General features: G+C 37.7%; 5 protein-coding genes and 1 long non-coding RNA gene across 9 annotated transcripts; 5 read left to right on the top strand and 1 right to left on the bottom strand.

Moving 5' to 3' along the window:
• The first annotated feature begins 20527 nt into the window (after positions 1-20527).
• On the top strand, positions 20528-38065 carry LOC145787679 (uncharacterized). Its single transcript, XR_014291428.1, has 5 exons — positions 20528-21001; positions 36641-36760; positions 37082-37243; positions 37392-37460; positions 37904-38065. It is a non-coding gene; the product is annotated as an uncharacterized LOC145787679 (long non-coding RNA).
• A 7227-nt stretch (positions 38066-45292) lies between these two features.
• Positions 45293-53337, top strand: LOC145787740 (protein ERGIC-53-like). The gene is made up of 11 exons (XM_082599548.1): positions 45293-45402; positions 46275-46444; positions 46837-46936; positions 48160-48280; positions 48443-48495; positions 49152-49322; positions 49705-49775; positions 50254-50415; positions 50764-50959; positions 51364-51482; positions 52082-53337. Exons 1-11 carry the CDS (start codon positions 45382-45384, stop codon positions 52116-52118), a joined length of 1221 nt encoding a protein of 406 aa, XP_082455674.1. The 5' UTR covers positions 45293-45381; the 3' UTR covers positions 52119-53337.
• A 7406-nt stretch (positions 53338-60743) lies between these two features.
• Positions 60744-71839, top strand: LOC145787660 (acyl-CoA-binding domain-containing protein 5-like). 2 transcript variants are annotated; one of them, XM_082599453.1, is made up of 11 exons: positions 60744-60838; positions 61177-61370; positions 62247-62282; positions 63319-63436; positions 63938-64015; positions 64799-64960; positions 65336-65482; positions 65905-66021; positions 66292-66419; positions 68239-68343; positions 71283-71839. In XM_082599453.1, the coding sequence occupies exons 1-11, from the start codon at positions 60775-60777 to the stop codon at positions 71451-71453; spliced, it is 1320 nt and encodes a 439-aa protein (XP_082455579.1). In that variant the 5' UTR covers positions 60744-60774; the 3' UTR covers positions 71454-71839. The 2 variants fall into 2 exon arrangements, with proteins under 2 accessions (XP_082455579.1, XP_082455580.1); XM_082599454.1 differs by lacking the exon at positions 62247-62282.
• LOC145787527 (uncharacterized) lies at positions 68514-70867 on the top strand. Its single transcript, XM_082599285.1, has 2 exons — positions 68514-68767; positions 69933-70867. The coding sequence occupies exon 2, from the start codon at positions 70015-70017 to the stop codon at positions 70525-70527; it is 513 nt and encodes a 170-aa protein (XP_082455411.1). The 5' UTR covers positions 68514-68767; positions 69933-70014; the 3' UTR covers positions 70528-70867.
• An 11-nt stretch (positions 71840-71850) lies between the features above and the next one.
• LOC145787659 (katanin p80 WD40 repeat-containing subunit B1-like) lies at positions 71851-84009 on the bottom strand. Its single transcript, XM_082599452.1, has 20 exons — positions 83817-84009; positions 83331-83461; positions 82909-83026; positions 82373-82515; positions 82013-82096; positions 81624-81739; positions 81292-81412; positions 80715-80819; positions 78808-78861; positions 78599-78675; positions 76065-76143; positions 75458-75551; positions 75249-75290; positions 74406-74797; positions 74079-74177; positions 73762-73920; positions 73520-73596; positions 73068-73142; positions 72736-72849; positions 71851-72566 (listed from the first exon to the last, which is right to left on the bottom strand). The coding sequence occupies exons 1-20, from the start codon at positions 83842-83844 to the stop codon at positions 72431-72433; spliced, it is 2244 nt and encodes a 747-aa protein (XP_082455578.1). The 5' UTR covers positions 83845-84009; the 3' UTR covers positions 71851-72430.
• Positions 84010-105204: 21195 nt separating this feature from the next.
• Positions 105205-122531, top strand: LOC145787416 (mannose-P-dolichol utilization defect 1 protein-like). 3 transcript variants are annotated; one of them, XM_082599156.1, is made up of 7 exons: positions 105205-105360; positions 105876-105941; positions 106897-107029; positions 107463-107523; positions 108602-108745; positions 115854-116036; positions 116515-118270. In XM_082599156.1, exons 1-7 carry the CDS (start codon positions 105288-105290, stop codon positions 116557-116559), a joined length of 705 nt encoding a protein of 234 aa, XP_082455282.1. In that variant the 5' UTR covers positions 105205-105287; the 3' UTR covers positions 116560-118270. The 3 variants fall into 3 exon arrangements, with proteins under 3 accessions (XP_082455282.1, XP_082455285.1, XP_082455283.1); XM_082599159.1 differs by lacking the exons at positions 115854-116036; positions 116515-118270 and adding an exon at positions 120794-122531; XM_082599157.1 differs by lacking the exon at positions 115854-116036.
• Positions 122532-126300: the final 3769 nt, after the last annotated feature.

Raw genomic sequence — 126300 nt, 5'->3', positions numbered from 1 at the left:
GGGGGGGCAGAGGGGGCAGTTGCCCCGGGCCCCCCGACTTTTGAAGGGCCCCTCTATGTGGAAAAAAATGTGATTTTGTGTTATTTTTTTCCTTTTGGCCTTTAAAGTTTCTGCAAAATGCTGTGCAGTACTGGACTGATGCTACTGTGGACGTAGAGATGGTTTTTCGCACGGGGCCCCCCGATCTAAAAGTGCCCCGGGCCCCCCATCAGCTAAATCCGGCCCTGACTATAGTTCTAACACACACAGATTTATTTTAGCGTATAAAGTGCCCGATATCAAATTGCTGATTTTGTAACTCAAGGTTTTGATTTTGTATCTGAAAGTTGCAATATGTCTTGCAATTATTGCCGAAAACTATAGCTGCTGTGGTTATTGAGTTTTATGTTTATTGCCTAAAAATATTGTAAATTTTGCGATTTAAACGTGCTTGAACTTCACCTGGTCTGACTTTGCTGTTGGTTTACGTTTAGAAAGTAAACATCGCGGGCAAGTAAAAATTTCTACAAACCCTGTAAATTATTATGATTATAAACAAAGCAAAGTATAAAAATACGCTTCGTCTTGTTTGAAATACCCCTCAGTGAAAGCAGTCAGTTTTACAATAAACTCTTTTGTGCAATTTTACGCACTTTTTTTACGCTTTCTGCTTTAAGTAAGCTCCGATTCTCATGCATTGATATTTCTTTCAAGCGCATAACAAAACCAAATAGCCACGATCACGAAGTCAAACAAGATAAAAGAAATTTTCGTCAAAATAAAACAAAAATTTGCTTTAAAAACCTTTGAATGTAACATTGAAGTTGCTCACGTTAGCGAGCTGCCCCAACAAACGCTGGAAACTGTTGCCCACTAAGATAGACTATAGCCACCAGCAAAAACATACCGGTTATTCGAGCAGGTGGTTAGCTTGTTCCCACAATAGCGTAATTTTACTTCAAGCAGCCCTACTAGGCCTACAAACAACAAAGACAAGCAGACAATTTAGAAATTTTGAGACCGGCTAGCCCATTAAATTTTTCAGTTTTTAGTTCCATCACAGATACTTTCTTGGCTATTGCTGTATCATGACACAAATACGTGTTAGGTAACCCGATTTACTTAAAAACTTTTAAGATGGGTTGGTGAAGAAAAATAGAGGACAACGCATTTACGAAAAGCCATTTAAGAAATACAACAATAAAAAATTCAAACATTAAACTTGATGAGGGTGGGTTAATCCCCCCCCCCCCCCCCCCCCCCCCCTTGTACGAACGCCACTGGCTGATAGTTTAAACCTAAAGTCTATGCGCAATAAATTTAAAAAGGGGAAAACGTAGGTCTATAGTATGTCTGGCACTTACTTTAATAGCTGGAGGCAAGCGAACCGCTGAAACGGATAGAAGAGTTGCAAATGTTGTAGTATGATTGCAATAGCAAGATATCATGCTTGTGTTGTTGTTTTCAATTCTAGCACAACCAACGGAAGAAATCTTATTGGTTTTCACATCCACAAAACTACATTGAATTTGAATTCCAGTAATTAGGACCGATTCTAAACTTTTTGTGGGCAAGATTGGAGTAGTATTAATGCTATGAAAAGATAGTGCTTCGCTGTTCCAAACTATGGAAATATTTAATGCATTTCCATTTACTTTTAACAGTCCAAAAGCTGTCAAGAAGCTTGTTGGAAGAAATCGGTACGTATTCAACAAGGCAGTGCTCGAGATATTGTCTTGTTCTAATACATTTTTCGATGGAAGAGTAAATTCTGCTGCTTGTACTACTACCCTTCGGTTCAAGGCAGAAATCGTTGAAACTTCCAAGGAAACCGATTTTCTTGGTAATATGAACTTCACGACTTGAAAATTGCTGGATGGACGAATCACAGTCGCTTTGATAATGATGTTTTCCCCAATGATCTCAATGATTTCGTCTAGTGGAGCTGATTCTAAAACTTCAAGTAATCGCCTTTGCAAGGTCAATTCAACGTCAATCAAAGCTTGCAGTATGTTGGAAAATGTTTCCAAATTGCTGCTTAAGATCATGGGGAGTTTTCCTGTGTATTAGTATCATTAGTATCTATTGTAGACATATTATACTATGATTATCATATCACCATCCACACCAACAGTATTAGCAGTCTATTATTGTCACCACATTATTAGCTTCTACAAAGGTGCATATTTCAGAAATGATTTAGCTATGATTGCAGCCTAACAAAATAGCGTAGCCTAAGCGTAAAAATGATGAAATAATTATGCAAAAGCAGAAATTTGTACCCAGACCGCACAATCCGTCATTTTTATATTGATTCAATGTCTGCAGATGTTGAATCAATGTAAAAATGACGGTTTTGCTGCCTGTGTATATACATTACAAGCTTAGCAACCTAAGCTGTAGATTTTTACAAAAATGCTTTGGCTACCTACACATTGACCAGAGACGATTTTAGTCTACAGGTCTTATAATCGTAACTGGAGCTCATGAGAGATTTTGATGGAAATATTAATTAATTAAATGATGTCATTATCGCATGCCACAAATTTTTATGAACATTTACGGTGAAAATACATGTACATTGTACAATGTACATGCAATCAAAAACTTGTAGTTACAAAGCACTACTGTACACTGTGTACAGTAGGCTACATACAAATAAATAGAGTTATTCCAAAAGAAAATTTCATTCAGACAAAGCGACATTTTTACTAAGAAGCGTAACTTAAAACAATATGAAACCAGAAGAAACGAAAATTGAAATAAAATTGAAACATAAAATTTTGGTAAAAATGCACATCAGTAACAGAATATTTTAGTTGCAAACAATTGGAAGCCTTCGTTTAATCAAATCAGTGCTCTGACTTGATTTTATTCAAATGTGCCTTAAGTAATTTACGTAATCAGTTCTTTAAATTGACCTTTTTTGAAACAAAATCAAGCCAAAATAAAAATTTTGCATTAAAATCAAATTAAAATGCCTCAAACTTTCGACAAGTTTCTGTTCGAATAACGCTCACCAAACGTTGCAAGACATGAAAGTTGTGACACCGAAATACAAGCATACGTGTGATCATCATCGGACAGTGAACTTTCTATGTCAAAAATAATATGAGTTTATAAAGTTGATGTAGCCTATTACAGTTATTAGTAGCCTACTGTTACTGTACATTTACATCGAGCTTTGACTTTTCAACGCTGGTCTGGCGAAGTGAGGCACCACTGTTACGGACAATTTTCATATCAAACGTCACATAGAACCGTTGTCTACTACAGGGGTCCGCAAATACTTTTTGGTGCGACCCAAAAAGCAATTGTTCGAAATCTTCGCGACCCAAACGTTTCGGAATGCGCAAAACACTTTGCAAATTAGGCTAATATCAATTCCAATACGGTCGTCCCCGCTTATTAAGGCCACATGGGGACCGGACGATTTTGGCTTATTAAGCGTGGGACAATTTTCTACCACTCCTATACCTTCAGTAATTCTGGAATGGACAAAATTGGGCTTAATAAGCGGGTGGACCTAATAACCGTGTGCTTCGTCGTCGTCGTCGTGCAAGCCTCTTGGGCCGAGGGTCTACTCTATCCTTTTACCGTCCCAGATTCAAGATATTCCCGGACTACACTGGAAGGCTACTAGGGAGTATAGCCAGTCTTTAGTTTCATCATCCATGATACGCAGACCTCCCACTCCGTTAGGTGATTTGAAGATGGTACAATCATTGATGATGTGGTCTGCGGTCTGTTCCTCGGCACCACAATCACAGGAGGAGGAAGAGGCCGATTCCCCAATCCTATTGGTGCATATGGTTGAGCGAAAAAGCCCGACGCGCGTACCAAGACAGTTGAGGCGCACTCATGCTTGTCTTTGTAGTGTCAGGCCGATGGGGCATGTGTCGGCGTCGGGGATGAACGAATGGAGTCTGGTGGTACTTGACTTCCCTTCAGAACTCTATTTATAGTCCGCCCAAGTAGCCGCAGAGATGAAGTTCATCTGCTTCGTTGATCAGAAGTTGAGCGACTGGTACGAATGGGTGTCTTGATTTCAGTCGACGGGGCTGCTGGTTTGGGGGAGCAGAGATCTTGTGGTGGAGAAGATGGTTAGGCTCTAGTGCCCGTCGGCCAAGAAACAGAGTGGCTTCTTCGTGACGAAGCTCAGCAGGTTGGGTGCCAGTGAGAATGGCAAAATTGTCCAATGGTGTGGGACGCAGGCATCCGGTAACTGTGCGCAGGGCGCTGTTTATGGCAGTGTCGATGTTATGGCAGTGAGCACTGCGGCAGCAAACAGGTGCACACTGCACAGTACTCTGCTGAAGAGTAGACAAGGGCTAAGGCTGCTATACGCAAAGTGTCAGCACTCGTCTCCCAGCTGGAGCCTGCCAGGCGCTTGAGTAGTGCAGCGCGGGATGTCATTTTCTTGTGCAGTGACACCAAATGGTGGCGGTATGTGTACGATCTGTCTAGTGCCTCCCCAAGATATTTTGGTTCGGGGCAGAAGGACAGAAGTTTTCCATTGGAGCTCACAATCAGCTTCCCGATTGTGTAGGTGGAAAGCTGCCGCCAATGCATTGGTTTCGCTGAGTTTCAGTCGCCAGTTCTGGAGATAAGCTGAGAGAGTTTTCATGCCCTGCCTCAAGGTGTCTTCCAGGCTATATAGCCGTGGGCTTAACTACTGTACTGCAATCAAAAGTATAAATTTTCTTGTAGCCTACCAAATTGTACGAAACTCAGCACATCAAAGACTATATGATTGTATTTATTTTTGCCATACAAGTTATATTTATGGTAAGTTTAAACCGTTTTGCGACCAACTGCGAATGGTCTCGCGACCCAAATTTGGGTCGCGACCCACTATTTGCGGACCCCTGGACTCTACTAAACCTGACGTCTTACGTCATGGACTGTTGCTAGAAAATAGCAAAGATTACATCATCGTTAAATCTTAAATTGCACAACCGTTTGCAGCTGCAGCATAACATTACATCATCGTTAAATCTTTAATTACTTGAACAGGTGTAAGCCAAACTTGAGCAGGTGTGAGCCGGACTTGAGCAGGTGTGGCCGTGGGCCAGGCTTGAACAGGTGCTTGAATAACTTATCATTGCCTATCGTTATAACGTCACAGTAACTGCTTACGTGCGTTTGAAATATCATAATTTATTCTCCTCATTAGGGTTGCCAGATTGGGCGCTTTTACGCCCAATTGGGCTACTTTTGATTTCTCCAGGCGCCAAAAATTCGCGTTGGGCGCGCTTTTTTGGCTGGCGCCCAATTGGGCTACTTTTAAAAAAAATATAATATAACTTTTTATGTAAAAATTGTATCATGTTTAAGATTTTTACCTAATTCGTAGTTATTTCATTGAGGAGCAGCGTTTTAGGAGGCCTCGGTCAGGCAGGGTTACCAATTTGGTATAAAGATACCAATTTTCAAAAATATGCATGTTTAGGCTTTAATATCTGGCAATCCTGGCAACTTAAGTGATCCCGGTTTTCATGAAAATGCAGTGGACATCAGAGATCAGTTCAGTTTGTTTTTATTTCCGACCATCGCAACGAAAAACAATATATGTCAGACATAGCAGGGGTCTAGAAAAAGGTAGAAGCGACAAAACACGGACGCTATAACGTGCATGATGCCAAAGCAAGACAATCAGTTATGGCATGGTCGCAACACCTTAGTTTTTACAAATGTAGAAAAATGAGAAAAAAAGGCTAGTGAATTTTTTTTTTAACGATTTATATAAGTAAAAAAAAAAAGACAAAAAAGGTAGTTTTTGTGTTGATCGACCTTGGTGGGTTATCAAAACTGTTGATGGTTTTGAGGTGAACACTCTTAAAGGGGACCTGAAATGAAAAATGAAAATTTTTTTGCTGATTCTTTGGTGTTTTAGTATTATCTTTTTCGAAAATTTTTTTTGATAAACCTTTTTGTTTGGTAAATATAACGAAAAGAAAATCCGCCACCGGGTGGCGCAATGTGTCTTATGACGTAGTTGGTTGTTCACTCAGTTGGCAGCTTCATACATTTACATTGGAAGCGTTGCACAAGCGCCATGTGTAGACATGGTGTTCATTGCATGTAGCCGTCACTGTGATCATGGACCCTGTATGTATATGTTCTGATAATGTTATCCACTGGGGAGCAACATGAAAAGATGGCGTGGCACTTTTTAAACAATGTATTTAATTTATATTTAAAAACTAACAGTTTGGTAGTCTTTGTTGAACAGAAAGTCTCTTCTTCATCTGTCTCATATAGGCCTTCACTGCTGCTGCAGTCAGATAACTCATACGTCTCATCGACTTCTAATGACATATCACTAAAAAATGAACAATCCAGGTTTAACGTGGTCCGAGACTTACTCGCTGTGATGAGACCCTGTGTGGCTAGTTTTCTGGGTGTGATGATCCTTGGTGCATGGCAACATGAAGCAGAGCAAAGTGGTAGAGAGGGAAGAGGGTCTGTCTGTGTGCCTGTACTGCAGGTAGACAATAACTTGGTGACTACTTGCTCAGTTTCTGAAACTTCCACAGGAGTGGAAAGTTTCGGTTCTGCAGGGGTAGTTGGTTCAGGATCTGGGATTGGCGTAGATATCAATTGTTGATCCACTGCCTGGTGAAGCTGCAAAAAATGCAAGAAAATAATGGCTTGAACCAAATGGTTTATAGGAAACAAAACTTTGTGTTTAGAGTTGCCTACCCTGCAATGTTTTGCTGACCTGTTTTAAAACTTTGTTCACTTTCCGCTTTGTTATTCGATCTTGAATGCCCACTCTTACTCAGAGATGTGAACCCATAGGACCCAGGTGCCAGGGCCGTAGCCAGACCGTAGAGCAAGGGGGGGCCAACTTTTTGTTAGGGGGGGCCAAAAAAATTTAAATAATTTTGGCATTTTAACCTCTTAAATACCAGTATCCACAAAATTGCAATATATAAGATTAGTGTTAAAATCAACACTGGTCTCTTATTTTATCCGCTAGTTAAATCACGGCAACCATATTACAACGACCAACATAACACAGCAATTGTTGACTTGTTGTATAAATAGCGATACTTGTTATGATCAAAAACTTTAACTGGCTCGAAGAAGCTAGTGCCGAGGATTTTGATATAGCCTATGATTACATTCCGCCTATACACCCGTGAGCTGGTCTATTGCAATTGCAGTCGCGGGTGTTTGGATGCAAACCGTCTCACAAACAAGTCTAAATCGATAGATTTCGATACAGAATGTTCAAAGGCCACAGTAGCGCAGCCAGGAATTTTGAAAGGGGGGGGGTTGACGACCCAGTGGCGGGGGGTCTGGGGGGGGCTCCCCCAGAAAATTTTGAAAAATTACTTTGAATTTGGTGCATTCTGAAAGCATTTTCAACAAAAATGTGGGTGTGAATATTCCTGTAAAATGGTGCTGTCCGGTGGCATAGCAAAAGGATAAAATCATGTTTTCTTCGGCATTTTTGGAAATAAAGCTAAGTCTCTATGTTTTCTTGTTGCTAATTCCTGGCTGAGATGTTTGGTATTGGCAAAACTCACTCTTTTAATGCAGTTTTGTTTAAAATTAGGCAGTTTTTTTTACACTGAAAGCATCATTCTCAATATCGTGACGTCACACGCGTGCCAAAGGGGGGGGGGTTGTAACCCCCAACCCCTCCCCCCCCTTGGCTACGCCACTGAAAGGCCATAAGCACCAAGTTTGCCTGTCTTGGTTGTAACATGCTTCGTCTAGTGGGAGCGTCGACCCTTGTTAACACTGAGAATCCACACTCACAAACGGCAGTGCTAGATCCAAATGTAGCAATATCTGCTGCAAGTTAGAACCATAGTTGAACACTTCACAGATCAGAAAACTAGAAACAAAATTTATTTACACTGATTGGATTGAAGAGAAAAAATAAACACTGCTTGAAAGATTACGGGTTTGTATTTTGCATGCGTTGTCTTCAAAAACCACTTGCTCTACCACTGCACATTTTGCGATTTATCACAGCACAAATTGGTTATCACTGACCCTTAGAATTAGGTATGGTACCGAGAATAGCGACAGCTGATATCAAATAGCTTAATTTGTACCGGTTTGTAGGCCTGCTGGAAAATCATTCCCTCTTTGTTAGGTTATCATTCTTTCCCAAAACATTTTCATTTTGCACAGTTTCTGACAATTTTTGTACCAATCTAACACGTGTTGGCCTTGGTTGAATTGAACATGTTGAGATTGCCAAAGGAGGGGGTTGTGGGGGGGGGCGAAATTGTTTAATCATCTTAGCTATTAACTAAACAAAACAATTGTAGTTAGTTGGGCCTAGGTTGGAGCTCTGCAACGGGAAAGATGGGCAAAATCAGTATAATTGTAGCTGTTGCTTGAGAATGTTGGAATTTTGCCAGGGGGGGCGAAATTTTTTTCAGGGGGGGGGGCGCGAGGCCCCCCTTGGCCCCCGGCTGGCTACGGGCCTCCAGGTCGATCAAGTTTTGCTGGCACAGTGGCTTTCACATACCTTGAAAATCAAAACAGAAGGGACAGCTTCTGGGATGAGCAAATGTTTGAGTGTGGTGCCCTGTAGCTCTGCCCGTAGATGAAGCTGGTAATTGCTGGCCAGAAAATGGTCGCTGCACACACGGCAGTGCTTGTTGACTGGTGGATTTTTGAGTTTCATCGCAGAGATCCATTTCTTAAGCTTGTCTTGATTAGTCAAAGATAAACGATGAAAGTGTACTCCTTTCACGATTCTTCCGTTACTACAACCGGGAGCCATACAAAAAACCATCTCAACGCGTAAAACTCAAGCATAAAATTGTTCTCTGTATATGTAGACCACTTGTTTATAGTTTATTTGTATACAATATATTGGTTCTGAATTTTGCCTGAACAACCAACTACGTCATCAAAGATTTTGACCAATCAGAATCCTTTAAATCAATAGCCTATACCTTTTTTTTAGATTTTTGAGGTAATGACAAACCCCAAAAAAATTTTGTTGTTACAAATCGCTTTTTTTCATAAAGATCTATGAATACAAAAGCTATATATTTTCGTTGCAGTGCACCTTTAATGCGTTAGCTCATCACGAAAAGCAATTAAACCATTTTTTGTGTTACTTGGTGTGGTACCGGTACTTGTTTGTAGTTATTTTAACAAACAGTTGAGTGAATGCACGGTTGCCAATCTGTCTGAAAGATGTGAAGAACTGGAAAAACACTTATAATTTGGGACTGATGATCAAGCGCTCTGGAAGAATTTTGTATAATAGCCTATCTCTTTGCTTAGGCTCCAATTTGGGCTCCATTTTAGAACCCCAAAAAAATTGGGCTACTTTTGGGCTAGTTTTTGCATAAGCTTGGGCTTTTTTTTATATTAACCTCTGGCAACCCTACTCCTCATTTTAAAATTGTTGCTTGAAGAAGTTGGTCGCATAAAATTTAACTGTTTTGCTTAGTGCTTGCCAGCTGGACAAAATTTCCGTCTTTTATCCAAGTAATTTGCATTGTAGTGACAAGTTTTAGTGGTGTATCGCGTTGCACCCCAATTTCGACAGCCGTGGGCTATTTTTACAGAAATACACTTTTTGAATAGACGTTTTCAAAAGAGTGTTTCTTTTCGGTCATTGCATGCAGGGCCTCCGAGAGAAATCAGCACTGGCCGGGAAACAATACGAAAAATGGGCCCCATAATATTTTTTAGCAAATATTGCGTTGCATGTTCGTGTTAAGCTGAAATTAGCCTACTTTCCTCAGCATGAAAAGAACTTCATTCAATGTAAAAATCATCAATATATAATCACTGGATTACACTTGCAGCAAAAATGCCATTGAGGAAACCATTTTGTCTAGAAAGCTTTGTAAACACACAATAGGCCTACAGGCAACGAAAATAGTTCAACCAAGCATTTAATTCAGGAGTGTCCAAACTTTTTCCCACGCGAGCCAGATTTGATAATAAGTGTTCGCGGGCCAACAGCCACAATAATTTTTCTGAAAACTGAAAGTTGAATTTACATGATTTTTGTGTGTCTGCAGGCCAAAAATAACACATTGCACTACAACAGGCGCGGGCCATAGCCTACAAAAACGTCTCTTAGGCCGGAGTTGGCCCGCGGGCCGGACTTTGGACATCCCTGATTTAATTCAACCCTTTCTGGACTTTTTGCAATGCAAATTTATGGATCACAGCATCAAATAATAAAATTTTGCGACATCTGAATTGATGCACAACATGTATACAGTAGAACTCGGTTAATCCGGATTCGATTTGACCGGCGATTCCATCCGGATTAGGCGAAGATCCGGATTAACCGATGACGGTTCTATCAAGCCTGACGTTACCTAGATAGAAGGGTATCGGTAAAAATCACCGAAATTGAACGCATTAGTGTGGTCATCTGTCAATTCCGAGACGCGCGATCACCATATTAGCGATAGAATTCTTTTGAAATGCAGTATGCATGTAAAACGAATGTATTTGTAGACTCTGCGTTTAACGCAAGAACACACTGGCAAAAGTTATATCTTTAGACATGCGTGTCGGAATAATCTGTAGTCACTCAAAACTTTTGAAAACAGTTACGGAAGACGAGTTTCTTTGGAAAACTTACAAAAAATCAAACAAAGTCTTCTATTGGAAAAACATCACCGACATACCGCCGAAAATTCCACCGACATCTTTTCAAGTGACAGTACGAGTTTGGGCATTTGCGCACGAATTTTGCGTTAGGAGGGATTACTGTTCATGAAAAGAAGAAATCCGCAATGATTTATTGCGTCACATTAACGGAACAATAGATAAGAAATTTCTCGCTATAAGCCACGTTACGTTTTAGCATAAAATGGCAAAACTGTCGGGAAAATCCGGATAAAGCGATAGAGAAAGCGCAACTTTTGTCCGGAATAGGCAAAGATCCGGATTAAATAATCCGGATAATCCGAAGCCGTTTCTCAAGAAAAAGATTACAGATCATTTGTACTTCCAGTTTCATCCGGATTAGGCAAAGATCCGGATTAACCGAATCCGGATTAACCGAGTTCTACTGTAGTTAGGCTTTTCAGTCGGTTTTGAGTCATGGGCCTACTGGAGCGTTTACGAATTTCAGTAATTGCTAAAACCACGTTCTCAAAGCGCAACCGTTAGAGGTAGCTACTGGAACACACAAAAAATCATAACAAAACTATTTGGAAAACCTTTCGAAAGTTGCAATCAATGATTCCTTGTGTACAGATTATGGGGTGGTTCGTTTTGGTTTGCAGCTGAAGTTTGCTGTGTGGCTTTCTGTCAAAAGTACCAACTCATCCAAAATGTCTTGAAAAATGTCATTGTTGTAGCCTACAAATGGTTTAAATTTGTCTCACATGCCCACAACTGCACAACAGAAATACGATGAAAATTGAAATTGTCATGGAACTTCAAACTCATCGACGAAATGTTTGAGTTTGTTGATACATTTGTCAATTCCAACAACTATCGAATGCTTTGCAATGTAGGCTACGGTAGAATACATTTCGTTAAGTGGAGTTTCTAAAAACGTTCTGTTCTCAAGAAAAGAAAAACATTTTCTTTTAAATTTATAATTGCCACTGCAACTTTAGCTTGCGAGTACGGTAGTAGCCTACTCTTCTCAGCTTTCTCTTACTTAGATTACATCTTCCTTTAATTTCATAAATTCATCAGTGAATCTTGTTTAGGACCGTAATCCACATAATGCAAAGCAGTCACGAATTAAAACTGCTAGTTGTTGGCTACTTTGCCATTGACTCAGCTTCCGATCAAGCTCTTGGTGGTCTCCAATTGCAAAAGGGTAATGCAAAGCATTGGGTTTGAATGCACCACGCCTTGATTACCCTCTCGAGGTTAACTTTTTTTGCAAGATGATAGGACAGCTTTCTTTAGATTTTTCAGAATTTTTCCTCTGACTGGGCTATAACTTTAAAGATGCCACTAGCTTACATATAATCAATTACTCCAAAAATGATAAGACATTTGAACAACGCTGTCTGTAGGCAACATTATGAATTCCAACTAGGTTTAAGCAACAACATCCATAAACAAAAAACTCAAATAAAGAAAAAACTCACTACCTTCCAAAATCACATCATGAGAAGCATGACCAACAAAAGGCTACAACAAAAGGCTACACGACCAACAAAAGGCTGTGAGCCGGACTTGAGCAGGTGTGGGCCAGGCAGTGGTTTTATTCTAATTCCAACTAGGTTTAAGCAACAACATCCATAAAGAAAAAACTCAAATAAAGAAAAAACTCACTACCTTCCAAAATCACATCATGAGAAGCACGACCAACAAAAGGCTACTTGACCACACGAAAACAGAAGATCTTTTAATTATGACAAAATTACATCCAATTGCAGCAATAAGTTAATAAAATCAAAAGTTTTAAAACTGTTCGGCCACACTAAAAGATCACAATTCGGAATCAGCAAAGTTTGCACAGAAGGAAAAGTAGAAGGAAAAAGAAAACGTGGCAGACAACCAAAACGATGGCAAGACAACATCCAATCATGGACCGGACTCAACTTGGCGACACCGGGTGAGCTGGCTCAAAATCGCCACTCTTGGAAGCAAATAACTCATGTTGATGCGCAATCTGCTGCAGGCGGAGATGATGACTGATAATGATGATGATCAAAAAATATACAGGATTTAGGCTACATTCTTTAATCGTGCTTGGACTGATACCTTTAACTTTCCCAGATAACTTATGTCGGATACAACATCCTATGCCTGGCCAACGTAGATTTTGAAGTTAAGGTTCAGTTGTCCAGCAAAAATAGTTCCGCTTAGCTAAAACAGCACCAGTTTTCAAGTTGACACTATCAATAGAATCGAAACCGTTCAGTGATACAGAAATCATTTCAGCTTCAGATTTTACGTCTTGAAGCTGTTCAACATCGCCTACCTTAACACGAAAATGATTTGTTCTTGAAGAGAAGCATCGAGAGTGACATTTACAATGATTGAGAAATACTTGGCACTACGCACTTCATTTAAGATTTTGTTGATTATTTAGTTGGTACATTTTTACTTTAGTACTAAAAATGGGTCTCCCTCAAAAGTGCAAAAACAAAAAACTACTCGTTTTTCCTTTACAATGTTTTGGTAAGGGGGAAACTGGCCGGACTTCCCCCCCTCTCGGAGCCACTGATTGCATGCAGACGAACGGATCCGGGAACTTTAAGTTACAATTTTCCCACGAAGAGATTATGGTTTACCGCTATGATCAACCACTCCTATGTACCGCTAGGCCACTCAATCTTATTACACTTTGATTATGGTTTAGTGTAGCCTAAAGAAGCAGTTGGTTTATTCTTTACCAAAAAAAATTAAATAATTTCCAAAAACCTTGTTTAGTACAAACGACATCACAGCAAGAGGTTGATGTATCGCGTTTTCTTGTCAACGCTGGACATTGGTCGCATGGTGATGGCAAGCATTCGCTGCATTGCTGTAAGATGCAATCTGTGAAAAATAAAAGATTCCTTTTGCACCTGCTCGTATCGTTGTCGAAAAACGTTTCAAATTGAACAGCTTAACAACTTTTATAGCTCACCGACTAAAATAGTTTAACTAGAATGTGATCAATTGCAAAATCACCTGAAATGTGACAATCATGAATACAATGCAGTTAGGCTACATAGCCCAATATCATCATAAAATTGTCGATTGGTGACTTAGCTAAAAAGAAATTTTTTTGGGGACAAATACTGTACATTAGCCTAATGTTTGAAATAAAGATTTTATTTAAAAATATAGGCTATCTACTGAATGCAGCCAAATATTTATAAAACGTCATTCAAAATGTAATAGCTTACAATATCAATTAAAACATTGTAATTTGTAATAATATTAAAAACACATTTGGGGAGGGTAGTGCAATATTTTTTTTGAGGAAAAGTGTTTTCCCAGGCCCCCTCCACCCGTGGCTACGTTCTGATAATGGTCCGTTCACAAACCTGGAACTTGCTTGTGCTGACCTACCTAATGATCAAAATTGTTTGCTTCTGGTTTTGCAAGATTAAAATATTTCTATTTACAAATGATTGTTTTGTTGACTAGCCTATTGGCTATCGTTTTGTTGGCTTACAATATTTTATAATAGAAATAACAAAATACAAAAAAAGATCGCAAACAAACATTTATCGTTTATTAACTGAAATTCTGTTGCTGAGATAAGAAAAATTATATAAATGTGAAAGAAATGTTTTGACTTATTAATGTTAACATGGTAAGTGAACAATTTGGTATTCTATCAAAAAACAATAAACTAATCAAATTAAGTTTTAGACTAGTCCAATACTATTTCACAACAAAATATTTAATATTGGCCACTATAGCTGGTAAACTTACCGCCATTTCCATAAGTTGATGTTGCTAGTAACACTAGTAACACACACGAGAAAACAATTTCTTTAATTTTCATCACGTCGGCTAGGCTAGAGTGTTTTGACAAACGTAGGTTTAAATGAAAAGCTTAAAGTTGAAAATAATGCAATTAATTAACCCTACCTCCTGTCTTCCGATAAAGGTTAGGCCTATGATCAAATAACACACTTTTGAAAGCAAATAATTTCAATCAAAGCTCTAATTTTGTTAAATTGTCACTGAGCTACTGCATCTAACGTTTTTAGATTTTAAAAAGGGTTATCAGTCTAATCACTGACCATTTTGCATAAGCCTACCGAATCTAAATGAAAATTAGGCCTATCCTTGACTGTGTTCTGCCGTGGGTGATGCTAGAAACAATTTCTTATGAAGAACTATAACAGCTAAATCTAAAAGTAGACTACTGTACTTCATGTGTAACCCATATACGTAACCTAAATGTAAGGCCTAAGTATACATTTAGTTGCTCAATTTCAAGGAATGTTTTTTACTTAGCCTACGTCAGACTTTGCTATATCGTCATTATGTCCGTTTAAATTTGTATTAACTGAAGTGTAGCCTATACCCTGTGGGCTACGTGTCATCGAAATTGTTGCCTCCCACAACAACAACATATGCAGGAAAAAGCTTGCACCTGTAGCCTATTTGAAGGACTCGAAAATTAACTTTCTTTTCCTGCTTTTGTTCTGTAAGCTTCCTTCAATGGGCAGGGATATGGCTAAATAGGATATATCAATGGTTTGTAACGAGCTCTTATTGGAATTTCCCTGAAAAAGTGATTGAAATTACTTACGACAAGACAAGAGTGTAGCCTACTGTAGACATTTGTCTTTAACAATACACAAACAAGCAATACAACAAACAAACAATGCAACGCCAAAATGAACACATTGACCGGTTATAGAACTTCCATTTTCCTGGGCTAAAAAAAATCTTTTTGAAAGCTTAATCCTGGCGGATTTGTGTAGCCTATGCCCTATACTAACTAGTATGAGATTTTAAACACTGACGCAGACCCGTTTATCGAGGTTGACAAAGGCGAGTTTCTGGGCAACTTATTGTTACCTGTAAATTATACCACTCAATGCACTCATTCTGTGCCTCAAAATGAAAATCTGGGAGTAAAAAATATGAAAATTTGATGTATTAAAAATTTCAATCAAACATTTAGCAAAAGTCGACAAACCGTGACAAGTCAGCAGGCCGCATCTCTCAAAGTAGCTATGCGTCACAACAGAGATATTTGCAATCGAGCGTCGGTTGTGGCGACAGAAAACGCTGCAGTTGCCCATATTCATTTGTAGGCTACCCGCACAGCAAATAACGTCGGTAGTTCGTTGGTTCATGGATAGCGGTCGCGAACGTCCTTTCGTCAAGAACCAACCATTTACCAACTAACATTGTTTTTTTTTTAGCTAAACAAATAATCACTAAAAAGAAGGAAAAGTAGCTTAGTTATAAATAAGTGATATAACCCATTTTTTCACCAAATAAATGTTGTGCAAATATTGGTTATTGACAAGACGTTAATTTTTTGCCAACGACCAGCACATTGGCCCGCTGGCCAAATATTTTATGCGCCAACGTCGCGTTGACGGAACAGTTGCAGTGGGCCAACGACACGGTGCTGGTGCGGGTAGAAACCAGTGATATCGCTAAAAAGAAAATTTTAGAAAACTAAAGCAACTGTTGGGAGGAAAGAGAAATTTTAATGTTTGAAATAAAGTTTGCTAAAAAATACAGCGACTAAATGCAGGCAAACCTTCATGAAATGTCATTCACAATGTAATACAACGTCACTAAAACGTTGTAGGCATAGGCCTATAGTATAATAAGCATAAGCTGCATATTTTTCTAGTTATCCAGATAAAATTTGGTGAGGGGGCAATTTCTCCTTCAAGTTCCCGTGGCGCGTAGCTACGTCCCTAGTAGAAAAACTTTTTTTTTTTTTTTTTTTTTTCGTGCAACGCTCAGAGTTCAAGATGGATACCACTATATCTTGCAGGTTTACAAATTTTCCATATGGAATCGATTTGTTTCCTGTCTCATCATTAGTGCGTCCGCTCCGGGAGCCGTCCACCAGTGCCGGTCTTTGGGGTGTGCAAACCGTGCGATCGCACAGGGCCCGCAAATTAGAGGGCCCGCAAATTAGAGGGCCCGCAATTTACTCAGAAAATGCAGTACGGTAATTTTGTCATTTCCAATGGAAAAATTCAACAAGTGAATTCAACAAAGGAATTAGCAACAAGAAAACATAGAGACTCAACGGGTGCAACCTATTTTTTCCCCTGAACATTTCGTACCCTGAAAAGATCGAGAAGAAAAAACAACAGAGCCGAAGTCGCTGATCGGAGTTGCCACAAACATTTCAAAATTTCTCTCGATCTTTTCAGGGGACGAAATAGGTCGAAATTTGATTTTGTTACTCCGACTTCAGGGTACGAAATTTTCAGGGGACGAAATAGGTTGCATCCAGACTCAACATAGAAACATAGCTTTATTTCCAAAAAATGCTGAAGAAAGCATGATCTTATCCTTTTGCTATGCCACCGGACAGCACCATTTTACAGTAATATTCATACCCAAATTTTTGTTGAACATGCTCTCAGAATGCCCCAAATTCAAAGTAATTTTTCAAAATTTTCTGGGGGGCCCCCCAGCCACTGGGTGTCGCCTTCGGCGATCACGCCGTCAGGCTTCACCCGCCGACCGTCAAACCAACCTCCCCTTTAAAAATACCTAGCTAAGCTACAGAATTGGATCATTGTTATTGGGGCCCGCAAAGCATATTCCGCACAGAGCCCGAAATACCCTAAGACCGGCACTGCGTCCACACACCCAAACACTCAGCAGGCACACCATACTTATATGGAAGATACCTACCAGGAAGGCGAGGGACTCACTACGACCGAAGGAACCGACCGCGGTAGATGGTAATCTGTGGATGTAAATGTTTGGTTAGTGGCTGCCTCAAGCTGATCTGCCTGTCTTGACTTTCCTCTTGCTGATGTTGAAGCAGACTAGGAGATGGCGGGTCAAGCTCGAGAACTCGAGAACTCGAGAACTAGCGCAGTAGGAAAAACTTTTTTCATCTTCGTTATTCACACATGATGGGCTAAACCAATCTGCTTTTACAAAACTTGATAAAGAGCTTAAAGTTGCTTTTTTCAATTGTAACCTATGGCTAGGCTATATGTAGGCCTACAGCAATTGTTTTCAACAAAACAGCTGCAAATATCTAATAGTGAATCGTGCAATCATAGGTTTTGTATCTAATGTTTCTTTTGGCTTTATTCCCACTTCAAGAGCGGTCGCAGATTGTAGTTCTCCACATCACTTTGTCAGCAGCATTTTTCCCCACTCCCACTATTTTTTTTTATAAACAATCCCTCTATCTTGTTTTCGGCCTTCCTCGCTTTCTTTCACCAACATATAATTGTCTTATTCTTTTTGTGACATAATCTCGGTCTCTCCGACTTGACCCAACCATTTAAGGCGTGTCTCTCTCAGCTTGTCTTTGAGCTTTCCGACTTCCATTCGTTCTTTGATTGTTTTTTTTTTCTTACTCCCACCTAGGCTACTTTGTCAACCATAGAGACTATCGCAACATTTTCATTTTTTCCATTTTCATTTTCCCTTCCTGTGTTTTTGTCAGGGCTACCGCTTGCATCCCATACATCATTGCTGGTCTTACCATCGTTTTATGAAGTTCCCCTTCAACTTTTCTTGCACCTTTCTGTCACAACTAACTTCTGTTATTTTCTTCCACGTTCTCCAACCTGCCGGGTATCGCTTTGTCACCACTCTGTTGCCCATTCTGTTCGCATGAACTGTAGAATCAAGATATTTCAATTCCGATACTTATTTCACCGTCTTTTCTTGTAGCCTAGTTGTAGGCTATTTCTCTTTTATCGTTTTCGCCATTGTCTTCTGTTGATCTCTGGAGTTTGAGATATTTTGTCTTTTGCCTGCTTATTCTCATGTTTCTATCTTCCATGGCTCCTATCCTAATCTACAGCCTATATTCCGCTTCCTTTCTCGTCTTTGCACGCAAAGTCGTCTGCAAACAGCATATCCCACGGTGCTTCTTTCTGGATGTTTCTTGTTAAGCAATATATAATAACAGTAAAGAGGAACGGGCGAAGTGCAGATTCTTGATGTAAACCGACCGTTATAGCCTACCTCAAATATTTTCGTGAGTTCTGCCTCACACTTCACTCGCTTGACAGTGCGTTCTACCTCTTTGGTAGGGCCTATGACTTCAACATCATTCGACTCGTCATACCACATGACTGGGAAACTGTGTTTCGAAAGCTAGTGTATATCGCTATTAGTCTACTATTTATTACCACAGCAAACTCGCAGTAGGCCATCAGGCTAAAACAAGTTGTTAATAGGCTACCTAGCCTATACATTATGAAGTAAAAAATTCAAAAGCTATAGGCTACTAAAAAGAGGTAGCATTTGTTTTCACATATACCATAATATAGGCTATTTGTTTATAGCCTACTTTTGGTCTGGTTGATTTGCATGCAATAAGCCACATGACTCAAATAGTTGAAACATCTAAAATTGGGTCAAAAAAGCAAACATGTTTTTAGAATTTATAACACAGAATTGTAAATAAAGTTGAATCCTTTTTTTTTATCATGCGTCAACATTGGCTTCTTTATTATGATCAACACAGAAAACATTTTGGATTTTCTAATGGCAACACTACCAAAGCAGATTGAAACTTTATAATATCGACTTTTGTTTGTCACATATCATAGTAACAGTGACTTAATGTTCGTAGGCTAGTTGCCACCAGGGTTGTAGAGTCGGAGTCGGAAGGATTTTGGAGTGTCCGGAGTCGGATTCGTTGAAAAAAGTCGATTCCGATGCGATACAAAAGGGGTAAGGGTGAGTCCCATAACCTACTTGAATCCAAGCATCGGGGGATGAGAAGATGAGGTTCTCATTATACTAATAAGCCTTCGTCACTAACGAGAGTAGGGTGGCCAGTTCCTTTCTCTCGGCTGCCGTTACTTCAGCAACTCCGCCCACCCAATTTATTACACCTTGGGTAGAGGTGAGCGGTGTTTTGTCAACAACTAGCATAAGAGGGAAGTCGAACCAGGATTACATGATTGGAAAGCGAGCGCCTACCCCGTTGCGCCATCCCACCGCTCGATACAAAAAAATGAACAATAATGTTTTTGTTTGCAATACTTTTTTTCTAAATATTGGTTTATGTTTTCTGTATTGCGATTTAAAACTTCATCAGAAATGTTGATTTTTGTTAATTTTTGTGAAAGTTGCCGTTGCAATTTTGTTCATACTTGAAGTGAAATAAATAAAAAAAATATCAAAAAAATCTGGCAACCCTCAAAAATCTGGCAACACAAAAGCTGGAGTCGGCCAGTTAAAAACGGTAGGCACTTTAACATTACCCACTCGTCGAAAAGGTACGCAATCATGCGTGACATGTTCATTCGCGATTCAGCTGATTTCAGTCATGTGACTCGACACGTGATATTCTGATCGAAAAATTTTGATACAAAGAAATTTAACTGAATGCTTCACCACAACCACCGTTGCCTAATGGTTAGGGCAGAGGAGTGGTAATTTCGATCTCGTGGGTTCGATTCCCACCCTCTGCTAATACTATTTTTTCTTCTGCAACTGAACTGAGTGCAAGAAGGATCTTAAAGTGCTACTGCACGATGACTTTGACCGCACTTTATCTGAAAGAGCATGTTTCAATCTATAAATACCAACCTCGCCCTTACTTTTTAAGGCTATAATTATCTCAATAAAAATTAACAAAACTATGGTTTTCCACGCGCTTGTATTTTTGGCCACGTTCCGCCTGCATTGCGCAACACGCAGATTATGACGTCAGTTGGAGTCAGTCAGATCGAAGCGACAACTGGTTTTACAAGTCTTTTACTAGTTTTAGTTTAGCTAGTTGTGTTTGTCCTAGACCTAGAGGAAGGAAGTTTTTTTTCGCTGCTTCGATCTTGTTGCACGTGCTTTTTATGGGAAGACAGGTAGTATAGGCTCTTTGCAATCTCGAGTTTGAAAAAAATAAGCCAGGTCTGTTGACTTATCCATTGAAATTGTTGGTGAAGGGACAGACCAAAGCTGTCATAGGCCATGCAAGGTAAGGTATGGTACATCTTAACCAATGTTATGTGACATTCTTGTAAGCTTCAAGTCTTTAGTTCAAATATATAAAACTTTTAAAACAAAACATTTCTATTGCAACTTCGTTTCTTAGATTATTGTAGTTCTGAGCCAAACATTTAAAATGGTGAAAATTTGCTCTATCACACAAAAATTTGTTTCTGGTGCAAAGGTGACATTTTTTGCCTTCCCTAACGATTAACGTTTGCGAATTAACTGGTGCAAGTTTGCTCATCAAGTCCGCAAATGGAATGGACCCTTCCCTACCAGTGTTATCTGCTCAAATCACTTTCTTGAGCAGGATTTTGAAAATTATTTTGAAGTTAATATGGGATTTTGCAAACGTTACATTCTGAAGAAATCTGCTGTTCCCACCATAAAATGTACCTCTGCTACCGGTACGTCTGATGCTACTGCATCTAAGCTGGATAGAGATCATCGAATGCAAAAGCGGACAATAGTGAAGGTTTGTAGTTACACAATAGAAGCTATAGGCTGCATATCCTACCGGTATGTAATGTTTTTAGGCCTACTTGTTTTAAATTTTATGAACATACAATGTGCCATCTGCTCAAAACGATTAAGTAGTTATGTAATACCGGTACCACTGTTATAGTCTAATTACAACAGATCACTACCTTGCAAAACAGCAAGGTTGCAAAACTTACTGTGTTGCTTACGGTACTTACTTTGACAGAACACCTTTTATCTCTCAATTGGGATTAACAACTTTTGGCTCAGAATATGTGGCTTAGCAATTTTTTATACAAATTTGATGTCCAGATTGTGGTGCTCTTCCACAAGACGCCCTGTTGGTCAACCAGACAAAATGATGACGTCACACATTAGAATGGACTATTATGAAGGAGGAAGTGCGGGGTGGAAATGGAACGAAATACACCAGAAGGAAATTGTCTCCCATTCATTCATTTCTTGTTCAATTTCAACAAATTTGCTATTGTTGGAAAGCACAAGCATAGATCTAACCAACTAAATTAATACCAAGTCCCAAAATACTACTAGCTCCATCTGGTGGCCACCTAAACTTGACCAAATTCAAACCATCACCAAAACTTCATTTTAAATGATAAACAATCTAAATCAAATCTAATTAAAAGAACATGTTACTGTTTATTGAAGTGCTAACTTTCATTGTTATATCTTATTCAATATGCGCGCAATCGTTGTTCGAAGACAGCCCCCTAACGAAGATTTTGCCCAATGCATTTCAATGGCGAATCGATCGTCTTCCAATTCACGCCCTGCATGATCACGATAATTAATTGTCTCCCATTTATTCATTTCTTGCTCAATTTTAACAGATTTGCTATCGTTAAAAAGCACAAGCATAGATCTAACCAACTAAATTAATACCAAGTCCCAAAATACTACTAGCTCCATCTGGTGGCCACCTAAACTTGACCAAATTCAAACCATTATCAAAAGTTTATTTGCAATGATAAAAACATTAAACGACAACCAATTAAAAGAACTTGTTACTGTTTATTGAAGTGATAACTTTCATTTTTATACCTTATTTAATATATGAGCAATCGTTGTTCGAAGACAGCCCCCCAACGAAGCTTTTGCCCAATGCATTTCAATGGCGAATCGATCCTCTTCCAGTTCACGCCCTGCGTGATCAATGGTGAATCGATCGTCTTCCAGTTCACGCCCTGCATGTTCACGATAATTAATTGTCTCCCATTTATTCATTTCTTGCTCAATTTCAACAGATTTGCTATCGTTGAAAAGCACAAGCAGGGATCTAACCAACTAAGTTATAACCAAGTCCCAAAATACTACTAGCTCCATCTGGTGGCCACCTAAACTTGACCAAAATCAAACCATTATCAAAAGTTTATTTGCAATGATAAAAACATTAAACGACAACCAATTAAAAGAACATGTTACTGTTTATTGAAGTGCTAACTTTCATTTTTATACCTTAATTAATATATGAGCAATCGTTGTTCGAAGACAGTCCCCCAACGAAGCTTTTGCCCAATGCATTTCAATGGCGAATCGTTCGTCTTCCAGTTCACGCCCTGCGTGATCAATAGCGAATCGATCGTCTTCCAGTTCAAGCCCTGCATGTTCACGATAATTAATTGTCTCCCATTCATTCATTTCTTGCTCAATTTCAACAGATTTGCTATCGTTGAAAAGCACAAGCATAGATCTAACCAACTAAGTTAATACCAAGTCCCAAAATGCTACTAGCTCCATCTAGTGGCCACCTAAACTTGACCACATGCAAACCATCACCAAAACTTCATTTTAAATGATAAACAATCTAAATTAAATCCAATTAAAAGAACATGTTACTGTTTATTGAAGTGCTAACTTTCATTTTTGTATCTTATTCAATATGCGCGCAATCGTTGTTCGAAGACAGCCCCCCAACGAAGCTTTTGCCCAATGCATTTCAATGGCGAATCGATCGTCTTCCAGTTCACGCCCTGCATGTTCACGATAATTAATTGTCTCCCATTTATTCATTTTTTGCTCAATTTCAACAGATTTGCTATCGTTAAAAAGCACAAGCATAGATCTAACCAACTAAATTAATACCAAGTCCCAAAATACTACTAGCTCCATCTGGTGGCCACCTAAACTTGACCAAATTCAAACCATCACCAAAACTTCATTTTAAATGATAAACAATCTAAATCAAATCCAATTAAAAGAACATGTTACTGTTGATTGAAGTGCTAACTTTCATTGTTATATCTTATTTAATATGCGCGCAATCGTTGTTCGAAGACAGCCCCCCAACGAAGCTTTTGCCCAATGCATTTCAATGGCGAATCGATCCTCTTCCAGTTCACGCCCTGCGTGTTCACGATAATTAATTGTCTCCCACTTATTCATTTCTTGCTCAATTTCAACAGATTTGCTATCGTTGAAAAGCACAAGCATAGATCTAACCAACTAAGTTAATACCAAGTCCCAAAATGCTACTAGCTCCATCTGGTGGCCACCTAAACTTGACCACATGCAAACCATCACCAAAACTTCATTTTAAATGATAAACAATCTAAATTAAATCCAATTAAAAGAACTTGTTACTGTTTATTGAAGTGATAACTTTCATTTTTATACCTTATTTAATATATGAGCAATCGTTGTTCGAAGACAGCCCCCCAACGAAGCTTTTGCCCAATGCATTTCAATGGCGAATCGATCCTCTTCCAGTTCACGCCCTGCGTGATCAATGGTGAATCGATCGTCTTCCAGTTCACGCCCTGCATGTTCACGATAATTAATTGTCTCCCATTTATTCATTTCTTGCTCAATTTCAACAGATTTGCTATCGTTGAAAAGCACAAGCAGGGATCTAACCAACTAAGTTATAACCAAGTCCCAAAATACTACTAGCTCCATCTGGTGGCCACCTAAACTTGACCAAAATCAAACCATTATCAAAAGTTTATTTGCAATGATAAAAACATTAAACGACAACCAATTAAAAGAACATGTTACTGTTTATTGAAGTGCTAACTTTCATTTTTATACCTTAATTAATATATGAGCAATCGTTGTTCGAAGACAGTCCCCCAACGAAGCTTTTGCCCAATGCATTTCAATGGCGAATCGTTCGTCTTCCAGTTCACGCCCTGCGTGATCAATAGCGAATCGATCGTCTTCCAGTTCAAGCCCTGCATGTTCACGATAATTAATTGTCTCCCATTCATTCATTTCTTGCTCAATTTCAACAGATTTGCTATCGTTGAAAAGCACAAGCATAGATCTAACCAACTAAGTTAATACCAAGTCCCAAAATGCTACTAGCTCCATCTAGTGGCCACCTAAACTTGACCACATGCAAACCATCACCAAAACTTCATTTTAAATGATAAACAATCTAAATTAAATCCAATTAAAAGAACATGTTACTGTTTATTGAAGTGCTAACTTTCATTTTTGTATCTTATTCAATATGCGCGCAATCGTTGTTCGAAGACAGCCCCCCAACGAAGCTTTTGCCCAATGCATTTCAATGGCGAATCGATCGTCTTCCAGTTCACGCCCTGCATGTTCACGATAATTAATTGTCTCCCATTTATTCATTTTTTGCTCAATTTCAACAGATTTGCTATCGTTAAAAAGCACAAGCATAGATCTAACCAACTAAATTAATACCAAGTCCCAAAATACTACTAGCTCCATCTGGTGGCCACCTAAACTTGACCAAATTCAAACCATCACCAAAACTTCATTTTAAATGATAAACAATCTAAATCAAATCCAATTAAAAGAACATGTTACTGTTGATTGAAGTGCTAACTTTCATTGTTATATCTTATTTAATATGCGCGCAATCGTTGTTCGAAGACAGCCCCCCAACGAAGCTTTTGCCCAATGCATTTCAATGGCGAATCGATCCTCTTCCAGTTCACGCCCTGCGTGTTCACGATAATTAATTGTCTCCCACTTATTCATTTCTTGCTCAATTTCAACAGATTTGCTATCGTTGAAAAGCACAAGCATAGATCTAACCAACTAAATTAATACTAAGTCCCAAAATACTACTAGCTCCATCTGGTGGCCACCTAAACTTGACCAAATTCAAACCATTATCAAAAGTTTATTTGCAATGATAAAAACATTAAACGACAAACAATTAAAAGAACATGTTACTGTTTATTGAAGTGATAACTTTCATTTTTATACCTTATTTAATATATGAGCAATCGTTGTTCGAAGACAGCCCCCCAACGAAGCTTTTGCCCAATGCATTTCAATGGCGAATCGATCCTCTTCCAGTTCACGCCCTGCGTGATCAATGGTGAATCGATCGTCTTCCAGTTCACGCCCTGCATGTTCACGATAATTAATTGTCTCCCATTTATTCATTTCTTGCTCAATTTCAACAGATTTGCTATCGTTGAAAAGCACAAGCAGGGATCTAACCAACTAAGTTATAACCAAGTCCCAAAATACTACTAGCTCCATCTAGTGGCCACCTAAACTTGACCACATGCAAACCATCACCAAAACTTCATTTTAAATGATAAACAATCTAAATTAAATCCAATTAAAAGAACATGTTACTGTTTATTGAAGTGCTAACTTTCATTTTTGTATCTTATTCAATATGCGCGCAATCGTTGTTCGAAGACAGCCCCCCAACGAAGCTTTTGCCCAATGCATTTCAATGGCGAATCGATCGTCTTCCAGTTCACGCCCTGCATGTTCACGATAATTAATTGTCTCCCATTTATTCATTTTTTGCTCAATTTCAACAGATTTGCTATCGTTAAAAAGCACAAGCATAGATCTAACCAACTAAATTAATACCAAGTCCCAAAATACTACTAGCTCCATCTGGTGGCCACCTAAACTTGACCAAATTCAAACCATTATCAAAAGTTTATTTGGAAGGATAGGAACATTAAACGACAGCCATTTAAAAGAACATGTTACTGTTTATTGAAGTGATAACTTTCATTTTTGTATCTTATTCAATATGCGCGCAATCGTTGTTCGAAGACAGCCCCCCAACGAAGATTTTGCCCAATGCATTTCAATCGCGAATCGATCCTCTTCCAGTTCACGCCCTGCGTGTTCACGATAATTAATTGTCTCCCACTTATTCATTTCTTGCTCAATTTCAACAGATTTGCTATCGTTGAAAAGCACAAGCATAGATCTAACCAACTAAATTAATACTAAGTCCCAAAATACTACTAGCTCCATCTGGTGGCCACCTAAACTTGACCAAATTCAAACCATTATCAAAAGTTTATTTGCAATGATAAAAACATTAAACGACAAACAATTAAAAGAACATGTTACTGTTTATTGAAGTGATAACTTTCATTTTTATACCTTATTTAATATATGAGCAATCGTTGTTCGAAGACAGCCCCCCAACGAAGCTTTTGCCCAATGCATTTCAATGGCGAATCGATCCTCTTCCAGTTCACGCCCTGCGTGATCAATGGTGAATCGATCGTCTTCCAGTTCACGCCCTGCATGTTCACGATAATTAATTGTCTCCCATTTATTCATTTCTTGCTCAATTTCAACAGATTTGCTATCGTTGAAAAGCACAAGCAGGGATCTAACCAACTAAGTTATAACCAAGTCCCAAAATACTACTAGCTCCATCTAGTGGCCACCTAAACTTGACCACATGCAAACCATCACCAAAACTTCATTTTAAATGATAAACAATCTAAATTAAATCCAATTAAAAGAACATGTTACTGTTTATTGAAGGGCTAACTTTCATTTTTGTATCTTATTCAATATGCGCGCAATCGTTGTTCGAAGACAGCCCCCCAACGAAGCTTTTGCCCAATGCATTTCAATGGCGAATCGATCGTCTTCCAGTTCAAGCCCTGCATGTTCACGATAATTAATTGTCTCCCATTCATTCATTTCTTGCTCAATTTCAACAGATTTGCTATCGTTGAAAAGCACAAGCATAGATCTAACCAACTAAGTTAATACCAAGTCCCAAAATGCTAATAGCTCCATCTAGTGGCCACCTAAACTTGACCACATGCAAACCATCACCAAAACTTCATTTTAAATGATAAACAATCTAAATTAAATCCAATTAAAAGAACATGTTACTGTTTATTGAAGGGCTAACTTTCATTTTTGTATCTTATTCAATATGCGCGCAATCGTTGTTCGAAGACAGCCCCCCAACGAAGCTTTTGCCCAATGCATTTCAATGGCGAATCGATCGTCTTCCAGTTCACGCCCTGCATGTTCACGATAATTAATTGTCTCCCATTTATTCATTTTTTGCTCAATTTCAACAGATTTGCTATCGTTAAAAAGCACAAGCATAGATCTAACCAACTAAATTAATACCAAGTCCCAAAATACTACTAGCTCCATCTGGTGGCCACCTAAACTTGACCAAATTCAAACCATTATCAAAAGTTTATTTGGAAGGATAGGAACATTAAACGACAGCCATTTAAAAGAACATGTTACTGTTTATTGAAGTGATAACTTTCATTTTTGTATCTTATTCAATATGCGCGCAATCGTTGTTCGAAGACAGCCCCCCAACAAAGCTTTTGCCCAATGCATTTCAATAGCGAATCGATCCTCTTCCAGTTCACGCCCTGCATGTTCACGATAATTAATTGTCTCCCATTTATTCATTTTTTGCTCAATTTCAACAGATTTGCTATCGTTAAAAAGCACAAGCATAGATCTAACCAACTAAATTAATACCAAGTCCCAAAATACTACTAGCTCCATCTGGTGGCCACCTAAACTTGACCAAATTCAAACCATTATCAAAAGTTTATTTGCAATGATAGAAACATTAAACGACAGCCAATTAAAAGAACATGTTACTGTTTATTGAAGGGCTAACTTTCATTTTTATACCTTATTTAATAGCGCGCAATCGTTGTTCGTAGACAGCCCCCCAACGAAGCTTTTGCCCAATGCATTTCAATGCTCGTTGTAGGACCAATTCTAGGTTTGCTTTTTTGTGTGGGGAAATTGAGAGAACATCTAATTTTAAAAACACATTTTGATGGTAAAGCAACTTGCAATAGATTGAGTTTCGCTTTTAGCAGCATGATCGTTGTTAAAGATCGAACAAGGTAAACAGCTTGATTAATCTTTCTGTTGATATCAACAGTTTTTCTTTTCATGTCATCGTTCCGGTGCCCCTGTGTGTAAAGCAGCGTTTCTCAACCTGGGGGTCGCAAAGGTCATTTCACGGGGTTCGCAAAGATATTCATAAAAGATTTTCGAAATCGCAAAGAATCCTGGAAAAGTGAAAAATCTTTGCAGCAATCACTTTAGTACACAATAATGTACCGTAGTCGATTGTTGTAGAAAAATTAAATCTTCGTGTTTTTTAATAGTTGCACTGAGGTCTCCACAGGGCCTCTGAAAGAAATTTTCTGTAGGGGTACGAAGAGTCATTCCGGGCCCCCTTTGTCTTTGGCAAAGCGCGTGATTTTGCTTAGGCGTATTACACACCATACAACATTTTACTGCAAAATTGGTCATCTGTGCGCAATAATAGCATCAGGCTGCAATAAAACTATTATTTAGTGTTTTGTGTTGTACATAGCCTATCATGTGATCTGTTCCTCGCCAATTATTCCTCGCCAATTGCGTAAGCTATCCTGCATTGAATTCGTGTGTCAGTTGTTGATGCCGGTGCTGTTGAGAGGTGTCGCTTGTAGCTTACAGCTTTAATGCAAAATTTTCAAATTCATTCATTTATTTCTCTTAGATGTAGCCTATAATTAGTCCTGATGAGGACACTATGATTTGGTGTCGAAAACGTTGGATTTAGTAGTTTTTTCTTGTTTTTTTGTGTGTTTAATAAAAAATGTTAAATCCACTAACGTTACTGAGTGTTATATGTATCTGCGGTACAACAAGTCAAGCTCTCTACCAAGGCTCAAACGTAACATCTTGTCAAAACATCATCAAATTAATCGTCTGACCAATAAGCTTTCTTCATTAACTTTTGTATTCACCACATGCCTAGCAGAGGTGAACGAAGTTACTTTTTTTTGACTCGGTTCCGTTCCTGCTCCGAAAGTATTCACTTCGGCTCTTGCTCCAACTTCTAAATTCATTTTGAAGTGAAATAAGCGTGAAACTACCTTTTTCAAATAATTTTAAAAAAACACAAAAAAGCCCAAAAACACCCGAGCTTTTTAAGAAAAGCCCGAGTTTTTCTCAACCCTGCTTTTGCTTCCCTATGTCCTAACCGAACAGGAGAAAAACCAACTTTTACGATTTAATTTTGGGTGCTTTAAAATGGAACATTTTTGCACGTAAAGCATTAAATCACCACTTTGGGCCCCTAATTTGCGCGCAATGCACTCAATTACTTCTCCGGGCCTTTTTGCTACATTACGGGCCCCCCAGGACTAAATGATAACAACTTTTATGCTTGAATTTAGTCGTTTAGGGTGGTTTTAACCATCATGTTTTCGCGTAAAGTATAAAATCACAATTTTGGGCCTCCCAACAATCACAGGCCTGGGCCCTCAAGGGTACGCCGTACCCTCAGTATCCCCCTCTCATAGGCCCTGGGTCTCCAAGCAAAACATTCAAACACAAACGGTTTTGGAACTACAAACATTCGTGCTTGTACGAAAAGCATAGGCTACTATGTGGCTTCATGCCACACCATCACTATTGATGAACACGAATATTTGCCATTTGTTGATAACGTACAGGTCTGTTCGGAGGATTTGTTGAGGAATCAGCATCAAATCGGTGGACCTGGCCACATCGTCGCTATCGATGAGTCCTTGGTGGCCAGACGAAAACCAGGAAATTCACAAGGGCGCCCAGTGCCACAGCAGTGGATCTTCGGCGGGATTGACACCACAACAAAGTAAGTTATATATTATGTGCATGTTTACCCCCTACAACTAGGCCTACGCCTAGTCAACTACGTTCGAGCAGGTGAGCAATATCACTTGGGCTTGGGATTTGAAGGAATATTTGACAACACTTTTATTTAACCTACCCTCCTTAGGGCACGTTCTTTTGCACCTCAATGCCTGTAGATATCCCTAGTAAAATTGTGCTATTAGAGAATGCTTCATTGTAATGGTACCGCGGCGGGACAGGGCTACACTGGAGGCAGAAATTTTACGCCACATCGCACCAGGAACAGAGATTCATTCCGATGAATGGGGTGCATACTCTAACTTGTCTAGTGAGTGTTTCTTGTAGTTCTATTTTAAAATGACATAGGCTACACTAACATGTAAACACTTAACGTAGATTATGTTAAACATTAAATGGATTGGATGAAGTACATAAAATGCATGTAGATTAAACATTTGTGTAGACTAGGTGTACTGAGAGTAAAAATGTGTAGGGGAGATGTGGCACCTATGGGACGAATATGACATTATTTCTAAAAAAACGTTATTTTAAAGCAAATCATGAACTAAAGCAATTTTATTGCAAAGTTTAGTCATTGTTTCTTAACATGAAATCAAAACAGTGATGACTGTAGGCTAATATTCTTTATTGTTTTTTTTTCATCATTAAAAAGTGTCAGACAACTGTCCCATAGGTTGCTTACATACATGATCAATGGGACAAGGGGTTATGTCCCAGGAGACACTTTTCTAGATACATCAATTGATTGTCAAGGGTATGATGGAATGAAAGAGACTCAAGAGAAAAGAAGCAGAACTTGTTTTCTTGGTTTTCATCAATAAATAGACCCGCTTTTCTTTTCAGACATGATAAAATAAGACACTTTAAAGGTTCAATGAATTGAAATCTAAAAAGGTATATACTTTTGCCATGATCTATAGCAAAGTGTAGTGTAATAAGGCTTTTCAAGATTGTACAAAATAAAGCAGTAGCTCTTATCTACATCCCTAGTGAAAAATACTTTTTAAGTGAAAAAAATTTCTTTCAGCCTTAAAATAACGTAGGAATATGTCCCAAAAGTGATTGCTTGCACAGTCCCATTGGTCATTCAACCACCAGTTTGTGTTTAGCTTGTCTGAAGACATATCACAGTACAATGTGTACTTTTCTGTTGTGATAGCATCAGACCCAACCATTTGGCTTAAACTGTCATGCCAGGTCCCACTTGATACAACTTATTCATAGTGTAGAAACTGTTAACAACAATTAACCATTTAAAGTTACTTTGGGAGCAGAAAAAAAAATCAACTGACCTCGCCACTTAACTGCACAGCTCCTTTTCAAAAAGCACGATGGCTCATGCCAAAACAATTATGCATCCATTAAAAATAAATTTAACAATTTAACATGTTTTTGTTATTTCTATTTGGAAACCGTTGCAGCAAGCATTTTAGGCTGAAATTTATTTAAAGTTGCTTTCGTATTTTTTAGATCTTGGATATCGCCACCAAACGGTCAACCATCACCATCATTATGTTTCGGCCACAGGGGTTCATACGAACCACATTGAAAACCTGTGGCTGAATTGTAAACGGAAATTTAAAAGAATGGGTGGCACCACAAGGCCCATGATACCTGGGTATCTTGATGAATTTATGTGGCGACATCAGTTTCCACGGGGACGACATTTTCCGGAAGTTCTCCGCGCCATAAGGGAGTCCTACCCCTTACTGTAGCCGCCACATCGTCCATTTGTCAAAAAAAAAAAAAACAGCCCTTTTCAGGGCTACCTAATGATAAAAAAGAGTTGCTGCCCACATAGCCTACTTTGTGATATTTATTCTATAACAAACAAACTAGGCTAAAAAAAGTGCAATGTCACATGAAACAAAATAATTTTTTTAACTTACGTTTGTAACATGATTTTTGTGTGTTAACGTTTAAGGTTTGGACCTATGAATCATTTTGTTTACACACACGGATGCCTTTGGGAAAAAGACTTCGTGTGGTAATGAAAGAACACGAGAATGCAAGCCCAAGTCATTTCATTACGGTTTCGTTACTTACCTTTGATCCATATTTAAGCCTAGGTTTATTAGGCTTAGCCTATGTGTTGCGAAAAAATTTCTTGGCTAAGCATTGAACAAAACATAAGTATCCGCACCCACTGTCTCGCTGGTTGTTGTTGCTTTTTATTATTTGCAGAGGTTTCTCCATCCAAATAGGAACAATTTTCTGGCTCCTGCACTTGGAGCTGACATCACTTGCTTCCTCAACCGAGCTTTTCCAATAGATGTCGACTGAGGGCCGAGTGACAAGAATTCTTCCACGACCTCCCAAAGGATCAAAGTTCTACACCGCTCTAGAGCACACATCGCTTTCCTATTGATCAGTGTTTGTTACATTACTTGATTCGGACAAGCCATCACACCACCAACTAGGCTATTTGTGTGCCTGATCCTAATACTTTCTATGACTTTAGCATTTTTTCAATATAAATGGGACACAATTAATTATCGCGATCACGCAATGTGAATCCAGAAAGACGATCGATTCGTAATTGAAATGCATTGTGCAAAAGCTTCGTTGGGGGGCTGTCTTCGAACAACGATTGCGCGCATATTGAATAAGATACAAAAATGAAAGTTATCACTTCAATAAACAGTAACATGTTCTTTTAAATGGCTGTCGTTTAATGTTCCTATCCTTCCAAATAAACTTTTGATAATGGTTTGAATTTGGTCAAGTTTAGGTGGCCACCAGATGGAGCTAGTAGTATTTTGGGACTTGGTATTAATTTAGTTGGTTAGATCTATGCTTGTGCTTTTTAACGATAGCAAATCTGTTGAAATTGAGCAAAAAATGAATAAATGGGAGACAATTAATTATCGTGAACATGCAGGGCGTGAACTGGAAGACGATCGATTCGCCATTGAAATGCATTGGGCAAAAGCTTCGTTGGGGGGCTGTCTTCGAACAACGATTGCGCGCATATTGAATAAGATACAAAAATGAAAGTTAGCCCTTCAATAAACAGTAACATGTTCTTTTAATTGGATTTAATTTAGATTGTTTATCATTTAAAATGAAGTTTTGGTGATGGTTTGCATGTGGTCAAGTTTAGGTGGCCACTAGATGGAGCTATTAGCATTTTGGGACTTGGTATTAACTTAGTTGGTTAGATCTATGCTTGTGCTTTTCAACGATAGCAAATCTGTTGAAATTGAGCAAGAAATGAATGAATGGGAGACAATTAATTATCGTGAACATGCAGGGCTTGAACTGGAAGACGATCGATTCGCTATTGATCACGCAGGGCGTGAACTGGAAGACGAACGATTCGCCATTGAAATGCATTGGGCAAAAGCTTCGTTGGGGGACTGTCTTCGAACAACGATTGCTCATATATTAATTAAGGTATAAAAATGAAATTTAGCACTTCAATAAACAGTAACATGTTCTTTTAATTGGTTGTCGTTTAATGTTTTTATCATTGCAAATAAACTTTTGATAATGGTTTGATTTTGGTCAAGTTTAGGTGGCCACCAGATGGAGCTAGTAGTATTTTGGGACTTGGTTATAACTTAGTTGGTTAGATCCCTGCTTGTGCTTTTCAACGATAGCAAATCTGTTGAAATTGAGCTAGAAATGAATAAATGGGAGACAATTAATTATCGTGAACATGCAGGGCGTGAACTGGAAGACGATCGATTCACCATTGATCACGCAGGGCGTGAACTGGAAGAGGATCGATTCGCCATTGAAATGCATTGGGCAAAAGCTTCGTTGGGGGGCTGTCTTCGAACAACGATTGCTCATATATTAAATAAGGTATAAAAATGAAAGTTAGCACTTCAATAAACAGTAACATGTTCTTTTAATTGTTTGTCGTTTAATGTTTTTATCATTGCAAATAAACTTTTGATAATGGTTTGAATTTGGTCAAGTTTAGGTGGCCACCAGATGGAGCTAGTAGTATTTTGGGACTTAGTATTAATTTAGTTGGTTAGATCTATTCTTGTGCTTTTCAACGATAGCAAATCTGTTGAAATTGAGCAAGAAATGAATAAGTGGGAGACAATTAATTATCGTGAACACGCAGGGCGTGAACTGGAAGAGGATCGATTCGCGATTGAAATGCATTGGGCAAAATCTTCGTTGGGGGGCTGTCTTCGAACAACGATTGCGCGCATATTAAATAAGATATAACAATGAAAGTTAGCACTTCAATTAACAGTAACATGTTCTTTTAATTGGATTTAATTTAGATTGTTTATCATTTAAAATGAAGTTTTGGTGATGGTTTGAATTTGGTCAAGTTTAGGTGGCCACCAGATGGAGCTAGTAGTATTTTGGGACTTGGTATTAATTTAGTTGGTTAGATCTATGCTTGTGCTTTTCAACGATAGCAAATCTGTTGAAATTGAGCAAGAAATGAATAAATGGGAGACAATTAATTATCGTGAACATGCAGGGCGTGAACTGGAAGACGATCGATTCGCCATTGAAATGCATTGGGCAAAAGCTTCGTTGGGGGGCTGTCTTCGAACAACGATTGCGCGCATATTAAATAAGATATAACAATGAAAGTTACCACTTTAATAAACAGTAACATGTTCTTTTAACTGAATTTGATTTAGATTGTTTATCATTTAAAATGAAGTTTTGGTGATGGTTTGAATTTGGTCAAGTTTAGGTGGCCACCAGATAGAGCTAGTAGTATTTTGGGACTTGGTATTAATTTAGTTGGTTAGATCTATGCTTGTGCTTTTTAACGATAGCAAATTTGTTGAAATTGAGCAAAAAATGAATAAATGGGAGACAATTAATTATCGTGAACATGCAGGGCGTGAACTGGAAGAGGATCGATTCGCTATTGAAATGCATTGGGCAAAAGCTTCGTTGGGGGGCTGTCTTCGAACAACGATTGCGCGCATATTGAATAAGATACAAAAATGAAAGTTAGCACTTCAATAAACAGTAACATGTTCTTTTAAATGGCTGTCGTTTAATGTTCCTATCCTTCCAAATAAACTTTTGATAATGGTTTGAATTTGGTCAAGTTTAGGTGGCCACCAGATGGAGCTAGTAGTATTTTGGGACTTGGTATTAATTTAGTTGGTTAGATCTATGCTTGTGCTTTTCAACGATAGCAAATCTGTTTAAATTGAGCAAGAAATGAATAAATGGGAGACAATTAATTATCGTGAACATGCAGGGCGTGAACTGGAAGACGATCGATTCGCCATTGAAATGCATTGGGCAAAAGCTTCGTTGGGGGGCTGTCTTCGAACAACGATTGCGCGCATATTGAATAAGATATAACAATGAAAGTTAGCACTTCAATAAACAGTAACATGTTCTTTTAATTGTTTGTCGTTTAATGTTCTTATCGTTCCAAATAAACTTTTGATAATGGTTTGAATTTGGTCAAGTTTAGGTGGCCACCAGATGGAGCTAGTAGTATTTTGGGACTTGGTATTAATTTAGTTGGTTAAATCTATGCTTGTGCTTTTTAACGATAGCAAATCTGTTAAAATTGAGCTAGAAATGAATAAATGGGAGACAATTAATTATCGTGATCACGCAGGGCGTGAACTGGAAGACGATCGATTCGCCATTGAAATGCATTGGGCAAAAGCTTCGTTAGGGGGCTGTCTTCGAACAACGATTGCGCGCATATTGAATAAGATATAACAATGAAAGTTAGCACTTCAATAAACAGTAACATGTTCTTTTAATTGGATTTGATTTAGATTGTTTATCATTTAAAATGAAGTTTTGGTGATGGTTTGAATTTGGTCAAGTTTAGGTGGCCACCAGATGGAGCTAGTAGTATTTTGGGACTTGGTATTAATTTAGTTGGTTAGATCTATGCTTGTGCTTTTCAACGATAGCAAATCTGTTTAAATTGAGCAAGAAATGAATAAATGGGAGACAATTAATTATCGTGAACATGCAGGGCGTGAACTGGAAGACGATCGATTCGCCATTGAAATGCATTGGGCAAAAGCTTCGTTGGGGGGCTGTCTTCGAACAACGATTGCGCGCATATTGAATAAGATATAACAATGAAAGTTAGCACTTCAATAAACAGTAACATGTTCTTTTAATTGGCTGTCGTTTAATGTTCTGATCATTCCAAATAAACTTTTGATAATGGTTTGAATTTGGTCAAGTTTAGGTGGCCACGATTGCGCGCATATTGAATAAGATATAACAATGAAAGTTAGCACTTCAACAAACAGTAACATGTTCTTTTAATTAGATTTGATTTAGATTGTTTATCATTTAAAATGAAGTTTTGGTGATGGTTTGAATTTGGTCAAGTTTAGGTGGCCACCAGATGGAGCTAGTAGTATTTTGGGACTTGGTACTAATTTAGTTGGTTAGATCTATGCTTGTGCTTTCCAACAATAGCAAATTTGTTGAAATTGAACAAGAAATGAATGAATGGGAGACAATTTCCTTCTGGTGTATTTCGTTCCATTTCCACCCCGCACTTCCTCCTTCATAATAGTCCATTCCAATGTGTGACGTCATCATTTTGTCTGGTTGACCAACAGGGCGTCTTGTGGAAGAGCACCCAGATTGTTTTCTTTCCTAACTTTTACAGAATGTAGCTAGTGGGATTCATAATCTGATCATAATTCAATGTTGCCCAAACTACAATTGTGCTACCCAGGTCTTCATATGTGTTCAGGAGGTGTGTGAGACATACTGTAATCTGATATTAATTGTCAATTTTTTGTAGGCCATGAATGATGAAATGGGTGCGGGTTCGACCAAGAAAAGTAAAACCACTGCATCTCAACAAGCTGTGCCGACTGCTGCTGAAGATTCCATTGACGTTGCTATGCATGATGAGATGACAGTATGTAGCCTTGCATTGTTGTATTGATGAACCAACATAATTAATATAGGCTACAGGTTCAATCTAATGTGCTGCTTGTATTCAGTTACGGGTGATGTCCTCCTCTTTTATCTCTGGTGGTGGCCGAGGGGTTTATCGTTCTATCATATTTCATTCTTTTTTTGTAAATTACCCAGTAGTCAAAATCACCGCATAATGCTGTTGCATTAATCTCTTATGTACAATTCAAGTGCATCTAATACTGGCATGGTACCAATTTCAAAACGTTATAATCTTCAATGGTTGTTAATAAAGCAAAGTGTACTTTACAATACATATTAGGTATTGGAGGTTGCGGAATGCGGATGTTGACAAACAAATGGTTAGCTGCGAGTTTTCAAGTGAGTCATTCGGATGTTTCCACCTGGTGTGAAACAGCATCTTTCCAATCCAAGGCTTGTCAGGTTTCATTAAAACAGGAGCAGACTACAAAACGATCTGTTGGTGAGTCACCTATCAATAAGTGCTTATCTGCTATCTTTTTTTTAAAGTTTGATTGATTCTGCAGTCAATGTTAAAGTGTTTCTTTTTGCTTATTTACAACTACTCATAACAGTCTATTGTGCCACTACTACAGCATTATTCTCAACAGGTACCCAAACGTGGTTTGGACGAAATACCGTGGGCACGAACACTGAAACAATGTTGCTTTCCAGTCAGGGTAAGCCAGTTGCATCTTCTACCCCACTTAAAAATAGAGATGCATCTGCTCATTCTTCATTTTTCTATCTGTCATCTGAATATGAACTATCCGAGAAGTCGTGGGACACAACAATTGAAGGGCAGCAATATTTGAAATAAAATAGTCAAAAAGATTGGTGGAGTATTGTAGAGTTACCTTAGTAGTGTAACAATTGCATCTTATAACCGGCATATCTAGTATGCTCTTAAAACATATCCATTTGCATATGGGTGGAACCAGTATATGAAGTATCTTCCTTCATCGCCTTGTAGGCTATTAGGTTTACATTTCTATTGACATCTCTTTTTCTTATGAGTGCGTTCACTTGAGCTTGTTTACTGTTCATTGTTCAACAGCCTTTCAAGAGCTGGTTGCGTAATTGTTCCATTCATTATTAAACGACTTGCTGTTACATTTCCCAGGCAATTCAGGCTGGTCGCCTATAGGCAGGTGCTGGAGTGGCTGTTGGATGGAGAAGTTCTTGGCAAGTCCAACAGAGTCGTGCTGCCATCCTGCATTGTGTCATTTATCCGCAGAAAGTATCCCAGTGACGATGGAGACTATGCTGGGTTCCAAAGACCAGTGTTAACATTTTAGTCTTGGTTTAACCTGGTTTATTGCAACCGTTTCGTTTACTTTTATTTTTCGATTTGGTGTTTTTTGGTTTGGTTTGTTTTCGATTTGTGTGTCGTAATGTGATTTGTCATTAGTATTGTATGTTGGTTTATTCTTTTACTTTATTTCTGCTTCAATTTGGCTTATTCTAGTCTTTTTTAGCTTCATCTAGATTATTTTTATAGAACGGAGATGTCAACACCGCCGAAGACAGTCCCAATGAATGCTAAAGCGTTATCGCATGATAGTCGACTGTACTATGTCCTGCAACACCGTACAATACAACATATTTTCGATATAACCAAGTTTGGCTGTTGTAATCTACGAAACTAGCCTTCGGCGATGGGTTTCGCAAACCACTCCTGGCACACAAGCATGAACAACTAAATTTGTATAATGCTGGCTGAAAGATGCGTCTTCACTATGGATACCTTATAAATTTGCGCATTCAGTAGCAACCAAACCTATCTCGGCTAGTTTGGTCTCGACTCCAACTGACGTCATATCGCTAGGTGGCGTTGACGAGTTTGCTACTTCCAGGTAGCGTGAGAGAGAAGCGCTAGAGAGCGTGAGAAAAGGGTCGGTTTCTCGACTGTGGGCCTCAATTGTAAGGAAGTGAGTTATTCAACAGGTTCCAGATGTCTTGGCAATGGATTTTAGCCTATGTTAATTCAATCGTGCAGTTGCACTTTAATGGTAGCCACTTTAACAAGTCAAAATTGTGACTAAAACACAAAGCAATTTCACATTGAAAAGCAGGCACTCTTCGACGAGTGGGTGATGTAAAAGTGCCTACCGTTAAAAACCGAGAAGTCGGATTCGTAATTTTTTCGCCCGGCTCCACAGCCCTGGTTGCCACTAGTTACTATGTACAGTAGCCTACGACTACGAGTTATAAAAAGATGCCTTTATCTAGTAGGTAAACTTTAATTTTAAAGTGATCTTCAAGATCATGATTGTCCATAACCTCAGAGGCTATTTTCACAATATAGGCTATGATAAATACCCTCTGCCTTTTTTCTCTTGTATTTTACAGTATAATTTTCATTGCTAAGTTGTTTGTAAAATACTAATGCAGTGGAATCTGACATGTGACCTCGTAACGTCTTTCGCTTTCTTCCTCTCTCATTTCACTATGTAATGCAATTATTGCATTAATGCATTTTCGTGATATCTTGAAAAAAAAAACAGTTGTTGTTTTCTCAGATATACTTGCTTGTTTTTACTAATTAATCTGGCAACGCTGTTACGTTCGCGGTGTTCTGCTGGCACTCTGGCTGGCAGCGAGCTTGTGTTTCAAGACAGATTGTGATATGTGGTATGACGTTATAAAAGCTTGTCTATGCAAGCAAATCTAGACAAAAAAATTGAGGTTATCATTTTGAGATGAAAATGCATGGCGCTGCATCAACAATAGCTCACTTCATGAGTCGGCAACCTTTTGGTTACTATGTAATTGTATTGTTATACAATAGAACTCGGTTAATCCGGATGGAATCGCCAGTCAAATCGAATCCAGATTAACCGAGTTCTACTGTAAATCAATCTATCACTGCTGCATGACACCAGGTCTAAATACAGCATGGAGCTCTTTAGCAAGGCCTATAAGAGGGGGGTACGGAGGGAGGGCCCAGGACTGTAAATGTTGGGGCCCGAAATTGTGATTTTATAGTTTACGGCCAAAAATGTTTGGTTAAAACCATCTTAAACGACTAAATTCAAGCATAAAAGTTGTTATTCTTTAGTCCCGTGGGCCCGTAATGTAGAAAAAAGGCCCAAAAAGGTTACAATTGAATGCATTCCGCACAAATTAGGGGCAACACTAAAAGGCGGAAATGCGGAACGCGGAAATAAGCCGGGCGTGAAATGGCGGATTGTCCGCAGAAGTACCGTAGCGATTTAATGCCGATGTAGAAAATGCGGAAGTACGATCTTAGCGTCCATATTGTTTAACATAGCGATAACGTCATCATGAAAGAATCAAATGTTGCAACATGGAAAAGGCGGAAATGAGATTTACTACTTTTATGTTGAAATATCATTGAAAGATATTGTTTAGAAGCAATTGTGAGGTCATTAAATACTTTGACTGTTTTAATTCCACAGTTATTGGAGTAAATTTCGAAATTTAATGGAATTTATTGAAATAGGAAAAAGGCGGAAATGCGATTTTTAGCCACAACTCAATACCGAACATTTTCTTATGTTGAAATATCATTGAAAGATATTATTTAGAAGCAATTGTGAGATCATTAAATACTATGACTGTTTTAATTCTAAAGTTATTTCGACTTATTTCCGCCTTTTAGTGTTTTCCACAAATTAGGGCCCAAAGTGGTGATTTAATGCTTTACATGCAAAAATATTTTGTTAAAAACATCCTAAATTAAATCATAAAAGTTAGTTGTGCTCCTGTCCGGGGGGGAGGGGGCATAGTATAGCAAAAGCAGGGTTGAGAAAAACAGGGCTTTTTTAAAAAGCCTAACCCGCTTGTTTTTTTTTTAAAAGCCTAGGTATTTTTGGGCTTTTTAGTGTTTTTAAAAACTGTTTGAAAAGGGTAAGTTAGTTTCATGCTCATTTTACTTCAAAATGAATTTCGAAGCAGGGAACGCAGACAGAGTAAAAAAAAGTGACTTCGTTCACCTCTGCTAAGGCTAGGCATGTGGTGAATGCAAAAGTTAATGATGTTATAATTGATGAACAAGATGTTATGTTTGAGCCTTGGTAGAGAGCTTGACTTGTAGCCTACCAGATAGCCTACATACAACACTCAGTAGCGTTAACGGATTTAGCATTTTTTGTTAAACACACAAAAAAACAAGAAAAACTATTTAATCTCACGTTTTCGACACCACATAGTGTCCTTATCAGGAATAATTATACGTTATACACCTGAGAAATAAATAAATGAATTTGAAAATTTTACACTAAAGCTGTACAAGCGACACCTCTCAACAGCACCATCAACAACTGACACGCGAATTCAATGCAGGATACACAAATTGGCAAGAAACAGATCACATTGATATGCACAACACAAAACACTAAATAATAGTTTTATTGCAGCCTGATACTATTATTGCGCACAGATGTCCAATTGTGCAGTAATATATTGTATGGTGTGCAATCTGCCTAAACAAACATCACACGTTTTGGCCATGAAAAAGGGGGCCCAGAGTGAGAGGGGGCCCGGAATTGCCCTTCGTACCCCTAGTGAAAATGTCTCTCAGAGGCCCTGCTCTTTAGCACAATCAACTACAAAGGGTGTCTAATTGGCTGCAGCTTGGTGTACTGTCAGTCAATTAGATAGTGCATATCATATATATAGTTGTTTTTACAACAGAAAACAGGATTTTATATGGATAATATGTAACACATGATCGATAAAAATGATCTCATGTTTGTGAACACAGTCATGAAAACTGATCTACTTTAGCATAGTTACCGTAATAATACTGTGACGCATTATTATTATTGTCTGATATCACTTTTGTTCAGGTGTCTCTATTTGATAGCCAAAAGTAAACAATGGTTTTTAATTGCATATGCTTTTATATTCTCTTGATCGTTTTTCATTCTCTGAAAAGTGTATTTTCTGAACCTGAATTGAGATCAAAATATGAATACAAATACAGTTTTAAAGGGCCTGTTTTATCTCAGACAGATGGAGTAGTGCCTTTTTGGAACGTTTTATATGGTTAGTATTTTAAACTTTATTTTCTTTGGAATAGATAGCCTATCTATAGGAATTACTTCATCATCATCAACCAATTTTGATTATACAGGCCATGAGTTAATCCTGATGTTGAGGGTGTGGCTTGTCTGTCGAGAGCGAAGTTTTCCTCTCCACTCCTCACGGTCCGTTGGGTTGGCAAAGTCCATGTTCAGGGCTAATAGGTCATGCTTAACGAGTTCTTTTCAAGAAAGTTTTGGTCTACCTTAACTAGGGATGGGCAAAATAGAATACCGAATATAGAATAACCGGTTGTGAAGCCTAACCGGTTTCAAAATCCATATGAAATCTGATAATTGAAACCGTTTTAACAATCGACTCCGTACCGCTCCGTCTGGTCGCAACGAATTCGCTGTAGCAAAAGTAGAATTGTTTATCGATTTAGTGCAATCCGGCATAGAAAAAACGTATATACGAGTTTCGTTGTTTGCATTAAAGAGATCTTTCTTGTCAAGCGCAATATTTTGGTGTAACTGCCACATCTGCTTCTTCAGAGAGATGTTTTTCAAGTGCAGGTTTAACTGCCACTAGTGTTGGGCGATATTGAAAAAAACAAAACGATACGATATTTGAAAAATACTTGATATTTCGATACTTTTCGATATTTTTGTTCTAATTAAGAAAAGAGTTTCTCAGTCTTTGAAATTAGCATCAGCAATTAAAATGCCGAAGCCACACGAGCGCTTGTAAGGTTAGGGTTAAACATTCCTGTCAGTCGTTATGGCACAGCCATAGATTTGTTCCTTAGTCAACACCTCGATGGAGCTCTGCAAAAGAGGTGTGTGGATGGGTATCAAAGCACGAAAGTCGCAAAACGTGGACGCTTCATAGCGAACGGCGAAGACAGTGTAGATTTACAACCAAGCGATGAGCCTCTTGATGTGTCTGATTCCAGTGATGACGCGACAACCTCATCCTCCGATACAGCATCTGATGATTCCGATTCTGACAGCTAGTTTTTTATCAAATAGACTTTGTGTTGCTTGCAGTATCCCAATTGTGCCGAAACTATGTTAGTGTATACGTAAATCGAGGCAATCTTCTCGCAGGGAGCTATTAATTTGTTACCAGTACCTGGTTGAGCAATTAACGTTATTTTATGATAATTTAACGTCGCTAGATGTCGAATTAATGTAAAACAAGCGTAAATTTCTTTTTGGACATTGTTGTTACGCAATATAACCTGCCGGGAAATCGTTTTGTGCTGACTCAAACGTTGAATCAACCCAAAATTAACTTACTTTTCCTCCCCGTGAGTTATTTAACGTGAATTAACGTAACAGCGTGCGTATCGCGTTGCACACTTTATCGCTACTTTTGGCATTATTACATCACAACAAATCAAACAGTGCGGTCGTGATAGACTACTCTAGTATATTTCTCGCTTTTCGTTTTACATGTTTTGGTGCAATTTTTTTCGTAATAAACGTTCAAAGCAATTGCCAAGGCAATTTCAACTTTTGCCGTTTGGCCTCGGCAACGTTTTTGTAAGGGTTTGCAGTTACGAGTTATCGCCCAACACTAACTGCCACCAAGATGAGATCCCGTTTGACTGGTGAACATTTAAAAAGCCTAAATTTGTTACACTGCAATAAGCAATTTTGTGATGTTCATTGCTTTTATAAAATCATTAAATGTGTTGATGGTAAAAACGGTTAATTATTCTAGAATAGATATCTGTATTCATAGGCGTCGAAATAGGGTGGGCCGGGTGGGCGGCGCCCACCTTGCTGTGAAACGAGGGTGGGCAAAATATGTTTCGCCCACCCTGTTTTCATGACACTTATGAAGTGTTCGTTACAATTATTTTCGTTTCTGTTAAACGCTGAATTATCCAATCAACTGCAGCGCAACTTCTTGTTTTACGCAATGTCTCTCGCTAGGTAGCCGACAGAACAAAGCAATTCCGCATCCGCAACAACCCTGCATTGAAAAAAGGCGGTACTCAATGCATTGTTGTTGCTGCGGCAACTGCCACACGCTGGCAATTCTATTTTCTCCGAATGGTCTCACTTTCGTTACGTCACAATCAAACTTCAGTTCCGGGTCAGCGTAAGGGAATATGGATATGACATCATAATAAACATGGCAATAAAATAACCGATACAAACTAAAGACGTACTGAAACAATCGCTTTTTACAAATCTTTCCTCACAAACATGTTACTGGGTATAAATTGGGGCACCGCGCAATGTTGTCATTTCGTTATTGAAAAGTTAAACATGAAGCAAAGTCAAACATCTATTTGCGCATTCTTAAAACCAGCTTCCAAAAGGCGTCGAGATGATAACGCTGAAGAAGCCACGTCCAGCACGAATGAACGTAGAGATGACATTGATGAAGAAAGTAGTGCTTCAAGGATGTGGACAGTGGTGAAGTGAATGTCTCGGGCAATGCTCCGGTAGTTGCAGAAGCAGCGTGAGCCATGGATCTCTACCTGCTCCATTTGACGTTAGCATGCTGCCGGATTAGCTTCCGGCTCAGGAAGGTTCAGTCAGCAGTCACCTGTCCGAACATTTTGCGGCAAATCCGAAGGCACCACTTTAAAGATAACAATTTATGATTCACGCGCTTTTTAGGTCGCAAAGGAAAATATAAAAAAGTTTGTTTAGTTTAGCAGCGCTTATAAGATCGCAAAAAAGCAAACATCAAACCTATTAAGGCCTAATTGCTGCAGCGACGCTAAACACAGTCTTTGTGAGAAAGACTAACCATTGCGAATTTGCGAACATACACATTCAATGAAATCTGTTTGAAAACTCTCGCCCACCCAGAATTCCTTTCTTCTAAGAAAAAATCGACGCCTATGTCTGTATTCTATATTCGGTTTCAGTATTCTAGAATAGCTAATTATTCTATTTTGCCCATCCCTAACCTTAACCCCATTGTGCTGCAATGTTCAGGCATCTGACCTGAAAGATCCAGCTAGTGTTGCGCTCAACATGGCAGTTCATGGCATAAAAACTGCTAATTATTCCCACAACCGATTGTATTGTCTGATGTGTCTTAAGTGCAGAATTTGGGTCTTATTGTTTCTAATTTTGTACCGTATCGCAGCATAGGAAAAGGTAGGAATTCATTGAGCTTCGACTGGAATGTATAGGAATTATAAAAAAAACCTGTATATTATACGGGTACATTTTAAAATATTCTGCAATGTGTGCTTTTAGCTGTTTATCCTATATGTTGAGTTCCATACCTGATCTAAGCATCAACGGATGAGAAAATAAGGTTGTCATTATACTAAGCCTTCGGCACTAATGAGAGTAGGGTGGCCAGTTCCTTTCTCTTGGCTGCCTTTCCTTCAGCAACTACTCCTCTACTTTAAATCATACCTTATACTTTGCATTAAAGAATTAGAATACCATATTTGTACTAATGTTCTTCAAATCTTCAAGCAATTGCTTTATGTTCTCAGATGCTGTACCGAGTGCTGCCCAAGTACGTGTAGTGCCTTCTTTGAAAGAAAAGCATGGTGCTATTTGGTCTAAATACTCTTTTCCATATGAAAATTGGCAAGTAGATATATCATTCAGAGTGAATGGTCGTGGAATGGTTGGAGCCGATGGATTTGTGAGTTTTATCAATTTCTATAGGCACATCATTTGTCCAATATTTTAGACTATTTCATAGCTATCAATTTGTAAGGAATGATTAAATTTAAGCAGAATTATCACTTATTGATACTAGTGGTACACCGGAGGCAACATTTTGCAACAAAGATTTTACGAAGTACATGACTTTGTGAGAGTAGTATGAATATTTGTGAAGAAAATGAAACAAAAAAAAAACTTCCGGTTGGCTCTTTATTGCCAAATGTTTCAAATTTACAACACATTGAATGGCTAAATATTCTGTGATGTTTGTACTACATTTAAAAAAGCATTGTTACAGTCAATATGTGTGGCCTACTCTTGAATTACAGCAGTACCGTACCACAGTGCTACAAAAAATAGATTTATCTTAGGCCATGAACCTGACCATAAGCCACACACACTCACACAGCCTGCACATACATATACCTCCGGGCTGGAGCCACTAACTATCACCTCCGGCTCGGACCCAGAGTTGAAAAATGGCCAGAACCGAAGCTGGAGGTCGTTCCATTATTAATTGATACCTTTCAGGATTATTTTGTTTAACATCAAGTTTGAGTGTGCTAGGATTTCATCTTAATGTATTTAATGTGCGTTTTCAAATATATTTATTGTCAGATATTTTATAGTAAATTCATGTTTCACTCTGCCATTCTTATCTGTGACTGTAAATAATATACTGTATGATCTGTATCTAAGTACTTTGACTGAAAATAGTATGTACATTGTACAGCTTGTTGTACATTTGTCCTTTTTACAAGAACTACGGTGGAGATGAGTTACTGCAACCAATCTACAAGCACTATATTTTATAAGAACCTATGGCTCAATCTTCTCCACAATTTACAGGTTTTCTGGTATACTGATGTACCAAGTGAACAGGGTCCTGTGTTTGGTTCTAAAGATCAATGGAAAGGATTAGGAATCTTTTTTGATTCTTTTGATAACGATAACAAGAAAAACAATCCATATGTTTCTGTTATCGTTAATGATGGGGCAATGTCTTACAATCATGACTCGTAAGTCAAATTGTGTTGCCATTAATTGTTCTACATGGAACATTTGTTTGTAAATGTTGTAGTTTGTAGCAATGCAGTAATAACCACGTTTCTATTGTTGATTTTCTTGAATTGTTATACTTTGTGAAGGTAAAATTTCTGGAAACAGTTCAGGAAAATCAACAACAGAATCGGTTATTTTTCTTCTGAAAACTTTCTTTAATGAGTATATTATTAAATTAATTATGTAATTATTAATTGATTAGCCTATGTAATAAATGCAAATCGTAGAAATTTTCTGAATAGGGTTGAATACCAGAAATCTGCAACATGATAATTTGCCATTCTGGACTTTGTCGTCCATTTACCTTCAATATAAAGTTATAAACAGAACCATGTTTTGATTTTTGCAGTGATGGTGAAGAGCAAAAGCTAGGCGGGTGTAGAAGATTTTTTCGGAACCGTCCATACCCAGTCAAAGCTAGGATTACTTACAGTAACAAGCACTTAATGGTAAATTGATTGTCAATACCTATATTCTTGTTTGAGCCTTGAAGTGTTATTAAGCCGTTTCTTTTATGCGCTATCAAATAGATTTTAATAATGTATACACCGCCTAAGTACCCGAACTAATCGAAAAAAGATGGATTTAGAATAATGGTCTACTGCGTGACTTACCAAACTTCGGTCATGTGTTAGACCCACTAGAAGATTTTTTGTTCGCTTCTTGCACTGTTCAGAAAATGAGATATGCTCAAGTTCAATTTTGTGCAAAGCTTTGTCTACCTCAGAAACAACAAAACGCTTCATTAGATTAACACAGTGATCAATTTGGCATATGTTCCTTAGATTTTAAGTGAAGTTTTTTGATAATCAATTTATTAAATTACACTGTGTGTGGTTTGTAGTAAAAGTGATATATACACGTAACAATCAAACATGCTAATTGCTAACTGATGCGCACCGCCAGGGCTTGAAATGAGTATTTCACGAACAGTCTGCTAAATAGTTATTTATTTTCACACGTTATTTTGTTATTTTTTTAGATAGTTTTTCCGTTTTTGAGATTTCTTTCACATTTTCTTTACTTTTTAATTTCTCAAGGTGTTGCGACCGCGTCAAATTTTTCTACATACTTACTAAATCTTTTCATTCTTGTTTTAACTTTTGCGTTTTGTGGCATACTCGCATCTACCTTTTTCTAGACGCCTGCTATGTTATGACGTATTTTTTGTTTTGATGGTCGGAAGTAAAAATAAACTGATAGCATCGCATTGAACAAAGTGTATGTTTCCTTCAATCGTTTATTGTGACCTACTGACCTATATATACTTTATTTATAGCGAGTTGGTCTTTTTCATATAGTGTGACAAGTCAATTCCACTGTTGTATAAACTGATGTGTGTGATTGTTAATTAATTTTTCTGGTCAGGGACCGCTTGGGCTACTGTTTTTATGTGCTTCAAGTCTACATTTTCACAAAAGTCCGATTCGATGTGAATCAGACGGCAAGTAAGCCAATCTTCCAATCCACTTTCTTCAAGTTTGACATTAAGCATCCCGGCAAGACAATGCTTTTGACTTGCGTCATATCTACCTCAATCGCCGCAAAGTATAGGCCTATAAAGGAACGATCACATTCATTATCTCTTAATTTGAAGTGTTAATACATCAGCCAAAAGCACAGTGTTTGACGAACTCACACACCATAATATAACACACACGCCAATGTCCAGGTACTGATGACAGAAGGGCATTCCCCTACTGATGAGTACGAGCCATGCACAGTAGCAGACAATGTTGACCTTCCTAAGGGTTACTACTTCGGTATATCAGCTGCCACCGGGGGTCTGGCAGGTAGGTTAACGATATTGCAGTAATTGTAACTCTGTTTTTGTTTTAGATAAGCTTAATGGAGTTGCCAAGGTCTTTCGAAAAGACTGATCAGTATGATATATGATATCATATACACTGTATGTATTAATTGCAAAATAATTTTTGTTATATATACATTTTCAGATGATCATGACATATATAAGTTTTTGACAACAAGCCTCCTTCCATTAACAACGGTATGTAGCTTGTTGTTAGTGTATCTGCGAGAAGCAGTAGCTAAGGTATCGTTAGGAATTGGGAATTAACTTGCACCAGTTATGCACATTCAGTGCTATACCTGTGCGTGTAAATACAGTTTTTACAGAATGATGTCATAGGTTGTCATCTACATTTGCGACAAGTTTTGTGGAATTTGTCATTTGAAAACTTTTACTAAATAAGAATCAGAATTATTTGATGTCACTCGAATATGTTACTCATAACAATAGTAGCGCATCTGATGAGGTGTACTGCAGTTGCTATTTAGTCTTACTCCACTGACTTCCTCGTTGCAACCACTAACTAGTGTATCTAGTTATATCTTTTTAGTAGTTTATCTAGTTTTTGCTATCCTTTCATTATCTATTGCAAATTAAATATCAAACTTATTATGTTATTATTAAATTGTCATATCTGAACGAGTACAAGATAGTGCTTGGTGATGACTGCATTTGGCTCGTATTAAGATTATGCTGACGCTTGTACAGCTTTTTGTAAATGCATAGTTCACACGAATTTAACCTTTATGCGACTAATTTATGCTTCACTTTTTTCTTTGCATTGTTGTGTTTGACCTTCGACGAAATGCCAATACTGATTTAGTTTTAAGGGAATCTCTGTTGTGTTGGCTTAGGATAATCAAGGAGCACAAACGGATCCACAGAAGCAGCGTGAGCTTGAGGAACAGCAAAGATTGCAGGAAGAGTTTGAGAAATCTGTGCAACAATATATAAAAGATCAGGAAACGTTCAAAGAGCAACATCCGGAAAAAGTAAAAGCTCCAGATCATGACCCAGAAGCCTTGGTAAGGGTGAAAGTAGATTTTTTTCGTTATTATAATTTAGCTAATAGCCTAAACAATTTCTTAGTTGGGAGTATTATATCGCAGCGTCAGAAAACTTTAATTTGCTTGGCATGCTCAATTGCTCATTTATCATATAAATACACAAACACATTTAACTATCCTACCAATCTTAGTGTCGTCATTTCAAAGACGTTATCTTGTATTTGCTCAGGCTTTATGATATCATTTAACCAGGATGAATGTAGGCTGCTTTTTGTAATCAAAATACTCCTCACTCAAAATGCTCAAGTATCAAAAAAGTCCTCACTGACAGCATAAACATTTCTGTGTTTGCATGTTGCGCTGTGATTTGATGCAGCAACAACGTTGTTTTACCTTTCAGTTCCAAGGAGGTTCTAGTGAAGAGATCCAGTCCATATTTGAAGTTCAAAACAAGATCAGCAAGCAAATAAAGTGGGTAGATTTTTAATCAATCTGAAATTATTGATATCAAGCATTGATCTGCTTTCACAAACTGATAGCTTTGAGAACTTGGTGATAACTATTTCTGAGACAAATTGCATTAATGTTACAATATATAAAATGTGCATATTTCTTCAAAAAACCTCGCTATACTTTGTGTATGTCGGCTGCATAGCCGAATGGTAAGTGCCCTGGCTCGACGTTCCGAACTGCGCTGGTTCGACACCGCTCGAGCATGTGGCTGTGTCTTTGACAAGACACCTAAATGAATACTTGAAAATGGCCGCGAAGATTGGCTTTCTTGCCTTTCTGTCCACTTGATCTAAATCTTCAACCACCGGGTGTAAGCCTGGATATGACAAAACAAAATATACTTGTGCTTGTCAAGGACCTTATTGAATCAATGTAAAGAAACACTGATTTTCTGACGTTAAAAGTCACTTTTTTCAATGTACATTGCACACCGCAGCGAGTTGAAATCAACGGTCGTTCTGGTGATTGAAAAACAACATCGAATAACATCAAAGTTGGAGCAATCACAACCGCCTGACGTGGACTTGGCGAAAGCGCACGAGGTTGACGATGTCGCGAAGGCGCAAAGAGTGATCAACGACGCCATTTCAGAACTGAAGTAAGATCTCTATCTCTGTACTTTCAATCTTAGTTCATGCACCAGCTCATTGGTCGAGTTGTAGCCCACGTAATAATTTGCTTGATCGGGCTATTTGTTTAATCGTTGACCGATTACCAAAGCAGATGATTAAACAACTTTGCCACCGGAATGTTCTTTTTCGTACGCACCAACCGTTATCCGCTGGTTGAAATCCTGGATCATGGTGCGCGAAACGTGATTGAAGCAATAAAACAATTTTGTATGTTTCAGCTTTTACTTTCGCTTACATCAGATAGACGTTGCAACTTCTGCTAAAAAGTTGGCCTTTTTACATTGATCTAACTTCTAGCTGGAAACACTTTTCAGGGGCCACTTGAACTTTCTCAACACAACTTCGATCGCACTCACTAACACCGTGGCTCGGTTGAAAGCAAATCGTGGAGCGACTGGAAACAACGCCAATATTGCTAGCATGAACTACGAATCAAAAGTTCTAATGGGAAATGTGCAAGAAACCTTGGACCTTATGCATCAAGACATCACTGCTATGGAAAACAAAGCGGTCAGTACTTTCAACGCACAATTGTATTTTCTCTCGTGGTTTTCTTTGTATCACTTTTGTGTAACTACTTGCTTGCATGATTACCAACATTAAAAAGTGCGCTTAATTATGATTTAAAAATGCAAATTGACATTAAAATATCAGCTTCAATCTGTCTGCGCATGCGTTCTATTTTCTATGATTTGTTATTGAAAATTTGTAAGTTGTTGATGTCAGAAGACAAGAGGTGTATACCTTAGGCTTAGTGGCAACTGGCAAAAATACCAGCATAAAGTTGCTGCTTCATTTTCAGTTACATGGTCTATGCATCTCTAAGATGATGCCCCTGAAGATGTGCCCATAGACGAACGTTTGTCAATCCATCTTTGGATTTTTCGCACAATAAACAAAAACTGTTTTCGCAGAAAAATCCACCGCAACTGTCTTGTCCTAAACAGCCTCCACCTGCATGTGTGCCTCTGACAGGCTTCATAGCCGTCGCCCTTTTACAACTCATAACGCTACTCGTCTACTATTCGATGAGGTATGTATTTAAACAAACTTAGTTTAACAAATCGTCATATGTCTTTGTACTTTGTTAGAGTCTTCTTGGCTAGCATCAAGGCTCATTGTTACAGTATATCGCATGTATTGCTTTCTGATATAGTGAGCGTTCAGTTTGATGGCGACTTTAAAGGAAAACACGGTTTTCGCTTTGGACACAGCGTTTGGTTTTATTCTGCAAAAATAGAAGGTAATTCGCTGGAAAAAGTGGCGGTTGAGAAATAATGAGCCCGGCGTTGATGCAGCCCAGATGCCAACACAGTGCTGCGTACCTCTTCATTCTTTACACTGTCTAACGTCTAGTGTAGTGGTCTTTGAACCTATTTTACACTTTTGTCGAACACGATTTCCAGATTTTCTTCAAATCCCACTTCACTCATGCAGACTACTAAAAAAAGACAAGCTATTACTCGTAAAAAGAAAAAATCCCCCCCCCCCCCCCCGAAAGTAAAGAAATTTAACCCCAACTTCAAAAGTGCTGGTTAATGCCCATATGCAAATTTATCATCGAAGTTTCAGCTAGCAAATGAGTTTACGAAACGTAATGTACAACTTTCTCATATGATCTTATATTTACAGGCAATCCAACGAAGACTCGAAGAAGAAGTTTTTTTAATGTGTCCACCTACACAGAACGTGATTTCAAATGTCGTTTCAAACAATCATTAAATTGATTGTTTCTTTTTACTCAATCGTCCATAACATGAATCATTTATCATTCAAACAATCATTTATTAAACTACAGTATGTGCAAATGTGTTGAATTGTAGATTTTTTTGAGTGTGCCAGAGATTATGTAATTTCACTTTACCTAACAAACCGACCTTCTTGTTTCCTGCAGTATTTTAATGCAAATTGAAAAAAAGTGATGCATTCGTACTATGTTGCGTTTTTACAAAACCGCCTTGTGAAATTTACCTAAACACTTTGCTCGCACTTTTCATTTTGTTACACATCAACAAGTCAAGTACTTTTACCTCCAAGTATTGTGTTTCTGTCGTGTTACTGTTACCTAGGCAAGATTGCGTTACAGTGATTTTTACGTTTGTTTCTAACTGCCTTTGCGTAGAAAAGTTGCCGCATATTTTGGCTAAATTTTGTTCGTTTTCGTATCGAATTAGTTGCGTTGTTTTAACATTATGTTTTGGGACTAATGTCCTAACGTTATGTGCTCTCTAGATGGTATGAAACGTGAGTTATCCAGAAAAAAAAAGAATAATGTGAATGGTTATAAGATGGCCATAGCACGCTTTAACAGAAAATAGTTATTGTGTAGGGCTAATAGTATTGTAAATATTGTGGTGCAATGTTTAGGCTAACAGTATTGTAAATATTGTGGTGCAATTCAATGGTAGGTTGATTGTTTACTGAATGCAGTGATGTGGACTGAATGTTGTTCAAAATTGCATAATTTTTAATTCTTCTGAAAGTTGAGCCTCACCCATCTCATCATGATAAGTGTGCAGTGTATGAGCCTACTATCTAATAAACTAAATTTGATTAATATCATTGCAGTATGATTCATTTATCGTGCTGTAAATTGATTATCCTTATTGTTGTTACAGATTAGTACGGTACCACTGAAATGTAGCCTAATATCGTCCTCTTTTGTGGTGACAAGTTTTATCCATTACCCTAAAATTGAAAACTGCTTTATCAAAAAGTTAAAACTCGAAAATCAAAAAGTTTTTCTTATTTGTAGGCTGAATTAAAATTCTTAGCTAGCTATGGAACTGTACGATCTGTGACGCAGGTAACCTATACGGATACGCTGTACAATACTGTACAGCACTGGCTGCTACACTTGTGGTGCAATATTTTGGCTTAATTAAACAATGCCTTAAATACTGCAGTGGTGGTCTATTTTCTTTTATTTTCTATTTCTTGCATCTCATGTTATGTAGCCTATAGCGTAGGTTATAGTACGGTAACTTAAATGTAAATGCAACAACCACCCTAGACCTACTTTGCAGGCTTCAGCTCATTCACAAATTTCTGTGTAGGTAGCCTATAGCCTTAGCGCGTTATCAAGATTGATTTTTATAATTCTGGAATTGACCTTTTTCCACTGTTAGAAGTTCATTTTATTTGATATGGTGAGGCAGCATTTGCATTGAGTCTGAATCCGCCTACATATCTGCCCACACCACATGATATTCTTTTGACAGTAAATCGAACACTAACGGATAGTTTCTTTTAGAATACTTCACCAGTCTCAATCTTTTGTTAGTCTACAATGCCATCACCAAATTTGGCGTCAAAGCTAAAATCAGGGATATATAAAGAAAGGCAGCCAGCGGTTAGCCTACTTGTTAATTCAACTACCCGTAGCCTATAGCCTACTTGCTTTACATGTAGCCAATACTGCAAAGGCTTTATTAAAAAAAAACAGGTTATAGGCCTACTTTTCAACTATCATTCCAAACAAGTAGGCCTATTTAAATGTGCTTTGTGTAACGCCTGCGGCTTTTCTGATGTTTCCTTGAGTCTCATTGCCTGTGCTGTGCTTGTCAGGAATTTGAAACGCTGACTACAATTTGGGCATTTCTTTAAGAATTTGTACCACTTATTAGGGTTTGATACATACATTATGATGATGATGATCATCATTGATTGATTGAATCTTTATCCTCGGACTGGGAAAGCTTCTTGCAGAGCTTAATCCTGGCAGTTTCGCATACTTGTAGAGGCTTTGAATCACTGACGCAGGCCCGATCACCGAGATTGACAGAGTGAAGTTTCCGATTGTTGAAGTCTTGTTGCAGGGGAATTATTGCATCTATTAGATGCCGCTGAATGGAGAGCAGTCCTTAACGTGCGTTGCTCAAGCGCACATCCCGAGAGTCGAACCAGCGTCGCTTGGTCTTGAAGCTTCTTCGTTCCAGAAGTGACGCGCTAACCAATTGAGCTATCGGGCGGACGGCGTCTTAGCTTTGTGCATCTGCCGCATTGGTTGAAGCATTGTAAGCGAGTGTTAAACAAAAGTCAGTATCAGTCAGTATGGTTTTTGTCGGTAGCCACTTTAACAAGGAAAAATTCTGCAATTGACTAGAATGCACCGCCAACCGATCATAAGCTACGTTTTCTATGACGCGAAAAGATGATGATACAAAGCAAATCAAGTGATGGATTTTCTGTCAGCTGGTTGGGTTAGGGCTAGAAATTAGTTATTTCATTGACGCTGGTGCGATTCCCACCACTGCTATTGCCCTTTTTTCTTCTGTAATTACCAAATAAAGTTCAAAACAAGCATTAACTCTCTGGCTGAGTGCTAGAAAGGTCACAATTGGACGGTAGCCTCTTATAACATGTTCTGATTGATTGGCGGTTGCATTCTAGTCAATTGCAGTGGCTGAATTTCTACTTGTTAAAGTGGCTACCGGTTTTTGTCAGTCAATTGGGTGGTGAATTATTTTAGTCAGTTCACCACGGATTCTTTTCTTGAAAGTAAAGGTGTCAATTTAGTTATCGTATGGTTATAGTTTAGTTTTTATGTTCTGAATCAGTTCAATTCATTCTATTTATAATCAAGCCATTATTTGGCTGCAACGTTTTCGATCTGGAGCTCGTTCTTTTATTTGCAATAAACTCATACTTGCAAAAAACAAGGTGACCGGTAGGCCTACCGTATCATTCTCAAGATCATCCCCACTAGGCCTACTATGCTGGTACTCGGGATGTTGCTGTAGCAATTACAGCTAGGTATGGGCAGAGAAGGGCGTGATCTTGATCTTCAAGATTACTTTTTTTTGGTGACCTTGATCTTGATCTAAGATCACTTTTTTTGTGTGATTTTGATCTTGAAGAACAATAAGATCAAGATCACTTTGAAATTGAAGTTTACTGTACAAAGTAGTTAGTGGCAACTATTAACATTAACCCACTGTTAATATGATATGTGTGCTTAGGGTCTGAGTATGGAGCGGTTTGTCTGACAGCAAACCCCTGAACTTTTTTGATAGCAGACAACAGTAGCCTATCAAGGTTGCCAGATAGATAAATGGTGCACAGTGAAAGTTAAAACTACTTAGTAACACGTATAAAAACTCCCAAATGAACCAGACAAAAATTTGGAAAAAAATGATGCAGTTGAAAGTTTATTTTTATTTATTTATTATCAGAGGTGGGCAGTAACTAGTTACAAAAGTAACTAGTTACTGTAACTAGTTACTTTTTGAGTAACTGTAACGGTAACTTCGTTACTATTTTCCAAAAGTAACGAAACGCGGTAACTAGTTCCTATTTTAGCACTTTTTCAACAGTTACAAGTTACTTTTGTATTGAAATTTATGTTTCTAATTGCCGTTCATTACTCTGCACATGTTTGTGTCATGCTTTATGCGTGTTTGCTGCGCGTTGCTCAATAATGCATTCTTCTCGCAGCTGTATCGGAGCAGCACTGCCCAGTGCCCATGCGCGGCGCTCTTGTTTTGTGATCTTATGGACCAGGATTGCCATATTGGCGAATTCATCGCCAAAATCCAGAAATCTGGCGATTTTTTAAGACGTTTGGCTTCATATTTATGGTTTGGCGATTTGGCTCTTTTTAAGCGCTTTTTGAGAACTGATTTGGTTAAATTAATTGCTTTTGGTGATTGATCAGTATATGTGACTTTCAAAGCAATGTTTAGCAAAAGTGTTTGGCAACACTTGATAGCTCAGTTCGTGCTTGTCGTATAGCTGCCAGAGGTGTACAGGAGTCGTATTTTTGGAGTATTTAGGACCCGGAGTCTCGGTGTTACGTTCACTGTTCGCAACCTTATTACATCATTGTTTTCTCGATTCAAAATTGGAAGTCGATGTCTAAGTAACTTCGAGTGCTTAACTATATTTATTGATGCATATACCGCAATATTAGATCCTTTCATGCACGTCTTAAACCATTAAGGTTTTGCCACCTTTTCCTTTTGTTAGTTTTGTTACTGTATTTCTTTTTCACAATATCATTTCTTGTGCATTCTGACAAAGAAAAAAAAAAAAAAAATAAATTGAATTGAGTCATAGCAGGGAAAACAAATTATTTCCTTTGTTTCGAGCATTTAAAGAGAATATAGTTTCGGGAGAGAGTTTTCTTTTTTGTACCAAAGACAGGCAAAACACAACAATACCACAGGGTTGAGTATTACAACAATATATTTTACATATTTACAAGTAGTTTAACAGTCAAACGTTTTCGGCTTAACTTAAGCCCTCATCAGGAATCTGAAAATTGTAAAGGAATCTGAAAAAAAAAAAGAAGTATAAATTGTAATAAATTTAAACTTTTTGAAAGTAACTATAACTAACTGACTATAAGCATCAACAAACACGCAACGATTATAAGCAATAGTGTGGAAAACAGACAGACGGAAAACAAACTACGGTACATTAGGAAAAGACAACTGCGTAACTAGAAAAGAATTTGCACCACAGGATGCGTGATACATCTAATAAATGTTGAGGAGAATGGATGCGCCTCCCGCAAATAATTGTTTGTTTAAATTTGGATTACAGCGTTTATGTTGAGATTTATGAGTAACTGAAAGTAACTAGTAACTGTAACTAGTAACTGTAACTAGTAACTGTAACTAGTAACTGTAACTAGTAACTGTAACTAGTAACTGTAACTAGTAACTGTAACTAGTAACTGTAACTAGTAACTGTAACTAGTAACTGTAACTAGTAACTGTAACTAGTAACTGTAACTAGTAACTGTAACTAGTAACTGTAACTAGTAACTGTAACTAGTAACTGTAACTAGTAACTGTAACTAGTAACTGTAACTAGTAACTGTAACTAGTAACTGTAACTAGTAACTGTAACTAGTAACTGTAACTAGTAACTGTAACTAGTTACATTTTTGAAATCGGTAACTGTAACGGTAACTCAGTTACTTTTTTGGCCAAGTAACTGTAACTGTAACTCAGTTACTTTTGAAAGTAACTTTGTCCACCTCTGTTTATTATAAATAAAAAGTATAAAAGTAATTGCAAATTTTGCGACTTTTTCAGTAGTAATTAACCTCGGCCTTGGGTGTGACGTTGCGATTCTACGCAAACTACGTCAACAATCGATAGGCCTAATAGCAACAGTCACTAACTTATTACAATTCTTAGGCCAGTGATCGAGTAGTTAAAAGTAAAAGTTAGCAATATCAACTAGTCTATATACATTTAACCAGGTTGCTTACAGTAGCTTAATTATTTTTTGCAACATCATTGATCAAGGGTGCAACCTAGTTCGTACCCTGAACAGTTCGGACCCTCAGTTCGTACCCTGAAAAGATCGAGAGAAAAAATTAAAAAAAGCCGAAGTCGCTAATCGCAGTTTAATAGCACAAAGCCGAAGTCGCTGATCGGAGTTTCCGCAAACAAACTCGAGGGTTAGGGTTAGCGGAAACCGCGGAACTGCGGAAAAATATTTGCGGAAACTGCGATCAGCGAGGGTTAGAGCAGAGCATAGATTACTCGATGATTAGAGTTAGGGTTAGCCGAAACTGCGGTTAGCAAAACTGCTGAAAAATGTTTGCGGAAACTGCGATCAGCGAGGGTTAGGGTTAGAGCATAGATTGCTCTATAGTTAGGGTAAAGGTTAGCGGAAACTGCGGAAAAATGTTTGCGGAAACTGCGATAAGCGAGGGTTAGAGCATAGATTGCTCTATAGTTAGGGTTAGGGTAAAGGTTAGCGGAAACTGCGGAAAAATGTTTTCGGAAACTGCGATCAGCGAGGGTTAGGGTTAGAGCATAGATTATTCTATGGTTAGAGTTAGGGTAAAGGTTAGCGGAAACTGCGGTTAGCGGAATCTACGGAAAATGTTTGCGGAAACTGCGATCAGCGAGGGTTAGGGTTAGAGCATAGATTAGCCTATGGTTAAGGTTAGCGGAAACTGCGATCAGCGACTTCGGCCTTGTGCTATCTTTCTCTCGATCTTTTCAGGGGGAAAATTTTAAAATGTTTGCGGAAACTGCGATCAGCGACTTCCGCTTTTTTTAATTTTTTCATTCGATCTTTTTAGGGTACGAACTGAGGGTCCGAACTGTTCAGGGTACGAACTAGGTTGCATCCATTGATCAAAAACTTTTTCAAGTATACAAAAAGTGATCTTGAAAGTGATCTTGATCTTCAAGATCACGATCTTGATCTTCAAGATCACATAGTTTGGTGATCTTGATCTTCAAGATTACATATTCTTGGTGATTTTGATCTTGATCTTCAAGATCACCAATACTGGTGATCTTGCCCATCTCTGGGTATGGGCAGATGTTCAGACAATTCAACGTCCGCTACAGACTAAAGATATCATATATTATGAGCTAATAAAGCTATTATCTAAATATATATTGTTCTTTTTGTTTGTAACTTCTTTATTTTCCTTTTAAAGCAAATTTTTAAATTTGATTTTTTTGCAACCGTGCCAATTTTCTTTCAACTTAATAACAGCTATTTCGGTCTTGGGCACGTTTTAACGTTTGTATTTTGTCGCTTTTACCTTTTTCTAGACATTTGCTATATTGATGTGTATTGTTTTTGCTGTGATAGTCAGAAATAAAAACGACTGAACTGAACCCTTCGTTTTTTTATCCGAAGTTTTACTCTACGAGTCTGCAATAGTCTGCTCTAATGCATGACATCACTGAAATTTATTGACACTTGACACTGACAGAGCTGCAGGTGCACAAAGCATAAAAGCAACGTTTTAGTTCTGGTCTTGTGATCTCTGTGTTGGTATTTTAGCAGTTGAGTTACAAACTCTTGTTTGTGTTATATTGCAAAAATATCAGCAAATTTCCACAAAAATGTTAAAAAATGGGATGTGCAGTGGTCAGTAATATTAGCAAGCTAGTTAATGAGAGAGAGAAAACTTTTATTTTGTCTGTTGCAGCAATAGCACGGACAACTAATTAATTAATGACAACTCCAACTTAGCCATTTTGCAGATTTGCAAAAAATGATATCAAAGCGGAATTAATTATGATCTTAGAACAACTCAGTCCACTAACTAAATACGTGTTTTGCACATACATGTCTAAATTAACATTTTGAATCTCAGTGATTTACAAATAAAAATGTTGGCAGCCTCCATTGTTTGTGACCATGGATTGGTAAAGTACAGGTAGCCTATCATCAGAGGTGGGCAGTAGCATGCTACTTTTTTGGTAAAAGTAGCGGTAGCGGCGCTACTTTTTAGTTGGAGTAGCGGCGCTATTTTTTTTCCAAAGTAGCGGGAGAGGCGCTACTTTTTTTCAGTCACACTACCCGCTACTTTTTAATTTAAATTGAAAAAATGCTTGTTTTTTTTGCAATACCGGCGTGGTCAAGCAGCTATATTATCGGTTTGGTTGCAAAGTTTTGGTCTTTTCTAGCTGACATCAACTTCTTCGGCGAATATCTCCGTGTGATAAAGCCTATCTGCCAGGCTTTAGACATTCTCTAGGGCGAGTCCAAGGCGTATTACGGAGTCTTGCTTCCAACCATCACAATTTGCGGGAAGAAGTTGACCGAGATCAGTGATCTTGTGACCTGTGAGGAGTTGAAAGTGAAAGTCCTTGAAGGGGTGAAGAAACGATACGGTACAACAAGTGCTTCAACGATATGAAATGCGTTGTGGCATCATGTCTTCATCCCTATTTCAAGACGTCGTGGCTACAATTTCTGCGCTACCGGTACGTTTCCACGGATGATGCTGACTCACTGCGAGAAAAAGTCAAGACAGACATGGTTGTAGGTCATGGATAGATGGTCATTTTATTTTTTTTGGATGCGAAACGTACAGTGTGCATCCAATGAGAGAGTGCAAAAGACCATAGCCCTGAAGGCGTAGGAGGTCGTCGAGTCTGCACTCTATCATTCAAACAGTTATACGAAAGAAAGTATTGCGTTTTTAATAGCAAATTGACACAAAAAAGAAGGAAGGAAGAACAGAAAAAAAAACAAATACAGACGCAAGAAATACAAAAAAATAATAACAATGGACATAAAGTCAGGTAGTGGATTTCGTTTTTATAGCTCTTGATTATTGAAGAAGTGTTTTTTGCACATTTTACTAAATAATTTGTAGCCTTTTTTCATGTTTTTATTTTTTATTTTTTTTATATTTTGAGGTAAACTGTCCCATACGTTGATTCCCATGCATTTTAAACTTTTTTGAAATAATCTTCAGCTAACAGTTACAGGAGGAAGTACTCAGAATAAAGAAGTGCTTCACAGTGTTTTTTTTTTTTTTTGAAATATATATATTGTAATGCTATTCATATTTAGGAAGCATACTGTTTGATATTTTTGCAATAAATAAAATGGCTGGTGTTGAAACCAAATTCAAAGCGGCACTTAATGTTATTGAAAATCTTCCTAAAAGTGGTGAGTTTATTGCAATAGGCCACTAGGCATACTTTTGTAGGTTATAGTTAACTTGTTGAAACATGTGCTAGTTATTTTTCTTTAATTACTTATTTTGACCGATGTCACAAATAAAAATAACTCTGAACTGTAGGTCATGTCTTAGTTGTTAACTTTATAGGCTAGTAGCCTACACTTTTTGTGTGCACAACAATGTGTGAACAACTGAACATATTTTAACATAAGCATGATTACCATAGTGTAACTTAGCATTGCATTGAAATTAATCATGACATTGATAATTGCATTGAAATTAATTATATGGTCCTAACTTACAACATATATTCAACTCTATATAGGATCATACAAGCCCTCACCAGAAATGATGTTATCTTTTTATGCCTATTACAAGCAAGCGACAGTTGGTCGTTGCAATCGATCAAAACCATGGTCTTTTGATGTCATCAATAAAGCCAAGTGGGATGCTTGGAATAATTTAGGCAATATGACCAAAGAGCAAGCCATGGAAAATTATGTGGAAGATCTTAGCAAGGTTTGTGATTAAGAAAAAATTTCTTTATTTCAAAACCTGAACAACAATTGTTGTGCTGAAATGTGCCATATGTATTTGATTTCTGCATTTACTTGAAAACCAATTTAATATAAAACTGAGAAAAAGATGAACATTTTATCGTTTGCATAAGTATCAATGTGTCTGGCAACCTTTTTGAGTAGATTCTTGTGTTGGAAGAAAGTTGTCTCAATTTTTAATGGTGCAAAGGAGCATGGTCTGCAACATGCATACAGCACTATTCCCAAGGGGTGATCTACCTAGCAGTCAGCACAAGGTTAGGTAGTCTGGCATAAATTCGTGGTCAATACTGATGAGTCCAGCCTCATTGAAAAAACACCTGTCTAGTGTCTATCACTATCAATTCTTGCTATAATCGGCTGTTGAGAAATTTATGTATGCACTATGTAGCATGTTAAGCAACGTAAATTGAAGAAAAGTTGCAATGGATCAAATAAAACTGAACTTTTGGATTATTCATGTTTACATAAAATAATTTTTTATTAAAACTTGTTCTTCTTTTTGAAGAACTGTTGGAGGTATTGCTGTGGATTATCCTTAGAAAAACATAGGTCACTGGCCGCAAGGTTGATACAAATACTATGCAGTGTATTGGATGCAGGTGCAGGCGATAGGCAAACAAAGGCCCCATTTTTATGTTTTGTTTGCCAAAGGAGGTTTCCCTCCTATCAGCTTCACCTTAGGCTCAAGTAACAGTGTATTTTCAAGTTGCCAATAGTGCAAAGTGTCATTATCTTATTTAAATAGCTCAAAAATACTATATCAGCTGATCGTTTTCTGTTAAAATAACTGCAAGAAACTCTCATGGACCATTGTTAAACTTTTTTTAATGTGAAGATCATGAAAGAATTTCCCCCTCCAACTGAAGACCAAGTAAGAAATAAAAATTGCAAAAGTGTGTGATTGCTGATTAATAATGACAGCAAATTGTACTTATTTGCATTTATTTGAAGTTGCTTCATGTATTGTTGAGCAACTCTTAAAGAAAATAATTCAAACTTTGCCTTCACAATCTTATCACACCATAAAATCATGTTCAAAAATTTGCGCCATGATTTTATTACTGAAAATTACAATTGTAAAAAGTATTGATATCACAACTTAGTTTTTTTGCATACATCATCTGGTGCTTCACTTCTTTTGCCTTGTGTTACAGACTGCTGTGTTTAAACATTAATCCTGGGTGCGTGCTTTGAAAGCAATGATTGTAAAAATCTTGGTGTTTTACATTGCTGTGATTACTGGATTCTGTAATTTTTCTCTTGATTAATTTACAGCTTCAAAACTGTTGTAATTTAAATAGGATGACAAGACAAAAGTGGGAGAGACACGATGTGCAAGCATACGAAATTGTCTCTGACTTTTGCTACAGTATTCATTAATTGAAACAATCTAAAATACCAAACAGCAGATTTTCACTAATTAATCTTAGGAGTTGTGGTCATGTGAACAGAGTAGTAAAAACATGACTTTAACTCCAGCAGACAAGATCAAAGTTGATGCTACGAGAGCCACTGCATTAATTTAAAAGCAACGTTTAATATTTGTTAATTGCAACTGCTAATTTAAAATATTATTTTAAAACATGTTTTACTTTTCATATTTTTGCATGCATGATTTCAAGATTATTTAATAATGTTGATTTGCACTGCCAAATGATAACGCTATGGTAGAGAGTTTGCTTTGTTGAACCATAGACAAACAAAACACAGTAACCTTAGCAGTAGCAGGTTTAACAATTACCATGTTGCATTACACAGAGATATAGCATAGGCTAATTTAAAAAAATCAACTTACTTGAAGCACTTTGTATTTATGCCAATGCAAACCTAATAATTTACTTAATGCTGCCTATACAAGCAGCTGCTACCCTTGTTTTTTGTTTACTACACTTTTTTTCATTTATTAGATCATTGAAGCGTTACCTGCTTCAGACAAAGCAGCTGACTTTGTGCAAACACTTGGAAACTTTTACGAAATAGTTGACCACAAATCTGAACAAGCGGATCAACTAAAAAAATACATGAGTAAGTATTTCCGACTGAATACATAGAACAGTATAGACAACAAATTTTGTAAGTCCTAAAGTCGGAATTAAGCCACTCCATTATTGTATGAACTACACTAAGCCTAATTTTAATTGCGTAATCTGATATCTTGACAATTGAACCATTGTAATAACTGCTGAACCTATTATCAGCAATGTTGCTCTGCTGACTCTTTTAGGGAATTCATTTGCGACGACATGACAACTCGTGTGTGCTGCAATTTTTTCGCTATCGTTTTATTAACAAAAAACATCGTTTTTTTGCAAAAGTATTGCTTGTACAATGTACATTGTGCTTTGATTTGACTTTTTTTTGATCGTAGACAAAATTTTAGATCTGTTCATTGAATGATCACTAACTTTTGTATCTAAGGTTTTAGTAATTTTTTTTTAAATCCTTGCTTTTAATTAAGTTGTTGCTTCTTTCGCTTTCCATGTTTTTGCCATGCTATGGTTATTTTACGTCTGTATCACACAACAGAATCGAAGCCTAATGGCCATACACCTAGACTTTCAAATGGGGACGGTGCAGTAGCGAACGGAATCCACAGCAATCCTGGTAAGTCATTTGAATGTGCTTGTATCAAAAAGTTACGATTTAAATGAACACATTCTGTGTGACAAAGAGTTGTTCAAACACCATGACACTCTTGACAGAGAGGTTATCAGAAGCGTCATACTGCAAGTATATAGGTTCCAACACACATTAAATTTACAGTAGTGTTATATCGCAGTGAAAACGAAACGGCTAGCCTATGGAAAAGCGAAATGATATTGAAACCCCATCCAGTAAACCAGTCGTTTTTTTACATTGATTCAACGTCTACAGAAGTTGAATCAATGTAAAAATGACTGATTTGTTGTCTGGGCCAGTCCCTACACTAGCAGCTTGGAGAGTCGTAATTGCAGTTACAATATTATCCGGGCTTCGTTGAAGCCATATGGTTTCCCTAAACCGCCTTTCAGTTTATTACACAGAAGAATTTGTGTCGAAGACTCCAGTAAGTAGTAGTAGTATTATGGATGAAATACTTCCATGAGTTATTCCATCTTTGTATATTTTGGCTTATGGTGCGCTTTGACAGAGTAAAGCTTCACCCACACTACTACCAGTAAAAGTTCCTGTCTCTGAAAGAACCTTGTTTGAAGAGGTGCAATGAAAGAGTACTACGGACAAATAAAAAACTCAATCCGAGTGACTCGAATATACAAATGTCGCGCAGTAGCGTACAAGATGAATGTTCAAAGGAGATAATCATATTATGCAGTTTTCTTGATAACTTTAATTAATTAATCATCAGGACCCGATTACTTATTAATAAATATATTCTAATTTGATTAGTGATTGGGTCTTCGGATGTCAGTGTACAGGACACCAACGGTTTCCATCCTGAGCAGGAGTCATCAGATAGTGACCGTGCGAACGATGATGAGCCAGTTGAGCCACTACTGGGCGACACCTCCAACTTCGATCACAGTGCTATGGTTCAGTCACAGATGTCCCGTAAGCTTTTTCAGACTGTGAATGAATTACTCGATTTATGATAACAACAAGAATTGGTGTAATGCAAAACGCGAGTCATTGCATGAAGAATTCCGTCATTCACTGGGGCTTGAGTTTCTGTTAGTTACAACAACTATCTGCTCTGTTCTATATCTTATTATTATGCTATATTTTACTTCCTGTGGTCGTTTAATCTTGCGTCAAGCAGTTGGTACACCTGATCTCCACTCTCTAGCAAGACAGATTGGCCAATAGGCTACTTTTGCAGGACTTTTCACATTTTCCATCTTTCTCATCAGTCGAATAAAACAACGGTTTTCAATGTTGGCGCTGTTTTATCGTCGTCGATATCAAAATACCTTTCCATTGTCGCAGACGACGACGAGAACCGATCTCAGATTGAAAGTGAAGACGAGTTTTGCGATACGTCAGCGGATATGACGCACGTCAAAGATAGACAGAGCGGAAACTCTGAAAGCTATTCGTCGTCTAGTTCGACAAGCTTGAATGGAAGCCCTGATGGTGACTATATGCTAAGTTAGCGATTCGCTTGCATCTTGCTGATCAATCAAATTGCAATTAACTTAAATTTGTGACCAATGGTGACAAAACCATACTTGCCTGCCTTCTTGAAGCAAGCTAGGAACGTTGAACTTACATGTTTGTGTGGCACAATAGAACTCACCTATAGACTTATGAAGGGACCTTCAAAGGAGGGTCGCTGTAGCAAAATATCACTATAGCCGAAGTATTATTTAATTTTTTTGAATTTTTCTTGATTTTTTTTTAGTTAAAAGAAAAATCCCGAACTAATTGGCCATCTACATAAGCTACTACCAACAGCGAATCTGCACTGTTTAGAAACTCAGTTTGATTTATAAATTTATTTTCCGTTCCCCGTCAAAACGTTTTTATATGAACTTTCAATCATAACGTTTATACAGCGTCAGACAAACGCGTTATGGACGTGACCTCACGTCGCCAGATACCATTGTTACAAGGAGGACAGCACGGCACGCACGGTATCTACAAACCCGTCCAGTCAACATCAAGCAGCCCAGGTAACAAAATGCTAACTTGTGCTGTTTTTTGACTACCGTGCTTATCAGCAGATCCAGTCAGCATCGATTTTTCTCATGAAATACCGAATCATGGCGTTTGAGTGTTAAGGTATCGTAAAGGAGTTGCGTTATGCCAACCAGCAGAGAAGTCCCTTTTTTACATTCTACGTTTACAGATGTTGAGTCAAAGTAAAAAGGGGCTGATGGCTGGCTGAGCTTCGTCTCTGCTTTTTCAAGAACAAGCCAGTTTTACAAACATTATCTCTGCAGACCATCGCCTTGGTGGAGAAGTCGGGTCGAGTCACACAAATCCAACCGACGGTGCCTCTCAGTTTGTGACGTCACAAGGAGGAGGAAGTGGCGGGGACAGGAATCCATCAGGAGATCGGCCATCCGAGGCAATATTGTCATCATCAGTTAGATCTCATGTCATTATTGTAGTGTAAATCAGTGGTTCCCAACTCATGGGTCGCGACCCAAAGTTGGGTCGCTTGTTTTTCAGGCATATTGTATCTTGGGCGAAAAAATTAACAATAAAAAAAATTTAAAACGTGATGAGATCGATCACAAAACTGGAAAATATAAACACAAGTCATGAAGCGTTTCATGTCGAGACATCGGAAAGCTTTGTAGCATGATCCTAGTGCAAGAAGTTTTAACAATTTTCGCTTTTATTATTGTTATTATTATTAAACGTAAACCCAACAAAACTTTCAGTCTCAAACATAAATTAACTTGACAAAGTTATGGGATACATATTGTAACGTGCACTATATGTCACGAACGCTGTGTCGGACAAACTATGACAAAGTTTTCCACACGTTGGACCACACATAGTCTGGTGTGGTAAAACGCATCAAAGACAAAGCCCCAAGTGCTGTATGGACTTATTGCTTTCTCCACAGAGAGGCCTTGCTGCAAAAAAGCTGTCTCAAGAGCGGCACGAAGTGTTGAATGATGTGAAGTGTGTAAACTTCATCAAAACAAGTCCACTAAATCGGCATTTGTTTTCGTCTTTGTGGATTCTGATTATTATCAAGCATTGCTGTTGCACACAGAAGTGCGATAGTTGTCACGAGGTCGTGTCCTGAAGCGAGTTTGTAATTTGCGAGAGGAGATTGCTACCTTCCTGAGGCGACAGAACTTGTGAGATTAGCCGAGAAGTTTTTGCAAGAAGATTTCAAGGCAAAAGTTGCTTACCTTGCCGATATATTTGACTCTCTGAATTCTCTAAATTTATCTATGCAAGGCAATGGTTTTACGGTGATTGATTGCGACGCAAAAGTTTCTGCTTACCACAAAAAACTCATATTCTGGCACAGTTATGTCACCAGAGATGAGTACGATATATTTCCTCAGCTAACCCAATATATCTGTGGCAATGAAGTTGATATTAAGCAAACGATAATTAGACACCTGGAACAGTTTGCCAAAAAGTTTGTGCACTACTATATGGAGAATTTCTAACACTTAATAATCAAAGTGATTGGATAATTGATCCATTTGTTGGAAAAGATCTGCCTCAACTTTCCATCCATGTTGCAGAACAGTTTATGGACATAACGACAGAAGTAGCAAACCGTATTTCTTTTGCGTCCTTCAAAGACAAATACCCCAAAGATTCTGCAAACATCCCCTTTTGGGCTTCCATGTACAAAGTGTATCCCACAGTTTCACAATTAGGGATTCAAAATCAGATTCCATTTGCAACAACTTGGCTTTGTAAGATTGGATTTAGCGCCATGTGTGTATTGAAAACTGAACAGCGAAACCGGCTGGAAGTTAAAGCCGACATGCGGCTATGCCTAAGCAAAATAACGCCTCGATTTCAAAAACTCACTGACAGCAAGCCAGCACAGCTAGCTCATTAGTGATTTGATAAACATATTATTTTGGGAAAAAGTTACTGCTTTTGTAGTGCTGTTTGTTTGCAACACAATCTTGTATGGCTTTTAAAATATTACGACAATTTGCTTGGGTCGCAAGATTTTACGGAAGTGAATTTTTTTTAAAAATGGGTCGCCTTAAAAACGAGTTGGGAACCACTGGTGTAAATCATTCGAGAGATGTGCTTCGCAGTGCGAAACGTTTGCTCTTGGTCAAAACAAACATGGCGTGTTCGTGCACACAAGTTATCCCTTGGTCAATATTTAAACTTCCAAAACTCTGCCTGAGCGACTGAAGCCAATAAAACATGGTGTTTATACTTTTGCACAGGTGCAAGAAAGAATCGCAGTTGCACTTCTGCAACTACAAAGGGACATGCATAGCGTGCTTAACCGGCTGACCACCCTAGAAACGATAACAATATCACGGCAACAGGTAAAGTGGCATAAAGGTTATTCCAACTGACAAAGACAGCATTTTTTACACTAGTTTATACCTGTAAGATTTACACCCGTATTTGGTTTGCTTTGAATCTTTATCCTCGGACTGACAAAGCCTTGATACCGTAGGTTATTCCTGGTAGTTTCGCATACTTATTAGGGTGTTTCATTTTTTCACCATTTTTGAAATTCAAAATGCCTGGGGTCCCATCTGGTGGTATTTGGGGAAAAAAGTTTACACCCCAAATTTTTTTCAATTATGACGTCATATTGAGGTGGTCCACGAGGTTTGAAATTTTTGGGCCTCAAAATCTCGAAATTTGGGCGTATCTCCGGAACCACACATCATAGATCGACAAAATTAGTATCAAAATGCGCAGAAGGGTCGGTTTCCTATACCTGATGTAGAGAATATTAAGGTCTATCTGCTTGAGAAAAAAAGTTATTTCAAAAAATTTGATTTTCGGTCTATTTTCTCCTGATGAACAGAGATCAGGTGATCAAGATAATAAGTTTTTCTGTATTTTTCCACTCTTGGAAGCTGCTATTGCGTAATAATAGTCCTTGTTCGTTTTGCAAGAGACGAAAGGGTAATAATTGAAGGTAATGCTATTATAATGATGATGATGGCTATTCCTCGTCGAGGATATTATAATGTAACCGTTGAGGAAGAGGTATGTATGCTCACCTGCTTTAGATTTTGATTAAGTGTCATTATGGCATTAAGGCCAAGTATTAGTAAGTCGATGCAAAACTTCAAGGAATCGGAGAAAAATGTGCTTCCCCTTAATTCAGATATAATCATCACTATTTTTACTTGAGGAAGAGAGTACGGTAGCCGAAACTAATCCCAAGTTTTTGAAGAAAATACGGTACTCTATTTCAAAGATTTGAAAGATGAACTGCTGAAAGATGTAGTTGGCATATGGAACAAAACTGGTCTTCCAGTGCTTAGCAAACAGAGAATTGAAGCCAAGTTAAAAGACGTGATAGAGAAGTACAATGCAGCAAGAAAAAAAGAAATGAAACGCAGAGGTAATGAGGTTAATCAAGAATGGTTACAGAACTTGTTCGATGTATGTGCATGTAAGTGAAGTGTTCGATCTCCGAAAATCTGGTTGTTTTTCAAAAGAAACTCTCTTGCACCTGTGAACTCGAAAACCGAGTCCAGGAGAAAGAAATCGCTTTCTTGAAAGATCAGCAAAAAGATTGAAAAATGCTTATCAGTGGCGTAGATGTCAACCATGTAGAAAAGGCTTTAGAACGGGAAAATCATAAAAGGAGGTGGGAAACGAGCAGTGAAGTTGAACAACCGAGCACTTCTGGCATACAATCTGCCAAAGCATCGGCATTACTATGTTCGAAACAAAGAAAAAGAAATGAAGCAGTTAGATGTCTACACAGTAGCGAAAGCGACTCTGATGGGGATATGAATTAGGAAGATGATAGGGAATACGAGCCTCTGAAACCAGCTATTGGGGGAAAAGTGTACAAGAAAGTACATTCTTTTTCAATAAATGATAGAAGTTGTTTACTTGCTGATCGTAGGATGACTTCGGTACGCCAACAGTCAGATCTTATGAGGTCGGTTCTTGGAAAAGATCAAATAGCTGCAGCACCTTCGACAGTATACCGCCAACGACAAAAAACAAGAGAAAAATCTCTGATGGAAAGTGAGAACCTTCTCAACTCAGCTTCTGCCATGCAGTTATGTTATGATGGGCGCGTTGTCGATAAAATAGATCGATACGTTTTCTTGGGTCAACTTGTTGATGATAATGGCATGAAGCACGAAAGTGTGCTTGCTGTTAAATATTTTCCCAAAATTGTGTCGGTCACTGCAGCACTGATTTTTGACACCATCATCCAGGAGGCTTGCAGAGTTCACCTATCCCAAGTATATTCAGTCATGGCTGATACGACTGCTCTCAATACAGGAAAAAAGTCCGGAGTCAATACTCGACTGGTCAATTATTATAATGATGAAGTTGGTCATGATATTCATACCCTTAAATGTATGTCCCACATAAACGAAATATATCTTTCCCACGTCATTTCTTTTGTGGACGGCGCCAAGAAGGGACCCGGAGCAATGCAAGATGGGGCTTTGCTTAACCAGATAGCAAGACTAGACAAGCCCAGTACTGAAACCTTAACACCAACTATTACTACGCAATAACAGCTTCCAAGAGTGGAAAAATACAGAAAAACTTATTATCTTGATCACCTGATCTCTGTTCATCAGGAGAAAATAGACCGAAAATCAGATTTTTTGAAATAACTTTTTTTCTCAAGCAGATAGACCTTAATATTCTCTACATCAGGTATAGGAAACCGACCCTTCTGCGCATTTTGATACTAATTTTGTCGATCTATGATGTGTGGTTCCGGAGATACGCCCAAATTTCGAGATTTTGAGGCCCAAAAATTTCAAACCTCGTGGACCACCTCAATATGACGTCATAATTGAAAAAAAATTGGGGTGTAAACTTTTTTCCCCAAATACCACCAGATGGGACCCCAGGCATTTTGAATTTCAAAAGTGGTGAAAAAATGAAACACCCTAATACTTATAGAGGTTTTTGACGCAGGATCGGTTACCGAGATTGACAGAGTGAAGTTTCCGATTGTTGAAGTGTTGTTGCCAGGAAATTATTCCATTTAAAAGGTGCCGCTGAATGTAGAGCAGTGCTTAGAATGCGTTGCTCAAGCGCACACCCCGAGAGTCGAACCAGTTTACTGCAGTAAAGCAAAGATATCGAGTATACCCGATAGGAAGCACCAGCTGTAACTCTACAGTAGGCTGTGTAATAGTTTATGGTCGCAGCACCGCTCGCTTAAGTACAACGTGCTAAAATTCCACCGCAACTGTCCTGTACGTATTGAACCCGAATACACTGCTCGCTATATTACGAAGAACACGCATTTATTTAGGACATCCAGCACTGCCAACATTGCTGCATGCACAGAAACGCCAGCAAAGATACGTCATGGAGGCTTCTTGAAGATCTCAGTCCACGATCAACACTTTTCATTGTTCTGTGGCCGTTTGTAGCACGTTTGCTTCTTTCATTGTGGCGAAAATCCCGCCGCTCGCAGCGGTAGTAGCTTGCGTCTCCTATACCACTGATCTTAAAAATCACTCGTCGGCAACAAGAGACGTTGTTGGTAAATGTTTGTGTTTCAATTTTTTTCTGTGCTTTCAAAATGAAACAATTATGCCGTGGAATTTATTTGTTGCAAGTTCTATGTGAAATTTTCTTACATGCTGTTGAGAGGTCATAGCGCCATTTTCTTGCTTTTTTAATCTTTTAATTTTAGGTAATAATGTTGTCAGTCTGCAGTATGTTTCTGACAAGCATCACCGGAAGAGGGTTATAACATTTTAACAGCACCTTATATTAATATTCGAGACGTGTGCAATCTACTGTGCTTGTGTTTTTGTTAATAAAAACCGCTAGTCGTAATGTGTAACCTGAACCTGCAAGCAACGCACCACTACTCGCCATATAGCACTTTTAATAGAAAAACATTTCACAGTTTATGATGTATACGATTTCCTACAAAAATGGAGTGTATGAAGTGCCACAAGCACAGACACTGTATCAATCAACACTCCAGTGGATTGCTGCTATTGCTCAAATGCAAGCGCAGTTAGCAGCTCTGAGTACAATCAACGTTTGACTGACACAAAGAATAGCACTATGCAGACAAGTGCAATCGCAACACAGAGTTGATAAAAAAATTAGGCTGATTATGGTCACATAGTAGCACCACAGAAATTGGATGGGGTTTTGAGAAACCTTTACAATGTACAATTGTACAGAGTAACCACCATAAAAGAGCACGGATAGGGTTTTCACACTGAATTAAATAGCAGAATTTCTCTATTTGAAATGACCAGGGTATCTTTCGCGTTGGGACTGCATAAATATTGTGCAACGAATGGAGAAAGATGTTCCAACAAATGAACTTTTTGCTGCGCGGTACCCGACAACAGTTAGCTCTCCAACATCAAACGATTTGTCAAAACTACCAACAGACCGAGGAATGAGGTGTTTCGACAATCTCGTCCCGGATTTTCATTCTTCTACGGTGCTGATGAGGATTTTAAGCTCCCGGAACTGACTTCCAACCTTCCCGGATGTTTGTTGCTTTGATTCCAAAACAGATTTGATTTGGTTGAGCTCGACGTAGCAATTCTTGCATTTTTTATGCCTGAGTCAAAGTATGACGATTTGCGATTAAAAAAAATACTTATTTAAAGATTAATCTTTAGCTGAAACATTACAGCCATTGGGAAACAGATTTAATTAGCAAAATCTCCAGCCCCAAATTTTCAAAGTCAGTGTAAAATCAAATCAGAGACTAATTGATTGCAAATTACCTTTCCTCTCTTGAAATATCGACCGCACTTGGAGGAGGTTTAAGGTTTGATCGAATCACCTGAGCGAAGTTCTTCAAAACCAACTTCAGTGCGTTGCAACCGACACTGATGTACCTTAAAAAGTTAAACGAATGTAACAAACTCAGTCTTCGGAGTTCTCCTGCCTGGTGAAACCATTGGTTAGCAATAAAATTCTGTTCCTTGGTTAGCAATAAAATTCACAACCTGAGAGGGGAATCGAACCCTCGTCGACGACCAGGAGCTGACGTTCTATCCGTTAAACGGGTAGGATTGGTTTTGAACTAACAGAATCTAAAGAGTAGTCTACTCACGTTTCGTATTTACTGGTGATAAGAGATTTGATTTGCGGTAGCATGACAATGCACAGGTCGAGGCTCCACAATGACCTGGAGATTGATCACATAAAACTTTAGATAATTCTTTCTATTACACTCAGAAAAAAAAAATATATATATATAATATATACACAAAATCTGCTTGCGAAAATAAAGAATGTTTATTTGCAATATCATTATTGCAAAGCTGGTTTCAAAACGGAGCACTGATTTCCAGACCTGGTCTACAGGTTTGATAGTGATTCTTTGTAAGAGGTTAGTGACCAAAAATATCTGCTCTGTTGTAATCAGGCACAGGTGGTGCACAACATCCGACGACTTCGAACTTACAAAAAAAACATTTCAAAATGGTTGAAAACTATGTTGTCATGCCATGGACCAAGTTAGGAACCGCAGGCCATGCTGATGGCAAACAAGACAATACTTACGGCTTGAGAGTCAATACGTTCAACAGGTCAACCATCAAGGCTTGGTCTTCCATTTTCACGGCGGAGTTTATTGAAGTCTGAAATGGGGATTGAGCAAATATTCAGAAACATTATAGGCTAGCTAAAAGAATTGTAAATGTCTACAGATCGACAAGGTTTAAAATAAATATTGTAAAAACCGCAGCCTACAACTAATAACTGTAGTTTTCGCATAAGTGCTATAGATCAGAAAATTCCATTACCATCACATCACCACTGGTCCACAAGGCTCGTACAATCTCCAGGTTCTTGTGGCGATTTGTGAGAACAATTCTCATGGAATCGAGACCCTTTCTCATGTTAGATATCGCTTCCATGTCGGTCTTTAAGCCACCCACCGAAGGGCCGCTGTCTCGTTTGGCCTAGACAAAAAAAAAAACAGATCTCTCAGCGGAAACTCAAGACGCACATTATACAACAACGTAGATTTCTGTTTTAGTTTGGAAGTGTGAAATAGCAGGCTTGATGATAGAATGAAGCTAACGCAGTGACAAGTAGAGGAACGGAATGACAAACTCACCGGCAGGAAGGCGTTCATGTCTAAACCGATGGGATCTTCTCTTACGTTGGGCACAACACTTGACATACCGAAGGCAGGCTTCACTTGTGCGTCAGTTTGCTGAAATACAGTACATGAAATGAACGAAATCATAGAATCAAAATGCCTTTATGATTGCGGGTCGTGCAGCTGATAAATGCTCCTTTTTCATTGTTTTTACTTTTTCTACTTGTGCTCACCAGAGGCGTCCAGAGCATGCGAGTGCGTAAAATCAATGCAAATAAATCGATGTTTTTCTGCAACAATAACATTAGAGAATACCGAAAAAGAAAAATTTACTTTACGTACCTTTTCAAGCGGAGGTGATGGTTGAGTAGGAGTGTTGCTTTCTAAAACACCAGGCTTCTCTGGGATGTTTTCATCTCGGGTTGGGATTTGATTTGAATCGAAACAGTTCAAGGCACCACCGACTCTTTCATTTCCCTTCTCTGGGAATACTTTGACGTTCATTGAAGCAAATTCTTCTGTTAATTTTACCACAGGTGGTTTGGGGCCAGCCCTGGGAGTTCGAGTGTTCGGTTCTTTGTTAGGTCGTTCGTTGGCAGGGGTTGAAATGGGATGAACTAAGGGTTGATCTTTAGCGAGGGGTTTCGCACGAAGCTCGGGTGTTGATTTGACAACTTTGGGCGCTGGTTGTGAAAGAACTTGTTCCTTTGCTTCTTCCTTCTTTTGCTTTGAGTCTAGCAATGCATGGACGTAATGAGTGGTAACATTCGATGCAATGCAGTGGCACCAAAAACGTTTCCGAAATGGAATTTTTATTTTCCAATATTAAAACGATGTCGCTCTACAATGGCTAAAGTTTTTTTAAGGGTTGCACATTTTAATTGTTTTATTATATTTACGACGCGACTTAGTCTCTCTGCGTCACCCAAGGCAGAACGCAATCGGTTCTATTTCAAAAGTGTTTTATATGATCCACGGTAGAATCGAACCAAGACCTACCAGATACAGAAACACTAAGTAGATTGCCACCTGGGTCAGCTCCAATGGTCAGTCTTGCGGTGCCGCTTAACAGCATAGTACAAGAAAAACACTTTGTATTTGGCAGCAATTTATGTGGCAGCTGAGTTGCCATTTTTTAAGTCAATACACTTCAGGAAAGACACGAAATCTCGGGTCAACAATTACCTGATGAGTCGTTATCCTCTTTCTCCTTCGCGGGAGATCTTTCTGCAAATGTGATAGAGACTGGTAAGGAATCGCTGCAAATATTGAAACGTGGAAAGGGAATTTATCAAAAATTAAATGTAAAATTCAATGTCCCTTTACTAACTACATTTTTTACGGGTTAAATGTTACTTCTTGCTTGACATTTTCGAGGAATGATATTAACTTACGCAACGTTGACGTTGGTTTAAATACTTTCGCTTCTTCGGCAGGGTCAAGATGTTTGAAAGGAGCTTGTGAATTGTTGTTGTTACATTGAATTTCCTGTGAAACACATGATTTTTAACACAGATCGAACAATCGAAGCGGTTGACAAACTAAACATTTCGTCAATAAAGTTGCGTTGAACAGGGAAACTCGGTGCAGGCAAACACCTGGGATTTTTACAATGGTTCGACGACACACTTGTTTAATGTGACGTTGAGCCAATGTAAAACAACGGATTTTACCAGCGAGTTGTGTTTCAAGAGAAGAAGGAATGCAAGAAAGCACAATTAGATTTAAGAAACGAACTTTTTTTCACTGTTTTAACATTACATGCAGTAAGTTACAAAGTACTTCAACGAAAGGGGACAGTTTGTGAGAAGGAGACTGTCCGGACAATCGACAACCGAAGAACCATGCAGGATGCATTCGAACTCCTTTCCAACGTAAAAATCCAAATATCGACAGTTTAAACGCAATTATGAAGTTGTCCCGAATGGATGATGATGACGTAGTACGTTGTGGATATCACATGTCACCAATTACAACCTTCTATACTAAAGCAAATGTTACCTTGGGAAAGACAGGCGCCAAGTTGATGGGCGTCCCGGTGGAGGTATGAGGGCGTACACTGACATTAGCACGTGAATGACTGTTGGAAAATATTTAAAAATCAGATAGAAACAAAAATTAGAAAACAGGATCTTGTTGACGGGGTTAACAGCTGAATTTGTTCGGTGATGTTATGTTTCGTTTAGAGATGTACCGATATATCGGTATCGGCATCGGTATCGGTGATATCGGCCATTTTTTGAGTATCGGTATCGGCATCGGTATCGGCAAAATTTGGCCGATACTTAACATGTAAAAAAAAGGTGTTTGCTATGGATTTTCTGCAGAAGAAAAGATATATATAGATTTTTTAAAGTAGTAACTAACGTCACATTGATGGAGAAAAATAACAACCTATTCAAATTTTTGATACCTCACACTCCCATGACTTCATGCGCGCACCTTTTGGCATTGTTTGCTTACAGTGATTCTTTCACTCAAACAAAACGTTTTGTTTCAGCAGTTTTGCATTGTTCGATTCTTAAGTTGTGAAGGAGATTCAATTTCTCCAATATTTATTATTTGTGTTTCTTTTTTACTCTCAGCAGAGTATAACACCAGGCCAAGACTACCCACTGGGTAAGGTACCCACAAGACTACCCACTGAAGCTAGGTTTGGATATTGCAAGAAAGTCCTATTTCTCCTGTTTATGCCTTTTGTGTTTACTGCACAAAAACACCAGTCGCTATTATGATATTTTGGCTCATGCCACACCATTAGACTTCTTTTGTTTCGTCCATTGACGTAAATGTTCTTTCAAAGTTTTGCAAACAATGTGGGGAGCCCAAGACTTATCTTGATCTCCAACTTCACTTTACAGTAAAGCAAGAAAACTTTAAAGTAAAAAGTAGTAAAGGCGTGGACACACAACACCTCCAGACTCCACACCTTTACTTTCCTACTGTAAAGTGAAGTTGGGGATCAAGATAAGTCTTGGGCTCTCCACATTGTTTGCAAAACTTTGAAAGAACATTTACGTCAATGAACGAAACAAAAGAAGTCTAATGGTGTGGCATGAGCCAAAATATCATAATAGCGACTGCTGTTTTTGTGCAGTAAACACAAAAGGCATAAACAGGAGAAATAGGACTTTCTTGCAATATCCAAACCTAGCTTCAGCAATCAGGCCAGTGCTACACACTTGTACACAGTGAAGAACTTCCTATTCCTGTTTTTGAAGGGTTGTCACAATTGGATTTACTTTGACGCATACTTTCTATAAAACATTGAGAACCATGGATCAATTTTACATGGTGGACTTGTCATATCTTTGTGAATATGTGGATAAAATTTCAGTGCAAATTTTCTCTGGGGTCATGGGTAACCGGGATATTAAAAGGACCCCACTTTTAGTTTTTTTTCCATTTTGACCCATGTTTCATATAAAATATCTCCCAACCTATTTAATATTTTGTACTAAAATTTTTTCAGTTCATAGAGAATCCTGTAAACAACACTTCCACCAAACTTCAGCCAAACTCAATCAAAAATGGGGTGTTGGTGAGCTTTTCAAATTTTGGAAAATTTTAACCGAGAGCTGGAAACGGCCAACTTTGGGAGTCTATGACCTTTGACCTTTTAGAGTGACAAAGTGAACGATGTTGTTTTTTCAATATTTGGCAGAAGTACTATCACCTATAAAAAAATTGGGTTGTTACCTAATTTAGTTTAGCAGTAATAGGGCCTCAAACATGGCCAAAAATAAAAAATTGTGCCCCCTCAGCAGACCCCCCCAAAATAAATGGTTCATAACTCTCGTGTTTCTCAATATATTTCACTCAAATTTTGCAAGTGTTCATCATATAGAATAGTAAAAAGGTGTGTAAAATTTAAAGAAAGTCGAAAGGTTGAATTTCTTGACTGTGTGAATCGACATGGAATAGCCCTTATGCACAAGTTCACTCATGCAGTGGAATCACAGTAACTAGAAAACTAGATCTGATGGACAAAAACTGACTACATTTTCGAAATCAGCGACCACAAATTAGCTGAAAACAGCTGAAAAATCTTCGGCACCACAATTTTTTTTTTTTTGTCGGCTAGTGTTATCAATTATGATAGCTTATTTGGAGAGTTTGCCCAAACACTTTTCAGAAACCCAAATAATGATGTTTGTTTCTTCCCTTATACCCCAGTCCTCAATTGCGGCGGACTTTAATTACAAAAACCTACTAAAACCTTGATATAATTCCTTGCAAATACCAAAATTGCTTCTTTTTGTAACACCAAAGTATCGGCCAAAATATCGGTATCAGTATCGGTATCGGCCTAAAAAAGTGATATCGGTATCGGGATCGGTATCGGCCAAAATATTGGTATCGGTACATCTCTAGTTTCGTTACTACATTTTTTCAAACCTGAGCGATTTTAAGGGTTTGTCCACATTCTAGAAAATAACAGTTCGATGCTTATCCAAGAGACTGAAGAAAGGCGGTTGTAAAAATTTTAACCTTTGAACTTTAATGATGCAGATGAAGAGCAATTAATCACTTACTTGGTGGGAAGCAATTTCGATGATGGAGTTTCCTTAAAAGTTGAGTCTTCGTTGCTATTTGAGGTTTTGCGCAATTGCTAAAACAAACAAAGAACATCATTTACAACACATGCATGCCATAGATGTGCACTGTGCAGCACTTCATTGTGTACAAGCTTTAAGACAACAATTTCACTCCAAGTTGATGCTGTCAAAATGACTGCACTTACCTTTGTATCGATAATGTGAACAGACACAATGTTTTGGTTGAAAGAGCAGCCCATCTGTAAAACCATTAAGTTCTTGTTAGCAGGCTGCAGTAGGTCAGACAAAATGGTATTTATTTTTTAAGGAAACTTTAAAGAAATCAAATACAGGTCATACGTTATCACGATACGTTCAACAGCAGCTGTGGGCTGCTAAGCCGAAAGGTGAGAGCCCTGGTACGACGCCAGTTCTTCACCGCTGAAGAGCATGTCGCTGTGTCTTTGACAGGACACTTAATTGTATGTGAGGCGGACAGCAACATTGGCTTTCTTGCCTTCCGGTCCACTCATCTAAATCTTGCACTACCGGGCGTAAAGACTAGATACGACAAAAGCAACAGCTTTTTTTGGAAGTGTAGAAACCTGAACTCTACGAACAAAGTGTCAGAAATGATGCACCGTACGGTGCGAAAAAACCGAGATTAGAAATTGTTTTTATCGGGTCTTTGCGGAATGCCCAAAGTATATTCAAGAACCCGCAAAAAGTGAGTAATGATATAGAATAAAAAACAAATTACTGCTTGAACGAAAGCATTCATAATTGATTAATTAACAACCTTTACAAACAAAATTTACTGTAAAGACACGCGCGGAAAAGATGTCAACAACAAAAAAGATTAAATTGAGGGTTCTTCAAAAATTTTCAAAATGCAATGCAAGCTGTGTCTTGTCTTTGCAACACTGGGTACCAGCTTGAGAATAACACTATCCACAGTATGTATTGTATAAGTGTCGAGCTCACACTCAAAAGGTGGTCGGTTCGATTCTCATCGAGCGCACACGGATTGTTTGTTATAAAGATTAGTAACGACTTGCTCAAAGGTTTACAAAATCTATTAGATTCCATTTAATCAGCTTTTTTTCATTACGAACCACACCACCAAAACATATAAGCCTGCCTGAACTTGGAGTTTTCAACAGCAATTGCTGTTACGTAGTCCTACATGCAAGACGCAGCATAGCAACTGCACCTATCCAGCTGTTGCTGCCAGCTGGAATTATCCATCTTTGTGTACAAAGCAGTGGCTTTCAAACTGCGCGTTGCGATGCATTGGTGATTAATCTCGAACTTCCAGGGCGTCGCACAATAATTAGGTTATCTAATTAATTTTGTGACCAACTCGAAAGAAAAATTCAAATTGTACTGTTGGATGTAATTGTTTCAAAGTGCCAAAAAACTTTTAGAACCACTGGTTAAAACCAATTTGAACTAGAAAATTCAAACCAATTTCAAATTCGTATGAAAAGGTTCTACCATTCTAAAGATTACGCAGCTTTCAAATTCGGCGTCGATGACCAGCGATTGGCAATGCCGAAGCAATTGAACAAAACAATGGATTACGTCTGCAAATTTCTAGCACGTGTTGAACTGATGATTGCACAAAAACATCTGCCAACATTTAATTAGACGGCAAAAAAGCGTGTGCAATAGTTTGTGCGCCTGTAGAAATAGCTCATGAACTGTAATTATGAAATTATAATATTGAATCTATTGAAATTAAACAAAAGTAGGCCGATAAACTGTGAATTTAAGCCCTCCCTTGAATGAAAGAGAACTCAAAATACACCAAATGTCTGGTGGGAATTAGGTCGAAAATCAATGAAACACTCTATAAAATTGAAGCGCCAAAAGATTGGTGATGTGAGCCATACAGAACCCTTTCAGATGACTCTTTATCAGTGTCAATTTGAAAGTACAGCCATGAGCTGTTGCACAGTTTGAATCAGCGCAAACACACCTGTTTAAAATTTCTACTTCGACAATCGCAGAAACCGTTTTTACAATACGTAATATTAAATCGGCAATGATTTTTCCGCAGTAAAAATATGCTAACATTGAAGGAAAAGAGGAAAAACGTAACATGACTAACCAGCTGATCCGCAGAGATGGTGACGTCCGATGGTCTTCCCCACTTGACTAGCTCAGTATCCAGCCTTGCACAAGCCGGATCCCAAGAGTACACCTTGCAACAATCCTAGCGATGCAGAGAAAATCATCACGCTCGGCAAATATTAAATGACGCAAAAGTTATGCGGTTTTAACCGCGAAACATCGCATAACCTTAAAAAATGCACAGTAAACACATATACGATTTGAAAAAGGGTTATGAAGTTTTGCGAGTTACTTTTTTGAAACTGCTTACAGTCTGTATTGCACTATAATTTATACAAGTAAAACTAAAATGACCAAATCTTTCATATGTGTATAAACCATTCTGACGTGGCCGAGCCATAATGATACTGCACAAGGGGTCGTCAATTAGACTCGTCAATCACTAGCCTTGCACTTGATTTTGATGTAAGCAATGGTTTTGCAAAACAAGAGAAAAAGTTCAATAAATTAATTAGACAACAATAATTCGATATCGTGTGGTTTTCAACTCGGAATAGACATGAACATTGCAATGCAAAATTCTTACGAAAACAAAAAGTTATTAAAAAAATAACCTGGGACACTGTGTAGAGCCACTTCCCTGAATCATCGAAGAGGACGTGGAGCACTGGGTTTGCTTCAAGAGGAGTCCGGGACACAACTTTAATCTGTTCCATATCGTACACGATGCTCGTTCTAACAGAATAACAATTGATTTAATTTCTAATCCACAATTTTATTCTTTGTCATGGTTGGCGGTTGGCGCTCAACTCACGCAGTGCATATTCTGAACCACGATCCAGACATCAAAATCCGTCATCTTTACATTGATTCAACGTCTGCAGACGTTGTTGTCATTGTGAATAAATTTCGTCAAAACTTGCATACAAAGGAAAATGAGAACCACCTGTCAGTGCTGCCAGTTGCGAGGAAAATTTCGTTCGGATGAAACTGAAGACAGGATATTGAAGACGAGTGATCTTTCAATTCATGGAGAAGTTTACCAGCCGAGATGCTCCAAATCTAAGCAAAGACACAAACATCAACTTAAAATAATGATAAGACCAAATGGGGGAGCATGTTGCAAATACCGTAGCCTTTTTCTGGTACAAAACCAACAATCCAACATTCATGGTGAAATATATGCCATGAACCAATAATTAATTTTATGTTACATGCACTACGGTACCGTACTTCACAACAGCAATTTTCTTGAGATGCGATGCATAATTTTCGAGTTTTTAACACTTTAGTTATACAAATCTGAGTTTGTTATCAAGTAAGATAATACTGAACCTTGCATGTGTTGTCGTCTGATACGGAACTAATCCATCTGCCATCAGGACTAATTTCGACTGAGTTTACTCGATCTTCATGACCCTAAAATTGAATGGAAGAAATGAAAAAGGCTCATCAGTGCTCCTTGTCGACAACTAATTCATAAAATACTGCCAACCTTGTCATTTGTGTGCAGAACATGGTGGAATTAAATTTGAACCCAAGCAACGTTAATGTAAAAAAAGATCACTGTATGAAGATTAAAATAAAATCTTCTGTCTGTATTCAATGTTTAAGACTTAACCAAATAAAACTGTTTCACTACCTTCACATAATAATGATAAATCTCAACAATGCATGACGGTTTTATAACTTTACCTTGTATGTGAAGATGCAACCTTTCCTTCTGATGTCCCACATTCGAACATTGTGATCATCAGAGCATGATGCTATAAACTCTCCGTACGCATGAAAATCCAGTGAGCGGACAGCCGCTTTATGACCGGGCCATTGCCGAAGAACTAGACATCATTAATGATAATAAAACATTCAGAAAACAATGTGAAATTTTCAAAAACAAATAAAATCTCTCAAATAATATACAAAAATTATTGCCCAACCAACAAAGAAGTTCTTCACAACAAAGAAGTATTGTCCAACTCCAAACAAGTATTGCCCAACCAACAGAAAGTGAAACAGCAAAATTAGTAGACAACTTTTCCATTTATCATTTCCTTTCCCCTACAACAATTGTGCTGTTACTTTAAAAGCTTTTAAACTTAAAAAAATCTGTATATTCCTCACTACAATACAGTGTCATAAAAAGGTGTCTGATTGAGCTGGCTGCATTTTTTCTTGGCTACACTTTGCCAAGTAAAAAAAAGCTACTAAATGTCATGATAATAAAGAAATACCTTTAGAAGCAGCAAGATCCCATAGTCTTAACGCGCCAGATTGCGATCCAGCGCATATGTATTCTTCACATGAGCTAAAATGCACCACTTCTACTGCACTTGAAAGAGGGGATAAACTCTGAACAGTGAACACCACACAAACATAAGATTTTATTCTCACAATTACACATCATAACCTATTCACCACATGAAGCTTTTAAAACAATTAACTGCAAAAACCAATATTTTAAGTGGTAAAATGAATTGTTATCAATTTCTCATAAAATTTACAGCAACAACTGAATCAACGTGAACACGACCAGTCAACATACTACAATGGTATATTATACTGGTTCTTCAACCATTCTTTGTAATACACAATGGTATACAAGTGACAGTATGTGCAGACTGCAGTAGCCTATGTTAAATGATCACTCAATTACCATTATGCAATTAGGTGACCCGATATGCCACATATTGACTTTGCCATCTTCACCACCAGTGGCCATTACTCGTCCAGATTTATGCCCCAGAGATGCACAAGTCACCCTTGATCCATGACCAACAAATTCTTCTGTATATGAAAACCATTAAACATAAATTTTAGTGCATAAACTTATACTTAAACTTATACATAGTATGGTGGCTAAACTTATACATTATTGCAACTGCAGATGCATATACACTTTACCCCAAGGAGTCCGCGAAACGATTTCAGGGGGTCTGTAAAAGTTTCCAAGAGTACTACTTAAATAACTGTTTCAACACATTTTAATCATAAAATTTCACGATCTTTTTTGTTCATCTGCTTATGTGGTCCTAATACATCTTGCACTTTTGCATATATATACTATTCTATTTCTAATGTTCTTAAAGTGCCAATACTTAACAAAAACAAAAAAAATGCAACTAAATCTAAAGGAACTTACGTAATTTCCAGCTCCGCTTTGCAGTCATTTTAAAAGCTATTTTCAGCAATAACCGCTATGACTGAGAATTTGCAGTTGATGCTAAATAATCTGATACACTGTTTTCAGTTAATCCAGATTTTACATTTGGCTCTGGTGTTCTTCAGTTAATCACTTCATTGATAAGTAAATACCATAAAAGTTAAAGCTATATACCGTAGCCTACCATAATTGATAAAATAATATTAGCTTAAGCATAAACTTCTACATCATTTTAAACTAAAGCGACATAACAGTGTAACCGTTTCACTTTCGCAACTCCCACCATATTATTGATAAAAAGACACTATATTATGGAATAAGCGGGAAATTGAAAGGATGCAACCTAGTTCGTACCCTGAACAGTTCGTACCCTGAAAAGATCGAGAGAAAAAATTAAAAAAAGCCGAAGTCGCTGATCGCAGTTTAATAGCACAAAGCCGAAGTCGCTTATCGGAGTTTCCGCAAACAACTCGAGGGTTAGGGTTAGCGGAAACTGCTATCAGCGAGGGTTAGGGTTAGAGAGCATAGATTACTCGATGGTTAGAGTTAGGGTAAGCGGAAACTGCGGTTAGCGGAAACTGCGGAAAAGTGTTTGTGGAAACTGCGATCAGCGAGGGATAGGGTTAGAGAGCATAGATACTCTATGGTTAGAGTTAGGGTAAAGGTTAGCGGAAACTGCGGAAAAATGTTTGCGGAAGCTGCGATCAGCGAGGGTTAGGGTTACAGCATATATTACTCTAAGGTTAGGGTTAGCTGAAACTGCGGTTAGCGGAAACTACGGAAAAATATTTGCGAAAACTGTGATCAGTGAGAGTTAGGGTTAGAGCATAGATTAGGCTAGTCTACATGGTTAGAGTTAGGGTTAGCGGAAAGTGCAGAAAAATGTTTGTGGAAACTGCGATCAGCGAGGGTTAGCGTTAGGGTTAGCGGAAACTGCAATCAGCGACTTTGGCTTTGTGCTATCCAGGGTAGGGTGTGACAGCCGCCCCGACCTTTTCAGAATTTGCCTACCTTTTTTTTGGTGGTGAGGTTTTACCTGTATAACATTCCTGTAAAGTTTCAAAAAAATTGGTCAAGGTTTAGAGGTGGCCCGTGGCCACTAAAGTTTTTGGGGGGTGCGCGATGCATTTTTAGGGGTGCCTTTGCTATATCTCGGCTCCTAGACATGATAGAAGGTCGTGCTATAGCTCAATCGATGCAGAATAAGCAAATTTGTATTAGACTTGTAAAGAAACTATTTGCCTAAAATGTGTAGTTTGCGAGTTATTTGAGAAAAACGCGTTTATTGTAAAAAATTTGTGAAAAATTGTTACATATGAATTGAATGTTTTACCATTTTCACTTTTTTTCTTCTTAGGAACACCTGGAGAAGTACAGAAGCTGTACCTCTTCAAAGTTTAAACCTAAGTTACCTCATGTTTTGCTTTGTTAGAAGCATAGAAACTGAACACTAACATGGTGTTTACTGTTTAGGCAATTTTTATGGTGGTAAGTGCTAATTTATATTACATGCTATGTCAAAGTTTAAAGATCCAAGGTATTATTTGCTTGACACAATTCCTGGTGAAGAAAATAAAGTCATTACTGGTTCACGACTCCCTACTTGTCGTCAGGTCCTGCTGTGCTTTCTTGCTCATCATTCCACTACAACAAATACCTTGAGAAATGCTGCTAACGAAGCTGTTAAAGCAGTACTACCCTTTTACGAACATGCAAATGATGCAAGAATACCTCACTTGCAATCTCATAAGATGGCAGAGGAAGTGATTAAGCTGTTTAGTGAAATGAAGGCTATCCTAAAAAGAGAAACCCGGTACAGAATGGACGATTTACAGCAACATAGAATTGAGGATTACAAAGAGAAACTAAACTCCACAATAAAGTTATGGCCAAGGAATGTGTTAAAGAACATGAGTAATGAAGAAGATAAAGCATGTTTACTGAGTATGATGACAGACAGGGTTGCAAGTCGGAATGGCCCGATTCGGTGAGTCCGATCCCTTAACGGGGGATTTTTTCAATTTTTTTTTTTTAATTATCGGGTAACGTGGCCTAATTATCATTGTCGTTTTAGGGTTAGGGGTTAGGAGTTAGGGTTTAGAGGTTAGGAACTCACCGAATCAGACTCACCGAATCGGACTCACCGAATCGGACTCACCGAATAGTAGCAGACCCGTTGCAAGTATGGGCAGTGTTGATATGGTTCTCACTACCACAGAAAGGAAGGTCAATAGAAGGAAGGAGTCGGAGAAAAAACGGAGAAGAAAGGAATGTTTAAGACGAGAAGCAGCTGAAAAGTCATTTCATATTGTTGAGGATGATGTAGACATTGAGGATCAAGATGATTCTGAAGAGATAGCTCACTGCTCCAACAGGCCACACAAAAGGACTGTGAAGACTGGTACATCAGCATTCTGGCCACATGATATCCTCAATTCTTCCACAGTAGTGGAAGCAGCTGTACGTAACCACATCAGCCCTACATCTTTAGCAGCACTTACATTACCGCTACAGGAGGTGATGTTTCCAAAGTTAATCTCAGCTACAGAACAGCTCACAGGTAGGAAAGTTAACAATGCATTTAATTGTAGTGTTTGTTAATAAATGACTTCATTCACTACATCTGTTATCTTGCTTCAAAGGTACAAGTTGCAGTCAGTGGTTACGATAGCTTCAAAGATAAAAGAATCGTGGTCTCCTCATTCAGCTTGTTGTATATTCCTATGTGCCATGGTGGCTAACCGCTTCTGTGTCAACTTCTGCTCCTTGCAACGACCTAGAACTTATCAACAACCTTCTTGAGTATGAAGAAATCGAAAGCAGTATGGCCAAAGCAGCTCTTAAAGCTCTAAAGGGGCACATGTGGTATCTTAGTGAAAAACCTATACCCCTTTGCTTCCCCTTTTCGATAGCAGCGTGTCTGACAAGACAAAGCAAAAATTGTTCAAAAACTGACAAGCTTCGAAGATCCTGGACATTCTTTGAAAAGAGGAAGTGATTTTGGCAAACCCTCCTTTCCTTCCGTTCCTACAAAACAAACAGATGACTTGAGCTCCTTTGTTGGAGAAGATTCTTGGAGCTTCTTCAGAATCTTGAGGATTGATACGACCTTTTTAAGTGTTGGTGTTGTCGATTGGTGCCATCTCGGTGTTGGTTTCTTACATTGTGATTTTTATTATCGCTGTTCCTCGTTTTCAAATGTATTTTGTAATTTTGTTTAACATTAAGTAAACATGTGAATTCATCATTTCACTGATTTTCCATATGTTTTAACCCAAGAAGAAAAGGTGCTTAAACATTTTTCTCACAAATATGCAAAAAACGGGGTTTTCTCAAATAACTCAAAAACTACACATTTTAAACTGATCATTTGTTCACAAGTCTGATATAAACTTGCTTATTTTGCATCGATTGAGCTATAGCATGATCTTCTATCATGTCTACGAGCTGAGATATAGCAAAAACACCCTTAAAAATGTATTGCACACCCCCCAAAAACTTTAGTGGCCACGGGCCACCTCTAAACCTTGACCAATTTTTTTGAAACTTTACAGGAATGTTATACAGGTAAAACCTCACCACCAAAAAAAGGTAGGCTCTGTGAAACCAAGTTTTAAAAATCATGGGGCGGCTGTCACACCCTAATCCAGGGATATCTATAACTACGGAATTGGAAACTCTGTGGAACTGAAAACCATTTTATACACCAGTAGGGTCACTTTTTTTTGTGCGCTGCAGTGATAAATAATCGCATAAATTGACCTTAAAGGGCAGCAAGTAGTAGGCTAAACGAACAACCAAAAGTGTAACAATCAATTTACCTGCTGTAAATTGTAAGGTCTACGCTTGCCTGGTTTGTATATTTGTTTGTATTCCATTAGTGCAGACATGTTGTATTTTGTTTGATGCTTAAAAATCTTCCAGAATGACTATTGGTTTTACTGTAGTTCTGATGACATTGTTAACGGATTGGTTTCGTACTGAATTGGTCTGCGAACAAGTTGATGATAAGTTACAACAGTATACTTCACTGATTGCTGAAGCTGAACGCTCCTCATTTACTTCTGATCAGATTTGCAGTACGCAAAATGCTAAAGAACAACAGTAGGCGGTTTTTGGACTCGTTGCATTCATTCATTTTTTGGATTCATTGTTGTTTTTTTTTCTAGCAGCGTAAATATACTTTTATAGTCAATTAAGTTTTAATGTGAGTGTACATTTTGTATTATTATTGTAAAATCAAATTTTGTATATTATATCATTTAGTCGGTATTTTATTTTGTTAATTTTTTTGTAATCGTAATAATGTGATGACTCTACTGATGTACAGCACTGGATAGAGTTTCCAATCCCGTAGTTATAGATATCCCTGGTGCTATCTTTCTCTCGATCTTTTCAGGGGGAAAATTTTAAAATGTTTGCGGAAACTGCAATCAGCGACTTCCGCTTTTTTTAATTTTTTCTCTCGATCTTTTCAGGGTACAAACTGTTTAGGGTACGAACTAGGTTGCATCCGAATTGAAAAATACTCAGAGACAGATTTTCAAAGAGAACAGACTGAACAACTCTAGAACGAGAAGGTAAATTCACAACGGGAGAATGTCGCTTTTCTGACACCAGGCAATAAACTAAATTGGTTAGAGTTAGACAGAATAAGTACGGTACTTTTCAATTGCCCGAATATGAGTTTGTAATTTTGATATAACAAAAAATACATTTAACATTATATTTAACTTGTTTAATTTTTGTAGGCAATCATAGCCTACCCCTACACAGAAACCCTAAATTATACTTTTGTAGCTAGAGACTCAGAGTCTCTCATAAGCAAAAGACGCTCAATAACAGAAAACCCCACATAGGCTAGTCATGTCAAAAGTTTTGTCATTGAGCCCTTTTTCCCTGACATTCCTACATGAACTACACAAGCTTACTACTGATAAAAAAATACATTGCATGAACATATTCAAAACCAAACCATAGCACATAAGCGTGCACAGATCGAGATGATCGATTCTGGTGGGTGGCGACGATGTCGTCCCCTGCCGATGTCGTACCCCCGATGTCGTACCCTCATACATCGGGACGCGCAACAATTTAAGCCGCCAAAAAAAGCTTCACATGCGGCACGCTGTTGGATTTCAGCTCTAGCGTCAATGCCCATGTCGTCCCCGGTGAGTGATCATGAATCACGCTGCCGAACAGACTTCATAATGCGGCGGGCTTTCTTTCAGTTTGGTACAACTTGTGGGATTAGTTGATGACCAAACAATTTTTTGTTTGTTTGTTCAGATGAACAAACAAATTATTTTAATTTCAAAAATAAAAATTAATTTCTAGGCTAATTATTTTTTTTCAAATGTCCGCTAGCCAGGGTTAATTATTATGTTGCTGACGAGTGCACAGTTCTGCACAACCGAGTGAACAGTTTGTTTATTTATTATTATTTCTTTAAAATTACATAACCTACGGACACGGTAGCCCACAGCTACGAGTGGCGGACCTATGCAAAATGGCGCCCATGGCAAAGTTTAAATGTGCGCCCTTTTATAACAATTTAAGTTAAATATTGCTTACAAGTCTTTTATGAACAAATCATGAAGAAAATAAATCAATGTAATATTGACGTTATATAATGTTCAAAGGGAGTCACGTGAGATTGTTTCGTCATGCAAATTTTGTTCTCTCTGCAGAGCTAATCAATTTGATAGAATGCTGCGCTATTGCGTCTTTCCAAGTTATTTCCAACAGAAAAACTAGCCAACGCGGCTTATTACTTTTTATCTGACGCTGTGTGTGTATAGCCTACTGCAGCCCACTACCAAGTGAATTATTGGACATAATCGGACATAAGTTTGTCTGCTTGACTTTTCAGCTTCTGCTGCTTGCAATTTTCGTCTCTTTCGCCCTTCAGCCCCACTTTCCTTTTTCTTTGTATTGGTTTGTTTCAGGGTCTATAAGGGCAAGTAAAAGTTAAATTTAAAAAAATCCTTGGTCGATAATTATAATAAAATAGCCTAGGCATACGCAAAATGTTTTCGTAGTCCTTTACGTAGGCCTAGCCAACTTAAAATTCATCTCAATAGAGCACTGTGTTGATGCAACCGGCGGTGACCGACCTGTAGAGTGTAGATACGGGTATTTTTGTCGGATAACTGTGGATAAAAATAAAACGACCGAAGTCCGCCAGATTTTTTCAAAAACTAATATTGATTAATTTAATTTGTCGCCGACATTTGTTGGCATGTCGGCGGGTTTTGTGACCGTTGGGTTGTAGCCTATGCTAACTAGAGATTGAAGAAACTGATAGCGAATCAATCCCAACATTGGTGTGTAGGCTACTACTACGAATTGCGTTCATTTTATCCGTTTGACAACTTGAGGAAGTTAGGTAAAAGTACGGTATCGTATATTTATAAAGCACAGTTTGTGAAGTTGTCAATGAACCTCAAAACTTCAGACTGCTTAGTGCTAAGCAGCGCCAGCACAGCACGTAAAAGAAATCATACCTAGCATAATTCTTGGTCTCAAAATTTCACATGATGATGCTTATAGGCTCAATAATAGTTCAATGCTAATTTCTTCCTAGAACAGACTGAGTGGTCTGGTCAGGCCAAATTGAAGTCATACAACAGATTAGATTTATAAATTCTTATAAAAATGAATAAGTAAGATCTGGAGCTACTTCTAAGCTTCAACTAATCGCTGCTTAGCGACTTTACTAAACTTCCAATTTTTAAATGGCAAAATCGTCATTTCCGTAAGGTGGCAAATGACTATAGGTCGTCTCGTTGTCTCTCTGTCGGTATGGGAACTTGTGTAACTTTTGCATTGTGTATATTAGTTGCATATTTCAAACATGTAGGCTACTATGTTCCTGTTACTGACAAATAAACCATTGATTGATTGATTCCAATTGCTGCTGACTGAACGCAAAGTGAGCCAGTATAGGCACAATGTTGCTTTTTCAACGTCCATTGTTTAACAATGACCACAGTAAAAGAGTGACCCTTTTTGATCTTTGTTGGGCGCAAATTAGATTTTGAAGACAGTATAAGTCACAAATTTTATTTTTTACCAATCGATTTTTGCGCCCATGGCTCGAGCCATGCCTGCCATACCCTAGGTAGGCTACGCCACTGCAGTGCTACGGCCTAGGGAACGAAGTCGTAAAAATGTGGCTCGTAATTCTGTTCACTTCTGTTTAATTGTGTGTCTGAAAATACGTTATCAATGGAAAATCACCATCACAGAAATGAAGAAGAGCAAATTCTAAAGTTATTTTGCAGTCGTTATATGCTTATCTTGACCTAGCCTATAGCATAAATTTTAAGCTAATACCGGTGCGCTTACAACAATTAGCTTTGTTTTCTAAGTAGGCTAGTCCTATGTTGGCTTGCGAACAAGGCGGACTATATAGAAAGCAGTATAGACTATATAGAAAACAAATGCGAACCATCGATGCAGTGCAGTAACGTGGCACCTTTTTTTAACATTATTGTTAAGCAGAAGCGCTATGTTCTTTGCTTGGATTCGCTATCATGCAATAGGCCAAATGCGTAAAAGTAATGCTTTGAATGATGATCAAGACATAAAATAGCCCAGTCAAGCTTACTTAGGCTATTTTCCTGAGTGTGCACAAACAGTATTTTCTGTAAAGCTAAACCACAAATCAAACATCCAAATGAACTAAATTTCTCAAGCCAAATAAAGTTTTTTATTGCATGAAAAAAGAATTTTTTACCTATACAGAAAAATTAAGTTACCTATATAATTGTGTTTGGTGTTGGTCTACATTTAGGTGAGTTAAAAAGCATATTAATTTAGGCTTAAAAGATTAATTATATTGTTGTTCCAATAAGCAAATTGTTGTCAATCAAATTGGCGTCCAGGTGTTGAGTGCCTCCTGAGATAAAAACGCGGTTAGTTGTCCGGTTTTTGGAAGTCGCACTATATGTTGTCAATCAAATGGCCATTCAGATGTTGAGTGCCTGTTGAGATAGGAATACTGTCACGCAGTTGGTTGTCCGGCTTTTTGGAAGTCGCACTGCGTTGCCAAGACAAATGTTGAAAGGTTTTGTTATGAATATAGCTTGCCAGTTGACACTTAGCTGCGTCATTGGTAACAAAACGTAAGTTAGTGAAAAGTTTTAGCTAAGTTATTGGCTACGTAACAATTCACTAATATTTCCTGCATACTCCACCTTTCAAAATTCTAATTTACATCATCGGTTAATAAACATATCGAATCAAGATTGCAGCCCCTCCACTACAAATGATCACAAGCCGCCACTGCTGTTAGCCTACGCTACTTTAAAATGTTATAATAGTGCAACATTTCACATCGAGATAACTAATTGGTTTTCATTTCGCAAATGATCCATTGTAAAGGATCAACTTTTCTTCCAAAACAAAACAAACACTTAGGTGCCAAATCAACGAGGAAATGTGTTAAATGGAGATCAATATTACAGGAAACCAGACGGGAGTAATCCTCGGAGAGACCGTAACCCATCGTGAAGCAAACCACGGAGCAACGTGAGGTAGGCCTCCTGGTGTTAATTAATTATTTAAAGATTGAAAATAAAAAAGAGCAAGACACCACTATAAAAAGGTGTGGATCTACCAATAGGGGGGTATGTTAAAAGACGAATTTTGAGTACAAACTCTGAGTACCCCCCAAAATTATGCCACTGGGAGTAAAAAAACATATTATGAAAAAAATTTTGGATTGCCCCTCCGGGAACTCCCCGCTACCGGGGGGTTTTATGAGCGATTGTCAAAATACATGGGATTTAATACCTAAAATTTGAACCGGTTGTCATAGAAGGCTGGGACCAGTCTCAAAAGTTTCGTTTTGAAAAGTTAAGATAGGAATGTAGCAGTTTCAGAAGTGTCAGGTGTATGGACAGGCCCACTTTGGGCCAAAACGGCGTATTTGGCCTATCGCGATTGTATGAAATTCAAAATTTTACCTTAATAAGTTTGAAATCGGAGTAATTTTTTGTTTAAAACGTTATGATTCGAATTAGTACTTTCAAATGAATCATATGCATGTCTACTTGTCTAGTTGTAGAAAATTGATTGATTATATGTCGTCATTACGTTTAAAATCAGAGATGTTTTGGGTAATGTCGTAAAAATTGTAGTACCGTACTGTATAGGCATACAGCCAGTCATTATAAAGCATTTTCAATTTTCTTGCCCATGTTTGCTCTTTTGGAATATAAATATAATATGTACGTGTCAGTTACCAATGCGACATATTCTATATATTCAGTACGGTATTATATGTATACTGTATATATACTGATAAAATAATAAGAACAGGATGCTATGTAATTATAAATGATAGTTTGTGCATTTGCAGTTTGTGTATTATTTTGTTGTTTTGTTTTGGATATGGACAGCTTTGTCTGTCGCAAATAAGTAATAATAATAGTTATGTTTCAAGGTCCAATGTTATGGAAGTATTGTGTAGTTCCAGATATCAAATTAGTGTTTTTTTATCTTTTCATTAAGAGCTTCATTCAATAGTTGAACTGTTTCATTTGAAACACAGCATTTGATTCGGGCAGATCTGACATATGACACAGTAACAAGAAGTTCAGGATTTTCAGGGAAATCCATATTTCTCCATCTCTACTGTTGCCAACCTTCTTGAAGTATGTAAGTAGTACAGCATCATCATTCACAACTTCAACAATGTTAGCAAAGTACCAGTGTTATTAGCTTCCTTCAATCCAGATGGCAGCTATAAACTCACCAACTTGATAGGCTAGTGCTGCAAAATCAGATTCCTGTTCATTTGATGTGGAGCTTGAATTTGCCTCTGTAAGCAAACGCATAGCAGAAAGCACACTTTGGAGGTCTGACATTGCTATAGTTGCACATGAACGTGAATTATCTAACTAGCTGATAAGGTTGTTGGCATAGTCTTCAAATCTGGAATTTTTATAGTCTCGTTTCAGTCGGAATATTGAAGCACTTGATTTTAGGGAGAGGCATGTCTTCTTTGCATAGCGAACTTCAGTGCAAAGTCTTTTGTTCTTTATGTGATCTGTTACAGCATCACTTTGAAGGTAAGCACTCACTTCCTCAGAAGTGGTAAAAGGCCCTGGTGGATTTTGCGCTTTCAGGAAATCTAAATCAGCAAGTTTACTTTGCTCTGCTCTGATATTAAAAGCTTCTTTTTTAGAGTAACCTTTTTCTTCATAAGCTTTCATCTTTTCATCCCATTGCAGTCTAATTTCTTTGCTGTCTTATTTCTGTACTGGTTTTTCCCATTTCTTTTTGTCAATCTTCTGAATATTTTCATGTAAATCCGTGCTTTTATTGAGAACTACGCTTCTGGAGACTGTATCAAGATTTCTTTTACCATAAATATTTGTCTTGTAGTTTGCTAATCCGACACTACGTTCTTCACCCAGGTTGTGGACTGGCAGATTATCCAGTTTCTGTAGGACATCATCAGTCATCACTTGCCGATCCAATTTTCAACAGCGATCCTGTGTCCTCATTTGCAGCAGGACCAAAACCAAACAGAGACCCTTTTTGAGTTGCCAAGCCTTTTGCAAAAGATTGAAGGAATAGAGCAAGCAAGCTCTTAACTTCGTTACAGTGTTCTTGCAAGCAAACATCGATTGAGCTGAGAATTATTGGTTTAGGCAATGTCGATTTGAACATATCAATTGACAAAAAAGAAGTAACACACTCTGATGTTTGCAGGAAATGATGTGCCTGAAGCATAGTCAAGTCGGGCATATATGACTCATGAAAAAATATTACAACCCTATCATAGCTTATTAATCAAAAATTTTAGGCCCATTACCAACTCATTAAGGCCAATTATTGCCAAATTTTCGATTTTGTACCATTGCGTAGGCTAAATGGGTCATTTTGGGCCAAACTGGGCTTGTACGGGCCAAACTATACACCTGACACTTCCGAAACTGTTACATTCCTATCTTAACTTTTCAAGACGAAACTTTTGAGACTAGTCCGAGCTTTCTATGACCACCGGTTCAAAAGTTAGGTGTCAAATCCCATGCATTTTCGAAATCGCTCGTTAGACCCCCCGGTAGCGGGGAGTTCCCGGAGGGGCAACCCAAAAATTTTTTCATAATATATTTTTAACACCCAGTGGCACAATTTTGGGGGGTACTGAGATTTTTTTAATTTTAACATACCCCCCTACTACCAACAACAAGTTATTACTTGGGCCAGTAACAGTCATTGAAGTCATATTTTTCTTGGTCGTACAGAAAGTTATAAAACTTATAATAGTGAAAGAACTACGTTGTTATGAGCTCTATTTAAGAAGTTATAAAAAGTAATATTTTCTGTTAGCCTATAGGTCATAAAATATGACTGTTAGTTTAAAATGCAAAGATCGAACCCTAGTAGAATATGTTATTGTTCTAAATTCATGTAAAAACTTGCATGCGAGTTGTTATTTAGCCTACAGAAATTAGCATAAATTTGATGTTTAAAAATATTCATATACGGTATTGTTATAGATTTAAAAACATAAAGTAATATTTTTCGATTTTTTTAGGTCAAAAAATATTTGCCCTAGTTATTTCAATCGTTCGATAACTACTCGCCGAAATGTCAGATATTTGCCCTGTCTGTTCTAAATCTGTTCGTCCTCGACAAGAAGCACTACAATGCGACTCATGTCAGAAATGGCAGCATCGTGTCTGCAAAACAGGAATATCACGAAGTATGTACCGCAGTTTAGTGAAAGAAATAACAACGTTGGAATGTTGGTATTGCATTATATGCTCTCATGAAAAGGTACGTAAAAGTTAAGGAATAGCGAATATTATTTTGACATGCTAGAAATTATTCTTAGCATTGGGTTGGCGTATGAAGATGATTGTGGTGTGATCTCTGATCTCAGTTTGGTCTGAGATGTACGTTAGTGTGGCCATACAGTTTTAGAACTATTTATTCCATTGTTGCTGTTGTACGTAAGTGATTAACAGCTAAGTCAAAACAAAATTGCTGGAGTTGGTCTGTTCATGAAAGTAGTGGCAGCTCAAACGAAACTATCTATTTGACTTTCTTACTTTACAGGAAGGATCGTCTAATGCTTCCACTGACATACGTGATTCCGAAAATGAAGGTGTTCTTCATCAAAGCTCGCCATCAACTCACCGTCGTGAGGTACCGGTAGGTGGATAGTGTGTAAATGAAAGCAAACTTAAACGATACCGAAATGCAGAGGTTGTTAAATTGAAGACAGTACCCTACAAAGGTGTTGTATTTTTTATGTACTGTAGCTTATGTTTGGCTGCAAAGCTGCAATATAATTTTTCTGATCGGTATAGTAGCTATAAAGTAGCCTACAGTTTACGTTAGTGGCAGACGTTAAGCTGCATGCAAGTACCATAACATTTGTAATCATGTCTTTAGGAGGATGGTATAACCGAAGATGTAATTCCCGGATCTTCGATGAATTCTTCTTTTACGGAGTGTTCCTACAACGAAATTCTTCCTGTGCAAGCAATGATAACAGAAACGTCTTTCACTGACTCAGAACTTGAGGATTGTACGACAACTGGTAGACCTGGGCCACATCAACCAGGAAAATTAAGCTTTTGGATTCTGAAAGGAGGCACAATCAAAGGCAAGGATAAACTATTCGACAGCCATGGCTATTCTTATACTCTTAAAAAGAATACGACAACTTCTGCCACTTGGACTTGTTCGATTAGGAATAAGAAAGTTACTTGTCGTGCAAAAGTGCTACGGTCTCGCAGTAGTCCTCCAATGTTTCAAAGAAATCCAACACCACACGTCCACCCAGGGACGTTCGGGACTAATGAAGCAGCAGTTGTTGCGAAGCAATCAAAGGCTGAAGGTCACATACGGCCGTTCGACTCTGCTGCACAAGTAGTGAAAAATGTTATGACCAAAGTGGTCATTGATGCTTCCATGTGTGAAGCCTTGCCTTCACGAAACAACCTGTCCAAAGTTGTAAACTACAACAGACGTAAGCAGAGGCCAAGAGATCCGGATTCCAAACACTTCGAATTGTTGGTCGAACACTTGCCGGACGACTTTCTTGTAAACGATATTGTTCTGAGTGGAGAGAGACATATCATGTTTGCAACTAAAAAACAAGTAAAGCTTTTGAAGTCAGCAAAGACGTGGTATGTGGACGGGACGTTTTCTCCAGTAAAGAAACCTTTCTATCAATTGTTTTCGATACACGCTTTTGTACGGAAAAATAGCGAAGTAATCCAGCTTCCCTTAATCTTTGTGATGATGAGTTCACGCAGTGCTGCTGATTACCTGGCAGTACTGCAGGCTGTAGAAAAAATATTTACAACACCGCCGGCAGTGACCGATGTCGTGCTTGATTTTGAAAGAGCAGCATGGAACGCTTTTCGTCAATGTTTTCCCGCTGTGCGTATGCATGGCTGTTCATTCCATTTCACTCAGGCAATTTTTAGAAAGGTCCAGTCTTTGGGCTTACAAAGCGAATACATGGAACAATCTCCAGTAAAGAAGTTTATTCGTAAGATCATGGCGCTATGTTTCCTACCGGAACACCATGCGAGTGGCATGTTCTCTTCTCTTGCAAAAAAAGCTACAAGCGAACGACTGCAGCAGTTGGTGGATTATGTTAAAAGCACATGGTTTTCCTCATGGCAGCCCAAAGGCTGGAGTGTATACGGTATGCCAATCCGAACTAACAACGACGTTGAAGGTTGGCATAACAAGTTAAAAAGAAAGTGCCGTCCAAGCACGTCGTTTTATTTGTTGGTTTCAATTTTACACCAAGAATCCATGGAAATTTCTTTAGGCTTGGAATTGCTCGATCAAGGGAAATTAAAGAGGCGGCAGAGGAAAGTGTACAAAGACTTGCACAAACGAATTTTCCACTACTGGAATCAATACAAACGAGGTGAAAAAAGTGCAAAACAACTTCTATCCGCCTGCTGTGCACACCTAGCAAGCTATCCGTGTAATTCGTCGTAATTTCTCACTGCAGCCTGGTTGCAAGTTTATTCACGAGCTTTCAACCTGAAAACAAACTCCTTTTTCTTCTTTGGAACTGTTACTTTTTTGGGACATTTTACAACAACTCTCCAATTCTACTTTTTCCTCTCCTTCTTGGGACTCATGTTGTCAACCTCCACGTGGTGAGTCCTGGTAACTGATCAACAATCAGGCAAATGACAACACCTGGGACATGCAAGACCGGATTTATTTTTTGGTGAACAGACAAACAAGGTGTAGGATAGCCTATAGGCCTAGGCTAGCTGACCTGTTATGGACATTAGTTGATTTTTTTTTCTTGCAAGCTATAGGCTATGCTCCAAAACAAATTGGCGATATTTTCATTCAAGTTCTTGTAGTCTACTCTAATCGTATAAAATATGATGAAAATATACAATGGTAGGCTACCGGTACCTTAAACTTTGGTCACACTATGAAGTAGCATTAGGCTATTCTTAAAAAAAATAGTCAAATTATATCGATCCTACTCAGGCCACACAACCGAAAATACAATCAATAGGCCTAATGTACTCGTAGTTCATTGGGTTAAGTAAGTCAACTACGTCGTCTAACTAAAACATTACAGCTATGCGACATCAAGAGAGTTAAGTTAGGCTATATCATATTGTTTGTTTTCAATAAAAAATGTAGCCTATCTAATGTAACCAAGCTGACCAGCAAACTAAAAAAATTATCGTCAATGCAAACTGAGTAGCTTATGTAGGCAAGTCTTTTACAATGTAGTCTAACTAACTGGTTATTGTTAGCAAATGGGCGTTTTTTTAATTCGATTCGAAAGGCTCCCACCCTTGAGGAAATCCTGCGTACGCCACTAAGTCTACATTGCAGATGTGCGAAAAGTAACATAACGTTAAAAAGTAACAGGTAATTTCCTTAACTCATATTAACAGATAGGCTAAGCAAATAGAAAAGTAACAGTTAAAAAAATTGCTATAGTTAACCTAATCGCCTTCAACTTTTGACCTTTTTTTAGACAAACTAGATTAAAATTATATCGTTTACAGTCCAGGGTGGTCCAAAGATTTGTTAATATTCATAGCCTGCGAACAATAAGAATATAGCTAAAACAGATCGAAATCTATAGAAAAGAAGTTCAAAATCGCAACCTAGTTAAGTTTTTATTTAATAACGTTTCTACTTTCAGCAACGCGTTATCATTTCTCACTATGCGGCCCGTGAAGTTTTTATCAGACCCTAATGTGGCCCTTCATGTTCACAGTCTTGGACCACCCTGGTTTACACAATTGTTTTTTTTTAGTCACACGTTATCTGAGGTTTACTGTAGCCTAGCTTTTTGCTGCTTTCATGGTTTTAGCTTTTAAAGTAGCAGTTCAGATTTTCAAAGTAGGCTAACACTTATTTAAAACTTAAAAAGTAACAGTTAAGCACATCTCTAATCTACATAACCGGTAGGCTACCAGATAACGTAGGACCACACTTGTTGCATGTCATAGTTAATGTTTTTTTTAGCTGTTTCTGTGTTTTTTGTCATGGTTAGATATGTTTATTTTCGCCCTTTATTACGTTTATTTATCGTCCGCCCCGTTAGCTCAGTGGCTATGCGCCGGCTCAAGATCACGCGGCGCAAGCTCGACGCTCGGGATGTGCGCTTGAGCAACGCATTTCAGGACTGCTCTCCATTCAGCGGCACCTAGTGAATGGAATAATTTCTCGGCAACAACACTTCAACAATCGGAAAACTTCACTCTGCCAATCTCGGTGACCGGCCCTGCGTCAAGAGCCACTGCAAGTACGCGTAACTACCAGGAATAACCAATCAAGGCTTTGTCAGTCCGAGGATAAAGATTCAAAACCAACCAACCAATTTGCAGTGGGCTACGTTAGCGATGTCAAAATAAATGTTCATGAAAAGAAATTGAGTGTTGATTCAGTGGCGTAGCTTGGGAATGTGCCGCCCGGGGCGGATTCAGATTTTTCCGCCCCTTCAAGAAAAAGCATGTGAAAATGAAATGCGTTTTTTTCTCAGATTATAATCAAAATGAAAAATCGTAGTCTGAAAGTGCCACCCCCAGACGTGCCGCACCTCCTCCCCCCCTTAGCTACGCCACTGTGTTGATTGCAGGAACATGAAATTCATGTTCTTCGGACGAAAGAGCAAAGCGAAATTCATGAGGAATCAGAACAGGGCAAAAAAGATTTTTTTTGTTTTTAATTCAATTTTATTTTTCTTTGTATAAGTCATGATGAGTTGAACAATATTGTAACGAGTAAAACAGTGATGATAAATTTAACAATAGAGTACAGGAAAAAAACCAACGAAAGAAAAAGGTAGCAACAATTTCGTTTCGATTTGAATAAGTTCGTTTCGAACAACCATAATTTTTACCTACATTTAAATGGACAAAAAAAGTTGAACATCTGGCAACAGGGACGACATCGACGTGGGACGACGTCGGCAGGGGACGACATCGGGGGGACGACATGTCCAGGGGACGACATCGGTGGCATTCGATTCTGGTAAATGAAACGAAAGATCACAAGTCACAACGAGAATGAGAATTTATCAAAAATGTTTTACTTGCGGAACATTGTATTAAGCGGAATACCGGAAAAACAAAGAAACCTGTACTGATTTTTTGTGAATACGAGAAGAGTTTCAGAACCCAACTTGTTTTGAGTTGATTTGCTTTAATTTTGACTATGAGTGAACACATCAACACGGAAAAAAATTGTGAAAATATCTTTTGTGACTCCCGAGCGACAGACCAGTAGGCTACTTTATAATATGACCTAACAGGCCACCTTTTTTTGCTTCTTCTTTGTCGTATGAGCTTTCTTCCGGATTATATGTTTGGGCATGAGGTCATCAGCCACTTTCTTTGCTGAACTTTAAGCCTAATCAATGGATGCCTGCTACCAACACCTCGACACATTGTACCAGTGCTTTCAGCCATCGCCTCACCAAAATTACGCAGAGAGAACTCCATCATACGGCTTGCATTAATGGCAGAGGCTGATGATTATCATCTGTTGGTCACAGCGGTAAACCATAATCTCTTCGTGAGAAAATTGTAACATAAAGTTCCCGGATCCGTTCGTCTGCATGTAATGACCGAAAAAGAAACACTCCTTCGAAACGTCTATTCAAAAAGTGTATTCCTGTAAAATTAGCCCGCGGCTATCGAAAATGGGACGCAACACCGTACGCCTCTAAAACTGTCACTACAGAACAGATTACTTGGATAAAAGACGGAAAATTTGTCCAGCTAGCAAGCACCAAGCAAACAGTTAAACTTGCGACTGACTTCCAACAAACAATTTTACGAATGACTAGAATAATTTGCGATATCTCAAATGCACGTAGACAGTAACTGTGACGCAATAATGAAAGACATTGTCACGCAATTCAAACCGGTGTTCAAAGGTAGTGATGCAATATTTCATCAGGTCTTACGACCGATGGTGCAATATTTGGACATTTTCTAGCAATTTCCATGACGTAAGATGCCAGCTAGGTTAAGTAGACCATAACGGTTTTTATATATGACGTTTGATTTGTTGAACAATTGTCTGGAACATCTGTTCCTCGATCAAGCGGCGCTGATGGTTCGACTCTTGGGGTGTGCACTTAAACAACGCATTCTAATGACTGTTCTCCATTCAGCGGCATCTAATGGATAGAAAAATTCACTGCATCACAATCGGAAAATTTACTCTGTCAATCTCTGTAACCGGCCTTGCATCAAAAGCCTCTACATGTATGCGAAACTACCAGGAATAACCTATCAAAAGCTTTGTCAGTCCGAGGATAAAGATTCAAAAACTAAACTGTAATCCTTGACGCACAACAGCTCACACCTCAACGCCTGCTTTCCAGGCAACTTTTTTTTCGACACATTGTGGCACTTCAAGAAGATCACTTCGAACTTATGCAGTCATGGAGAGATTGCTGGAAAACCATCTCACGGCCCGACCAGCTCCAAGTCACACTAGACATTAAAGTAGGCTATACCACTCGGCTCAGACCAGTCAAGAAAAGAATGGGTGACTTTGAATCGACTCCGTAGGCTACTGGTGTTGGTCGCTTCAAACACAACATGTTTTCCTGGAGTTTGTGTGACTCCCCAGTGTGTGCTTACGACGAACCTCAAGCAGCACAAATCATTGTTCTGTGTTTCGACCTGTAGAACATGTAGAACTCATAAACCTGATATGAAGACATTGCACTGGTTGCAGTTGGAGAATTGGGAGATATTGTTGTTACTGTATTTCTTTTTCACAATATCATTTCTTTTGCATTCTGACAAAGAAAAATAAATTGAATTGAAATTGAATTGTCTGAATTGATGCCTTATAAGCAAGAAGAAAAAGAAGTGTAACTTGATTTAAGTTTTTTGGAGTTGGATTGGAGTGGAGTCTAGTTTCATGGAGTAGAAATAAAGTCGGAGTGGTCGGAGTCTCAAAAAAGATATTTCGCTTAATACTGCCACCTTGTGAAATGCGTTCTGCAACTTTCGTTGAAGAAAAGGCTAAGTCAGTGTAGCCAGATAACTTTTTCCAATTCCGAAAACATTAAATTACCCAGTGAAAATGTTAATATGAACAAAAAACTCAATTGAAATAAAATTAGCAGTGTGGACAAGAGTTTGACAGGAAAGTGTTTGAAACTTGATGACAATTTTTAGCCGAAGCCCACTGCAAAACTGTCAAAAAACTTTATTTCAAAAGATAAGCATAATTTCAAAGTTTAGAACGTTTTAGAGAGATTCAGGGAAAATTCATTTCTAAGAATCTGGCAACATTACATTGGACTTCCGCTAATCAAGCCCAGCAACCTGGTTTGATGCAGTCATGCAGAAAGTCAGAAACTCTAGAGCAGGGGTGGGCAAAGTTGTTCAAAGAAAGAGCCGCTTGCGGATAAACCATAAATACTGGCGAGCCGCAAAATCAGTTGACACAAAACAGCAATAAAAACAATAATTGTTTATCCATATCAGTTTTGTACTTAACTTGCTAACGTCCAAATTTCTTAACTTGCTAATAAATTTGGACGATAAGTTGGTAATGCTGTGCGAATTAATTCTTCCAAGTGTTCATTTGTCAAGGTTGCACGATGTTTTGATTTTACAAAGTTATAAATTCTTATAAAAATGAATAAGTAAATTCTGGTGCCACTTCTAAGCTTCAACTAATTGCTGCTTAGCGACTTTATGAAACTTCCAATTGTTGCTGACTGAACGCAAAATGAGCCAGGAGAGGCACACTGTTGCTTTTGCAATGTCACAATTCTATTGTTTAACAATGGCTACTGTAAAAGAGAGACTCCTTTTTGATCTTGTATTGTATTGGGTGCAAATTAGATTTTGAAGAAAGTGTAAGTAACAAATTTTAATTTTTACCAACCGATTTTTGTGTCCCTGTCAATGTGGGTATGGTGCCCAGCCCATGGCTCGAGCCATGCCTGCCATACCCTAGGTACGCCACTGCTTGGTTGACAGCGCGAGATAACATATTTATAAAATATAATCATAATTTTTTTGCAAGATTACGACTCAATACAAGAGCCACAAAATTTATGTTGACGAGCCGCAGTTTGCCCACCGTTGCACTAGACAGTTTTGCTTTGAGACATCTACATTTTAATTCGTAGGTAATCTACATGGAAAAAAATTACATGAATGCATTTATCTGAAAATTGAATCTTTTAGTTGTTTATTATACGTTGTCAAAGAACATCCATTATGTTAGATACAGATACCATTATTATATGCTAGTTAATCAACTAAGTAAATTCTTCAAATAGATTTTACATAGGAGACCTAATGACACAGTTGGTTGGTTTTGAATCTTTATCCTCGGACTGACAAAGCCTTGATAGGTTATTCCTGGTAGTTTCGCATACTTGTAGAGGCTCTTGATGCAAGGCCGGTTACCAAGATTGACAGAGTGAAGTTTTCCGACTGTTGAGTGTTGTTGCCGGGGAAGTATTTGATCCATTAGGTGCCGCTAAATAGAGAGCAGTCGTTAGAATGTGTTGTTCAAGTGCACACCCCGAGAGTCGAACCAGCGCCGCTTGATCTTGAACTTCTTTGCTCACGAAGTCATGCGCCAACAAACTGAGCTATCGGGGTGGACCTCAGAACTAGCCTACAGTAAAAGGGTAACTATCAATTACTGTGGAGGAAGAAGTAAGGTGTTTCCTTTTGGTTGACCATAGCATTATGCATGCGTGGAGATAGTTGTAGCAAATTGTGTAGATGTAAGGTACGGTAGGTAGCCTAGCCAACTACCCATTCTGTAGCTTGCTATAACAGCCTTGTCATGCTAGTAGATACAGTACGTGTAGGTCTTTTTATCACTGGTATATCGCAAAATGCTGAGACTAAGTTGGTGTAGCTTGCCAGTACATAAAAGCTATGTCGACATATCGTAGATTTAAAAGCTTGGATTATAAAAAAGTTATAACAAGGTGATAGGAAATCACCTTTCATGATTACAGTCTACTCTACAATACTTTGCAAATTTTGTGCTTATGTTTGAAAATGTCACTGGTCAAAGCAAGACTGTTCTGTTGTTTTGAAAACATTTGAAATTTAAACTTATGTAGGCAACATAAAATCATGATGAAAAAGCACCTCGGTGATGAAAAAGCACCATTCATGATGAAAAAGCACCTCGGTGCTTACAACATCAAATATTTATTATTATTAATATTATTATTATAAAGGAGATATTTTAATGTAAAAGTAGAAGGGTCCGTATGCATATTTGTGACCATCGACATAATTGCGTTTACTTCACAAATATGCAAATATTTTGCAATTCAAAACAATTTGACAGAAAAAAAATTAACAGTTTATTTATTAGTCATGTTATCACAACATGTGTAAATTTTATTTTTTCACTCTTAACTATGTGACTTGTGGTTTGGATTTTAATTAAGTTTTAGAATACCTTTGTTTTTTATAAAAAAATAAAATAAAAAATGGCATCCCGACTTTCAGACAGCATAAAAATAAATATGTTAAGAAGTCTTTTTATCAGAGTCGGCGTGTTGTTGCTGTCATCACATTATTTAGGTCGCGTTTTTACGGATTGCTTTATTAGATAGATCAAGCAGAATTGTTCTGCCACAATTACAGTGTTGTTTTGACACATTTTGGAATCAAAATAGCAATCACAAGTTGCACTGTTGTAATTTTAAAACACACAACAATACCACCAAAATATTATATGCTTAAGAGTATAAAAGTATCTGTTAAATAAAGCAAAATTATTGTTAACACATTCGATTGTCGAAGGTCCTTGAAAAAATGGTTACAAATACTCACATGGTTTCTACTTAGGTCTACACTCCTTTTGTTTCCATAGGTATGGCTTTACCAAATTTGGTAGGTAGTAAGAAATATTTTATGACCTTGCATAAGCCTAATAGGTTATTGGCATGTAGTCGATAAAATGAACACAATAAAGCTTGTGTTGACAGATGAGTGTTATGATAAGTACTTTACTCAGTTCCATATTTTTGATGGTAAGTTGAGCCTACAATACATAGTGATGTTCAATAATGATGATTTGTGCTCAGGAATGTAAGTTTCAGCTTCAGTTTTAGTTGTTATTTCTGCACTGTGGTGGTATTGTACAAATTAAGTTACTTTGCTTGTTATCTTATAACCTAGTAATCATTCTAAACTACCCCATAACTTTTATTGTTTCTTTTTGTTATCTGTTTCCCTGTTATCCATTTATTGTCACTGGTGTAATCATCACAAATAAAATCCACTGAACACAAATTGGCTTTTCGCTATGTTTGATCTCAGAAGTTATTGCTTTTCAGAGTTATGCAATATTACTTTTTTTTTTAGAAGCATTATCATGTATATATATGCTCTACAATGTAAAATTGGTGCAAACATGTAGCCGCACTGATCAATAATTGAAGTAGTACATGAGACAACGCTTACGGTACCATACCGGTATCTTTAAACAATCTTTCCTGTGTATTATTTCTTCAATGTATAATTTTGATTGTGTTGTTTGTTTCAGTGGACTGTTTCAAAGCTCTTCTCAGTACACTATTAGGGTACCTCATAATTCTCGGGGCAATTTTAGGTAAGTGCTTCTCTCACTACTGGTATGTCTTTGCCACAATTCTTTCTACTTCTTACACGTAAGAGACCTTGGAAAGATTGATGACGTAGTTTATTGAGATATCAAAAGTTTAACAGTCAGATAAATAGTCGAATAGTTTTACTTGTGAGAGAATAGATGAAATGCTTGAACTGACGTATGGTTTAACACTTCCAACACGTAAAGAAATCAAATTTTTGAACGACAAACGTCTTCGTCGATTTTAAAATAAATATACACTACTACTTGCAACAGCTAGGCTACTTTACAATTGGCAATAACTTCCATTTTTACAATCTATTCAATATCGGCTAGAATTGTGCAATCGTCTTCAATACAGTTTTCATTACAACGTCTAATCTCCATAATACACAACTCTAATAATAATTGTAATCAAATCACGCGGCTATTTATAGCAGATCTTTTGCTTTGACCAGAAGCTTCCAGAGACTAGGGTAATATTACATCACAAGAATTCATTTTTCTGGTTAACAAGTCAAAGAAGTTTCCAGAATCACACGTACACAAAACTTCTAAAAGCAGATTTTACAATAAAAAATTGCTTAACTAAAGGTTACTATCGGTCAGTAATCGTCGAAACACCACAACAGAATTACGCAATAAAATATCTCCCCTATTCAATTTCAAGAACATTAATGTAGCCTACCGCCCGAGCTACGCGTATTGATTGTGACAGTCTTCAAAAAATTGTATTGCATTCCAGTAAGTATAGTATTTTATCAACATATTCTTTTTGTTTGACTCACTGACTGGCTAAATTTATGAACATGTGTCCTTATTTTATTAGCTTAGTTTTGTCTGAGTGAAATAAATTGCTTGCTACATCTAAAGTAGGCAACATAGTGGTTTGCTGGTTTTGAGCATTTTTAGCAGATGATAGCCAGCTTGAACTTAAAGGTGCATGATCATTTTTCAGTGAAACTTCCACAAATTTATAAGGTAGTGACAGCCAAAAGCGCTCAAGGAGTAAGCTTTTCTTCCATGTTGTTGGAGCTCTGCGCAGTATCTGCAACACTCAGTTACAGCTATGCAAAAGGTTTTCCATTCAGGTAAGCTAGAATTTTTGGCAATGGAAACAAGTTTGTTTTCTAGTACGTACGTATAATTCTTTGTTAAACGTCTGAAAATAAGCCTGTAAAGAGTTTTCATCAGGTATTATTAAAATAAATATTATATGAGCCCCTGAGGGGGTGTCAGCAGCCTGTGATTGCATTATGAAAGATGACAAAAAAATGCTATTTGGCATCGTATAGGCAAAAAAATAGCAAGAAAATGGCTTCCTAACTCACTTCAACAGCCCTAACGAAAATTGTTGCTTTCTACTTGATTTTATTGAGACCTTATTAAGCTGCTGTAATAACAGATTTTGATTAGTAGGCTATCGCTATATAAAAAAATATTATATTTTCATGCAAACTTGTGCTTTATTATTCATTTTGTGCTGTAGTTTTGATGTTTCATATTTTCGAATGTATTTTGCAGTGCCTGGGGAGACACGTTCTTCATAGTGTTGCAAGACACAGTTCTTGGTTTTCTTATTCAGGTAAAGCTTTGGATATGACTAGCTACTGTGACAAGGCATCTGTAAACTACTTGGTGTGATCGGTTCTTCGTTAGTTAGTTGCTTGTCTCGTGACAGATCCTCTGATCTCTTCCATACATCCTTATTTTACATCAGTCAAGCCACATTGTCACGACAGTTGCTGCAACTCCGAGAGCAAATTTTAGATACAACTTTGGCTTGTGTTGTCTGAAATTAACATGCTGACCAGTTGATCGAAGATAATTTTTGTTTCAAATTTATCGATGTTTTGTTTTATAAGCATAGCAACTGTCGAGAGCTCTGTCACATGAATTAATGGTACGACGCTGATGGTGAGCTCAGACTCATGGGCGTACACGTGTCTATCGCTGTTAACTCTTGCAACACTCGACTGCTGAGAAAGGAAAAGTTTCATGTAGTTTTCATTGTCAAATGTACACGAACTACAGTTTTGATTAACATCTTTGTTCTTTTAATATTTAAGTGTTGCGATGAACCATCACTAATGGTCCTGTCTGAGTGTGCATGGAATCACATCTGGAACATTACATTTCAGGACGCGCAGCTCCGCTTTTGCGGCAACATTAGAAGGGTCAATGTGACAATTTTTTACTCTTCCTATAAACTTGCTTTCATCAAAATCATTAAATTACTGTAGGCTAATTTAAAAACCAACTTCACTACTCTTACTTGCTTGTGATAAGCCAAAAGTGGATGTATTTTACCATCCCCATGATTTAAAATTGAAAGTGGCTATTTTTCCACACTTAATGCCATGGTTACAATCAGGTGTTGCCAGAGTTATAATTAAAGTTAGGAAGGATTAAGGTAAGGGTTAAAATTAGGAATAAGATTAGGGTTTTAATCTTTGCCCAGGACTAAAAAAAATTTCCAAAATACAAGTTTTTGTTTTCAACAGCTTTAAACTAATCTCAAATTAGGGCAGAATTCCTTATCTGGCAACACTATTGAGGCTGTTATTACACTATATAGTGTAAGTATAGCCACAGCCTTTAAAATTCCCGAATCACACATTCTTTCATGCAATAATCGTCTGGTTAAACACTTTTCTCTCTAGTATTACAACGGCAAGATCCACCTCGGAGCTGCATTTGTCGTTGTATTTGCTGCTGTTTTGTTTCTTCTATTATGCGGAATCACTCCCATCGCCTTATTGGCAACATTGCAAGCGAGCACTTTTCCGACTGTGGCTGCATCAAAGGTACAGTACTTGAACGGTTATATTTCTTATTTTTGTTAGATGTTTTCCTCTGCACTTCACAAATGCAAAGCTCCACAACATAATTACGGTGCTCATTATTGCCATCTGACGGCAATATTTCAATAATTAAATGGGCACAAAGCGATGCAGTGGAACAGTTACTGCTTCATCTTCACTTCATCTAAATCTTTAACAATTGCTTGATCTGTGAATTTTTATGCTTGGACTTGGAGAGCTTAATCCTGGCAGTTTTGCAGACTTGTAGAGGTTTGAGCAAACGCGGCGACCAAGGTTGACAGCGTGAGTTTTGCATGTTGTTGCCTGTAAATTAAATTATTCCATTCATTAGGCACCATCATTATGGAGAGCTGTCTTTGAAATGCTTTGCTCAAGCGCACACCTTGAGAGTCGAACTCGCGTTGCTTCATTTTGTGGCATTACGAACAGATATTTTCCTAATTACCACGCAACTCAACTTTCAAGGCACCAAAGTAAAGTTCACAATAAAGGCAAGTTTTAAAAATTGAACGAGGATGTTCACCAGGCATTTAGTTAAATAACAAAATACGTTTTTCCTGTTCGTTCTTCTTTTGACAGTTTAGCTTAATTTGCACCAGAAGAACGTATCTTGTTGCTTAAGGCATGGTATTATAACTGAGAGCACCGACTTTATTTGAGAGCAAACTTTAGAACAAACCCGAACACGATACAACGCGAGTAGCCTATTACGCGAAGTTAGGCGTGTGTCTCTAGCCAATTGAGACGTGAAAAAATTTTCAGTAACATTTATTGTTTTATTATTGTTTACTTTCAGCCAAAACTTACACTAACGCAGAAATAGCTTTTTGCATTGGCTGTAAAATCTGCAAAAGTATGTTAAATTCAAAGCAATGCCTCAGACATTTTTAGATACATTGGAAATTCTTCAAAATAGAACCATCTGTTAGACATGACAATGTCTCTTTAGTTCAGAAAGTAAACTTTTATTTTTTTCTATCACAAGGCAATAGTGCTAAGTGGAATTAATACCAAGCGTATTCTTATCGGAAATTTTCTAAAGCGAAAATAACTTTGATGTGAAAAAACGTAGAAAAATTTTGTAACACATTTAAAATTTTAGGAATTAATTTCAACTTTTTATCGCGAAACTTATGCTTTAAAAAAAAAAAGTTATAAAATTTCCCCCTTGCGACACGACCAATATAACTGCATCCGTTGAACAATAGTAACAGCTACCTAGCCAGCAAAATCTGTCCGTTTTACATTGATTCAAAGTCTGCAGACTTTGAATCGATGTAAAATGAACAGATTTTGCCAGCTGGGTATTTACGCCGTGCTTGGCAATCAGCCTGCGAACATGCACAATGGAAATTTTCCCAGGGCCCATCTCATTGTTTCCCCTTGACCACTTAACCCTTGCCGGGTCCGATTCGTTTCTGGTGATGCCGGACAGTTCATCATCATCATTCAATGCCTACATCAGCTGATCCCAAAACTACGTTATTTTACGTGGATTTTATGTCATCTGTTGAGTTGACGTAAGAAAAAAAATCTTACAGAGATAAGTTGAGTTGCACAAGATCGAATCAAGCAAACGAAGCAATAGATGTGAAACATTAGCTAGAGACCTTGGAGCAATACGTAGCTTGCGTAGGCACTGCCTTGTTAGCAATGCAAACTCTTACCAGGAATTAAGTCGATTTATTTTGTATTGTTTTTATTTTCACACAAAATTATGTGTAAGCAACACGATTTTAACTGAGTTTAAGCTGGTTTACAATGTTTCCTTAATCAATCGCTCAGCTGCAAATAATGTTTGAGTTTCATCTGATGATCTTGATTAAGAAATTGCGCACTGTTAGACTGCTTCAATTTTTTCTCAACTTTTACCACAAAACGTAAGCGCGTGTATTCCTGACCACTTGGTAAATTCGGTCGAATATTGTCATATTTTATTGTTAAGAGCTATGTTTCAAAAGTCAATGGACCGTAAAAGCAGTCATCAAATGTGAGAAGAAATTAATAGTTTACGTCAAGAGTACCCGTCACCATTCTGTTTTTTTATTCCAATCAACAATATTAACTTGGAAACACCCAGTGACGTATTTTGATCCTTTCGTCGTGTGCGGTCCTGTCAGTGTCGTCACTTTCTGTCAAATGAAGTAATAAAATAAACCAAGCTTTCCCGTCTACCAAAATGACAGTTTGTGTTCATACCGTTGAGTAAATTTCAACGTTTTTTTGCGTCACTGCAACGTTAAAAACTACGATGTTTGACCAACATAGTAAAATTTTCAAACTGTTCGTGGTGTGGCCCTGCAAATTCCCAAAAACTACACGTCACTTTCTCACTCGCTTTTACTTATATTTCACATTATACATATCACTAGCACTATAACATGAAAAGAAGGTAATCTGTAGTTCTACAAGACGCCATAAATTAAAAAAACGTAGCTGTTTTACTTTTGTTACATAGATACGGTGCTCTGTAGAAAGACGAGATATTATTTTTCGTACCACGTTATGATGAGTTCAAACTTCGAAATGACAATGTTTTAAAATCCAGTGAAACGACAATGTTCTAAATTTCGTGCTATATCTGCGCCCGCATTACCGCCATTGGATGTGTAATATTAAAAATTAAGCTCTTGTTAACGTATAATTACGTTTGAAAACGGTGTGTTGTAATAAAATTGTTATTCTTTGTTTTCCTTTCCAAATTCTACAACTTTCTTTTTTCAAGACTTTTTCACTCAAACGGAAAAAATTGCTCACCTCACGCGTGTGTCAGGTTGGAAAATTGAAAACGTTTTTTTTTTTGCGGGGAAAATGCCGAATGTTGCAAAAAGCAAAACTCACTCGTGCGTGAACGTTGTTGTCAGAGAGGCGTGTTGTTGCAGCCGTAACCTAACTGTTCGCGACCCATCAGTTTAAGACGCCAAAGGCAACGCAAGCCTGTCATCCAGTTGTTTAACGAGCCCCATTCATTGCAGCTCTAGCGTAGATCCACCTATTGTCAGATGCCATCTGCTTTGAGAAACATTTTAGGTAATAGACGCGTGGGGTTGAAACATAGAACACGTTCAGCTCATGATTTTGGACGTTGCATCAACAAAAATAAAATCTGTTCCTAGGGCACGTCCCAACATGGCTTCTTCTTACACGGTACGCTTTCTTGTTGGATCTTGTTTTTATTTTCCAGTCAAAGATAACCGTTGGCCATGCCGCTAAGACTACGCTATAGCCTATATTCAACAACTTGTATCGCAACGATACATACACAAAGTTAGTTACAGAACTTATCGATATATATATATATTTATTTTTTTCTAACTAACAATGGCAGATTTAACTTAACTACTTTTAAGTAACATAATGACTTTTAACCCGCAGTGGGTTATCAGTAACAGCTAAAGCACAGACTTAGCCATATGCTATAAGAATTATATAAAATTGGGTGTTTTGCACACAGTAACATGATCATATCGTTGCTTCATAAGTGTCACAAGTATTGCATCATTTGCATGTCGCTCATTGTCAAATAAAACCTTTTATTTTCTTCAACTCGATTTGATCTTTAATATGTGTTGTCTTCAAACCAATGGCAGTGAAAACGACCCATACTAAGGTCGCGCTGTGCTTTACTTCCGCAAAACAAAGCAACTAAAAAGTAAAAAAGTTTATGAACATGTCTCAGTTTAAAACTATTTCTCAGTCGGACCAAAAAGTTGAAACAGATTTCTTTTTTTGTAAAATCAAAGGGCTCACGCCCAAAGTCACTTCACTCGAAATAGCCCAATTGTAACCCCTTGACGTAAGAATTACGTGCTTTTTGAGTTTTCGGTTTGAAGTCAATGAGTAATTTCCTTTGATGAAAAGTAATCCCAAAATTTGTGAAATGTAAAGTAATTGCAACTCGGGCATTTTCTCAAGTGTGAGCGGTAGACTTCAAACTCCTACAATCGAAAAAATGTTCACAAATTTACACCCAGGTTCATAAAGTGGTTTCTGGGCTGACCTGGAAACAATACAGACGCATTTGTTCCAGTAATAATCGATTGAGGATTTATGCGTAGTCATTACTGTAGGCTTGTGATAACTTGTCCATTATTAGGGTCACAAATTATTGAACGTCTAACCGCCCAATTTGGCTCATTTTCTACTAAATACTAGCTTACTCGCATTTTCTCATGTTCTTTTTTAGCAGGTTAACTCAATACTTATAATGATCTTAAAATAAAGTTCCCTAGGCCGTAGTATTATATGGCATTTTGTAAAACTTTAATGGACGGTGTGGTCGTTTTAATTTAGTTCAATTGGTAAGTTACAGCATTAAAGCCAGTCAAAAATAAAATCGAAACAATAGGGTAATACTGTTCTCACGTACACCTCAAATTTAGAGAAACTTACAATACGATTTCTTGTTTGTTAGTGCCAGACTCGGTCCGGCTTCAAATGCAAATAAGCATCCATGTTCCCGGTTGAGACTCTGGGAAATCCTTGTGTCAGCAAAAAAATATACTTCACCAATATTATATCCTGGTAGAAAGAGGATATTTTTTACATCGTATTTATTTGGGTGTCTCCCAACAAGTCCTTCATAAAAAAAAGTTGTTTTTTTTAATGCATTGCCCATTTTTTATGCGCATTGCCCTGGTGCGTGGAACGTCAGTGCAGCAATAAAACAATTTATACTATGGCTAGAGCTCGACCGATATCACTTTTTGAAGCCGATACCGATATTTATGAAATTTTTAGGCCGATACCGATATATATCGGCCGATATATATCAGCTACGAAAAGTTTGTTACCAACAAAGTTATTGAGTAACAAACCAGTCCAAGAAAATTTATGCATTAGATTAGTTGCTGTAATGGAAAAATCATTCTTAACACTAATCACAAAAAAACACCGAACAAAAAAGAAACAACCCAGGCCTCGAAATTCGTTTTTGCTGACGGCGGACAAACGTGTCCGGTCGGAATTCTTCGCCATTTAAGAGGTATGGCTACGGTTTGTAAGGCTTTTTAAAATTTCAGCGAAGGCTTTCATCAGACCAACGAGGTGCGCTTGGAGAGTCAAAGCGCCGTGTAGCTGCAATACGCTGCATAACTGATTAACTTCCACCGAACGAGGTCGTGTGGCTTCTTGCGTCACAATGCTCTGGGCACGGATCGGAAAACTTCTACAATGACGCTACCATTTTCTTCTGTGCAAAGTTTCACTAGGATTTTTTCTTTGGGTTTATTGTCATATGAGCATATGTCATATGAGCAAAAGTTAATTTTCCGTGGGCCTTTTCTTTCTTACTGTAATACCAAAACTTGACAAATTTTGCTGCATCTTGCTGTGATAGCCTACTCGTATGATCTAATTTTGTAACAACAAATCTTGCCTTATCAATATCACTCGGAGATCAAAGCCAAACATTGTGACGTAAGACTTGAAATAAGTTGCGCGTGGTTAGTGTAGAAGTACACCGGTACTCCCATCGATTCTTAGCGAACAGTTCACCTTTGTTGCGCTGATGCAATGTCACCAATCGTTGAAGCAACGAAAAAATCGAACGTTTTCCTGCTTGAATGGAAGTTGAGGGATACAGTATTAACATTTTCTAGATGCGCGCACTAGAATGGGCGAGAAATCACATTCTTGCAACAATTGTTCGTGCTATGCAAGCACGATTGAGCAACTTGTGTTTCTTCTAAAGGCATGTATGGCTGGTTTTGAGTTTGCTTTTGCTGGCCGATGTTTATCGGCAAAAAATAGCCGATACAATATATCGGCTACACCTGATATCGGCCGATATATATCGGCTGACCGATATATCGGTCGAGCTCTAACTATGGCCTATATTTCCGCTTTTACTTGCTTAATTATTCAGTAAACTTGGCAAGCATTGCTAGAAAAATAAATAAACATGATGAAGAGGCAAACCTCTCTGTACTCCATTCAAAAAGAACTCACCCAAAGAAGAAGGGTGTTTTTAAAACTTTGCCCAAATAATTTTCACTGTGTTTAAACATCGGTGTCTACTCTTAAGAGTGACTTTAATCCAGAAAAGATGACGTTTTTTTCGAGATTAAAAATGGTTGTTTATGTTGTAATTTCCACATCAAACACAAGTCGATCACGTCACTCAAAATGTCGTCCACAAACTCACAGGAGAAAATGAAGAAATCCATTTCTCGACGTCTTTAGCTTTTTAATCTGGATTTGACTAATGTACAATACTATGGTGTTTTAGCGATGTTTTAGCTTGCTTATCACGTCCTGCTAAAGCTGCCTGTTTTTACAGTCGATATTAAAGTGCTTTTGCGCATAAACGAATAAACCGTCGCTGGAGCTCGATTTTGTTTGCTTTAAATATCGATGGCTGCTGAAACCTTGAAGGAACTGATAAGATTGAAAGTCTAAAACATTCCCTTGTGATTGATTTTGTCAACATTGTGAGCTGTGGTTGAAGGCATTATTTAAGAATGCTTTGAAAAAATATCAACTATTTGTGCAAACATCCAGTACTAACGATTAAGATCGATTTTTTTTTCAAAGGAAACCTCTTGAGCTTGGTAGGCCAATTGTAACCTCATTTTTTATCTAGTATAGTAACGGCTTCAAATATCACTACAGCATTGTAAAACAACATTATAGAAAGTTTTGCTTCAGAGAATGACCAACAAACTGGATTTTTTATTTCCTAGCTCAAAACAAACCTAAACTTTACACTTCCGTTTTTCATGGCCTATTGGCTGTGATAAGTAATAGGATTAAAGCCACAGTGGCGCCACAGCCTTTTTGCTTAGGCGTGGGCCACGAATAAGTGCGAGGCTACGGGAGCCATCATACAGCGCTCAATCGCAATGCAGATCTGAGTAGTATTTTTAAGTAATAGCGTGGAAAACGTTTAGTTTGTTCTGCTGAGTGGCCCCAAGGACTTGGTGGCGCCCAAACTTACGTACAAATCATGAGAATATTCCCCAAGCATAAACTGCTGCTCTTGTGCATAATAATAAATAAGATACTATAGTGATTGTCCAGTAACCAACCTGGAAAAATAGATCTTTTATTCAATTGTTCTTTTCAAAATCATCGCTTATTAAAATTGTAGTTGACCCAAGCTTGGATTAATCACACAAACGGAAACACAGGGCAGCTCTCCGCAATCACTATTTTTCTCACATTTGCTGGTTCCTCAAGCCGCATCTTCACTTCTATCCAGGAGACGGGCGACGACTTGGTTATTCTCAATTATGTTGTAGCAACATTTTGCAACGCTGTTTTAGTTGCTCAGGTGAAAGAGACTGTCAAAAATAAGGTTTTGTCTAAAAAATTTTATAAACAATTTTTGACAGTAAAATTTGCTTCTATAATTGTCGTAAAACAAAGTTAAAGCTCTACTGCATAATAATGTATATAAACACTATAACCCCTAAAAACTTTTATATTAGGCCTATGCCTATTGTAAGAATGAGAGGGTGTTTTGTCTTGGCACTCAATAACAAGGAGGTACAAAAACTGGATTCTCATTCACTCGGTTCAAATCTCTAGCCACCTGACATGTTGCTTATCACTTTTATCATTGTTGTTCCAACATAATGTGGCATCTTCAAGGAGAGTGTGCGGGAACCAACATGTGGTTGGCCGAAAAAAATTATGTAGGCTATGAAAAAAATTAAGGAAAAAAAATTGGCCATCCACTTAATGTTTTGATCTGAGGGTTGCTATTGCTGATATGACGCTGATGGTATTTACAGTGGCTTTTATTTCAGGTCGCTTGGTATTGGGAGGTTGATATTCAAACAAAAAAGGATTGACTTATTTATCATGTCAATGTTCAGCATGCCCAATTCTAACTTCTTTCTCAAATTGCCATCTGCTTTTCCAAGTAGAACTCTTCAACATTGGTTTTGCAAGGACTGACAGAATGTTATAATATTTCCACTGTAATCTGGGGCTGCAACCGGTGTCCTCGTCCGATGTCTACTTTTTGTTTCAAGGAATTTTCTTACAAGTTTTCTTTTTTCAAGTTAACAACTAGCTTATGGTGCCACAGCGACAGTCCTGCAAGGCGCAAGCCAACGAGGTGTGGATAGGCATCTATTCGATACAAAGTTGCTTTGAAACGATTTGAAAAGGACCGTTTTTGCTTTCTGAACATAGCTCTATACTTCATTCCATGCAGTTCTGTGTTAAAGTTTTTATGTTTGTTTCGTTTTTTTAAAGTGGAATGTTGATTTATCGCTCGATTTCGTTTATATTTGCTGTTCTCGCCTCGCCCTTGGAATATTGCAATGTGGACTGCAACATTTTTTTTACAATTGCTTAACTTTGCTTTAAACTGCGTTTGATTGGTGGATGACGGATCTTGCGATGACGTGTGTGCATTGAACGTCGTTGGAGTTGAGTCTTTCTTTTGGCCTCCTAATTAAGCGTAGCGCTAAAGAGCCACATCGAAAAAAAGTTAACTTTGCGCGAGAAAAAAAAAGAGCCACATCTCTTGCCAATCTAGTATATTGCGTATCTTATGCTCTCATTATGCAAGATAATTTTGGACACCATTTTATATCATTGTGGTCGGAGGAAATTTTCAATAAGTAAACGAATACATTTAAAAAACGTCGGTGTTACATGACTTGTTGTATTGTAGGAGAAACTGTGTTTCAATAAATCAACTCACGTCAATTTCTCTGGTTGGGACATGGAACACGACATTTAATAAACTCAGTTTATAATGAAACTCTCCTATTTTCAATACTGATCAAAGGCAAACGAAACCAAGGAAGACCAGCACGAATTTCTATGCGAAGAATTTATTCCCCTTACGAAACATAGTCCAGAAGAACGACGAGAATTAGCTGAAAATCGCTAATAATAGAGACTTTTTATTGATGTTATTTTGCACCCAATGGCGTAAAATAACATTGTTAGAATTTATCCATGGAAAAGTAAATGTTATATTGAAATCTTTTCATTCGGGATCACTCTGAAAAATTCAGTGCTGAAAATGCATTTGAGAGTGGTTTGTAACTAGAAAAAATTGGAAACTACTGTTTTAGACAAAATCAGTCTTACTGATAGATGAAACTTTTAAAATGTAGCTACCACCTTATTTAAGATCTTGCAGCAACATAGCGCAAAATTGCTTGTTTCATTTTCATGTTGCACCACAAACAATGTAAACTCACCAGACACCGCACTGTGACCACATATTTTAATTATTATAGATGTAGATATTTTTTATTTGCTCTGGTCGGAGCGTCATTGCTTGCTTGTTTTATTAAGTATTTACCACGTGCTTTTGTCGCCATTCCTTAACGGTATAGTTGAAAAACCGCAATACCTTAAACCGGCCAATGTCACAAATTTCTATTTTCCTATTGAAAGGTCAAAGTAAAAGTGGAATCGCATAATGTTGCTGTGTCATCAGCTAGAAAACTGGTTAGTTTATGGTCAATTACATTTTAGATGGTTTTCACCACATAAGTTAATTAAGCGTGTAATTGTCCCTACCCTGTAAGCTTTAAACAAAAAATGCCTGTTCGTTAATGTAAATAAACACAAAAACGACCACTCAGGAGCGTGTGAATTTTAAGCAAAGAAAGAAATGGTTAAGCCAGTAGCAAGTTATCTTGTGCAGCGTCAAATACTCAATGCAGATAGAGAGAATTTTTTATTGTGAGCAATCTATTTTTAAGAATTAAAAATAGAAATGAATCCTGCGAGATATTGTAACCAACAAAGTGAGTTTAGTGTGCTGGCTGGTCATATGACGTCTAACACTTCTTGCCAAATTTGCGATTATTGTGCTTGAACAGGATATCTGCTTAAAAACGCAACTATTTTTTTATTTTTACCTCTCAAAGATCTCCGCCAAGGCCTTTTCTCTTATCAGAGCATGTTTGTTGAACGAAACAGCAATCATTTGTGATTTATCAACAAAGAAATGTAGATGCATTGTAAAAACAGAATTTGAAAGGTTGTTTCCACTGGGTGATGCTCTCCCACGTGACGCTGAGAGTACGTGGTTTGCTTGCCAGAAAAATCTGCGTTCATTTTTTTTCAATTTACCTTGTTAAACAAAAGAAGTGATTTAAAGAGGATATTTCCGAAAGTTTTTCTTCATAAAAGAGCCGAATAATGGCAAGTGCGACAAAGCAAAGAAAGTGTGATTTGGTTTCACGTCTTCTGCTACTGAAGACCTCAACCAATTGTCCATTCAAACCTACTGTCTATTGTAAGCGAATAAATCTTATCTCTGGTGTCTTTCCTTTTGTTCAGATACTCGTAAAACGCTCTTGGCATTGTGCGATGTTCTTTTATATCTAGAAGACAGTGCAGTCAATGGAATCTCTTGCACAATACAAAATCCCAGGCTGTCACAACAGACTTGATGGGAGAATGAACGGCTTGATTTTGATAGACGTGAACACTTGATAGACTGACATGCGATCAAATTGTCCCAAGATCAAATCTTTGCGACGTTTTGAAATCAACAGCACCTTCCAGCACAGGCAAACGTTCTCCTGAAATAAAGGCCTCAACATAATTATACAAAGATGCAGTATATAGGCTACGTGCTTGTAAGGCTGAACTTTCTAATATGCAAACAGTGAAAAGGTCAAATTGCTATTTGCCTAATTTTCGCTGATAAATGTGTCCGTGTCCCACAGTAGTTAGGCATCATTAAAATTGATCAGAATGCGAGTGTAGTGCCACTGAACAGACCGCAGACTATGTCATTAACCACTGTCTAACCCACCGGCCTCCAAACGGTGCGCATGGTCTGAGGATACTGGACGACGAGACTGCTGAGTGGCTGATGATTTCCTGTCCTCTAATCTAGCCTGGAAAGATCTGCTCATACGCCGATAATTCAAATTGCGGGTTTTGTTGCTAAATTCCGGTGCAAAAGTTTAGGCTGACGGTTAACTCTTGAATATAAGCTACCACTTTCACACACTGCTGCATTTTTTTAACAAATCACTGATGGGTTTTAAGTTTTTCTGTGGATTTCTTTATGAAATATTAGTTGTTACCGCAGAACAACCTAAAGCGTTGTCCCTGAAACTATCTCATCCAAGCTGATTTTTCAAACAAAAATTAATTAGCTGAACATTTGTTTTAAGATTTCAATGTTGAATTCACATCTTATTTGTGGCCAAAAGTTAATCGAATGAGTATTTAACAAGACGAGTTTAGACTTTCCAGATAGACACTTTTAAAGCTTGCAAAAAAAAAACATTTTTAAATTATAAATCCAAAAAAAAGCAATGTCAAAATTGTACATTCGTAACTTCATTATGCTATGGATTTTTTCGTTTCTTTAATGATTGCGAATAAAATAAAACAACTTTAATTAACGAAATTTTTCTCAGCTGGTAGGCAGAGAAGATTTACCTCAGCTCTTGCAACACAACGAGAAATAACTCTGAACCTTCACAGCGGGAGACTTTTATGAAAAAACTTAAAAGGTCCCCTCGGACTCGGAGACAAACATCTGTAAGGCCAAAACAGCAGGAGGTGTTCTTTGCAAATCTCATCACATTCGCCTGCAAGTCTACAAGAGAAAAAAACACAATTCAACTTTATGCAATAAGCTTAAAAACGAAATACTCAAAGCATAAAACAGTCTGTTTTCGCTGTCATCAATGTTTTTCTTCTTTTTGTGTAACAGACTATATGAAAATTAACTGGGTGACTCAAACCTTGTTTATAGGATGTCAAGCAAAATTTTCAAATTGGTTATTTTACACCTTTTGCAAAACCATTTGCCTTATTATTGAGTTTGGTTTTATCATTGATGAAAACTTGTGACGGATTTCATTACCTGATTGTATTGTTCTTTTTTGAATGACGCGGTCTAATACTACTCGCATCCGTGATTTCAATTCTTCTAATGAATCTTTCTCCATCCGCTCCGGTTGCTGGACAAGCTTATGTTATTTTTGTATCTTTAACGTCAACAAACAAAAATAAAACCTTAAACTTGGATTTTTTCGGCAATGATTTTGTCCAACAGCCGTACGATAGACTTTGGTTTCTTTACAGCTGGCTTCGTGGATCCTTTGACAATACCTCCGTGGTTGGACGTCACAGAAAGCAACCTAGTTTTTTAAGAGTCATTCAAATGGATTTGAATTACAATGAAGACCTCAAGCAGCGCACAGATGATGAATCAAGATTGTTTGATATAATTTTTCAAGACAAAATGATTGTTGACTGTCTTAGTAATGGCTTAATTACAACCGTTTTAACGAAAAAAACGTTATAAGTTTTTATTGAAAATCAGAAGGGAGTTCTTTAGAAATCTTGTGTCCGTAACTGATATTTTATCAATATACAGTTAGTGTCATAACAAGTTACTTAAAAAGCGTTGGTTCAATGGTTGGGCAGCTGCCATCTAATCTATCCTTCTATGTCTTGGCTATTTGCAAGACAGATCTTTTATTAAATTTTCTGCAATCTTATCATTCGCTTTTGTATAATAGGCCTAATTTTTTTGGGCAAGTTTAAGCCCTTTTCGTTAAGTTTAAATTCTTAAAAGCTTTCGAAAAAAAGATTCACATTTAGAACTTGTTTGGTCTAACTTGTGGCTTGTTGTAGGCTACATGTGATTAATTCATTAAAATGAAAACATTTATTTACATTTTTTGCGAAATAAACATTCCCGTTTCTTTGGTTTACGTCCAGCCATGGTCCAGCTTTTCTTGTTCATAAAAGATCATTCGTTGATTGTGTTGATAAGACATTGATTCAAAAAACGTTCGCATTTTGTCACAAAATTTGAGGAGCAAATTTCAAAGTACATTTCTCTACAATTCAATAATTGTTGAGTGCCATTTTTGCAGTTTGCTGTGTAACATACCCTTCAGATGATGATGGATCAAACATCTCCGCTTAAGTAAATACCGTGTTCATTGGCATCACAAGACAGGTTGAGAAATACTTCTCTGCTTTTAATCGATTTCGCTTCAGCTTTTGCACACATTCAACATTTACCATGGTAGATTTCAGTTTGCTTGAATAATATCTGCAACCTCGATTTCAGAGTTTCCAAACCTAATTTGAAAATTGAAGATGATCAGAAAAATTTAAACTCTCTTTTGTAAGAAAATACTTTGGCAAATTGCGGCCAATTGATCGATCGGTCATTTTTGTTTTGCATGAGGATTATTAATTCAAATAAATTTTTTATCGATGCGTTGCGTCTTGAAGTGCGTGTGGCCACACTCCCAATTGTTCAAACGTACGTTCTCCTTTAACAGTGCCGTATTGCAATCATTCAAAGGACTTTTCAATCACATGAGCCGCGAAAAGCAAACTCAGTTGAAAGAGAAAATAGCCAAGATTAACCTATTCATTTAAGAAATCTCAAAAGCCTTAATCTTACTGTTTGATTTCTCACATAAGTCAAAGTAATTGTTTATTTTTGCAAATTGGAATTTCTCACCTGTGCAAGTGGCTGCGATGGTATTGAATAAAAGAAATCATTGAAATGATAATTAAATATTTTGTTGCTTAAACATGAGCAAAACTTTTGCCTCGGTAAATTTTTCTATATCGCATATCACAATGAGCCCATCAACGAAGTATACTTGACATTTCACATCAAGATATCACTGCTGTTATTTCCAATTCTCAACCGACAAAGCAGTTGTGCCATCATCATCAACGCAAAACACAGTGTTGTCCTACTTTTGTCGCAATGTTGAAATTTTTAATATTAACTGTGATGGGCTACAAGTCAGAATGTTTCTTTATTGACGATTTGTGAGAATAAAATATTTATTGCCTCATTCGTCTCTTTCATCCAATCTTAAAATTTTATGACATTAAACATTGTTTATAGCACTGGCGCATGTGATGCTGGGTAGCACATTAAAGCACCCAAGATAGCAAATGTACTGAAAGGCATGCCAAGTAGTAGCCTGAAAAAGCAAATGTACTGAAAAAAAAAAGATTAAAAAGGACTGCATGGAATTGATATTTATACCGTCATTTGCTGACAAATTTTACAAGCTTTGTAAAAAGTCCTTTTGCTAATGACTGAATTACAAACATAAAGCTAAAACATTAAAAATGAATATTTGAATTAAGTATTATCATGAATTACGAATATGGCTAGCCTGCCATTAAAATTATTTATTATTGCTTGGACTATCATTGATCAAAAAAACAAGTTAAACTACTACATTTTACTTTCGTTGAAAAGACAAGAAAACCTTCTTAGCTATTTGGGTAGCCTGTATGATAAAATAAATGAACAAGAATCTGGATACCAACATTATTTTGATCCTTTGGTTTGGTTTTTGCTTGACCTCAAGATGTTTCAGCAAATATTGCTTCAGTGAGCAAATATATTCATCAGCAGCTGCTGAGGTGAAGAAAAGGTCGCTCAGCAAATGCCACACCATTCTGATTGATGTTATTTGTTGAGATTATAACACCGTAGGTAATCTAAAATTTAAAAAAAATTAGTCACTGACAGAAGTAGCGGTGCCTTGTTTAAAAAATGTAAAATTTTACGTGTTTCAATATGAAATTAAGAACAGACTAGATTTTTTGAGTTTAAAAATTTCTAATCAGACAATCTGTCTTGCAAAATCATAAAATGTCAATATTTAATAAACATAACTTACGGTATTCCAGGCTTCATGGCACATTTTATGTAAAAAAACACGGATAGATTGTTTTGACACCAATGCAAAGTATAACCTACAGTCTTTGATTGTATTAATTTTCATTTAAAAAAAGCTTACCTTTCCCACTTCCAAAGATGACATTGAAAGTGTTTTCAAAACATCATCTCTCGCTCTAATGAGAGTAAAATTAAAAACCTTCTCCAGGAGAAGTTGTCATTTTTACTTTAACCATTCAACGTCAAGCAGAGTTGAAACGATGCAAACGTTTGGTAGTAGGCTAGGACCTTTTCATAATTTTGTCACACCAACTTCTTTCTACTCTATGTTGATTCAACATGTTCCAATGTTAAATACATGTTGCAAAACCAGAACGTTTTATCAAACTTCCTCTTGCAAACAAAATCCGTAGAATCCTTTCCAGACAACAAAAGTTGCCATTTTTGTTGGATTGGCTTTCATTGGTTTTCTCAGCCAATCGCAACATGACACATTTCCTCACTGATAAAAGATGCCTTTTTAGCCTACATCACTCATGATTATGGTAAAGTCCAAAACGGGATAAAGGCAAGAAACGGTTTTGTAACCTGGGTTAATTTTAAGAACTTTAAAACTTACTTTGGTTGTAAACTTATCTTTCAAAAAAAGCATTAAATGTTTAACTACAGTGTGATAAAGCAAAATATGTAATACAGCATTCCAAAAACATGGTCAATTTTGACATAATAAATATAGACCTACAGCAACGATGTTTTTAAGATGAGAATTCTTCCGTTACCGTGTGCTCGTATGAGAACGAATTCGACTCATTGGTCTTAGTCGACGGACATTAGCCATAAAGTATTGTGGCCTGCTATGTTGGTTAGTGGAAGTCTCGTGGAGTAAGACAATCATGAGACATCTTTAGATGGACAAAAAATGTTTATGAACAAATTGTGTTTTGGCATTTTCTTAAAAATGCAGCATTTTAATCGCTCGAATCTACATGAAAAATTACTGTGACACCAAAATTAATCAACTTTTTATCGCTTAATGCTTTTTTGAAGCTAAACAAAAATCGTTTTCAAAAAGATAAAAAAAATGATTTCGGTCGCAAGCGAAACAGAAAGTAAAACGGTTGCCCATCTATTTCAACGTTTGCATGCTTTGTTTTTGTGGGACTTCCCTTCAATAAATCGTAAAAATAGATGAATTGTCAAAAAAAGAGATGGAATTTCAAGAATAAATCTTTTCTTCGTTTGAATTATTTCATGGTTTGCAACACAGAGACAGTTGATTGAAAAAAAATATCTACCAGTAGCTCAGAAGGGTGTTTTTAGCCTCTTTAGATGCTGCTAACCTCTCACACATTCTCCCACTTGACGATTATAGAAGAGCTTTCCGATTCTAATGATCAATCGTGTCTCTACCGCCCTGGACCAACAAGGCATGTGTGCATTGCACAAGAATTGTGCGCTAAATTACACAAAGCCGCGCGGCGTTTTAATGAGCAATGTGTTTTTTGATAGACCGATAGCTTAATAATCAACCTAACCTGTCCCTTGTTTGCCTGGATCAATTTAGTCCATCTCATTCCTGTCTGAAGCCTGTTTCTGAACCGTCTTCTTGCGTATTTACTTATCATGTTTAAATGTTGAGTCACGTAATAGAGGGCTTTGCATATTTGTGTGCCTGTATCTTTTTGAAATCATCACACGCAGTGTAGAAGAATATAAACAACACATTTTTTCGGAAGACAACGAACTAAATAAGAACAAGAAAATGCTATTTCGTCTAGATATGCAAAATATTGGATTATTTTTACTACATGTAAGCTAATCTTCCAATACTTTGCGCGAGCTATCTATTACAATAAAAGGTCAAACTATGCAAATGCGTTAATGTAGGCCTAATAGATACCCAAATACGTATATCGTGGTATATTTCCACTTTCAAACGTTGCTAATATAATTTTTAAAACGTCCTAATTAAGCGAAATGGCCTTCCGAAGAGCCAAGTGGTGAGATCTTTACTACGGCGCTCTCAAAGGCACCTGGTGGACTCCTCTAAAGAGCCTGTGTTTTTGGCAGAACACTTGATGGTATGTTTGAAGGTGAAACACGAAGATTAGCTTTCTTGCCTTCTACGACACTTTATCTAAATCTTCAATGACTCTATGTAAGCCTGGATCACACATTTAACGGAAGGTTTTCAAATCCAATCACTTACCAACACCCTTTTGAATAAATAGAATAAACATTTGATTACATCTCTGTTTTTTCTTGAACACAAACACTGCTGTGTGAACTCTTCAGTATGCATTTTTACTGGAACTAAAGAAATCTTGCTTAGAGTATTTTCTCAAGTCTGTTTTTAATTTCAAAAACATGTTTCAAAACAGTGATTTGAAAAAACATGCAAATTTATCTGACAAAATATTTATTTAATCTGGCTTGATATAAAATGGGAAATAAAAATGCTGCTGCAATTATCAGAGCAGTTGTTAATGCCCTTCAGAAGATTGTAGTTGTATCAGGACAAGTATATAGTTTATAGTGTAAGCTTACTGAGCCGCAAAGCCGTAATTGGCAATTGGAATTAATGCAAATAGTGCTTGAAATATGACACGTTCAGTCACATACTTTATAAGTTTGCAATTTTGCAACAAATTACGTTTCAAATTTTGTTCACTTCTCAGCGAAGTGATGGAAAAATGCTTGTTAAAAAATTACATTTCTTGTTGATATTTTATCCCTCATGAATGATTCATTTTTTTCTGGAGTTTAAATTAAATTTTTTATAAAGCTATCTCCTGGATTAGACGTAATAGCATCCTTAGCACGTGCTTTGAAATAATTTGTTGTAATTATATGAATTATGTTCTTTTCGAATGATACATGTTCTTTGATGAAACAGCCCGTAAACCCATTTCTTTAA

This window comes from Aplidium turbinatum, chromosome 18 (genome assembly GCF_918807975.1).
Source record: "Aplidium turbinatum chromosome 18, kaAplTurb1.1, whole genome shotgun sequence".
Lineage (NCBI taxonomy): Eukaryota > Metazoa > Chordata > Ascidiacea > Aplousobranchia > Polyclinidae > Aplidium > Aplidium turbinatum.
This window is presented reverse-complemented; position numbering and strand designations above follow the sequence as displayed.

What these genes read in the sequence shown, in the direction of transcription:
- LOC145787740 (XM_082599548.1), top strand. Translation starts at nt 45,382, where the DNA reads ATGGTTGGAGCCGATGGATTT. An exon ending in ACAGTAACAAGCACTTAATG is followed by an intron (nt 46,937 to 48,159) that starts GTAAATTGATTG and finishes GCCAATGTCCAG; the next exon opens with GTACTGATGACAGAAGGGCA. An exon ending in CTCGTCTACTATTCGATGAG is followed by an intron (nt 51,483 to 52,081) that starts GTATGTATTTAA and finishes TTATATTTACAG; the next exon opens with GCAATCCAACGAAGACTCGA.
- LOC145787660 (XM_082599453.1), top strand. Translation starts at nt 60,775, where the DNA reads ATGGCTGGTGTTGAAACCAAATTCAAAGCGGCACTTAATGTTATTGAA. An exon ending in ATGTGGAAGATCTTAGCAAG is followed by an intron (nt 61,371 to 62,246) that starts GTTTGTGATTAA and finishes TTTAATGTGAAG; the next exon opens with ATCATGAAAGAATTTCCCCC. An exon ending in CCCCTCCAACTGAAGACCAA is followed by an intron (nt 62,283 to 63,318) that starts GTAAGAAATAAA and finishes TTCATTTATTAG; the next exon opens with ATCATTGAAGCGTTACCTGC.
- LOC145787527 (XM_082599285.1), top strand. Translation starts at nt 70,015, where the DNA reads ATGGAAAGTGAGAACCTTCTCAACTCAGCTTCTGCCATGCAGTTATGT.
- LOC145787659 (XM_082599452.1), bottom strand. Translation starts at nt 83,844, where the DNA reads ATGACTGCAAAGCGGAGCTGGAAATTAC. An exon ending in TGGCGCCTGTCTTTCCCAAG is followed by an intron (nt 75,552 to 76,064) that starts GTAACATTTGCT and finishes TGTGTTTCACAG; the next exon opens with GAAATTCAATGTAACAACAA. An exon ending in ACATGAACGCCTTCCTGCCG is followed by an intron (nt 73,921 to 74,078) that starts GTGAGTTTGTCA and finishes TTTTTTGTCTAG; the next exon opens with GCCAAACGAGACAGCGGCCC.
- LOC145787416 (XM_082599156.1), top strand. Translation starts at nt 105,288, where the DNA reads ATGAACACAATAAAGCTTGTGTTGACAGATGAGTGTTATGATAAGTAC. An exon ending in AATTCTCGGGGCAATTTTAG is followed by an intron (nt 105,942 to 106,896) that starts GTAAGTGCTTCT and finishes ATCATTTTTCAG; the next exon opens with TGAAACTTCCACAAATTTAT. An exon ending in ACGCTGTTTTAGTTGCTCAG is followed by an intron (nt 116,037 to 116,514) that starts GTGAAAGAGACT and finishes CTTTTATTTCAG; the next exon opens with GTCGCTTGGTATTGGGAGGT.